The following is a 144179-nucleotide window of genomic DNA, read 5'->3' as shown; positions in this document are numbered from 1 at the left end:
CCCAATCGCCCCACCAACATCCACGCGGCCATAGGCGGCCAGACGCCAGCGGAACACCTCGAAAACCCCGAGGGGATGTACTCTACGCAAGCATCCTTCCCTTCTCTTTTTTCTCTCTCCCAAAAGCGACAGAGGTGATCCGATGCAGGGCCACAGGCCACGTGTGAACACCGCCGGACAGGCATTGCCCGGCACGCTCCCCCTCGGCCCCTCGCCACACAAACCGCTGCTCGGCATCTCGGACAACAAACGTCCCAAACAACCTCCGCTCCTCGCCTCCTCCCGCTCTGTGTCCCGTCGACCACATCCTCTCCCCTCACAACAGTCCAAGCTGATCACGCACTCCCAATCGCCCCACCAACATCCACGCGACCATAGGCGGCCAGACGCCAGCGGAACACCTCAAAAACCCCGAGGGGATGTACTCTACGCAGAAAAACCCGAGGGGATGTACTCTACGCAAGCATCCCTCCCTTCTCTTTTTTCTCTCTCCCAAAAGCGACAGAGGCGATCCGATGCAGGGCCACGTGCGAACACCGCCGGAACAGGCACTGCCCGGCACGCTCTCCCTCGGCCCCTCGCCACACAAACCGCTGCTCGGCATCTCGGACAACAAACGTGCCAAACAACCTCCGCTCCTCGCCTCCTCCCGCTCTGTATCCCCCACCGCAAGCGGACACCCAAATCGACACTCACCGCAAACCCGTCGAGGGAAAAAAGGGAACCCGACGCAAGACCCGCGAGGCAGGCAGGCGCAGGACGGCCACACCAAGTCAGGATAGGAAACAGCGCTTGAGCCGCGGCAATCAGCGCAGAGCCCAGGGGCCCAGGCGCGGGAAAAGAGGCCGAGCAAAGTTGCTGGGCCTGATTTATACTCAAAGGAACTCCCCTTTCCCTAGGCGAGCCCTCCCTATTGGCTGTTGGCGAGGAGGGCGGCTCAAAGGGGATGACGCGCTACGAGCTCTGCTCACCCGTCGTGTGGGACTAGGGCGCTGTCCCGCCCATGCTCCCCTGCGTGTCGCGCGGCAGCGGCAAAAAACTTGTGGGGCAGCGTCAGCCAACGGACGTGCGCAGCACTACCAAGGTAGTGCATGCCACGACCGTTGGCCGACAGCAGCAGCCAACGGGTTAATATTCATGAGGTCAGTCTCGATTTGCAACCCATTGGGAATCGCAAGAATCACAGGGATGGTGGCCTGCTGGGGCCAGCAGACCGCCATGTCTGTGATTGATTTTCAGTAAAGCTATTTTTTTTAATGCAGCACCTTTTCCTTAAAGGAAAACTGGATGCATCTCATAAAGAAATATGCAAATTTTTGTTCTCCATTTTTTAAGAGTAGGTAGTGGTCCTCCTAGACCACTGCTTGCTGTTAAAACATTTTTTTACAAACATTTACAAAGAGGAAGGGGTCTTCCAATTTGCAAAGGGGTTACCACCTACTTGAAGTAGGCGTTAAAATGCAAATGTTTTACGACCACCTTTCAGTCGCAAAATAATTACACTCACCACTGCAATACGGTGTTTGGAAGATACGCCCTAAGCATGACCCTTCCTGATACCGAATCGTGAATTGGGCCTTTGTACATATGAAAATGCCTTTATACGTTTGCAAACATCGCGATTCTGCAAATCCGGCTATTCGCTAACAAAAAAAAGAGTTGTACATCTGGCAGTGGGGGGTAGGGGGGGTCTTTTCACAACAGCAGTGATGACCTGTCGTTCATTCTTCTTTCAGGACACCAGTGACTTTTTCTAGGTAACTCACCACTGCTGATCTCTCTTGAAAGTGCCTTTGAGATTCTTGTTGAATCTGTGACCATCAAAAATGGGTAATATACCTTGCCCACTGATAAAAGGTAATGTGATCATCGGAAAGTGTGATCTGCATGCTGACAGTAGTGGATCGCAAAATTCTTCTAATTTGCTTTTGCGTAAATAAGCAAAATTATGTGAAATTAAGCAAAATGCAAATCTGCAATTTGGTGCTACATTTTAGCAAAAAATGCATCCTTGCGTAAAATTTTGACACAAAGGCGCGCCACTGACAACAGTTACTCACGTTCAGTTGTTCGCTGGCATTCGTGGTAAATTATTAAAGCAAATTGCATGCTCTTGGTACAGCTGTACCATGAATGGAGTGTAATTACACAAAGTGGCACAATGGTGTAATTTTGGGCGTTTTACATAACAAATGAAACATGAAATTCCAGAAATTATGTGAATTATGTCGGCAGTGAGAGCGCTAGAAAACATTGTGCGTAATGAAAACATGATCAGTGAAATAATTGGCAAAGGTGTGCTCACTAGTAAAAACTGAAAATGTGCTCACTGCAAAATACTAATTATGAGCTTGAAGGATAGGAACACTCACTAGAAACACTCACTAGAAACACTCACTAGAAACAGCACTAGTGTAGTTGAAAAAAAACTGGCAATCTGAGCTCTGAAGGTGTTCCACTGAGGACGAGACTAGATCAGCCAGGCCACCACCTCACAATATTTTTCCTAACTTTTTGGGGAAAATAAACCACACATTTTCTTTAAAAAATTCATTTGCAAATTACCACATTTTCAACACTATTGATGGCCAACTATGGGCCAGATGCACATTGCTTTGTGTTTGTGATTAGCTAATAGCAAATTTTGGCAATTTGCTGTTAGGTAATCACAAACAGAGATGTACAAATGTGTGGTTCACACATTTAGCGATTCCCAGTGGGTTGCAAATTGACCTATCTTATTAATGAGGTAGGTCTCGGTTAACAACCCATTGGGAAAAATCACAGGGAAAACCACAGGGATGGTGGCCTGCTGGGGACAGCAGACCACCATGTCTGTGATTGTTTTTAAATAAAGCATTTTTTTAAATGCAGCTTGTTTTCCTTAAAGGAGAACCGGATGCGTTTTTCAAAAATAATAACGAAACGTTTTTTTTCATTGTTTTAGAGTAGGCAGTAGTCCATTGCTCTTAAAAGTTGTTTTTTACAAACATTGACAAAGGGGAAGAGATCCCCATCCCGTTTGGGAATGGGTTACCACCTACTTGAAGTAAGCGAAAAAATGTTTTGCAACTGCTTTTAAATCACACAACATTCACACATACCACTGCGAGTTGCTATTAAGAAGTTATGCCCTTAAGACGCCCCTTCCTAATATTAAATCACTGGCCCATTTTGAGATTCTGTAATAGGCTAATGAATCGCGAAATAGGGTTTGTACATAGAAAAATGCTAATTTCTTCCGCAAACGGGCCAATTCTGCAAATCGCAATTTGCAGTTCATACCCCTCAGTGCCCTTAAGTACTTATGAAAGAGCAGTGAGGAGTATCCAGTGCACTGTAGTGCATTGCATAACCCTCTCAGCCCTTACAATAGTATAAAGGGACCCCTCGGAGCACGTACATAAGTATGTAAGGGCACCAAGGGGTATCCACTCCAATGCATAAGTATGTAAGGTAACTTAGGGGTATGCAGTACACTACGGTGAAGTGCAGGGCACGGAGGGGTACACAGGGCACTACGGTGCACTGCATAACCCTCGCTGCTCTTACATAAGTATGTAAGGGCCCCAAGGGGTATCCACTCCAGTGCAGACCCCTTGGTGCCCTTACATGCTTACATTAGAACACTGAGGAGTATGTGCCCTGCAGTAATACTTAAACAGGGGTGGAAGAGTGTGCAGTTCCTCTGTGTTTAAAAATCACTGCAGATTAAAGTTTAACCAGCAGTAGTTTTTAAACACAGAGGGAATGCTCCCTCTTCCAGTCCTGTTTAAGTACCAGTACAGTGCTGATTTAATCCCGTTGGAGGAACAACGGAATTGATTTGTATTTCCGTTTTACATGAGTAACCAGGAATTACTAAATTACTCCAATTCCTCCGGCGGAATAAAAAAGTCCGCCCATTCCTAGTTTCACGTGGCGTAAACCACACCCTTTCCATGGCTGCTCTGACAAGGGATTTAGGATAGCCTTCTTCAAACAACTTCTTGCATAAAATATTTGCATTTTCAAAATAATCCTCTTTACCGTACAATTTCTCCTGATACAGAAAAACGGTATGCGACGTTTACGACGCAACCATTACAACGCCGTTCCGTTACGACGCGGTCATAACAACGAAAGTTGTTACAACGAATTGCGCTGGGGGCGCTCAAGGATAGTAAATCGTTTAATTTACTATCCCAACACCTTCCCTACTATCCACGGGGACTGGTGTTGGAATAGTAAATTATTTTTTTTTAATTTGCTCCCCCCCCAACGCAAGTCGTTGTAACGACTTGCGTTGTTACAACCGCGTTGTAATGGAACGCGTTGTAAAAGTGTGCGTCGTAATGACGTACATCCCATAAAAACTAGCACTATGGACGATTTTACTTAAGTGACTAACAACTTGAAAAATGCAGCAAGGTGTTCAGGTCTGCGGGTTTTGTGTACAAATTAAAACATATCCTGCCTTTACCGACTACAACTTTCACATCTCAAAAATGAATTATATCCTTATCCTGTGTGATGGTAAACTTAAGGGGCCTCATTTATGAGGCTGTGTGTCCCTTTTACGCCGCTGGTGCGTCACTTTTTGTGACACACCAGTGGCATAAAAAATGCACCTTGTTGCACCATATTTACAAAGTGACGCATCTAGGCAGATGCGTCACTTTGTAAACCCCTGAGCCACATTATACCTGCGCCAGGTATAATGTATGCAAGGGAGGCGTTTTGACGCAAGAAAGGGTCATGGAAGTGATGCAGTGAAATCTATAAGATTTCACTGCGCCACTTCTAGGACACAAATGCGTCAATTTCTTACGCCTGCCTCACAGCAGGCGTAAGACTGACGCAGGCCCTTTCACATGGGGCTTACCCCATGTGAAAGGACACATTGCTGGAGTTGCGTCACTTTTGTGACACACTCCAGCAATGCATCACTTTTGCGTCATACAGATACGTCCTTGCGCCATGATGCGTCATATTGTAAATATGACGCATCATTGGGGTCGCAAGGAGGGCGCAGTGAAAAGTGACGCATCGCTGTTTTCAAGCAACGATGCGTCACGTTTCATAAATGAGGCCCAAGGTCTTCAACATGATACAATGCACAATATGGATTTGTATAGCGCTTGGCTACATCTGGAGAGGGGTCTCGCCGCTAGGGGCTTTAAGGTGCACTAAAAGGTTGAATCATAACCAATGCAGGGTGCCTAATTAACAAACAAGTAGGTCTTCAGAAGCTTGCGGATTATTTAGCGATTGATGGGAATTGGCTTAATGGCCCTTGCCACACCATAAAGACATCGTCTATATATCTATACCACTTTGCAAATGGGTGGAGTTAGTCATCTGGTTTTGATTTGGACCCTTTCCCATGAACCTAGGACACACAACACTGCCAGACCCCCTAAGTTTTGGAGCTAGAAAAGAACTGGTTTCCACTTGGTAAATCATTCTGAAAGGAGCATTTGATGATAAATAGCCCCATTTGACACCACAGGGAAGTATTCGCCGAGTTCTCATCTGTTCTTTATAATACTACTAAACTTTTTTGATCACATATTGTATGGTAGGTTTTTGTTTCATAGAGAGAATTTAAAGACTAATGTTCTGAGGACTCACTTAAGAGCGTAACAGTGGTAAGGATGACGTTTCAGGCTTTCATTGGTTCCGGGACATCGCTAGATACGCAGTCACTGACAGGAACATATGGGGTGTATTATCAAGCAGCAGTGATAATATCGCTGGTCGCTCTTAGCGTGAAATTTTATAACCCCGGCTTTCACTGGAAATTATCGCCATGTTAGCGATGTATCAACAACGCATAGCGCAATGGCGATAAATATTCCAGTGATAGAGGTGTTTTCCTTGGAACATCGCTGGTTTTCCAGCAATGTTCCATGGAAAACGGCGATATCCTTGATGATAGGGCCTGTTTTCTTAGCCACACAATCCACACCCATGTTAGGTATGCCTTAGTCAGGAATTTAACAGACATTAAATTACTGAGTTAAGGCATACTTAGCGCGATTTAAAATATCGCTACCCCTCGCTGAAAATATCGCGAAGCTGCCTTCGCGATATTTTCCCTGGTTGGTTTCACAGCCGCGCCTACTTTGCATCTTATTACCGATACGAAGTTAGGCGTGCTGGAAACAGGTGCTAAGTCAGCAAAACACGCGCTAGTGTGTCCTTGTTGATTAAGTGATAAAGTTAAATCTCCGCTTTACGCCCAAAAACGGACGCTAAAGTATACGTTTTTTGCCAGCCCTTGATAATATGCCCCATATGTGTGCCTGAGCTAGTGGGGCATTTGCTCGACCGGATAAAAAATTATATTTCCCCCGTTCACATCTTCCAGAGGTGGGAATATCAAATATCGTAGGGCATGTATGACAGAGTTGTTAGGGGCAAGAGCGGAGGCCGTTTCGTATGGTTTTCTAAAGATGTAATAAAAAATGATGGGCATTACTAATCCCTTTTAATGGTCATGGTTTTTGATGTTGAATGCACAGTGGTGTGTCATACAGGTCCACACAAAGGGATAAGAGATATTAGGATCTTTCCATGAGATATCGGGTGAGTACTGGTGTCATTTTTAGGTGGCATGCTTCTCTATGTCGGCTTTACTGGCATCTTTCTTTTAGCCACTAACACAAGCCAAGACAGTCTTCTTCGCCAAGCGCAAAAACAATTCTGCTAATGTTGATAATTTGTTTGATGGTATATTTTAGATTTTTAGTATAAAGTCACTTGTCTTCCTGTTGGCCCTGAAGAGACTAAGAAAGTTGAATAGGCCGAAACTTGTCGACCTGTTTTGTACATTGGAGGAGTAACTTCAAGATTAACTTTGATATTACTTTCAGCAAGGAGGTCTGAATTATTTGAATGGACTGTTTCTTAGGTTGGGCCTTACCCTTGCTACCTTAGCATGGATTATGGACTTAAAATATATTGTCTATACCATCAGTTTGATGTAAAATTGTTGGTTGGATAGACAAGAAATGATAAAAAAAAAGAAAAAAATATATATCCAATAAGACGTTGTACTTATGATTTTGGATGTGATGATGTGCATTTATGTATATTATTTAAGTGTTTAAGCTAAGATGAGGTGCGTTTTGATTCTTTAGCTGTCTAAATAAATTCATAGTCACACAAACAAATTTGTTTGGTCTTGTTTTAAAATAATTATTTTTGATTCATCCTTCGGCCTCCTATTCATAGCCACAGGGACGTAACAGGCTCCCAACCACCTGAACCAGCACCCAGATGGCGCAAGCCCCTGACCTCCAATTGGTGTCCCTCAGGTCCTGGACCCTTGGTGTTTATATATTAATTTTTTTTATTTTGCAGAGTTTTATATAGCGCTGGCTAGACCCGAAGGTATCAGAGCGCTTTACATGAGGATCAGCGAGTTACAGGTTACATGATAACATAGCCTAGTATAGAAATAGGAGAAAAACATGACATTACATAATAATATGAGTTATTAGCGCGTACACACGTTTTAAGGGGAGTGAAAGGTAGAGGGGGAATTGTAAACAGGAAGAAGGAATGCAGGTGGAAGACACAACGGGGAGACGAGAGAAACAGGGTCCGATGTCTGGCTAGGTAGGTGACCGCTGAAGGGTGAACCAGAGCCAAACTCCTCTATAGCTGCATAGGACAGCTCCATTGGGCATCGGCCAAAGTTGCTCGGGCACCACGGTAGATACAGACAGTTATGGATCCGCCCAGGGGGCATCGGCAAAGTTCCATTGAGAGCACCGGTCACGGAGTTACTGGGAAGCGCTGTCCGCCCCATCCTCCAGCTCGCCCCCAGGTTTATCTGACATGGTTTTTGCAGTGGGAGGCTGGTAAGGCAGCACTGGGTAGATGCCAGTTTTAGAGAGAGTCTGTGTTATAGATAGGGCTGGTTTTAAAGATATTGCGCACCCTCTATTACAAGCAGCATACAGCAGATGAGTTAGATTGTTATGGCAACCTGGAGGAACAGCAGAGCCCTGACAGAATCCATCAAGGAAAACAACCAGAAATGAGTAGGTCTAAATTGGCCAAGAGCTCAGATCAAACCATCTCGTACATGGTTGCCATTTTAGGGTCAGGCTGGGCCCTGTGAGGCTTCGGTACATCAACAACACCCACTTCAGACCAGAATAGTTGATGGACTCCTTGGTAGGGAGAATAGTGTCCTAAGAGCATAGAGGGGCAGCTGCTGTTCATGTAAGCCCCTTTTAGGTGAACAATTTAAATTCTTATTCGGATCCGTACGTCATTTTCAGGTCAGGCAAGCCGAAATAAACGGAGCAGCCACATGAAAGTTCTGAAAGAAGACAACACAGCCCTGCAACAAACCTCTGTGAATGGTAAGTAGGTGGGCCACAGAGCTCTCTGGGGGGCCTCGTGTAATGAGCGCTTCACTTTCTGCTCTGTCACCACAACCACCATTGCCGACATTGCATGCGACCGGCCGCCATTTCGGGAAGCGACGATTTGTTGGTACTGGCCTGAGAAAGCCTCCATCGATGCTCGGCCTGCCTCGGCCCCGGTAAAGTCTCCACAGGCCCTTTAAACATATTTGTGCGCCCTCCCGGCTTCAGCTCCACATCGGTCTCCCGCAGTTTTTGTGCTCTTTGTAACCCCAAACGGGCCTGCTGGAGACAAAACCTTGTCACTTGCCCAGACTACCAGGGCAAAGTTTTGTCAGCTCGACCCTTTGCGCTACAGCATTGACAGCTTAAGGAGAATGCCTTTGAGAAGCACCAGCACAACCGTTCGCAACGACATGATCTTTGAGCTACAGTGACTCCCGTCCACTATGCCTGCCTCCCCCACCATGAACGGCACACGTTGCGCTGGACTGAGAAGGTAACTTTCAGCTTACTAACCTAGTATCTGTATCCTATCCACACTCCATCGCCATCAGCCTGAACTTGTGACTTTCGCCCGGTCTCGCACAACCAGACAGCCGCAAGAGGCACATTGGGCTTTTTGGCACTATCTTCACTTAAATGTTTAAAATTGCATTTTTGGGCATTTTGGTCTTGTTTTATTTATTAAACTCCACTCTGTTTTTCTAATTAGGTGTAGGATCCTCTTGTGTGGTGTTTTCACTCTGACTAGTTGTAGTGCCGCATAAATACTTTGGGCCTCATTTATGAGGCCGTGCGTCACTTTTACGCAGCCGGTGCGCCACTTTTTGTGACGCACCAGCAGCATAAACAATGTGCCTTGTTGCACCATATTTACAAAGTGACGCATCTAGGTAGATGCGTCACTTTGTAAACCCCTGCGCCACATTATACCTGCGCCAGGTATAATGTATGCAGGGGGGCGTTCTGATGCAAGAAAGGGTCATAGAAGTGACACAGTGAAATCTATAAGATTTCACTGCGCCAATTCTAGGACGCAAATGCGTCAATTTCTTACGCCTGCCTCACATTAGGCGTAAGACTGGCGCAGGCCCTTTCACATGAGGCTTGCCCCATGTGAAAGGATACATTGCTGGAGTTGCGTCACTTTTGTGACACACTCCAGCAATACGTCACTTTTGCGCCATACAGATACGTCAAATACTGACGTATCTGTAAATCCTTGCGCAATGATGCGTCATACTGTAAATATGACGCATCATTGGTGTCGCAGGAAGGGCGCAATGAAAAGTGACGCATCGCTGTTTTCACGCACCGATGCGTCACTTTTCATAAATGAGGCCCTCTATACATAAGCTAAGCCTGACTGCTCTGTGCCAAGCTACCAGAGGGCTGTACACAGGTTCATTTGGGGTTTGCTTGTTGTGGCTGCTGCTTGAGTAGGGTTTTACCTCCCCTTAACCAGTAACCCAATTTCTTACACAGTGTTTATAAATGTGTATTTCTAGTGCCATAAACTTCAATGAGCTGTTATTTTAAACAGGCCAGTAGCAGTTACTATTTCTGTTTAATGTGGGAGTCAATTGAACATATCAGATCATCATTTGTGACTGAAGAACTATGGTTATGGTTTAGGTTCAACCACAGCTTCAATATAAAATAATTACAGAATTAGAATTATAGCTCCACTGGTTCCTGAATTGAGGTGGCCCACTTCAGCCAAGGACCCCTCAGGTCTCGGTTAAAGCTGAAAATGCTCTGTGTCCCTCTGAAATTGGCAGGAAGGGGTACTCGCATAATTGGGGTGGGGTAGAACTGAACAGAATATATGCCTGGCATTGAGCCCAGAAATTACTACCGAGATGCATAAGTGCCAGGTTCACCCTACTTTTGGTGGCGCGCCGCTAAGTTCAAATGAGCAGCTCTAAGAGGGGGTGAGGATGCTGAGCAAGCCCCAGGGTGTCCTTACACAGTAAAAATAAAGCATGGTGGTCCATGGAAAGGAACCTGGGATGAAAGAACGCTCCCTAACTTAAGACCAGAGGTGGAGGGACCGTCCGCAGGGGCAGCGGCGGTCCCTCCGTGCAAATTAGGATGTGACCGCCACCCTAGCGGTCAAATCCTGTATTTTTAACATTGCGGCGGGTGCTGCTTCAAGCAGCACCCGCCGCAATGTTAAAAATGCATGTATTGCATTTACAGGCACAAAGCGGCAGGCACCGCGCGGTGCCTGCCGCTTTGTCATGTAAAAGCAGGGGGGTACCATAGGTACCCCCCATGTGCACCCCCCACCCCCTGACACCCTGGGGGCCCGCAACGGTCCCCAAAACTGAAAAGACCACATGCTTTTCCACGGCGGAAAAGCCGCCATGGAAAAGCATGTTTACGCATGCATCCTAATATGGCTGGCGGTGTCTGATAGACACCTCCACCATATTAGAGCTTTTCCGGCACAGGACCGCGGCGGAATAGCTGCGGACGGGCTTCTCGACCCCCCCTGCCATCCTAATCTGGCAGGGGTCTTGTGAATCACCGCAGCGGTGAATCCGCATCCTCTGGGCCGGCGGTGGCTTCCGCCGGCCCGGAGGATGCGGATTCACCGCAATCATAATCGGGCCCTTATTTAGTTATTTTGTGTAGCACCAACTAGGATAGAGTCTATAGCTTCATATATAAACAATGTGCTAATCCAATTTTGTTTTTATTGGTGCCTTGAAGAGACTTACTGACTGTCTGGAGATTACATACAATAAACTAGTTAATACCCCAATTGGAAAGGTGAAAAGAACATATGAGTTTTTTTACTGATGTAAATCACATATTACTATCCACAAGGAGACACCCTTATAAATTAATCAAAATTACCGTTTAAAAAGGGGGGGTGGGTGAGTTAAAGTTTCCAGTACAGGGACAGATGGAATATGTTCACAAAAACAGATTTAAAATGTTGACCATAGCAGATGTGAATTCCTCCCCTGTGTCTTGTAAAAGGAAGTTCCGATTTCACCATGTTTATCTGAAGCCCTCTCTTTATAGCATACATGGCAAAAAACCTGATTCAAGTGGGAGGCCCTTGGTTTTATAAGCTAAAAATTGATATATGTAGCTGTCTCCTGCCTGAAATGTCCTTTGCTTTAATGCAGGGGTCTCCAACCTTTTCTGTAATAAGAGCTACTTAAGTCCTATAAAAAACATCCCGAGCTACTAATATTATTGGTATGGCAACAGTGACCACATCAGAAAAAATACATCAGTTGCCACTCCATGGAAGACTGTCAGCAGTGATCAGCTCAGTGCAACAGGCAGGCTTGCCAGCACGTCGTTTATGCATACCAAGCATAGCCGCAAAGCCCCTGCCACCAAAGTAAAATTTGACATGAGTAGTAAGTCTCCTCATTGCAGCATTTCACGCTAATATATGTTCCAAATAGATTTTCAACCATTTTCTCAAAACTTAAGCTTATGAGTTCTAAAAATACATACATTTTAATTTCAAACACACATTTTTCAATTTTGGTATACATGTACGAATTCAACCAAGGAAAATCTACTATATTAGTAGGCTGGGTTGCACACAGGAGAGCTACTCACAGGTAGTTGGAGAGCTACTATTAGCTCATGAGCTACATACTGGAGAAGACTGCTTTAATGTATTGCAACGGAGAAAATGTAGCCCCCCAATTCTTTTTCGAAATCTCCCTGTTAATACAGTTTTAAAATGTTGGCATGTAGTGGTGGTGGGGTCCTTGGTGAGGGAGAGTATGAGCTCGGTGTCGTCGGCGTAGGATACAATGCTTTAGTCCATGCTGTCTGACGATGGCGGCGAGTGGGGCCGATGGCAACGTCCCGGTGCTCATGACGAGCTCAGCTCTTCATGAGCCACAGTGCTCGTGTGCACGGCCACACCTGTTTCCTTAGAACGCTCAGCACAGAAGGGGAATTATCGCCACGTGTGAGCGGTCTAACGGCCATGACGAGCTCAGCTCGTCATGAGCACACGAGCACCATGGCTCATGACGAGCTGAGCTCGTCATCAGCATGGGAGGGGTTAACGCATTGTGAGTAAGGTAGCAGATTTCAAATATTATTCTTTTCCTTACAGGCAGCCAATGTAAGGATCTCAAACAGGTGTGGAGGTAGCACCAGAAGAAAGATTGTAAATGAGGCGGGCTACTAGGTTTTGAAAAATTTGTGGTTTGGATAGTAATGTCTCATTGGCAGAGGCTAGTAATGTGTTGCCATAATCTAATCTTCTGATAATTAGTGCCTGAACCAAGGTTTTCCTACCCGAAAGAGGCAGGAAAGGAAGAGTTTGCCTCAACAGGCATATCATATCGAAACAGGTGCTGAAAGTAAACATAACTTGTTCTTTTCATAGCTAGAGTTTGGTCTAATTGGACTCTGAGGTTTGTAACCACCTATTTGGGTATTGGAGCGCTGTCTACTTCTGAAGGCCACCAATCGGAGGACCAGAGCTGCTATGCGTTACGGAACTACATTATCTTGTTTTTTCTGCATTCAGCTGTAGGCAGTTGCTGATCATCCAGGCTGCAATTGCTTTCGTCCCTGTTGAGAAATGTTCTTTTACTTTAACCAGGTCCTTGTCAAAGGAGATGACGGTTGACTGACAAAATATCAACCTTCAAAATATCCTCATACCAAAATATCGTGACCAAAATATCGACGTCATCCTATACATTTAATGGGAAGTACAAAAATAAATATAATTGTATTAAATATCATTTATTACATATATAAATTAAAATAATAAATAGTAACATTAATTTAAAAAAAACTAAATAATAATATATATTTTAACAAATATAAAAATACACTTTCTTTAAAAAACGATTATTAAACTCATTGAGCCCGATTCACAGAATGAACTTAAGACTCAATCCTAAACTTACTACTTTTTTGTTATTCACAGAATGCACTTACTACTTTTGGCATTCACAGAATGAACTTAAAACTTTTGGTATTCACAGAAGCTAGGATTTTGTCTTAAGTTTGTCTTAAGACAAACTTAAGACAGACTTAAGACAAAATCCTAACTTCTGTGAATACCAAAAGTAGTACGTGCATTCTGTGAATGCCAAAAGTAGTAAGTGCATTCTGTGAATACCAAAATATTAGTAAGTTTAGGATTGAGTGTTAAGTTTATTCTGTGAATCGGGCCCATTATTTTTATTTATATTATATTTATTTATATTATATTTATCCCACAACGAAGCGGTCCTTCTGAAACCAGCTGACCCATGGGGAAGTGGTGTGATGCCAGCAGACCACACTGGTAATTTCAATGTACAATGTCTGCTTCCTTAAACATGCACTCTCAGTGCCAGGCAGAGTAAATGCTCAAATCCATTTATTATACATAGCACGTTTCAGCTGCACCTCAGCCTTGATCACTTGTATACCACCACCTATCCAAATCCCTTATGACTCTGTTTTGTGAGACAAAGGTAGGGCTACCGATAACACAAGTAACAAGTGACCATGGAGTATGCAACAAGTCAAACAAAAGCGAACATTTAGTAGACAATATAGTATTGTCCACACAGAGCGAAGTTCACAAAATCAGAATTGCAAAATTTCAATAATCAGTGAGCATGTGTGCCCTGAATGAGACATGTGGGTAAACATTTTTCACAACGGCTGTGTTACAACACATGTAATTACCTCGCATTTTTTACTCCGCAAAATCTTTTATAACGCAGGACTTTACTCCGCAAACCATTACAATGCATTCCCCATAGCAACTCCCCAGTGGAGTTAGAATAGGAAATTGCGTTGTAATTGACAATGCGTTGTAATGTATTGCGTTGTAAAGCCCGGTGAGTGAAAAATACATAGTAATGGCATGCGTTGTAAATGCTTGCGGGGTAAAGTGTCATATTCAGACATGTGCTCAGCAACTATACAGACAGGTAGAGGTGTGAGATTATGTTGCAGGGCTCTCGCTAATGCCAGAGTCAGCCTGTACGTCAAGGGTGTGTGCTAACCTAACAGTTGTTGAGATGCCAGTAAAATACTGGAACATACCAAAAGAAAAGCTCCCAAGGAATGTGAGTGAGAGGACTTACAATGATGGCATAGTGCCAGATCGTTCCGCTCCACCAATTGGGTGCAAGTGCTAAAAGGCGGTCATGTGAGGACATGAAAGAGAAGACAAATGTATGATGCTAGTTGCTCTATTCATTCTCTTACAATGTCATTGGTAATGGTAACCTCACTTGCGAACAGGCAAGCCCGTCTCAGTGGTCATGATGTACAGTATAAATAAGTGCCATCATTTGATCATCACAGTAGCAAAACAAAGCCAAAATCTGTGAAGAAAACTTCTTATCGGTGAAGGTAAAGTCCCAGAAGTGCATTCAAAGAAAAGGGTAAGGAACCCATGTCGCTGAGCTTGGATGGGGGTCCAACCCTTTGTTTCCTACTGCAAAATAAGGCACAAACTGGAGGCAAGTCCTTTTCATACCAAGCACCAGTCATTTGGAACAGACTCCCTCTCGCCTTAAGACAACTCTGTTTTCAGATTAGCCCACTGCCGTTACCTCTGCTGCATCTCCCGAGCGCTGGGATACCCTTCAGAGGGTGATTCAAGCGCTATATAAGACTGTAAACTAAACTAAACAAACTAAAATAGAAAACACAAAAAAACATGAGTGAGTAGTGTGAATAACCAATAAGATATAAAGCATAATATAAAACCATTAAAAACACACTGTTGCATGTGTCAAACATGATCTAGTTAGGCGTACCTAGACTGAAATCATCATGGGATAGAGGAGAGAGACAGGAAAGAAAGGAAGGGAGGATACTCGGGTGCTCCCACCAGCAGAACCTCAATTCCTCCTCCTGCCCGGAGACTGCATGAGACTATTCTTCTCGGAAATGGATCCCTAATTCTTCATCCTGATTTAAACCCTTGGGGTTCTTAGTCTGAAAGTCAATGATATATCTGGAATCCTTCTTTCTCACTTTGAGAACCCTGTTACCACCTCTGGTGTTATTGACAATTTGTTTAATGGCGAAGTAGAACAAAGAAGAAGTGTCTGAGAAATGTTTGGCTTGAAAATGGCGTGCAACCGGGTAGTGAGGGTCTTTCTTGGTAACAGCTCTCATGAGTTCCAATATCCTTTTCTTGGCCATCAGGATGTTACTCCATATATACTACAGTTTGCAGAGACATTCAATGATGTACATCACGAGTATCGTACTCCAAATGAGAAACTGAGTGATGCGTTTGACCGATTTCTCCACTGCAAATTCCTTTTGCGTGGAGCTATTCCTGCGGGCTTTACAGTGGCTGCACATGAAAAAGCCTTGTCAATTGTGTTCCTTACTGTTGGGCTGTGTAGTTATGCCACTATGGACCAACATGTCTTTTATGTTACACTACATAGTGGAGTAAGCTACTGCACCAACAAACCTTTGATAAAACAACTTTACCTTTACATGCTAAAAAAAAACATATAACCAATTCACAAAATTGAACTTGAAAAATATCAGGCAATGAGAGAGGTGATGATTTTGGGGCACCCCTAACCTAGGGGGAGGTCAAGCAGATGCCTTGAACATAAAGAACATATCATGCTGAACGATTTGGTGGTGGTCCCATCCTCCCAGGACCACCCCAAGCAAAGCTAAGAGCAAAAATACATTGCCAACCAAATGCCCAGCAAAGTATTATGGGGCATTATGGGCAGAGATTCTAGAGTGTAGTGAATATTATAGTATTAGCTCTCAGATGAGCCATAAAGCCTGCCCCTTGAGGAATGTCTTGATATTGGATACTATAATATTCACTGCACTCTTGATTATCGTCCCATGGTGTTTTGCAGGGCCTTTGGTTGGGATTGTATTTTTGCCCATAACTGTGCTTTGGGTGGTCCTAGGAGGATGGGACCACCACCGAATCCTTTCAGCATGATGTGCTCTTTGTGTTTAAGACATCTGCTTTGTTCTCTCCCTAGGTTAGGAAGGACCCCAAAATCATCACCTCTCTCACTGCTTGCTATTTTTTTATTTTCGCTTTTGTTAGATGACTACATGCATTTTTGGATATATTGATAGAGTTACTTGTATCATCAAGGGTATGTGAGGTTTTTGTTTTATTAATTGGGGTGGGATGGGAGCTCATGGAGTGTTTGATCAATTCCGCTGAATTCTGTGTATGCCCATCCTTAATCACTAGTTAGTATGCCCCACCTCTTAACCAGAATCCTTTTGATTTCACTAGAATTCCCATTGTACATCATAATGATTTTGGTATTTTCCTCACTCTCCTTAATTTTAGTGTCCTCTGTGTCAAAGAGGATCTTATTCCTGTTGATACTGTTGGCTCTGTAAAAGGCCCTGTTCAATACCCACTGTGGGTATCCTCTTTCCCTGAATCTATCCAATATGGTGGTTTGTTCAAGGCAATAAGCATCTTCAATGTTGCAGTTGGGTGTTCCTTGTAGTAATTCCCCAAAGGAAATGCTTCATTTGAGAGTCTCAGGGTGACCACTAAGAGCATGCAACATGCTATATCAATATAAACATACAAGTATCATTTTTTTAACATTTGCTATTGCCCGCGGTTTCCTTCCTAAAAAGTCTGGTATATGTGGTGTCTTGTCTTATTTCTATTCTCACATCTAAGTACTCTACTGTGGTTTTTCTCATGGTGCTAGTGTGATGAAGGTTGTGGTCATTGGAGTTCAATTTCTCAATGAACATTGTGACATCAAATTCAGTGCCCTTCCAAATGATGAACAGGTCGTCGATATATGTGAGCCAAAGCACAAACTGCTCAAACTTCGGGAAGGTCCTGGGGTTATTAAATATTTCCTCCTCCCTGAGTCCTAGAAGGAAATTTGCAAAACTGGAAACGAAGCACGAACCCATTGCAGTATTGAGGGATTGTTGGTATAGCATACCATTGAATAGAAAAATTTATTTTTTCAAGCAAAATGTTATCATCTCCAAGATCATGTTGGTATGGTCCCTGAATCTGAAGCTGTCGAGGCGGTCACATTGTAATAAGGGCAGCAGGACTGCCGACTCCTTGTTGGGTGGTCCTGCTTCTGTTACTGTGCTGGCTGGACGAGAGTCCGACCGGCATCCTAATGATGACCTAAATCTTTAAAAAACAACCCATTCTAATTAAACTTAAAAAGGGAACAACATAAAATCCTTACAATTTAGTAAAAATATTGTACACATTAAAAACATTGATTATAAATAAAATTTTAAACAAAAAACAATATAAATTATAAAAATATAAAACATATTATCAAATATACATTTAACACATATACTCTTCCCACTAGAATGTATACAAAACAATGTAAACTATTACAGTAAATATATTTAAAAACATCCTATTCTCACTCCACACAACGCGAATATAATAAAACTGGGAAAAATGTTCAAATCTCCCTCCAGTAAATTAAACAGTAGTGAAAGGGATGGATTGTGGATAGTTAATATTTACAATTACAACTTCAGCCAGTACAACAGTGGGGAAACTGTTGGATTGAAGAGGGGTAAAATTTACTAATCCCACTCCAATCCATAAAACAGTATGGAAAATGTTGGATAGCGGAGGGGTGAAATTTTCTGTTCCCACTCCAGTCAGTACAACAGTAGGGAAAGTATTGGATTGTGAAGGGGTAAAATGTACTATTCCCACTCTAGTCAGTACAACAGTAGGGAAAGTGTTGGATTGCGGAGGGGTAAAATTTACTATTCATACTGCAGTCAGTACAACAGTAAGGAAAGTGTTGGATTGCGGAGGGGTAACATTTACTATTGCCTCTTCAGTAGTACAACAGTAGGGAAAGTATTGGCTAGAGGAGGGGTAGAATGTTCTACTCCCACTCCAGTCAGTACCACATTAGGGAAAGTATTGGCTAGAGGAGGGGTAAAATGCACTAGTACCACTCCAGTTAGTTCAACAGTAGGGAAAGTGTTGGATAGCGGAAGGGTAAAATTTACTATTCCCACTCCAGTAAGTACAACAGTAGGAAGAGTGTTGGATTGCGGAGGGGTAAAATGCACTATTCCCACTCCAATAAGTGCAACAGAGAAAAAGTGCTGGATTGCGCAGGGGTAAAATGGATTATTCCCACTGCAGTCAGTATAACAGTAGGGAGAGTGTTTGATTGCGGAGGGGTACAATTTACTATTCCCACTCCAGTCTTCAACATTAAAAACAAACTAAATATCTTGAACACAATAAAATGATTTAAAAAACAAAGTAAATAAAGAAAAATATAAATATGTTGAAAAGAAATAGAAATATATTTAATAATAAAAATACAAAAATAAAAACATATTGCAATGTTAAATACATATCACAAATATTATAAATAAAATACAAACATAATTTTTATACAAATAAATATTTTTATTTAGAAATTATTCAATAAAAAAATTAATTTATTACATAAATGTAATGTAGTTACTTCCCAAGCTATAACCCCACAAAATTCACAACTTGCAACTAAAACGTAACCTTAAAAAGCAAATTATGTACACTATTAATATAAATGTTTATTAACAAAATAATTATCATTAATTAAATAAAATATTAATTATTGATTATAATTAATTTACTTCCCACAATATACCCACAAAACAACAAACAACCCACTCATAAAATGCAACAGGAAATTATTTACACAATTAACATAATTAATTTTTAATTTTTTTTATTAATATTAATTTAAAAAATAAATATTTATTACTTTAAATGTATTTACGTTCCAACTCATACCCCACAAAACCAACAACCCACATCTAAAATCTTAAATTTAATTGCACATTTAACATACTAATTATCAATGAAACAAATATTATTAATTAAAAAATAAGGGCCTTATTACGATGTCGGTGGGATGCAGTGGCGGAATGGAACCGCCCGAACTTAGGTCGGCGGTTCCGCCCAAAGAATTTGGATGCAACTGGCCTATAGACGGAAAAGGCCTGCAGCACAAGGTACAATTGTAAAATGAATGTCTTTAAACATCCCTGCACTGTGTAGCAGGCATCATTTGGTGAACATGCCTAGGCCCCCCTTCCCTGGTTGAGTGTCGAACCATGGCACTCAAAACCAATCACAACGCTGCATTGCAGCATCGCAATTGGTCAAGGGAGTCTGGGTGCTTAGCAATCACAACGGTGTATTTCAGCGTTGTGATTGTCAGTAGGGCCTGCTTCCTGTTCCTCAATGTGCACGGGGAGTGCAGGAGCAGGGACGCAGGATTCAGCCGGCAGCAAGGTAAGTCCATTTTTTAAATATTTGCACCATGCGCACCCCCCTCGGGACTCCCTCCCTGCATGAACCCCCCCGCACTCACCTCACCACCCTTGAGCAATTCCAGCCGCCACTGGTGAGAGCCCCCTGGAAAAGCCACTGCCGAGGAGCTGCATTACCCCAGCCACAAGGAGCACTGTGCATGGGATGTGCTGCCAAACTATGCATGGCAGAGAAAGCTGAGAAAACTCCACACAATGTGCTAAAACGTGAAAGCATCAAATCACCAATTACCATGCAGATTGTAAATGTACCAACTCTACACAGTCTGAGATTGGCTGCCATGTATGCATTCACTGCACAAAGACACCACAGAAACACCTTAACAGTGACCAACAATTTCAATGACCTGGTCATGTGACTGTGTCCATGTGCAGGTATACAGAGCATGTACCTGTACCCACTCTAAAATACCATGCATTAGGATCGGGGTATTGCTCCGGAGTCCTGATTGGACATCACTACTTATATCAGCAAAGAAGTTTTAAGTCATGGGGCCAGGGCCCCCGCTTTTCAGGGGGTGCCCTTATAGAACCAGCTCTGTTCTGAAGAGTCTGGCCCTGATGGCATTGAGTGATTCTCAAACAAATTATTTTAAATATCACTTTCCTTTGCTTTATTTTCATTGTGGGTGATATGAGTGTCGATTACATTTTGCAGAGAAACGTTGTGTTTATGTTTTATGGAACAAATTAGGACCTCACATATGAGAAATTGGAGGGTGTCACAGAGATAATTTGCAGTAATATTGGTGAACTGCTGCTGTATTGAAATATTAAAAACACACATCACCATCCATGAATATTAGATGCAAACACTTTTAGAATTTCAACAAATGATCAGTGCACTGTCAGTGACTTGGCCAAAGAGGGCGTGAAAGTGCTGAAACTGTAATGGTGGGGAGTTTGTTTTAGTTACCTTAGAGCACGAGATATAGTTACTTGAAATAACTCTTACTATAAATTTCTTTGGTTTTGAATGTGTGAATGCAGAACCTAACTATAATGTCCCAGTAACCTTTGATTATTTCCGTGAATATTACCCCTCCTCTATCCAACACTTTCCCTACTGTTGCACTCACTGGAGTTGGAATAGTATTTTTAAACCCTCCTCTTTCCAACACTTTCCCTACTATTGCACTAACTGGAGTGGGAATAGTATTTTTACCCTCCCACTATCCAACACTTTCCCTACTGGTGCACTCACTGGATTTGGAATAGTAATTTTTACCCCTCCGCTATCCAACACTTTCCCTACTGTTGCACTCACTTGAGTGGGAATATTATTTTTACCCTCCCGCTATCCAACTCTTTCCCTACTGTTGCACTCACTGGATTTGGAATAGTAATTTTTACCTCTCTGCTATCCAACACTTTCCCTATTGTTGCACTCAAGGGAGTGGGAATAGTATTTTTACCCTCCCGCTATCCATCACTTTCCCTACTGTTGCACTCACTGGAGTTGGAATAGTAATTTTTCCCCCTCCGCTATCCAACACTTTCCCTATTGCTGCGCTCACTGGAGTGGGAATAGTATTTTTATCCCTCCTCTATCTAACACAATTCCCTATTGTTGCACTCACTGGAGTTGGAATAGTAAATTTAATTACTCCGCTATTCAACACTTACCCTACTGTTGCACTCACTGGAGTGGGAATTGTTAAATTGACTCCTTTTAATGTTTTTTAATAGTTTAATGTGTTAATTTTTACAGATTTTTTAAATATTTTAAATCATCGATATACATTTCTATTTTATATATAATTTCAAACTTTTAACATAAATTAAAAATAATAGTTTATTTAATTTTTAAAGTAAATATATATGTATAAATAATTATGTTTGTGTGTATATATTTTTTATTAAGTTTATTTTTTATATTTTATTAAATCATATATTACATTTATTGTATTTTGCTAAAATTGTAATATATTTAATAAATATTATTTTATTTTATATTTATGTAAAAGTCGATATTTTATACATCTATATTTTTTACATCGATCTTTTTCCGTCAATATTTTTGTACTTACCTGCTTAAGTATAGGAGTCGATATTTTTCTTCTCTATATTTTTTACTGGATATATTTTTTTACATCGATATCTATTACATCGATGTTTTGTCAGTGAATCCCTGACAATCAAGGATAGGTTCAGACATCTTGACAGTGAGTAGAATAGCTCACTCCAGGATTTCTTGATTCCACATATAGCCAGACGTCTTCATAAGGCAGGAGGGATCCTGGCAGCCCATTGGCTAGGGACGGAATTCTCTCCTCATGATCTTTCTGAGCATAAAAATGGAACCCTGGCCCTCTAAACCTTAGATTACATCCAGAGTGGAGGAAGAACTGAAAAAGGACTGCCATGCTGACCGCTGGGGCTGGCAGGAGAGGCTCCATCAACCACTGGACTGCACCTGCTGCTCCTCAGGGAGTGAAGAGAGGACAGTACCTGTGATGCAGGCTCTTGAAAAAGTTGCTCCACGGCCCCAGACCAATAAGGTGAACTCCAAGGGTCAGTTATCTGACCCTCTGTTACAGTACCAGGGCTATAGAAGCTGAAGTAGCCTGTACTGGCTAGTCAGTAGCCAACCACAAGGAATTGCTACTGACTGCCGACTTGCAACCACAGAAGACCTCCCCTCATGAATCAAAAGTTGCCTCTGTGTCTGCTGGACCAGGGAGTGTCACCATAGTGTGGATTTGCCACCAAAGATGGACACTCGCCCTCACCAGGGGAAACTGCTGGACCCCCTGTGACGAGAGATCAGCTGCCCAGACGCTGCTGGACTGCTACTAGCCCAAAGGGGACTCCAAATGTCCCCAATGCCTTTGGCCAAAGTCACTCAACCCTACCCATGGACCGAGGAATAACGGCAAGGAGACCCCCGTCACCTGCACATCATCCAGAGCATCTTTCAACATACTAAGCATCCTGTATAATCAGCATCAGCACCACTCCATTGAAATCTATGGCAGTTTTGATTTAATGTGTGGAACTGGACTTGGGACTGCTTTTGGTGACCAGGTAACTGTCCAAATATTCCTTAATGGCTCCCTGACTTTCTCTCTGTCAGAATTGGCTGCCCAGTCCCAATCAGAATTCCTTTGTGTTGTGTAGCTTCCTTATTCGGTTATTTGGTGCTTCTAAATACTTCACACTAGTTATTTTGTTTAAGCCCAGGTGATCGAAGTCACAACTGCCCAGCACCAAGCAAGTGGTTTAACAAGCAATCCTGACTCACCCCAAAGAGGTATTGCGACTGTATTACACGGTGAGAACGCACAACCACACCGTATAATACACCACAATCCTAATACTATTGCTGGTCAATGTTGTGTTGTGGGTATTGTGATCATGTAGGGAAGAGCCAGGTCTTGGCTAGTCTTATGAAGCTGAGACGATTGCCGGAGTATCTTGTTTTGGAGAGGGTAAAGGATTCCATGGTTTATCTACTTGCACAGGGAAAGGTGTTCCAACCATGTGTTTTTTCATGTATGCCAGGATTTTTAAACAGGGTGCCAGTACTCAGCATAAGTCCCTTTGTTGTGTGTATTTTGTGATTCTTTTCTTCCTGATGAGTGGTAGTCCCTTACCATATTTTGCACTTTGGTGACACAAAACAGCTTGAAGGAGATTCTTCTGACAACTGGTAACCAGTGAGGGCAGGAGAGATATGGGTTTGTGGTTTTACATGCAGTACTTATCTGGCAGCAGAGTTCTAAATTCTCAGTAATCCACTTATGGTTGATAAAGGTGAGCAGTGACGTAGACCATTAGCGTAATCTGGTTGTGATAGGACAAGAGAAATTGTTGCTAGGACCTTGTAGGGGAATGCCAGGAACAGGGGTGTGGAGTAGTGTGGCTCACTGGTTAGAGGCGGCAGGCCCGAGAGCAGAAGTCGGCCCGGGACCAGGGTTCAATTCCCGACGCGGCAGGGTCGTGGACCTTGGTCAGCGGACTCGATAATTCTCGCTTTGGTGCTTACTCTAATCAGGGGTTCCACTCGGCAACTCTGGGCATTAGCTTGCCTAATCTCCACAACAGCCCCACCAAATCCGGGGAGGCCTGGCTCCACCTTGGGGACTCCCAGCAAGGGACCATTCCACAGGGAAAGCCAGGACGGGTTCCCCAGAGTTATACAGTGCCAGGAGACCTATGGACGGGTAGCAGCGCGCTTTACAAGCTCAAAAACATTTACATTTACAACAGGAAGATGCGTCTTGGCATTTTCATGTTAATAAAGCTTGATCATTTTGGCATTCAAGGACAACTTGGAGTTCATGATATCTTGCCTCTTTGAATATTTTAATGGTGGTTCTAGATCATCAGACCAGATGCAGAGAGAGTTGTACATTTTCCATTTGCCACAGGTGAGTATTTCCGTTTTGGGGGCTTGCATTTTGAGGTGGCTCCTTGTCATATACTGGTCAACGGCTCAGAGACAAATCAAGTTTTTGGAGTTTCCAATGTCTGTGGGGCTTTCCAATGTAAGTGGTATCTACGTGGCATCTTCATTGTTATAATAGGTGAAATGAAAATATTGCTCAGTTCTGGCAAAGGATTTAACGTAGATGTTGAAAAGAGGGGTGAGATGAGAGAACAGTGTGATACCGGAGACAAACAAAAAGTAGAGAAACCATTTTGATATGACGTCGGGCACTCAAGGTAGAGGTACATTCTTATTTTCCATACAGGGACATTCTCACCTCATCAAGAGGTGTTTCATATTCAGTAGGGCAGGTGCACAGTGACATGGGAAGATCTTGAAAGGTAAATGAGACATTCAAGATAAACAACAAAAAATGTAAGAAAAGTTTACTTCTGAGTTGAGTTAACGTTTAAACTAACATTAGAACACTAGTTTTCAAGATCACAGTAATTCAAATGTATTTATTTAAACTTAGGTAGTTAGTTAGAGTTTTGCAGACAGGGTACTCCATCACAAATGTGAGGCAGAAGCTGTCCTCCAATCTGATGATCTGCTCTCCATGGCATCGCAGGACAATCCGTTTTCTGTTGATATAGCCTACTTGGGGGCATATTAACAAGGAACAGGGAAAATTAACGCTAAGGGCGCTTAGCGTTATTTTTTTTAACGCCCGCTATCGCTGGATAATATCGCCTGGTTATCGCGTTATTAACAACGCTAACCGGCTAGGCGATAAAAATTCCAGCGATAGCGGCATTTCAGGAGGTTATCGCTGGTAATGCAGAGATAAAACTACAAGCATAGGGATATCCTTGTTGATAGTCCATGGTGGATTTAGCCATGTAATCCACCTCCCATTGGATTACATGACTAAGTCTGAAAATTAGCAGACGTAAAAAAGCAGTGTTAGCTTTGCTTTTTTTGTCTCTACCAGGGTTAGCGTGAAGCTTGATAATAGGAGAAATGTCACTTAGTGACATTTCTACTATTATTTTGCTCTGGAATGCCTACTTTGCATCTCATTAGAGATGCAAAGGGAAACGTAGTGAAAAAGGGAGCTAAACATGCGATTTTGCATGTTAGAACCTGTTGTTGATAGGGCGATAATTTTATCTCCGCTTCTTTGGCTTTTAAAGCCAAAATAGCGGAGATAAAGCCCTTGTTAATATGCCCCTCTGCTCGTTTGATGACAAGCTACCTCCAACGTAGTCAAGCCATCACACTTCCCACTGTCTTTAGAGTCGTTGATCTGAAGGTTTCTTTCTGTCTCTGTCACTGCCAGGAAAAGCCTGGCAGTGAGAGAAAGCAAAAACAAAATAAAGATCCAAAAACCTGGGAGAAACGTCCTGGTTGCAGGGGTCATTGGCTTTTTTATTTTTCAATTACAAACTCCCACATTTGGAGTTTGGTTTCCAAAAATAAAAAAATGCTAAAAGTGTGGTGGACAGCCATCAAAACCAACACCAAACTTGTAATACCTTGAAAGGAGGCAGCTTTGCTTCCTTCCAGCGTAGAGAGATGACCTCTGACTGAGGATGGCAGGGTTACATCCACTGCCACGTGTCCCCCAGGATGTAAACCAGGCCCTTTGTCACTTCTCAATTCAAAAGTATTCACTTTCAGACCTATTGTTTTTAATGTTTTCATGGACATGTTAAGGTTTTTCTCACTATTCCATTCAAGTTGTTTTTATCTAAAAAAAATATTTTTTACATACTTGCAATTCGAGGCACGGGGAGAGTACTTGAGGGGTATATTACCAACAACTAGCGATAATTTTTGTCTCTAACTTGTTTAGAGACAAAAATTATCGCCGCAAATCGGCGATTTTTATCGCAGATAAACCTTGCTATTAGCAAGGTTTATCGCAAATGCGATAAAAAACGGCCGCAATGCATGAATATCGCTGAAAAGTCAGCGATATTCATGCATTATCGAGCAAATGCTCTTAGCCATGTTATCCACCTCCCATTGGATAACATGGCTAAGAACTGCTCAGGGCAGGTGTTAGCTTTTGGAGATATTCGCGCTTAGCGCGAATATCTCCAAAAGTTGGTAATAGGAGATAGCGATGTTAGCGACTGTTTCCAGTCGCTAACATCTTGGCACGCCCACTTTGCATGTCATTAGTGATAAATATCACTGACATGCAAAGTGGGGCCCATGATGGTCGCTATCTCCTATTAGCTGTCGCTAACTGGTGTTAGCGACAGCTTGGTAATAGGGAGATAATTTTATCTCCGCTTTCTTGGCTTTTAAAGCCAAAAAAGCAGAGATAAAACCCCTTGATAATATACCCCTGGGTGCCTAAAAATCAATCGATTTTTTTTGTTAGGCGCAGAAGCAGGTGCTAGTTGAGAAGTTTCCAAGGCTGGCAGTTGAGTAGGGGTGTGCAAAATGTGAAACATTTCGTGAAATTACGGCAAAAGTCAGAGAAATGAATTATGCCTATGTACGCGAAAAGTGAATCCGTCTTTTTGCTCTATATTTGAGTGCAAATACTATGCTGGAGTCAATTGAAATTTCGGCCAAGCCAAGAATTGAGCTCGCCTCTCATACATTGTTGCTATGAGGATACATTATTATGCTGCAGTTCTCCTCGCTGGGCACTAGGGGGCAGGGCTTCCTCACATGTTCCTTTGTGGTGTTGGCTGGTTAGTAATACATCATTTTATGGGGATTTGAAATGCATTGCATGCATTTATTTTATTGAGCACGTGGAGCCAAAATACGGCATAGGGATTACATTACGCACATAGCTGTCAGCAGGCCCATGTTTTAATATCAGGATTGGGGCGGGAATTTTTAGCACTCAAGGCAAAGTAGAAGTTTACGAGTTGGAGGGCTCCGAGTCCCCATTTAAGTGCTTCCCGCTAAGTCGTTTTTCAACACGCTGGGCAGATTTGCCAGCCCCTTGCGCCATTTTTGCGCCGCAGTTGCATCACTTTTTGTGACGCAGCAGCAGCGTAAAAATGCGGCTCATTTACATCGTGAAGCATCTTGGGAGATCCGCCATGTTGTAAAGCCCTGCGTCACATTATACCTACGGCAGGTATAATTTATGCAGGGTGGGCGTGCCAACGTAAAAAAGCCCCATAGAAGTGACGCAGTGAAATCTATAAGATTTCACTGCGCCACTTCTAGGACGCCACTGCGTCAAATTCTTACGCCTGCTTGAAGCAAGTGTACACAGTGACGCAGTACAATGAGGATAAGCATCCCCCTGCATTGCTGGAGTTGTGTCGTGCTTGCAACACGACTCCAGCAATGCGTGACTTTTGCGTCAACAGATGTGTCAGGATTTCTGATGCATCTGTCAATCCTTGCGCCATGATGCACCGTATTGTAAATACGGCGCATCCATAGTGGTGCAAGGGTTTCTCACAGTGGCGCAGGGAAAGTGACACATCTTCACAGACGCATCCCTTTCTTGTAAATCTGCCCGCTGTGCCTAGCCTACTAGCCAGCCACGTTGTCCGTCGAAATACCCCTCCGCCCCTCAGCTGGCCACAACACTCTCAGCTGCACAGGCTGCGGCTGCTACTAGCTGCCCTTGTGGAAAGCCTATTCACAAGCTCCATTTTGCAGTACATAAAGGGGTCGATTTTGATCCTGGAAAAAAACATCTGTACGATTCGTATCCGGAGCCCTCTCTGTACGAATCGTAAACATGCCTTATGACCCGGCGAGTACAATCCGGACCGGGGTATGAGGACGCGATTCGTACGGTCCACGTCAGGTAAGGGCGATTCGTATGGAAAAGCACACAATCACATACACACCGTACACACCGTGCGTACACCCCATGATCGCAGGGGTACGGTGCGTACCCCTGCGATCATGGGGTGTACGCACCGTACCCCGCGATTGCAGGGTGTACGCACCGTACACCCAGCGTACATGGGGTACGGTCCGTACACCCCATGATCGCAGGGTACGGTGCGTACACCCCATGATCGCAGGGGTACGCACCGTATACACCCCATGATCGCAGGGGTACGCACCGTACCCCTGCAATCTTGGGGTTACGCACCGTACCCTGGGGGGGCCGTTCCGTTCCATACTCTGCTTCTCCAGATGTTTTTGGCTCCCGTAGAAAAAGCGTCGTAGGGTGCGAACCCGACACAAATCGTACTTGCTGGGTCGGAAAAACCAGCCGCGAACAGTACGGATGTCGTGTACAGCAGGTTCCGAGGGAGATTTGTACGGGGATTTGATTTGTACGGTCCAGCTCCTGGTATGAATCGTACTTCGTCGTACGTACGGGGGACGTTGCAGGGTACGATTCGTATGATGAAAACGTTCCGTACGGCTATTCGGAGCGGTTTTTCCCGAATCGGAATCAACCCCAAGGTAATACTACAGTAATATGACGCACATACTACAAACTAATATCCATAAACCTACAGGCGTAGAGCCCCCACCCCCCGGCCATTTTTTTCGTGCAGAGGTCTGCACCAGAGTGGTGGAGATGTCAGCATAGGTAGGTATATGCTTCTGTAGTACATGTGGAAGGGAGAAGTGCGAGGGTCATAAAACCAAGAAATACTGCCTCTTAAATTGGCAATGGGTAGGGACATTTAAGAAGAGGCTTAGAGAAGGACGGGGTAAAACAAGCACACCCCCGGAACCAGGCTTCTAAAGGTACCACTCTCGCCAGCATGTATGGAAGCACGTGCCCCTTCACTGGCTCTACAACACTCTCCGCATAAAGAAAGAGAAGCAGGGAAATATTTCAACATCAATCTATCTATCTATCTATCTATCTATCTATCTATCTATCTATCTATCTATCTAGATTTACATGTATACATATAGATAGATAAACAGATACATAAATTGACAGTTTAGATGTTGAAATGTTAGATAGATAGATAGATAGATAGATAGATAGATAGATAGATAGATAGATAGATAGATAGATAGATAGATAGATAGATAGACGTATGTTTATTTTGTAAAAAATATAATCACTACATAATTACTTTATTATTTTAAAAGTTAATTAAGCATAAATTATTCAAATGAACTAAATACAATTTTTAACAGAATGTTCTGCATGTTAAAAATAGAAACGTTAGTCAGTGTGGATATTTGGATCATTGTCTAAAAAATATTATATATATTTATATATTGCATTAATATATTTAAATTGAATATGTATGCACATTCAATTTAACTAGGCCATTTGCTATACCATTTCATTGTATTAGTTCATTGTTAAAAATAAATATTTAAAATTAATTTACATGTAAATGATATACTAATTTGTACGGTTCATGTTTTTTTATAACGAATAATACAATTGAATAATTTTCCACTTTTTTCCCATAGGGGGACGTTTACCACTGTAGCGGAGTTCTCCCCCTACATCAGCTAAGTTAATAGTAGTAACTTTACACATGTAAGTCCTGTGGTAGGTGAATCCACCCCCAATCTGAAGGCTTGGAGTTATGTAAGTTTACACCTCAGTATAAGTCTACACTTGGAAATGGTTAACAGCAAAATAGACTTACGCCAAAGTATAGTAGTAAATGTGCACAAATATATATGTATAGATTTACCTTTGTAAATAGGCCCTCACGTGGCCATCCTGCCAACAGTAGAATCATATAGTGACCCCTATGAATGAGACTCCATGCCTTGGGCCATACCGTGCCAGCCTGAACAGAGGGCACGCAGTTATTAACACCTTGCGTGCTCATGACGAGCTCTCATGACGAGCCCAGCTCGTCATGAGGCACAGTGGCGCTGTGCTCGTGAAGAGCTGAGCTCGTCATGACCGCCACGGCGCTCCCACGCGGGGATAATTCCCCTGCTGTGCTGAGCGTTCTAAAGAAACGGGCGTGGTCATGACGAGTTCAGCTTGTCATAAGCACACTGCCACCATGCAGCGTGACGAGCTGAGCTCGGCACGAGCACCGCGGCGCCGCGCGCGGCCCCCCTTCCTTCGGCACCGCGGGGGAATTAGCCCTGCAGTGAAGGAGTTAAGAGGGGCTCCAATGCAGAGAAAGAATGCTGATCTCTTCACCCAGTGACAATCACCAGCACAAGGCATTCCTGAAAGTACCTTTAATTGATAACGTCTCCTTGGGTTTTCGGACCTACTGTGACATCATTCACCTATTGAGGCGCATAACACAGCCCCAAAATAAAAATATGACTACATTGACAGCTTCAGCTGGCTTTTTGCCAAGAAGTACCGTGGACTCCTGGGTATGCTTTTCCTGTCATAGTATGAGTCCACACATCCCATCTCAGAGCTGTGGTAAAGCCGCCTTGACTGGCAGGTGTCACACACGACATGGGCCTAACTCTAGCTGAACGCTATCCTTGTCTCTCCCTTACTCTCCACATTATCTAACATTATTTAACCAGATATCATGTATTGGATAGTTCGTGGACTTAGCTGGGGTTTTGCAGGTCTGACGTTACTGTAATATATTCTATGTAATACAACCTGTGGTGCATGTGCATTATGTAAAATTGTTAAATTACTAAACACAAAAATAAATGGCCACATCTGAGAGCAGTGCACCACTCTATATTTTACTCTCTCATTATATCCTCTACATCCACTCTCTGACTCATCCCAAACCTCATCCTACTACTATGATCTCAAAAATAACTCTTTCTAGACTCTTCCTTCTTGCATCACCCCAAACCTCATTTGCCAGTCAGATCTCCCAGACAACCCTTTCTGAATTCTTCAGTCATGTATCTCTCCTTAGACTCATCCGATACCTCATTTATTACTCTGATCTTCCAAATCCACTTCTACAGACTCTTCCTTCAACCATCTCTCTTTTACTCATCCCAAACATCCTCCTACTGCTATGACACCCAAATAAACTTGTTCTAGACCCTTCCCTTTGCTATCCCTCCATTATCCTTTTCAATCCAACTAAAAGACTCATATCTCCACTGCTTTAATTAATTTCATATTTCCCTATACTAATTCACCACTAATCCTTTTTGGGATGCTATTTGGTGAAAAGCACTTGAACACCTTGTCAGGGGTAGTAAGTGCTATATCATTAAATACAAGTACCATTAGAATTCCAAAGGAACTTGGAAGTAGGTGTGGTGACAGGGGGGAGACGGATCCTATGAGCCCTTGTTTCCATGTGTGAAACTCTCATCCAGTCTTGGCATTTGAGCAACGCTAACAGCTCTTTGCATCCTGGGGCTTGTAGTTCAGTGATGGTCTTTGCATGGCTCAGCCTGCAGCAACCTTCTGTAGGCTGAAAAAAGACAGGACGTGTGAAAGTGTCACACATGACATGGCCCCCTTGACAGTAGTGTGAAGGGGAAATGCCACTATAGGTTGTATCGACAACAGATGATTCAATTATGTGAACCTCAACACTGCAAAGGTGAAAGAAACTGGAGCAGCCCAAGATATCTATGTTTAGGGCATTTAACGGTTGCATGACCGGACAATGCAGGGAAATACTTTGCATTCCTTTAGAACTCATTTTTTACCCTGCATTTGTTTAAAGCGCATATGCTTGAACAATGCATGCCGTTAATATGCATTTTTTTGATATATGAAAACAAGGAATTTGCGGAGGGACACCCCTCCCACCCCCCAAATTACCTTAAATGTGTTGTAAAGGCATGCTTTGTAAAGCCATATATATAGTACAAATATGTGTGGCAAAAAATGTGTGGTAAAGGCACAATGTGGTAAATTCCTTGCTGTAAAGTCTGTTTCCCCATTTACCTGTGGTGTAGGGTGTCTGAGGAATAGAAAATGGCCCTCACGCTCAGATCCTAATGGCCCGATTCACAGAATGAATTTAAGACTCAATCCTAAACTTACTACTATTTTGGTATTCACAGAATGCACTTACTACTTTTGGTATTCATAGAAGTTAGGATTTTGTCTTAAGTCTGTCTTAAGTCTGTCTTAAATTTGTCTTAAGACAAACTTAAGGCAAAATCCTAACTTCTGTGAATACCAAAAGTAGTAGGTTCATTCTGTGAATGCCAAAAGTAGTAATTGCATTCTGTGAATACCAAAATAGTAGTAAGTTTAGGATTGAGTCATAAGTTCATTCTGTGAATCGGGCCCAGGATGTTCTTGTACCCTGGGCCCTGAGTCCCTGCTGCCCAGTAAGTTTATACTTCTACCTGATCAGAACAATATCAGCAGAATGTCTTGAGCCGAATTCAAGTATTTTTCTTTTTACAAATCCTATTAAGGATCATTTTCAATCTGGTTCCATAGACGTAAACAAACACAGCAGCTTCCATAAAGCTCAGATTGAGGGTAGAATTCTTTGCAACCACCCTTGGTTTATGATCAAGCGCAAAGGTGTGTGGGTGGCACTAGGCAGCCTGTGCTGGGGAATAGAGCAACAATGTAAAATATTAGTAGATTTGGCGCAGTCTGGCCCTCTTCCTCTGCGCTACTTTGGTTGCAGCTCAGCATTGTGCAACTTTTAAGTAACTGTTTCCTTATTCCTCCTGGTTGCAGAGGTTGCAAGTAGCCCACTAGACCATAACTGGGTAAGAGCAGTTCTGATAGAGAGACACAGAGACTGCCCTCCTCAAGGACATACTAGAGTGTAGGGGCTCTGACCAGTTTTTTGATGCACTCTTCACTATCTGCATATTTAGGGAAACTTGTAAAGCCAGGGGGAAAAAATAAGGCTCTCATTTCCTAGGGTTAACACATAGGTGAATTACCAACCAAGTTGGGGATCCTGTCATGGTGATTTTTAAGGTCACTTGCTCCCTGAATTCAGTCTTTTTAAGTACTCCCAAAGTTTGAAGATATTGTAATAAAATAATCAGTAGTTTGGAAGAACTTTTTTTGGGCCCAGGGGCAGTAGGTAAGTAGTGGGCAGGATCTGTGCAGGAGACTATCACTATCCAGGTATCAGGACCCACAATTCCTATTGTATAAGAGAGTATTTATTTTGTACACTTTACTCTCCAAAGGCATCAATATAAAGCAGTGCAGGCTTAGTCCAGGGGGTAGTAAAATGATTGGGCCTCAAATATGCTACAATACATTTATCACCCTGAGGACCACCAGAGGATTCAGCTGCCACCCTTGACTTGCCTCTTGTAACTCCTGGCACTACTTTTGGGACCCTTACCTCACAGGTGTCAAAATCCCTGTCAGGAATACTGGGGCGACTCACCCTTATGGGCATTGGGGCTCCCTCCCTTTGCTTGCTGCTCATTTTTGATTGACTTATAGTCTGTGGGCCCGATTCACAGAATAAACTTAAGACAAAATCCTAAACTTACTACCATTTTGGTATTCACAGACGGCACTTACTCATTTTGGTATTCACAGAAGGCACTTACTCATCTCGGTATTCACAGAAGTTAGGAGTCCTAACTTTAGGACTCCTAAATGCCTTCTGTGAATACCGAGAGTCTAAAAGTTAGGATTTTTCTCAGTTTAGGAGTAGTAAAGTTAGGAGTCAATAATGAGGGGGGGAGCAGTTGAGAGCTGTGAGTTGTTTGATTCAATCTTCTATGGGGGTCGAGAGGTTGTGAGGGGTGATCAAAAAGGAATTCAGTTTTGAGGGTGCTGAGCATAAGGTGGTTGCAGGTCAGACACTGTTGGGTTTTCAACAGAGTGCAATTGAGCATTGATCCTTCAGGTGAGGATATTTTCAGATACAGTTGTGTATCATCAGCATACATGTGGTTAAGGGTGGCCGAAGTTGGCGGAGTACCACTACGCGCAATTTTGTGGAGTTCAACAAAAACTCAGTGAATCTCTGCTCCGTAATTCCGTTCTGTCTCACCCCAATTAATAAAACAGAAACCACACATACCTTTGGTAAAACAACACGTAACTCTATCTTTACATGCTATAATGCATATAGTCATCTCACAAAAATGAAAATATAGCAAGCAGTGGGAGAGGTGATGATTTTGGGGTCCTTTCTAACCTAGGGAGAGAACCAAGCAGATGCCTTGAACACAAAGAGCACATCATGCTAAATGATTCGGTGGTGGTCCCTTCCTCCTAGGACCACCTCAAGCACAGTTATGGGCAAAAATACAATCCCAACCAAAGGCCGTACAAAGCATTAGGGGACAAGATTCTAGAGTGCAGTGAAATGTAGGCACTGTGAAACAAAAGGCAACACTCGCCATATGTGACACCAATGGAAAAGGTGGTGCTATCATATAATATGTAACTATTGGCACGGGGAACTCATTGAAAACTGCTGGTGCTGACATACTAAAGAATATTTGGCATGGCAATGACAATGACACTTTATTTGTGTGGTTAATAAAAACCAATACTAAAAAGGAGCGATCAATATAAAAGGAATAATTGAAATTGAATAAAATATTAATGTATATAGACAGACGGCTAGATCCTAAAACCACCATTTGGTGTTTTTTTTCCTAAAATGCAGTAACTATCGATCCTTTGGCTGCACCGGACAAGTTTTTAGAGGGAACTGGACTGCATTAGGCCTTACTCCAGATGAATTCCATGCTGTGCCATAGTTGACCTGTCCATTAAGGCTTGTCGGGCATGATAGATGAACTTGGCAAAATTAGCCATGTGCTTTACCGTGTCCAGCAAATATAGCTGAAGGACTGCCTCCTTTGCCGTCTGTGTGCCCAGTTGGAGGAGAATGGGCCTTAGATGGATTCGGCGGATTGAAAACATGGCGGGACAGCGTAGTAAGATGTGAGCCAGTGTTTCATGCTTATAATGGCAGAGGCGACACTCCATAATCGCTGGTCTTACTTTCACTGAAGGATACAGGTGTTTTAAAGGAAGCACTTGCAGTCTAGCTGCAAGAATCCTTTGTAAGGCTTGCCTCCCCACCGGCTGTGTGAGGTGAGGTTTGTGGCCATATGATATGTAAAGGGAACTTTGGGTTTCATGGAAGCCTCTAGCTGTCAAAGCTTCAATATCCAATTTTCGAGAGCATGATCTTACTTGCTTTTTTATTGAAGTTTTAATAGTTGTGTACTTTATAATGCTTAATATTGTATATGTACTTTTATGGTTTGAGTCAAAACCGAAATAAAGTCCCTATTGAATTGAATAGTTGTGTACTTAATTGTGTTGGGGTCCCAGTTCTCTGTAGCTAGGTTCAAGAGGTCTTTGGCTGAGGCAAGACCGGTGACCACGGGTTGCCCGGGTTTTTAAATATTTTGTTGATAACAAACTTCATTGAGTTCTCTGGGGCCACAGTGGTTAAGTAAAAGTATTTTGGCAGACTTGCCAGTTCTTCCAAAGATTTTCGGTTAAGATTAAGGACCATATGTATCAAGGTACCAATTAACGATTCTGTAATAGCGATTTTTAAGAAATCGCTATTTCCGAATCGCTAATTGGTATGTATCAAGAAAATCGCAATTTTTTAGCGATTTCTTGATATTCCTTAATTGCGAATTTGCAAATTACGAATTGACAATTAAGGAATACTTCCCCATTCATTTCTATGGGCCAGGAGGCCCATAGGAAGGAATGGGAATTTATTCTCAATTTGCGATTCGCAATTTGCTAATCGCAAATTGAGAATAATTTCAAGGGTGCAGGGGTTTCCAAAGGACACCCTGTTGCACCCCTGAAATAAGCATGGGTGCACATGTGGTGCACATACATGCCCAAAGGGCATGTATGTCCGTCACATGGCACGTTGAAAAATGCAAAAATTGATATTTTTCAAGATATTCGCAAAGTACCAACAACTTGAAGTTGGTGGTAATTTGCGATTCCTTAGGGACAATTGGCAATTTTTTTTATCTTCATACATTGCATTTAAGGAATCGCAAAATTTGCAATTGCAAAATAAGGAATTGCAAATTTTGCGATTCCTTATTTTGCACCAGATTTTCATTCATACATCCCATTCTGTGAATTTCGGCCTTTGCGAATGCGAATTTGTATGATACATATGGCCCTAAATTCCAAACGAATTAGAGTGTTCCTTGTGCACGACGGAAGACAGAATTGCTTTTTGTAGGCTGCACAGTTGATCTTTTCAAGGTCTTGCGCCAATTTGCCTGGAAACGCCTGTATCGCGTAGTAAAGGGAAGGTAGCAATTTTGCCCTCAGGATTCGTTGGATAGCCATGCTCGTTGGACTTTCCAAGGTGGCGTTAAGTTTACAGATGGCGTAAGTAGCCATTTTGCCTTTCTACTGGAGCTTATGTCAATGGGCCTGTGACCGACCTGTTTCACTGAGCCATACTCCAAGATAATTGTACGATTGTGTGCTGGACAATGACAATGGTCCCAGACTCCATTTCATTAACTTATTTTTTCGGATGTCGGCCCAAGATCACTATCTTAGATTTCGTTGGGTTTGCAACCAGCTTGTTTTTGACATTATACTCTGCTAGTGCTGTTAGGTCTTTTTGAAGGCCAACTTTAGTGTGGTCTAAGAGGACCAGGTCGTCTGCATACTGTATCAACGGGATTCTGGTTCCCCCAATCCTGGGAGTCGCCAGAGTTGCTCTGTGCAGTGCGTTACCCAGATCTGCTGTGTACAAATTAAAGAGCAGGGGGCAAGAACACAGCCCTGCTTTAAACCGTGATCTGTTCGGATTTTTTCTGTGGCAGTTTCGCACAAGAGTTTGACTCTTACCCAAGTTTGCTTATACAGCGATCTAATTTGGCATGGGGGCACCCGTGGTGAAATGCTGCAGCTGTCACATTGGAGGTAATTCTTGGCATGAGAGAGGATAAATGGGCATATGTGAGGTAAACAACAACAGCCAAGACAAAAGGCTGGCCCTGCCATGCTAGAAGTCCTTTTTGACATTAGGGTCCCCGTTGTTAAATGAGCGGCTCTAATGGCATAATTCTGTCCCTTGCATTTTGTGTGAATTTGTGGGCTAAGCCACCCATGGCATACGGAGGCACCTATGACAAAATGTTGGCTCTGGAACAAAGTAAATTGATACTTGTATAGCGCACTACTCACCCGCAAGGGTCTCAAGGCGCTTGTACGAATACCGCTGTGGAACCAATCCTGGCTTTCCCTGTGCGGTGTCCACTCCTGGGCACCCCCAAGGTGGAGCCCAGGCATCCTTAGCGTTGTGGGGGCCATTGTGGAGATTAAGCAATCTATTGCCCAGAGTTGCAGAGTGGGACTCCATGATTGGAATAGGCACTGAGGAGAGAATTATCAGGTCCGTGGAATTTTTAAGCCCATGACCCGCCGAGGCGGGGAATTGAACCCTGGTCCCAGGCTAGACCTCTGCATCAGGGTCTGCCGCTCTAACCATTGAGCCACACTTCTCCACTCAGGAGGTAATTTTTGGCTTATGGGGGCACCAATAGCACATTTTGACAACTCCTGAGGGGAATCAGGTATCACTGGCTTGGCACACCACCATGATTTGATTTGATTTGCATTTTTATAAAGCATGAATAAATACCCTGAGAACAATCAGACCACATTAGCATTTAGTGAAAAGCTGAGTTTTTAGTAGCTTACAAAAGCTCAGGAGCAAAAAATGCTGTGAGATGACACCATCAGATTCATGGCTGTACATGTACTCGACCTGAGAGTCCTGTCAGGGACAAATCTACTACGTTTTTCTCTTTAAAAAGCAAGGCATAGCCCTGAAGAGTTTTATATATGATGCAGAAATCTTTCAACAGATTCCTCTGGTGTACAGGAAGCCAATGCAAACTCGCCAAGGCCTGGGAGGCCGACTCAAATCTCAGAATTTCAGCAGTAGCCTGGCTGCTGAGTTCTGAAGAATCTGGAGTTTCAAGAAAACAACAAAAGAGTGACTGAAAAATTCCTAGGGAATAGAACAGCACAGGGAAAACCCTAATTGTTTAAAAACCCATGCACTCACCAACCTAGTTGGTGACATGCTTCGTCATTGGATTCCCATCAGAGACGCCGAGTGCCTCCCTGGTGTGCTACGATGCCTGAATTACAGCGGAGCATGTTTTTTGTGAAGGGATGTGAGTGTAGTGGGTAGTGAAAGTTTTAAAATGTGGCTGGTTTTATCTGGAATCTGGAGTTTCTTCAGTGGGTCTTTAGGTAAAATAATATGGCCCAGAACAACCGTTTTCAGCAAGTGAGCTGGAAGAAACTGTGCTATTTTCCTGATCATGCAAAGCATGAAGTAAAAACAACCTTACTGACCTGAACTTTATAGGCGAGCTTATCGTCTAATAGGATTCGCAGATTTTTCACCTTTTTCATCGGTGCCGGAACTTAAGTGAACCCAATTCTTCCAGCCACCAAAAGGGATTCAAAAAGGAGGTATTACTCCCAAACAGGATAACTTCGGTTTTTGAGGAGTTTAGCTTAGACAATTACCATCCTTCCATGTGCCTACCTCCTTCATTCAGTTGTGAAACAATTCCCTTGGGATTGGACCTTTCCTCGAGAGGGAGACAACAATTTGCGTGTTGTCCGCGTATGACACAAGCGACAGTCCAAAGGATTTCACAAGGGCAGCCAATGGTGTTACACAGATGTTTAAGAGCGTTGGACTTGCCAATGAGCCCTGGAGGGACCCAGCATGGCAGACAAAAAGATCTAAGTGTAAGGTCGCCTAGGGAAGCCGTCTGAACTCTATCACTCAGAAAGGGTCTGAAACGTGTCAGAGCCGTACCATCAATACCCAGGTCTTCGTACCGGTCAATCAGAAGCTCATGATTGATCGTATCGAAGGCCGCAGACAGATCAAGTAAAATGAGGGCAGCATTGCCCCCACCATCAACAGTGGCTCTAATCATCTCCGTGGCTGCAATAAGAGCTGATTGCGTAGAGGGCCCCTTACGAAACACGTATTAAGAATAATCCAGCTGGTGGTTATTGTCCAGAAAAGCTGATAGTTGATAGTTCCTCTTTCTCTATCAGTTTTGCTGAAAAAGGCAGCCTAGATATAGGTCTATAACTGTTTGGATCTAAGGTTTCCATGCTAGGTTTCTGAAGTAAAGGCAGAATAGCTGCCAATTTCCAAACCTTGAAATGACTTGAGGGCATATTAACAAGGGCCAGCGATAATTATCGCTGGTGTGGTATATAAATAAATAATACCGGATCTAGGTTTGACTGGACATAGCAATAACAGATAGCTCAATAAATAAGAGTCAAAATTCGAGGTAGTAGGAGTTTGCAGGTTTAATACAGCATAAAGGACAGGAACAGGACAACCTGCACGGGAACAGGATGGCAGCGCTGCCGGGGGCAGGATCAAGGAAAAGGATAACTTTTAATAACAATGCACAAGCATATATACTAAAATAGTTGCATTACAATACATATGATAGGCGGAGCAGTGGGTGTGGTCAATAGCAGTCGCGAAAGATAAGGGTGAAAGTGGGTGTAACAGGAGGCGTATACATGGACATGTGATGTAAACGTAACAGAATATGTCATAAATGGGGCGGAAACATGGAGGGGGCTACCTAAGGAGCCGGGACCTCTAACCTAAATGGTGCGCGCAAACTGACAATGACGTGTTACTAGGAGAAGCTGGGGGCTATGAACTCTGTGCTAGGAGTAGAGACTGAAGTCTGGAGAGTCAGGGCGACATGTACCTAAACAATATCTAGTATCTGATGTTTAGAGGACATGTTGATATAAACTAAGAGTCAGGAGGGGAGAGGCTAACAGACTCTAAGACTGGAGCATGCATTATTCTACATGTAGTGCGTAATGAAGAATATTAAATGACCATTAAATGCAGTATTTCTCCTACATGGAGACGTAAAGGCTAGACAATGACGGAAACTATTGATGCGATTCAGTAGCTTAGGAATGCAGAGAAGGAGGGCTGGACTGATAACTAGAATCATAACATACTTTTGGCAGACTCGTAGGCAGAGCCAGGCTGAGCCGGGCACTGCGAGGCAGGAAGTAAGTGAAGGGTCGAGGATACAGGTGGGGGCTGTATCGCTCCTCAGCGAGGGTTCAGGAGACAGGAGCTGAATCTGGTGTCCGGGCCCTTTTGAGGCCTAGAAACGGGGACTTTTCAATGAAATAACGTGCACACTGAGAAACGTGGCAACGTAACTTTACATAGGCCTGATATTCATAGTATTCACGAGAACTGGAAACTGACATACTAGAGATGGACACAACTGTAATTGCGTCTTTAATCGATCATGGGGAAATACATATGCATATTAATCATGCACACATAACATAGGATGGGGAACACGTAGGGACACAGAACATGGTAAAATTTACTTTTCCACATTCCCTCCTTGTCACTACGTTTCCATCAGGAAACATCAATATTCATGATACCATCTATCATTTCATACAGTATCATTTGCTCGTCTCGAATTTTCTTGGAACGGGATTTAGAACGGGACTTGGGACTAGGAATACAAGAGGTAGCACAAATGCCACAAATCGCAGGGCCACATTGTAAACAGAGGCAGCAACTGAATATGATCGCTACTGCAATACCTAGAAAGGACAATACTTTCCATCCCCAGGCGGAAATTATATTCCAGAACCAACCGGACCATGTCCAGGTGCCTGGATCTTGGTGTAACATATGGGCAATTTTATGGAGTCTGGTTATAGCTGAATAAACAGACGGCGCGTTATTAGGAATGAAAATGCAGCAACTAGATCCAATGACTCTACATGCCCCGCCCCTATCGGCCAGTATGACGTCAAAGACGAGACGATTCTGGAGCACGACAATTCTCATAAAGGATTGCTCTTCGGTTAAGTTACCTAGAGCAGAAGTAGTCTCAATCACTACTGCTTCAAGGGTTCTCGTTAATCTACGTATCAGTTTACTATTCACAACAGTACCTAAATAGGGAAAGACACCTTTATTGATATCTATGTATTGTTCTAGGGCAGTTTCAGTATAATCAACAATCGGGAGGTCTCTCTTGTGTCTAGTATGTACTAGGTGGGAATTCCTATGGTAGTCGGGTGGGGCTAGGAAAACTGGTGGCAGTAGGAAGGCAATGTAACAGGTTCCCTCCCAATCGAGGGGCAGACGAACATATGCGGTCTGACCACAAACAAAATAAGAATGGCGTGAAGCTTTGAAAATAGATTTCCCACTGTCACTATACTTGACAATAGTAGTACAATCACTATGTCCTACAGGTACGGAACCATTCTTTCGGACACATAATTCACCTTTGACTGGTAATACTGACATAGCAGGTAAGTCTGGAGTAGTATCAGACTGAACATTCAGGACCATGAAATTCGAAGAATAATTACCTAAATTATAAACTTCATTTTCTAGATCTAACCCTGTTCTGTGGGGAAGACCTTGCTTGTCTGGAAAACATGTACTGTTAAGAAAAGACATATCTGTTAAGGATGACGTTAACGTGGACCATGCTCCACACGAACCGTTATGTGAAAACGGATAAGGAAAGAGTGGCAGAACTCCCTTCGGTGTCTGGAAAGGGGGGAGTCGACCACACACCCAACAATTTGTGGCATTGCTGGTCTGGTGTGAATAATGTAACATGCGGATAAAGGAATTATTACGCATAGCAAGACGATATGAGAGTTCATGAGGAGGTAGATCACTAAACGTGTGCTCTACTGTAGCAATAGAAGACTTATTTACATGAGAAACTGAAAAACACAAATAAAATGCATAACTTGTGCAGGTAAACATAAGGCTGAAAAACAATATGAAACTTAGAAAAACGATACATCGGATTGAGTTTTGACTAACTCTCTCACTATGGGGGTCTATTTTATACATGTCAGAAACCGGTCTAACCGTTTCACCTAGGGGAGGACTTAGACAATCAAACTGGCTGACTTATTTTACTAGACCTTAATTTCTTCTTATACTCCTGTTGCGGAGTTTTCTCTAACAGGGAGGGTTTAGTATCATTGTCTTTTGCGGGACAGTCCTTGAGAATAGTACTTTGGCAATCCTTAAAATCCTCGGAAATGTTCTTGGAAACAGTCTTTAGTCCGTAAAATCTTTTCACATGAGACAGGTGGACCCAGCCCTTCTTGCCTTCCAGCTTGACGGCAGTACGGGTGGCCAGGAGGACCTGCTTGGGCTCCTTCCAGCGGGGCTCCAGCGGACTTGAACGATCAAAATTCCGGACAAGAACCATGCATCCGGGAACGATTTCATGCGGTGCCACCTCGGTATTGTCTGGAAATGCGGCGGCAACCTGTGAACGACAAGAGTGTAGGGCAGACATCAAGGAAGCTAGGTAATCTGTCAGCATATTACTTGAAACATCGGTAATACTTCGAGGTCTAGGTGTACCCCACATGTTAGGGGGGCGGCCGAATACGACCTCATACGGGGACAGACCTGATCTGGAATGTGCGACCATGCGCATATAAAACAAAGCGACTGGCAGAGCTACTAGCCAGTCCACACCTTTCTCTTTACATATTTTAGCAATGCGGATTTTCAGGGTCTGGTTATGTCTCTCTACGAGACCGGCTGCTTCAGGATGGCGTACACAATGGAACTTCCACTGGTACCCTAACAAAAGGGAAACATGTTTCATGAGTTCAGATGAGAATGGCTGGCCGTTATCAGAATATACGACTCTAGGGAGTCCGTAGCGGGGGAAGAACTCACGAACCAACTGCTTGGCAGTGGTCGCGGCTGTGTAATCTGGGACTGGATATGCTTCTGTCCACCTGGACAAAGCGCATACAACTACAAGGACATACTTGAAACCTCGACATCGCTCCATCTGAATATAATCCATCTGGAGGACTTCAAAAGGGTGGTCAGGGGGCTGGAATCCACCTTGTTCCACCGGGACACTTTTACCTGGATTAAACTGGCAACATATCATACAGGTACGGACTTTCTGCTTGGCTGCAGCTCGTAAATGCTTGTTGAACCAAATGTTCTGGATACTGTCTAACATAGCTTTTTCTCCTAAATGTGCTGGACTATGTGTGGTATTGATAATGACTTGAACCATAGAGTCGGGGAGGAACCATGTGACTTTTCTTTTCGTTACCCATCCCTGATCTGTCTGGACCCCTCCTTGTTCGGACCATTTCTTGATTTCATCGGGAGTAGCATGTAACTGGATATCTATGACATCTTGAGTGGGGTCCTTAACTGTCATACAAGTAGTCGGAGCTGGAGTATGTGTCTGTGTCGGATTAACTGAAATGTCTGGAGTCTGTGCTGTAAGCTTGGCTGTGCGATCTGCTAGATCATTACCTTGAGAAATAATGTCAGTAACTTTCGTATGTGCTTTGCATTTCATGATAGCAATAGATGTCGGTAAATGTATGGCATCTAACAGAGCTTGAATAAGGAGACCATGCTGAATCTTGGTCCCATGAGAAGTCATGAAACCTCTCTCCTGCCAGAGCACTCCAAAGTCGTGTACAACTCCGAATGCGTAACGTGAATCTGTGTAAACATTGACTTTCAGGTTCTTGGCGTGTATGCAGGCTTGTGTCAGAGCAACTAGCTCTGCTGCTTGAGCAGACAGGGTGTCAATACGGTGTGTTTCTATAACTTCAGTGTCAGTAGTCACTGCATACGCGGCTACTAGTTCTCCTGTACTTGTTCTCATACATGAACCATCCACATAAAGTGTCAGGTCGGGATCTGGTAATGGAATATCTGTCAGATCTTGTCTTGGCTTTGTCATAGTGTTAACTACTTCCACACAGTCGTGTGTGGCAGGATTTGAAATAACTGACGGTAACAGTGTAGCAGGATTTAGAACGTTGCAGCGTCTGATTTCTATGTGTGGCTGGAACAGTGTCAGTTCATAACCTGTTAAACGTGCAATTGTCAAGTGTTGAGTCTGTGTACGGTTTAAAAGAACTTCCACAGAGTGTGGAACTTGTACTGTCAAGGAATGTCCTAATACTATGGAATCACTTTGTCTGATAGCTAGAGCTGTGGCTGCAACTGACTTGAGGCACGCAGGCAGAGCCTGGGCTACAGGATCTAGTGTGCTCGAAAAATAAGCACAGGGCTTGTATTGTCCTGCTTGATCTTGTGTGAGAACAGATAATGCTGTACCTTCGCGTTCTGTGACGAAAAGTGTAAAAGGCTTACTGTAGTTCGGTGTAGCTAGAACTGGAGCTTGGCATAAAGCTTTCTTTAACTCATTGAAACTAAGTGTATGTTCAGATGTCCAAGGGAGGACAGTCGATAGGGCTGCCTCCTGTGTCGTTAACTGTATCAGTGGCTTAGCTAGAAATGCATACTGAGGAATCCATTGTCTGCAATAAGAAGTAAGGCCGATAAAAGCACGTACCTCCTTCTGGGTCTTGGGCTGAGGAAGACTCGCTATTAACTGGATACGGTCTGGTGTCAACTGCCTACCCCACTTGGACAGTAAGTGGCCTAAGTAGATCACTTGCTGGACACAGAATTGAAGCTTCGAAGGGGACACCTTGTGCCCCATCTCGGCAAGGAAATACAAGACTGTAAGGGATGCTCGCTCACAAGCACGTTCAGAACGGGCTGTGATCAGTAGATCATCGACATACTGGAGCAGGGCAGTGTCAGCTGGCATGTGAATATTGTCTAGTTGTCTTTTAAGTGCTTGACTGTAAATACTAGGACTTTCTGTGAAACCTTGAGGAGCTCGTGTGAACATATAGCTCCTTCCATTTAAACAAAATCCGAAAAGAAACTGACTGTCTGGATGAATGGGGACACTGAAAAACGCGTTCTTGAGGTCTATGACTGTAAAAAATGAGGCTTCGGAATCAATGGCTGTCAATAGGGAAGAGATATCTGGGACAACTGGATACTGGGGAATAATACATTTATTAAGTTCTCGTAGGTCAATCACTAATCGATATACTGGGGGTGCATTTGGATCAGTACGTTTCATGACTGGAATGATCGGAGAATTACATACATTGGAGTCAGTTTCTACAACTACTCCTTGAGCCATGAGCTCGTCAATAATTTTGGATAAGGCTGCTACAGCCTCAGGTGGCAATCTGTACTGTCTGATTCGTGGTAACACTACACCTGGCTTGAGAGTCACACGATGGGGTGTGATTTGCATATAACCTACATCAGTTGGACCTTGCGCCCATAGATGCTGCGGAACATTAGACAATCTCGGATCAAAATCTCGTAATACATAGTGACCCTTGAAGTCACGTAGAAACAGGCGTATTCCCTCTGGGGAGCAGCAAATAACTGCACCTAATTCTTTCAGTGTTTTAATACCTAACAGATTTTCTGGACATGACTTCGTAAGTAACAGATCAGTAGTTCGGGACAATGGACCTACTTCTAGAGTAACTGGCTTAGATATCTCGTTTACAATAGGCTTTCCTGAAAATCCAAGGGAAACATTTCTAGAGCCTGAGAGCGGAGCCCCTGGAACATCGGCGTGACTGATGGTGGTCCTACTTGCCCCTGTATCAATCAGAAACTTTCTGTCTTTCCCTAGTACTTGACTATGAACATAGGGACCTTCTTGATCTACAGGAATCTCGATGAGAGGCAAGCCTACCTCCCTCTCTAGGCTGTTTCATGAATATGGCTGATACTCTGGATACTCAGACTGTGCATACTGGTACATCTGCTGTGTAACATGCTGTGTTGCAGCAATAGGCTGCGGTGCTGGAACTGTCTGTTGTGCATTCTGTGGCTGAGAAGTCTGTGAAACTTGTTCTTGTCTAGGCGGACGTGGTCTTTCTTTAGTTTTACCAGTAGCTATATTGTGTTTCAGAACTGCACACTCGTTTATGAAATGACCTGGCTGTTTACAATAATTGCAGGTCCCTTTAACGGGAACTGTAGGATGACTGGCTTGATTCGTACCCCTCTTCTGACTGTCTTGAGGAACAGATTGTGCAACTAGTACTTTCATTTTCGTGTCTTTCATACGTTTTCTTTCGTGTTCTTGCTCTTCTCTGATTCTATTCTGGTGGTACTGAAGCATCTGTAACATCTGGGACGGGGTACTAGCTTGCCATGTACTTTCGACTTTCAAAACTCGATTCTTAACTTGTGGACTTGAATTCTCGACTAATTTAGTAACAAAAAGATGAGGGTACGACTCGCTACTTGTCTTGAGGCCACTGTTTATAATAAAGCATTTTTCAAATCTAGAATAAAAATCACTAGTGTCTTCGTCTTGTTTCTGTTTACAGGCTGAGATTGCATCCCAGTCTTCCTTTTTAGTTGCTAATAATCTGGGCAAAACTTGTATTAACAGTTCTGGTAATTCTTTACATTTCTCTCCAAGACCGGTACCTGGTACTCGTATCTTATCTTCAGCTTCTAGAACTGCCCAATCGATCTTTTTCTCTCCCACCTCCCATTCTTTTTCCTTGAGTTTTTCATATATGCCTGCGGGCAACAGGACTTTTAACATTTTAATTATATCTGGATACGTGTATTCTCCCATACGGAGCATGTCTTTTAATTCTCGGTGGAACCCTGCTGGATCTTTGTCATGACAGGGAATTAATTTCTTCATTTCTAGGAGTTCCATCTTTGTAATCGGAGTGTAAACAAATACTCTTTGCATTTCACCATCCGCTGTCCTAACTGGGTGTACTTCTCGTAGCGGGTTCTGTCTATCTATGTAAAACGGTTTATTTTCTGGAGGTGAGACATGAACAAAATGCGGGTTCAGGAACGTTCTATATTTGTGGCGCTGTTCTAGAATGACACTAATTAAATCGGTACCTAAACCTTTCCATCTATACTGGAGTAACTCGTTCAGGACATCGTGTAACGGACCTGGATCAGAATGTTGACCCTCATACAATGTGATGAGGTGCTGGATCATATACATACCCACCAGTCGTTGCTCGGCTGGGGGCAGTTTCAGAAACATTTGTGCCACTATTTCGTCTGGAAAAGTGGTAGAATCAGTAATCCATCGGACTGCTGATCGGGCTAGTTCTTGTTCATGCATAGTACTCAACTTACTATAACCGATTCGTGATTTCAGAATTTGATCGGTAGCTTGAAATACTTGTTCTAGAGAACCTTGTTCTGGTGCTGGGTGATGAAAAACTGACTTGTGTTCTAGGCGTAAATGGCGGTCTGGAAATCTAGATTTTCCTACATACGCTATTCTGGCGGGATTCTCGTCCTCTACCTCTTCAGTAGAAGAGTCATTCTCTTTCTCGCTTACTTGTGCTGCTTTACGTTGTTCATGTAACTTTATTATTTCTTTACGAATTCTCTTGTACATACTCTCTATACTACTGATGGTTCTGTGCTTACCCTCGGCTATATTATCACTCCACCTTGTCAGGATTCTCATTTCGGCCGGATCTTTGGTCGGATAATCTTGTTCCCTTATTAAACAATTAATCAGAAACTTTAATAACATGAGCTGGATCTCAGCTTTCCTTTGAGACATGGCTTCACCAATACTTTCTGGATCATCCCCTGTACGGATGAAACGATATATTCTGTCTAGATCTTCTTTCATATTCGGTAGGGTGTCCAAATACCCGGTCACCCGTCTTACACGGATGGAATATATAACTGTACTATCATCACCTGCAACTGGATCATAGCGGCATTCAGTAAGAGCTCGTCGGATATCTGCAACGGACTTATATTTGGGCGTACGCTGTAACGCACGTTCATGTAATTCGACTAACGTTACACGTTGGTGTGGTGGCGGGGTACCAGGAGGACCTCCTCCTGCGGCCCCTAAACTAGAATCGTCGACTGATACTCTTTGTGCTGGCAGAGTGGGAAATTGTAATGTAGGCTGGACCGGGGGTACAGTGGCAGGTACTCCGGTGTCTGGAGGAGCAGGAATTGCATGATTTACAGGGACTGACGGAACAGGATTTGCATATTCTGGGACTGTGTCGTCCAAGTAGGACGAGATAAAAATATCAGCTGCGGTCGGTTTGTGACGTAGCTTGGTCGGAACTAATGGTGGCGGAAAATTACTGGATGCCTCCTGGGTTGCTTTTGGCAAGCCCTCGGCAAGAAGAGGATACATACCCTTAATGAGGGCATGCCTCTGTCTGTCGGACTGTTCGGTTTTAACTCGTTCACCTATCTCGATTAGTTCCCTTTCTTGGGCTCGTTCTAAGGATTCTCTACTTAATTCTGACTTTCTGATTTCCTTTTCGGTTCTTTTATGAGATTCTTTGCGCCATAACTCGATGGCATCTTTCTGTGACTGTCTGGCTTTCTTTTTCCATAATGCTTCTTCTACTCGCATGATGCACTCGGCATCCCATGTACCCGATACGGGCCATCTATACTTTTCTTCTAACTGTTTGGTATACTCTACCAATAAATCTAGATATAATATGGCACTTATGCCATGCTTCTGATACATAAAGTGATCTGGACTGTCCCTAGGCGGGACAGGAACTGCTGCTTCTAACAGACCTTTTCTAGTTCTTAACTGACGTAGTCTGGAAAATAACGGCATGACTGAACTGTAATCTAGACACAATACAATACACAATGAACACGATAATTACACCACTCTCATACCACGACATTAAAATACATGAAGAACATTTAAAATAACAGTTCGAACAGAATACCACCTGGAATACTGAAAACAGAATACATGAATTTCCTCGAGAACAGGACTGACTGGAACAGAAACTAGATGCACTGCTAAAACAGTACGAAACTTACCGGTCTCATAAAGAGACACGTCAGGACCCGCATCCACCGAAGTGGGCACTTCGTTTTGGGATCTGTGTACCACCAAACCCCACGGACCAGAGACAATTAGATTGACCCTGTCTAGATACTACCCCAGCAACGGTACTCACCGGGCAGCAAGAACGGAAGGCCTCGGACTGGACGGGACTGCTTCGACGCCGGACGGACGAACTTCGGACTTCAGTTACGGGTGGGCCTCCGGATACCTCGGACCTTGGACTCTCGGCTTGGGCTCTGGTCGGGACTCGCCGCGTTCCTCCACCGCCTCGTCTGGATGCTGGACCGCCACCTCCGTCTCCTCCGTGGGCCTGAGGGATACTTGAAGCAGAAATATCTGCACGTGCACGGTATGGTTCCGTCACGGCTGCAGAGGGTCAGGGGGCCGGCGTGGCTTCACCAGCGCGTGGGGAAAGGGCAAGTCCCTGTTCGGGCGCCATTATGTGGTATATAAATAAATAATACCGGATCTAGGTTTGACTGGACATAGCAATAACAGATAGCTCAATAAATAAGAGTCAAAATTCGAGGTAGTAGGAGTTTGCAGGTTTAATACAGCATAAAGGACAGGAACAGGACAACCTGCACGGGAACAGGATGGCAGCGCTGCCGGGGGCAGGATCAAGGAAAAGGATAACTTTTAATAACAATGCACAAGCATATATACTAAAATAGTTGCATTACAATACATATGATAGGCGGAGCAGTGGGTGTGGTCAATAGCAGTCGCGAAAGATAAGGGTGAAAGTGGGTGTAACAGGAGGCGTATACATGGACATGTGATGTAAACGTAACAGAATATGTCATAAATGGGGCGGAAACATGGAGGGGGCTACCTAAGGAGCCGGGACCTCTAACCTAAATGGTGCGCGCAAACTGACAATGACGTGTTACTAGGAGAAGCTGGGGGCTATGAACTCTGTGCTAGGAGTAGAGACTGAAGTCTGGAGAGTCAGGGCGACATGTACCTAAACAATATCTAGTATCTGATGTTTAGAGGACATGTTGATATAAACTAAGAGTCAGGAGGGGAGAGGCTAACAGACTCTAAGACTGGAGCATGCATTATTCTACATGTAGTGCGTAATGAAGAATATTAAATGACCATTAAATGCAGTATTTCTCCTACATGGAGACGTAAAGGCTAGACAATGACGGAAACTATTGATGCGATTCAGTAGCTTAGGAATGCAGAGAAGGAGGGCTGGACTGATAACTAGAATCATAACATACTTTTGGCAGACTCGTAGGCAGAGCCAGGCTGAGCCGGGCACTGCGAGGCAGGAAGTATGTGAAGGGTCGAGGATACAGGTGGGGGCTGTATCGCTCCTCAGCGAGGGTTCAGGAGACAGGAGCTGAATCTGGTGTCCGGGCCCTTTTGAGGCCTAGAAACGGGGACTTTTCAATGAAATAACGTGCACACTGAGAAACGTGGCAACGTAACTTTACATAGGCCTGATATTCATAGTATTCACGAGAACTGGAAACTGACATACTAGAGATGGACACAACTGTAATTGCGTCTTTAATCGATCATGGGGAAATACATATGCATATTAATCATGCACACATAACATAGGATGGGGAACACGTAGGGACACAGAACATGGTAAAATTTACTTTTCCACACTGGACCCACATAACGGTAGGAATATTATGGCCGGCTATCGCTGAAAATTATCGCCATGATAATGCTATATTAACAATATATAGCGCTATGGTGATAATATTTTTATTTTTTTTATTTTTTTTGGTGTAAGAAGTTTATTGCACATTTCTTAATACTTATAAACATGTTATCGCCTACATCCTCATCAGGCCGGCCATGTAGTTGTATCACTAGCAAAGTAATTGTCCATGTACACAGCCCATCAGCCGACATCCAGGGGCTCGGCGGCGTTACATTAAATGTTGATTCAGTACTTAGAGTAGTGCATAAGCATACAGTTATTGCGCTGGTCATCTTACTCTGCTCCCTTTTCGTTGTTATCCGCTCTGTAAACAGTCAAACCAAACACTTAAACTTTTTTTAAAGATAACCTATTCCCCTGTGTCACAGCATCCTTCCCCCACTTTCGATACGGTATGTCTACATTTAATTTCGCTGATCTTGTTTTATACCATGCTATCAGTCATCAACAGTTTCTACTGACTCATGTTCTAATAAATAGGTACGCAAGTACATCCAAAAATCTCTTGGACGTGATCTGACTGGCAACTCTTCCTCATAAGTGACTGGCATATCTCGACAATATGTTAAATCTTCTAGCCAGTGTTTAGTTTTCGGTCCCAGTTTGCTATTCCAATGCATCGATACCCTGCGCCTGGCCATCAACAGTGCTATCACGCAGAATTTACGCCTTTGTGCTCTCAGCTGTGGAGTAATACCTAACAAGCACATCTTGGGCTCGCATTGCAGTGACGTCCCAAGCATTTCACCAAGGGCCTGCATCACTTCCCCCCAGAAGCCTGCTACACGGCTGCAACTCCACGCCAGATGTATGAAGTCAGCATTTTCCTGTCCGCACCTTACACATCGTGAGTCATCCCGTAATCCATACCTGACTAGCCTCAGTGGGGTATAGTACATTTGGTGCAGATACTTGTAGTGAATGATTCTCAGATTCCCATTGGGTGTCAGCATACCCGTGAGTAGACATGCCGTCAACCATTCATCGTCTGTTAGTTGTGCGTCTAGTGCAGCATTCCATTTATCCCTCGCTTTCTCTGTGGTTCCTCCCACTTCCCGCTGTAAGCTAGTGTACAATTTCGATACCATGTGAGAGGCCGAGGGAGTGGTGAGTATTAACTGCAGAGTCCCTGGCTCATTTGGATAGTTCGGAAAATGTTCTTTCATCGCCCTCTGCACCCTGTAGTAGGTGAAACTAAACAAGAGTGTCGGGTTAGTGACATATTCCAGTTTATCTAGCGTCTGAAATACCCCATCTTTGTATAAGTCGCCTAATTTATCTATCCCAGTGCATCTTAGTAGATTCATGCCAACTTTCTCCTGTGTGACCGAAAGTGCCGGATGGTGTGCTAGTGGAAGCGCAGGTGCATAAAGTGGCAAGCAGTTTGCAGCTTTTCCCATCAGTCTCCACGCTTCTGTGGTGGTGTTAACCGGGTTAATATCATGATCATGTAGTCTAGGCCTTTTGTGTGTTAATATGCTTCTTAGTGGAATCGGGTCTGCATCGCCCGCTTCCACCGCTACATGCGTCAGGAATGGTATTTCGTGGTACCAGTAATGCGCGAATTGCGCTTGAGCGCACAGGTAATAAAGATAAAAATCTGGGACCTTGAAACCTCCCTGAGCAAACGGTAGTGTCATAGTGTGTAATTCAAGCCTGGCCTGTTTACCCGCCCAGAGTAGATTAAGCACCAATTTCGTAATGTTGCGGAAGACCTCTGCAGATGGTTTTATTGGGATATTATTAAATAAATATAGGAACTTGGGTAGTAGGACCATTTTGACTATCGCTACTCTATCCGCCAGAGATAGCGGCAGTTTATTCCATCTGGCGACTTTTTCTTCTAAGGACATGATAGTTTTACCATAATTAGTGCGTATTACCAGTTCCGGGTCTCTATGGAACCATATCCCTAGATACTTGGTCGGTTCGTCGGACCACTCCAGAGGGTAGTCCAGTGTCGTGGGATGCGTGCTGTCCGTCAGTGCTAGTACTAGGGATTTAGACCAATTTATTTGCAATCCCGAGTGCTGCCCAAATTTGATATATTCTCTTAACAAGGGATTGAGGTGTTGTTCCGGATTTTTAATGTACAGCACCATATCATCCGCATATAACGAGATGTGTATGGGCCGTGTCGGTAGTTGTATTGCCGAGTAGTGATGGTGCTGACGTATTTTGCATGCCAGTGGTTCCAGTATCAAAGCAAATAATAATGGTGAAAGGGGGCATCCCTGTCTGGTTCCTCTACGGATCTTAATGGGTTCCGTGACATATTTGTTAATTCTTATTCGCGCTGTGAGGTTCGTGTATAACATTGTAATCCATCCCAGAAAAATGCCTGGGAAACCCATGCGTGTCAGAACCGCATGTAGAAACGGCCAGTCTATGGTGTCGAACGCTTTGGCTGCGTCCAATAGCACCGCCACAGCCTTGATTTCTGGCGCCAAATAATGGGCCAGCGCGAACAGCGTTCGTGTGTTGTGCATGGTGGATCTATCCGGTATGAACCCAGACTGGTCCGGCCTTATTAACATGGGCATCAGTGGCTTAAGTCTATCTGCCAATAAGCTTGCTATTATTTTCGTGTCAACATTGATGAGTGAGAGAGGGCGATAGGAATCACACTTATCCTCCTCTTTCCCAGGCTTCAACAATGCAATAAGCATTGCCTCCCGCATTGATGCTGGTAGTGTCTGTGCCTTGTGTGCTGCTCCGTATAATCTCACTAAATGTGGGGCTAGCAAGTCCGCAAATTGTTTATAAAACTCCGCCACGAACCCATCTGGCCCCGGTGCCTTGCCATTCGGCAGTCTTTTAATAGCATCCGTGACGTCTTCAATCGTGACAGGGCGAGCTAGGTACTCTCGGTGCCCATCTGCCAGCCATGCAATTTCTACATCTTCCATATACTCCAATAATTCCTCTTGTGGTAGCGCGGGGCGTGCTGCATACAGTGCACTATATGTGTCCATAAATTCCTTCTTTATTCCCGTAATGTCCCTGGTGACAGTTCCCTCCCGGGTTCGTATCGCTGTGATATTTTGGGGTGCGCGACCTGTGCAGATCTTATCCGCTAGTGCTTTACCTGGTCTGCCTCCCTCCCCATACACTCTAGCATTTTTACGTTTGGATACGTATTTAAGCTCGTCTGTTGCAAACTGGCGGTGTTCTACTAGTAGTGTTTGTATATCTCCCAACAATTTAGTATATCCCGTTTGTGCGTATTTCTGTTCTAATTTTTGCATCTCGGCCTCACGTGTTTGCAGTTGTCGCCGAATGTCTCTCAATATGCCTGTGGTGGTGCTTATGCTTACCCCGCGTATCGTGGCTTTAAACGCCTCCCACAATAGACAAGGATCATCCATCGTGGGGCCATTCAGTTCAAAATATTCTACCACTGCTGTGTGTAGAGTGTCTACATATAGGGTGTCCTGCAACGCCGTAGCATTGAACCTCCAAGTGAAAGGTGGCGGCTCATAGTGTGGGATATTCATCTCAACCAGCACCGGGCTATGATCCGACAATGTTCTAGGCAGGTGCTTTATTGCAGCGGCCCATGTTGTCACCCAGCCAGTAGTCCAGTCTGGACCAGCTGTTGTGCACAGCATTTATATGTGTCGCCACTTTCGTCTCCGGATGCTGAACCCTCCACACATCTGCCATGTTTAGGTCATCTATGGCATCCTGTATCATCGCTCTGGCTTTTACATGTGGTTCTAGTTTGCCTGGGGTCCTATCAAGTTCGTCTCGTAGTGCTACATTAAAATCTCCCCCCCACAGCACGTGTTCTACCTGAAGGCCTGTAATGGTGTCCCACACTTTTCTAAAAAAACCCGGATCATCAATATTTGGGCCATATGTGTTAACTAGCGCCATCCGTCGTTGCCGCACGGTACCCATCACCACAACGCATCTTCCTTCCTGATCAGTGTGTGTGTAATCTATCTTGAAGTGTGTCCCTTTGCGAACTAAGATGCTAACCCCTCTGGAGTAGGACGAGTAATTCGAGTTGGTAACTGATTCTGCCCATCTGGCACCCAGAGTAGAAGCAGTGGTGGGTGCTATGTGCGTTTCTTGCAGAAAGGCTACATCAATATGGAATCTGTCGAAGTACGCGAACATTTGTCGGATTTTTTGGGGTTTACCTAGGCCCCATACATTCCACGTGATGAATCTTAAATCATGTGATCTATTCATGTTGGTGTTACCTGTTGTCTCCCTGATATGCCGGTGACCACCCTTATGTGCCAAGTGTCAGTATTTTGTCTCATCTCTCGATGCAAAAGGTTGAGGTTGAAATGTAGTATAGTAGTAACAACATTTTGTTTCAGAAATATGGAGGTCGCCATGCCTCTCAGACACAGAGGTTTGATTCTAACAACTCCCCGTCCCCCCATCCACCCCCCTCCCACTTCAGCCCCCACACTGTGCCAAAGCCTTCCTTTCATAACATACAGAACAATTATAGAACTGTTATTGGGGCGCACCCTCTCGGGGGTGGCACCAGGTACACACATCTCCATCCACATAGTGGATGTGGACAGGAGGTAGCGGTCTGGTTATTACATCATATATGTGTTCTTTTTCCCCATCTTATCCATCTTACAAATGACCTTTTTCTTATAATTCAGCATCCCCCTTTTTATTATTGCGATTGTCGTGCTGTAGTAGTCCAAGTCACTTATTGACATGTGATCCATGCTGTCTTTATCAATGCAATCAGTGGGATCTTGCAGCATTTGTTAACTGTTCATCCCTGCACGTTAGACCTGAGCCCATGTAGTACGTACTCCACTAAGTGCAGAATACCTTACCTAGGTTGGTGTCACTCAGTACCTTGCACTCAGGATCCATCCTCCCCTCACCCAGACGTCCCATGCATGTTTAGTGTACTCACTGCGGGTGATAGCAGCTCTAGCTCAGATAACGGGCTCGGTCTTGAGTGTACTGCAAGGGGGTTCCCCCTTTCTTTTGGCATCCGGATACAAGTACTGTCCATTGACCCTTATGCCCGCAATGTCGGTCCGCACATGCGCCTATCTGCAGCGTCCCATTGTAAAGTTATACTTCATCTTGTTGCATATATTAGTTCTTAGTTCGTACTCTTGCAGTTTCACTCGACATCGCTAGTCTGCTCATCTCGTTCTTGCGATTTCCTCCGTTTCCCTAGCTTCTTGATGTATTCCTGTGCCACCTGTACCGTTGGGAGCACAACTGGTTTACCCGCATTCGTGATTTTGAGCTTCGCCGGATATAGCATTGCGTACTCCAATCCCAGTTCTCGCAATTTTTTCTTAACCGGGCGAATTCTTTGCCCGCCATCTGTACTGCCATAGTGTGGTCTGGGTAAAATTCCAGTGTGTTCCCGTGATGCGTTATTTTGCCCATTTCTCTGGCCAATCTGAGAACCGTGTCTCGGTCCCTGTAATTTAGTATTCGGGCTATAATCATGCGCGGGGCCCTCCCTGGCTTAGGTGTCGGCGCCAAGGAACGGTGAGCCCTTTCGACTAGGAATACACTTGACAGTTTTTCGACACCAAAGATCTCTTTCAGTAATGACTCGACGTAGGTCTCCATCTTGCCTGTGTTGGTGGATTCCGGCAGGCCAGAAATTCGTACATTGTTGCGCCTAGATCTCGCTTCTTGGTCCTCCACCTTGGCTCGAAGGGTCTCCAACGTTTTATCGAATCCGTCGCATTTTTTCAGTGCGTTTCTGGAGTCGTCTTCCACTGTAGAGATTCTCTGCTCCGCTTTCGCTAATCGTCCGTCATGTTTTTCTATTTTGGCCGCCATACTATCTACACGTTGCACCACATTATCAAGTTTGCCATTCATCTCTTGGAGACTTTGTTGGATAGCTCTCAAGACTGCCTCCATGCCTGTATTGTCCGTCGCGCCCTGTTCGTCTTCTAGATCCGTGGTAGTCGTATTGTTCTTGGCCTGCTTCTTGGCTTCGAACTGTAACTTGGTCTGCTGTTTATCCGGCTTACCCATATCCCCTGAGCAAACTGGAGGACTATGTCTCAACGGGCTTACCGCTGTCTGGGCGCTCGTAGTGAGTTGGTTCCCGCGGGCTGGTGGCCGTGATCCCGTTTGTGCAGCCGATCTACTCATCAGATGGATACTCGGTTCGCGTGTTCCTTCTTGCTGTTATCCCCGTCAAAGAAAAAAGGTAGCTCCTGGTCTAGCAATGATTACCGGCGCTTCAGCAGAGTAGTAGCGCCTGTTGGCAGACGCGCAATCAGCGTAGTTCTGTGTCGTCTTAATAGCGCCTTATTTATCAGGGTGCCGTAATGGCCTCTTAGTATCAGGGACTTCTGAGCTTGGGAAATGCTGTTGGCACGTTGTGTAGCATGGTTCGTATCGTGAATCAGCTGCCTCCCAGCGCCGTCAACGCGCTTCTTAGTGTAGTGGGTTTGCAGTGGAGGTTTCACCGCTGCCGTTGTTCAGAGCCACAACTCGCTCCCTCCAGTTCGTCTCCGGTCAAACTTCTGTCTTGCATTGCTACTCGTATTTAGTGTCAAGCCATATGCGTTATGCATCTCCCGCAAGTGGCGGCGCCTCTTTCTCCCCTGCCCTCCGATCCTCCGGCGAGTGAGGAGTAAGGAGTGAGGAGTAAGCGGCGCATTTAGGCCTCCACCACTCGCTATGCCCGCTGTGCGTTCCAGCGCCTCCGCCATTTTGGGTCCGCTGGAACGCAAGTTTATTTTCAGCGTTCTCCCTGGTTCCCCGCGTTCTCATGTAGCGCGCTTACTTGTATGTCCGGAGGGTGTCTCGGCAGATCGTACATCAGGGCAGGGTGTTGCAGGGGAAGGCTGTTAGTCACCAGAGTCCGAGGCAGTTCCAATCGTCAGGCGCGGCCATTTTGCGATTCCGCTCGCCTTCTCCTCAATTTTCACCGATATCTGCCTACAGCGCCAGAAATTCGCCCCTCCAGCACGCAGTTATCTTGCGGGATGCATTCCGACGTTCATTTTGGTCATTTTCCCTGAGCTCACGTTGTCCGATGGGGGTCAAAGGCCGCTTTTTTCCTCCCGTCCGGCGGAGCTGACTCTCTCAGCCAGCCATTCCACAGTGCGCCCTCTAGCGCCCCCCCCCCCCCTATGGTGATAATATTTCAGCGATAGCGGTGTTTACCATGGAACATCCCTGGTTTTCCAGCGATGTTCCATGGAAAACAGCGATAACATTGCTGATACGATCCTGTGGTTGTATCAGCATAATCCACCTACCATTATTAGTATGCCTTAGTCTGGAATTTATCAGACGTTAAATTCCAGCGTTAAGGCCGAGGTAACGCGATTTTTTTTATCACTGCAACTCCTTTTTAATATTGCGAAGCTGCCTTCACGATATTTTCATGTGTTGTTTTCACAACCACGGCTTCTTTGCATTTCATTAGCAATGCGAGGCGAGGCTGTGAAAAAACGGGTTCTACATCAAGGAAACACGCTCTAGCGTGTCCTTGATGATATTGCGATATATTTATCGCCGCTTATCGCCCGAAATCGGACGCTAAAGCGACGAAAATTATATTGCCAGCCCTTGCTAATATGCCCCTTGAATGTTTAATGAGTGACCTTTCAGAGCCTCTGGCTTTTTGGTAAATTTAAGTGAAATTTTGCTTCAAGATGTGCTATTTTACTCAATATTTATCAACATATTCTCCCGTAACACCCCGTAGAAAGGCCCGGCTCACTCCCTTTGCTCACTGGCTGCAGTTCAGGGCCAGTAGTATGACCCACCTCTTTTAGAGATCACCAGCTGCCGCTACAAGAATTGAATCTATCTAATCAGGGTCTTGATAAGCAATGTTTACTTTCTGTGGCTTCCGCTACCACCCATACATACACTGTGCTTTAGGTTTATTAAGGTCAATAAATTCAGCTATGTAATGTGCACTCTTATGATTAAGTAAACACATGAACTAAACGACAAACACATTTTTAGACAACTTGTTACCATATTTCATTATTATGAACACATGAAAAATAATGTGTTTGAATAAATCCTTCAACGTTGTGCTTTGCACGAGTGATACTGCATTGCGAATGAGCATAAATAAAAATGTACTACCAACAAGGAATAGTTTAACCCAATAACATAGTTCATATTCAGTTTATGGACTATGTTAATTAATACATGATGTGAAACTACTGCTTTCTTTAAATCCTTTTCCCCCCTCTCCCTACGATTAATCAATACAATTCTTGTTGTCATATACACTAACCCCCAGATTCATGAAAGTCATGTTTTGCGAGTCCTTAATAGCGAATTTTAAGGATTCGCTATTTAAGACTCGCAAAACGGGATGCATGTAGAAATCGCAATATTTTTTGCGATTTCTACTGCTTCCTTATTTGCTTTCTGATTCATTCCTATGGGCCTAAAGGCCCATAGCAATGAATGGGGAGTTAATCCTTATTTGCGATTCGCAATTAGCGAATCGCAAATAAGGAAGCAATTTCAAGGGTGCCAGGGTGTCCAAAGGACACCCTGTTGCACCCCTGAAATAATAATGTACACTGGTGTTGCGCACACACATGTCCCAAGGTCATGTGTGTGTGTAACATACAACTTAGAAAAATGCACTAAAGTGCATTTTTCTAAGTCTTTGCTATTTATCACATAGTTAGACTTTGCGGTAAATAGCGGCCCCAGATTGCGAATTCGCAATTTTGAAATAGTTCATGCATTGCATTTAAGGAATCTCAAATTGAGATTCCTTAAATGCAAATAATCGCAATGTAGTGATTTCTAAAATTGCGATTTTTGCATTTGGGATGATGCATCCCAAATGCAAAAATAGCGCTCGCAAAGGGTCAGATTCTCAGAATCTGGCCCTTTGCGAGCGGATTTTGGTTTGATGAATCTGGCCCTAAGAGGACTATTATATCGCAAAATGTTGTGGTGTATATATAATGTACGTTCTCAGTGCTGTTCCGTGTTTTGTGGCAGTGCATATTCTTCAGATAAGACAATAATTGTTATGCAATACAAAAAGAAACTGGTTATGTTGTCTTGGCCTATCATATCAGCACATTAATAAAGGTGCGATCTAAAATATTCAGGCCCCATGAGCTTACCTTTTCAAGTAGTGTATGTATTGCTCTCAAGTGTTAAAAATCTTTACTTTGATTTACTAGCAAAAAAACGCTCGTTTCTCGTAATGCCTGCACTTCAGGATGTGTGAGTCACCAACAATACCGCAATACCGCATAGTGTGAGAACTCATGTATGTGTGCATGTGATCGATGTGGTTATTTTGTTTTGTTTGTCTATTCCAAGGAACCACCACGTAGTCACCTAAAAATGGGTAGCACTTTCGCAAGCAATGATAGGGTAACAGTACTTTGCCCCAAGATGGAAAAATATATCACATGATTTCTACTAAACAAATGTGAATCCACGGTATGGTGATGTGTTGTTATAAAAACAATCAGATAGATTGTTTATTTTGTGTTTCTTATCTTTTCAGATACCAAATTGTTTATTTTTACTACCAGGGGCCATTCTACCCCCTATATTCAGACTAGCCTATTTTTGCTGTCTGATTTTTGGAAGATTGGCATATTACATATAAGAAATATTGTTTTTGAGTGCAGTAGGGATCATATTAGGTCCTGATGAGTAAAGCAGTGGGGACTGCTTACAAAACATGTTGACCCAGTAGGGCATAATACAACCCCTACTAAATCCCCTTCTTAATGTTTCCAGCTAGGGAAGTGAATAAAATATGTTTTTCCACTAGCCAGGGAATTTATAAAGCCCCAATTATTTGTATTATCTTTCAAATACCCACACCACACATAGCCTATTTTCATAAAACCAAGTGCTCCCGCGTATCTGTAGGAAGAAGTACACCCGCCCCGTAGAGGGATGGGAAGACAACTATGATGAAGCATGACACTATGGGATTCATAGTGTGTGAGGGGTATTTTAAAAACACCTAGGGCCATAGGTAGGTAAATATGAAATACCGATTCCTAAATACCGAATTTTACCGATTCGGTATTTAGGAATCGGTATTTCATATGTAGCTAAAAATTTGGTAAAAAATACCAAATCGCTAATATTCGTAATTACCGAATCGGTAATACCGATTCCGTAATAAGGAATCACCTTCCCATTCATTCCTATGAATGGGAAGCCATTCACTATTACCGATTTGGTAAATACCGAATCGGTAATAGGAGGAGCATATTCAAGGGTGGCAGGGTGTCACATTGCACCCTGTTGCACCCCTGAATCGTGCATGTGTGCACATGTGGCGCACATACATGCACTAAGGGCATATATGTCTGCCACATGGCACTGAGTAAAAAGCAAAAACATTTTTTATGTAAGGTATTTGGTATTTACCACCAACCTGTAGTTGGTGGTAAATAACAAATCCTTAAAGCTAACATGCACTCACTTGAGTGCCTCCTACATAACTTTTAAGGATTCGGTAATTTGCTGATTTCTTAAAATAAGGATTCGCTATTTTACCGATTCCTTAAAATAAGGAATCGGTAAATTACCGAATCCTTAAAACCTGCCTCCTACATCAGAAAAGGCTAAATACCGGTTGGTAACGGGATAATTACCGATTTTCAGCTGTTACCGACCGGTATTTAGCTACCTACATATGGCCCCTAGTGCTTTTCCCTTGGCCTTTCAAGGATCAGCAACACTCACTTGTCTCTGAATCACGAAAAATATAAAACATAAAAACAAATTACTTTATAGAATCATTTTGTTTATGAATGCTTGTACAGGAGGTAGATTCTATCTTAAAACCTCTTCACTCCCTCCTTTTTGTTATTTTTTATGCAATTGGGGTACAGCCGTGTGCTGGGGGAGCAACGTTGGTCAGCGAGCAAGCCTCCGAAGAAGATGGATCCCTGTGCCCTAGAGCTAACGGGGGATGGACAAGTGGGGCAGTGGGTTTTAAAGAGCGACTGCAGGACAGAACATATGAAAAATTTGTGTCACTGGTTGAGGCATTGGCAAAGACCTTGTGCAGGCCTGGTGGCACAACAAGGGGAGGCACAGCGGCCTGAGGGTGCAAAATTCCACAATGTGTAGGGAAGTAAACACAATAGTTAAGCGTTCCTCAAAGTGTGGTGGCCTGCCTGAGCTGGTGCCCTGACAATAAGAAGGGTGGTGGGCTACATTCCCAGAAGATCCCCAGTGGGATGTGATACCCCACAATAATGTACATGGGTCAGATTAAGAACTTGATTGGACATACTGATTAGATCACACAAATCCCGCAAACACAGAAATAGATGCACCTAGCCCTGCTACCCAAGCAATACAACACAAAGTCCTAAGACAAGTGCTGGGGGAGGTGGTCAGACCACAAGAGTGCTGCAGAGGGCCTACTGCCAGGGGCAAAGATAGTACACTAAAGCACTTTGAGAGCAACAAAATTGTACAATATAGGGCAACATGTGCAGTAAAGGGAGTGATACCGTCCCAGAAATACCAAAGGAACTCTGACACACAAGGAAGGGCCATCTCCAAAAGATATAATGGCAGTGATTCAGACCTCTCAATCAGCACTTGAAAGCAAAACAGATGCAATCATCATTGAGGTCAACCTCCTCTGCATTACATGAGGTAAACCATGGGGGGAGTCACTGAAGCTAAGAAGCAGGTTGCTACAATCCTAAAAGGAGGAAAAACATTGAAAGATTAACAGCTCAAGCGCTTGAGAAAGAGTTGAAGATGCTGGGAACTGATCTCGGTGAAACAATTTGTGGTCCTTTGTCTTCCCAGAAAGAGTGGAAGGATGGTCAGTAGAACTCTTCCTGGCTGGCTGAGTAACCAACATCTTGAAATCCAAAACATTCTCCACATTCTTCACCACACAAGGGGCCCACCAGTCGCTCGTGGTACCCCCATCCAAGAGGCAGCGCTGAGGGCAATACTTGCATGACTCTTTAACCGCTGTGATTGAGATGTTATCTTGCAGCAAATGCACAAATATGAAGCCCCAATTACGAGAACCAGCTCATACAGATCTTTCCTTATTATACTAATAAGGTTCAAGAAGAATGCACATCCTTCATGTTAGTGATATAGAATCTGAATGACATACACTTGCACTATTGGCTGATACACCCAGGAATACTACGAGTCCTACGAAGGAAAGGCATCGAGGAAGGATGGGAATGACTGGCAGTTGGCAATGGCCAGGACCCTGAAAGAGAGTATGAGAGACCCAACAGAGCACAGGAAGACATTCGCAGACTGGCACCAAACTAAGGAGTACCTCACTTTGAGAGGCAACAACCTACATCAAAGCAACAGCGGAATAATAGTGCAAGAGGTTGGAATGCTAATGGAAGAATCAGAACCAATTGCAGAGGGTCCGGAAAGTGAAGCTCACCAAACAAGACCCCAACAAAGATCTAGGTGATTTACATTTACATTTACCTCTGCAAACTAAACATGGCAGTGAAAATGTGGGATTCTAAAGTGGAAGACTTTAGAAGCATGTGTATGACAGCAGAGTGGTAACTATGTAAGGCACCAAAGACTAAAACTTGAAGCCGTAAGGTAGGTCACAAGTATACTAACTATGGTTAGATGGCTGTAAAGAGATAAGCTAGTTATTAAAGGACTAAATTATATCAAAATCATAATGAAACGTTACAATCGCCTAAACAGAAATCAAGTTGTGTAAGATGAACATTACACCATCATGGTTGGACTGTTTAAGATTAAAACTAAGGAATACATTAAAGTATGACTACCTACAACACAAAGTCTAGGGAGTAGGGAATGAGACAAGGATCAAAGAAATGTTATTGCAGTAAGGCTGAGCATTCTATTTCAAATACACGAAAGAATAAAAAAGGTAGTATCGAGGCAGGCAAGGGAAGGGAAGAGGGATGTAGCAGCAAAGAAGGAAGAGGCAAGGTGAGGCAGCTGAGAAACCTGCTGTGTTCAGGCTCCGACTGCAGACTTAAGAATGGTTCTTCGCCCCAAAGTTAAACACAGCTACAGGCTCATACTTGACTTGACTTTATTGAGAGCTAAGTGTTCACAGTTATGGGATTTATGGGGGCAGATTGATGCTGCCCTAAGGTTGCTGCCTGTGGTGGGTGGGGATCAGAGGAAATGGTCAATAATTCACGAAACGTTTGTGCAAGTGGACAAATTCTGGACTCTTTACACTGTAATTGTTTCACCTCATATGAATGTGTGCAGATGGGAGACTGTGGGTGGAGGCGATGAACTGTGAGGGGAGGAGGAAACCCTACTGCTGCAGAAAACCTCATGGAGCTGTGAAGGGAGGGAGAAGCTGATGACCTGGAATTTAAGAGCGTCTAACAATCACACAAACATGTACAGAATCCTCTCCTACTTAAAGAGGTGGGACATGGGAATAGCAATGCTGTAAGAAAATGCATTTACCCTAAGAGGAGATAAAAGAAAGCTGAGGAAACTGAGTTCTTCTTCAATTGCAGCAGAGGGTACTTACCTGGGTGTTGGAGGGGGTCCTGTTTCAGACAAAAGACCTCCAAACCGACCCTGAAGGCAGATTCCCCCTGGTATGTGGTGCACTAGACAGTCAATATACTAACCTGATAAACCTCTATGCCTCTAATGCTGATGGTAAAGACAGAGGGGCAGATTTACAAGCCCCTTGGGCCACTTTTGCGTCACTTTTCCATCACTTTTCCAATGTTAAAAGTGACGCAAAAGTGGCACAAGGGGCTTGTAAATCTGCCCCAGAGTACTTTAAGTACTTTTAGGGGCATATTATCAAGGACGGACAATACATTATCGCCGCTTTTATCGGCAGTTTCCTGCCGATAAGGAGGCGATAATGGCCTTGATAATATGCTCTATGAATTCCAATCGAACCCCATGTTAGATGTGAACACATCTAACATGGGCTTCGATTGGAATTCATAGAGCATATTATCAAGGCCATTATCGCCGCCTTATCGGCAGGAAACTGCCGATAAAAGCGGCGATAATGTATCGCCTGTCCTTGATAATATGCCCCTTAGAGTCCAGGGATGATGATCTCTTGCACAGAGACTGGTGTAATATTCCGAGGGGACCTCAATTGTGTGTTGATGGACACCTGGACAGAAGACCCCCCCGCTCTATATCCCCATGGACACTATGAACCCTGCTGCACTGAACTCACCGACACAAAAGATGCAATGATATGGGCTGATAGACATGTGCAACTTTCAGAGGACAAAGTCTACTCATACCACGCTCCTCCAATGGCACCCAAATATAAATTTAAATCCGTATTTGTGAAGCGCAAACTACTCACCCTTACGGGTCTCAAGGCGCTGGGGGCCATCGTGGAAATTTAGGGGCATATTATCAAGGGGGTTTATCTCCGCTTTTTTGGCTTTAAAAGCCAAGAAAGCGGAGATAAAATTATCTCCCTATTACCAAGCCCTCACTAACACCAGTTAGCGACAGCTAATAGGAGATAGCGACCATCTTGGGCCCCGCTTTGCATGTCAGTGATATTTATCACTAATGACATGCAAAGTGGGCGTGCCAAGATGTTAGCGACTGGAAACAGTCGCTAACATCGCTATCTCCTATTACCAACTTTTGGAGATATTCGCGCTAAGCGCGAATATCTCCAAAAGCTAACACCTGCCCAGGAGCAGTTCTTAGCCATGTTATCCAATGGGAGGTGGATAACATGGCTAAGAGCATTTGCTCGATAATGCATGAATATCGCTGACTTTTCAGCGATATTCATGCATTGCGGCCGTTTTTTATCGCATTTGCGATAAACCTTGCTAATAGCAAGGTTTATCTGCGATAAAAATCACCGATTTGCGGCGATAATTTTTGTCTCTAAACAAGTTAGAGACAAAAATTATCGCTAGTTGTTGGTAATATGCCCCTTAGTGAGCTATTGCCCAGAGTCACATGGTGCTAAGCTCAGCTGCCGCCGGGGATAGAGCCGTGAACACTGTGCTCCGAAGTCAGCTGCCCTGGCCGCTGCACCACACATCTCCACCACAGTAGGTTAGGTAATAATCTAATCTGGAAAGAAAGCACTATAATATAATATGGTGGCATACGTGGCTGAGTTCCTATCAGAGCTTCCCCCTTGGTGGTCATGTGTTGTAGAGTTGGGAGAAGAACTAGATTCTCCATCATAGACTTTATGGGTGGCTCCGCGCGGTAAACGCGAGTTCCCTGAAAGACACCTGGGGTGGTGCTAATAGGAAAGCAGTGTATTGGGAACCACTCAAGGTAGTGCTTCCAAGGAATGCATGACCAAAATATATGGAACAAAACCGCAGTTAGGAAGGACACACAAAGATCAAGAAAGGGGCACAACAGCACTAGATAAGGAATTACCATCTTGGCCTGTTCAAGTGTCTGACTTGGTACATCTGAAATGACATATGGCAGATCCGTGGAAGGAGCCTGACATTTTAATTTTGACCACATATAGAGAAAGGTACCACAGGGAGGGTGACAAACAGATAAACTATGAGCCTGGCTCCTGAAAAGAGAAACCCATCAACCTCCATACCCCATGTAATATACAGAGAGTGAAATAATATCATAAGGCAGGAATGCATCAATGCAGATGGCAGCCTCACTTAGTGATGCTCTGTGATCTGCCATGCATAGTAGATGATATGCAAGTATGAGTGTACTGAAAGGACCATCCCCTGAAACATATCACCAAGGAACATGGAGATATGCTAGAAGCACCAATCACGAGAAAGGAGCTACTTGCTGACATGCAAATATGAGGGTGGCTAAGCTGCAGGAAGTGATGGATTCTCCACTGAATTGCACCAAATGTGTGGGACAAAGGTAAAGTTAGAACTGCAGTCTCATTCTACCTTTATGAATTGGACCCTTAGACTTAAGGTCTACGGGCCCGATTCACAGAATGAACTTGAGACTCAATCCTAAACTTACTACTATTTTGGTATTCACAGAATGCACTTACTACTTTTGGCATTCACATAATGAACTTACTACTTTTGGTATTCACAGAAGTTAGGATGTTGTCTTAAGTTTGTCTTAAGACAAACTTAAGACAGACTTAAGACAAACTTAAGACAGACTTAAGACAAAATCCTAACTTCTGTGAATACCAAAAGTAGTAAGTTCATTCTGTGAATGCCAAAAGTAGTAAGTGCATACTGTGAATACCAAAACAGTACTAAGTTTAGGATTGAGTCTTAAGTTCATTCTGTGAACCGGGCCCTATGTTAGCCTTTTTGAATTAATTGGGCCCTTAGACTTCAGGTCTCAACTTAGACTTCAGGTCTGAATTTACCTTTACAAAATGGGCCCTTAGACTTCAGAGCTAAATTTACCTTTATGAATTGGACCCTTAGACTTAAGGTCTAACTTTACCTTTACAAATTGGACCCTTAGACTTAAGGTCTAAGTTTACCTTTAGAAATTGGGCCCTTAGACTTCAGTTCTAAGTTTACCTTTATGAATTGGGCCCTTAGACTTTAGGTTTAAACTTAGACTTCAGGTCTGAGTTTATCTTTACGAAATGGGCCCTCAGACTTCAGGTCTAAATTTACCTTTACGAAATGGGCCCTTAGACTTCAGCGCTAAGTTTACCTTTGTGAATTGGGCCCTTTCACTTCAGGTCTAAGTTAGCCTTTATGAATTAATTGGGTCCTTAGACGTCAGGTCTAAACCTAGACTTCAGGTCTTAATTTACCTTTACGAAATGGGACCTTAGACTTCAGGTCTAAGTTTACCTTTATGAATTGGACCCTTAGACTTCAGGTCTAAACTTAGACTTCAGGTCTGAGTTTACCTTTACGAAATGGGCCCTTAGACTTCAGGTCTTAATTTACCTTTACGAAATGGGACCTTAGACTTCAGGTCTAAGTTTACCTTTATGAATTGGACCCTTAGACTTCAGGTCTAAACTTAGACTTCAGGTCTGAGTTTACCTTTACGAAATGGGCCCTTAGACTTCAGCGCTAAGTTTACCTTTGTGAATTGGGCCCTTTCACTTCAGGTCTAAGTTAGCCTTTATGAATTAATTGGGTCCTTAGACGTCAGGTCTAAACCTAGACTTCAGGTCTTAATTTACCTTTTCGAAATGGGACCTTAGACTTCAGGTCTAAGTTTACCTTTATGAATTGGGCCCTTAGACTTCAGGTCTAAACTTAGACTTCAGGTCTGAGTTTACCTTTACGAAATGGGCCCTTAGACTTCAGGTCTATGTTTACCTTTATGAATTGGGCCCTTTGACTTTAGATCTATGTTTACCTTTACGAAATGGGCCCTTAGACTTCAGGTCTAAGTTAGTCTTTGTGATTTGGGCCCTTAGGGCCCGATTCACAGAATGAACTTAAGACTCAATCCTAAACTTACTACTATTTTGGTATTCACAGAATGCACTTACTACTTTTGGCATTCACGGAATGAACTTACTACTTTTGGTATTCACAGAAGTTAGGATTTTGTCTTAAGTTTGTCTTAAGACAAACTTAAGACAGACTTAAGACAGACTTAAGACAAAATCCCAACTTCTGTGAATACCAAAAGTAGTAAGTGCATTCTGTGAATACCAAAATAGTAGTAAGTTTAGGATAGAGTCTTAAGTTCATTCTGTGAATAGGGCCCAATGACTTCGGTCTAAACTTAGACTTCAGGTCTGAGTTTACCTTTACGAAATGGGCCCTTAGACTTCAGCGCTAAGTTTACCTTTGTGAATTGGGCCCTTTCACTTCAAGTCTAAGTTAGCCTTTATGAATTAATTGGGTCCTTAGACGTCAGGTCTAAGCCTAGACTTCAGGTCTTAATTTACCTTTACGAAATGGGACCTTAGACTTCAGGTCTAAGTTTACCTTTATGAATTGGGCCCTTAGACTTCAGGTCTAAACTTAGACTTCAGGTCTGAGTTTACCTTTACGAAATGGGCCCTTAGACTTCAGGTCTATGTTTACCTTTATGAATTGGGCCCTTTGAATTTAGATCTATATTTACCTTTACGAAATGGACCCTTAGACTTCAGGTCTAAGTTAGTCTTTGTGATTTGGGCCCTTAGGGCCCGATTCACAGAATGAACTTAAGACTCAATCCTAAACTTACTACTATTTTGGTATTCACAGAATGCACTTACTACTTTTGGCATTCACAGAATGAATTTACTACTTTTGGTATTCACAGAAGTTAGGATTTTGTCTTAAGTTTGTCTTAAGACAAACTTAAGACAGACTTAAGACAGACTTAAGACAAAATCCCAACTTCTGTGAATACCAAAAGTAGTAAGTGCATTCTGTGAATACCAAAATAGTAGTAAGTTTAGGATAGAGTCTTAAGTTCATTCTGTGAATCGGGCCCAATGACTTCAGGTTTAAATTTAGACTGCAGGTCTGAATTTACCTTTACGAAATGGGCCCTTAGACTTCAGGTTTAAGTTAGCTTTTGTGAATCGTGCCCTGACAGTCTAGTGGAGTTTTCTGTGTTTAACGAGATCTGAAAGGCCTTTCACGCTGCCACTCACATCGGAGTCCTCATGGGTGTGCCCGGGTGGACCACGCCTGTTCCGGACCAGTTAGCTGTCAAAACCTGTAATCGCTGATAAAGGGAACTACACACGTTTCCCTAAATGCTTTTTAAAAGACTGGGTGAGTGAGTGTAAGGTGTACTGACCCACCCTTACACCTCACAAACTTACCAGCTCTCAGATAAGAGCCCATTCATAAAAAAGTAAAGAGAGGCCGGGTCAACAAGGCTGTGTTTGCTCTGCTGGGGCCGGCATTGCTTTTGAAGGCCTCCCCTGGTGGACCTCACCTGGCCAGGCCTCCCAGGTAGAGTTTCTTGCACACTCTGACAGGCTCCTCTCTGCCCTGTGCCCAGCTTACTTACCCTCCAGGATTTCTTACTATAATCCTGTGGGAACCCTGTGCTCCCCCAATAGCTATCTGGCCATGATTCCAAGGGTTTGTTTTGCTGAAGCTGGTGGTCGTTCCGTTTCCTTTTTGGGGCCAGAAGGCTGGAACAATCTTCGTTTGGAACTGTGCCACATTGGAGAAAAAGGACTTTTTAGGAAGATGCTCAAGACATGGGGGCATATTAGCAAGAACCTCGTTAAAATTATCGCAGTTTTAGCTGCAGGAAACTGCCGCTAAAACGGCGACAATGGTCTTGCTAATATGCGTTATAGAATTCCAATAGAAGCCCAGGTTAGATGTCCTGCACATCTAACCTGGGCTTCTATTGGAATTCTATATCGCAGGAAACTGCCGCTAAAACGGCAATAATTTTAACGAGATTCTTGCTAATATGCCCCATGTTTTTTGTTCTGTTGCTCCTTCCGTTCTCTCGTATGTGATGCTTCATCGCAAAGCGCCTGGACACTCTGTTGAGTACGGTGCGCTCAATGAATCCCCATGCATAAACAGACTCTCAGAGGGGGCAGCACTGTAGAGTAACTGAGTGAGCTATCAGCCTGCCAGCCATGGACGAGGGTGACCATCAGCTAGTTTGGGGTCTTCAGCCTGCAGCCTCAGCATGACTAAACTTCTAGTTTCACTTCTTCCCAGTAGGATTGGGCCTACAAGTCCCAGCATGCTCAGTGCTTGTAGTTGAAAAAGCAGTACTGGCTGAAAGTCATCCTCATGACATGGGTTGAGGTGACAGCTGTTGGAATGGGACAGATTCAATCACATGTGAGGCTCAGTGACAGGGTGTGCTCCTGGACAGCTAGGGCTGGAATGAACCAGTCACATGCAGAGCAGACGCACTGCAGCTAGGTGGCACCATGTCCAGTTCCAGCTGCTTCCGCCAACAACTCATGGCATTCTGCGGCTTGTAGTTTCACTTATTTCTTTCTTGAGTAGGTGCCTCCAGGTCCCAGCATGCCAAACCCCCATGTATATTGGATCTAGGTGTCGTTAAGCTCAATAAGGTGGGTAACCCAATATACCCTAGCGGGCTCGGGCAAAATATGTGACGTAGAAAGTACCAGCAAGGAGATTTATTTTGAAGAAAATTTTTTAGAAATCAGATTGTATTTAATACAAAAGCATTAATCTGATTGAACCCTATTTGGGGCTGTGTATAATTGAAAAAAACTAAATGTAAACAATTCAAATGTAATGAAAATAGCAACACGGGAAATCTTTATGAAAGATAATTATTTATATAAAAATCAATAAGAAGCAATTCATAGGGTACAAATTTTATCGTGAATTAAAATCAGAACATTTCAAATGTTTAAAGGAATAGATCAAACAACCTCTCAATCATCTGAACATAAGTCCAATCAAGATGGATAACAAATGATTCCTATTCTATTAATAGTGAAAATCAAAAGCGTCTTTGATCAACAACGTAGAAAGGACTTTGACAGTCGAAGTTTCGGTCTTATGTTGATAAATCGCAAGACCTTCTTCAGGACAACATGTATTTTGTGGCGGTGACCCCTTGCTCAAACGAGCTAAGTTCTCTAATCAAATGTTCTGAATTGTAATCAGTTGTTTAATTTATATATCAGTTTGTGCAATCTGAATATTTCTTATTTATTTAAATTCAAATTCAAATGCTCAGCAATCTTTGATTATTCGCTTCTAGAGATGCCGTGGCACAGGGAATTCATATAATTCAAATCTCGAGTAAAGTGTTCCTCAACAAACGGGGATTCAGTCACGTCTGGTAGGCAAACGTTTTCCCTCAATCCGCAAGCTTCCCTCAGGTGCACGGAACAAGAGCTGTACTGGGGAGCAGCAGCGCAAGCTTCCCTCAGGGGCATGTAACAAGTGCTGTACTGGGGAGGAGCAGCGCAAGCTTCCCTCAGGTGCATAGAACAAGTGCTGTACTGGGGAGCAGCAGTGCAAGCTTCCCTCAGGTGCATAGAACAAGTGCTGTACTGAGGAGCAGCAGTGCAAGCTTCCCTCAGGTGCATGGAACAAGTGCTGTACTGGGGAGCAGCAGTGCAAGCTTCCCTCAGGTGCATGGAACAAGTGCTGTACTGGGGAGCAGCAGCGCAAGCTTCCCTCAGGTGCATGAAACAAGTGCTGTACTGGGGAGCAGCAGTGCAAGCTTCCCTCAGGTGCATGGAACAAGTGCTGTACTGGGGAGCAGCAGCGCAAGCATCCCTCAGGTGCATGAAACAAGAGCTGTACTGGGGAGCAGCAGCGCAAGCTTCCCTCAGGTGCATGGAACAAGTGCTGTACTGGGGAGCAGCAGTGCAAGCTTTCCTCAGGTGCATGGAACAAGTGCTGTACTGGGGAGCAGCAGTGCAAGCTTCCCTCAGGTGCATGGAACAAGTGCTGTACTGGGGAGCAGCAGTGCAAGCTTCCCTCAGGTGCATGGAACAAGTGCTTTACTGGGGAGCAGCAGTGCAAGCTTGCCTCAAGGGCGAGATGGGGGCACCACTATGCCGCACCAGCACAAGCTTCCCTCAAGTGCATGAAACAAGTGCAGTACTGGGGAGGAGCTGTGCAAGCTTCCCTCAGGTGCATGGAACAAGTGCTGTACTGGGGACCAACAGGTCGGCCCTGCCTCAAAGGCGAGACAGGTGCATCACTAGGCCACCCCAGCGCAAGCTTCCCTCAGGTGCATGGAACAACTGCTGTACTGGGGAGCAACAGTGCAAGCTTCCTTCAGGTGCATGGAACAAGAGCTGTACTGGGGAGCAGCACTGCGGCTTGCCTCAAGGGCGAGACAGGTGCATCACTAGGCCGCCCCAGGGCAAGCTTTCCTCAAGTGCATGAAACTAGCGCTGTACTGGGGACAAGCATCGCAAGCTTCCCTCAGGTGCATGGAGCAAATGCTGTACTAGGAACCAGCAGTGCAGGACTGCCTTGAGGGTGAGAAAGCTGCATTACTAGGCTGCAAAAGCGCAAGCTTCACTCAGGTGCATGAAACAAATGCTGTATTGGGGAGGAGCAGCGCAAGCTTCCCTCAGGTGCATGGAACAAGTGCTGTACTGGGGAGCAGCAGTGCAAGCTTCCCTCAGATGCATGGAACAAGTTCTGTACTGGGGACCAGCAGTGCAAGCTTCCCTCAGGTGCATGGAACATGTACTGTGGAGCAGCAGTGCAAGCTTGCCTCAGGTGCATGGAACAAGTGCTGTACTGGGGAGCAGCAGTGCAAGCTTGCCTCAGGTGCATGGAACAAGGGCTGTACTGGGGAGCAGAAGTGCAAGCTTCCCTCAGGTGCATTGAACAAGGGCTGTACTGGGGAGGTACAGCGCAAGCTTCCCTCAGGTGCATGGAACAAGTGCTGTACTCGGGACGAGTAGCACAAGCTGCCCTCAGGTGCATGAAAAAAGAGCTGTACTGGGGAGGTACAGCGCAAGCTTCCCTCAGGTGCATGTAACAAGTGCTGTACTCGGGACGAGCAGCGCAAGCTTCCCTCAGGTGCATGAAACAAGAGCTGTACTGGGGAGGTACAGCGCAAGCTTCCCTCAGGTGCATGTAACAAGTGCTGTACTCGGGACGAGCAGCGCTAGCTTCCCTCAGGTGCATGGTACAAGTGCTGTACGGGGAGGAACTGCGCAAGCATCCCTCAGGTGCATGGAACAACTGCTGTACTGGGGAGCAGCAGCTCAAGCTTCCCTCAGGTGCATGGAACAAGTGCTGTACTGGGGAGCAGCAGCGCAAGCTTCCCTCAAGTGCATAAAACAAGCGCTGTACTGGGGAGCAACAGTGCAAGCTTCCCCAAGTGCATGGAACAAGCACTGTACTGCGGAGGTACAGCGCAAGCTTCCCTCAGGTGCATGAAACAAGCGCTGTCCTGGGGACCAGCAGTGCAAGCTTCCCTCAGGTGCATGGAACAAGCACTGTACTGGGAAGCAGCAGTGCAAGCTTCCCTCAGGTGCATGAAACAAGCGCTGTACTGGGGAGCAGCAGCGCAAGCTTCCCCCAGGTGCATGGAACAAGTGCTGTACTGGGGAGGAGCAGTGCAAGCTTCCCTCAGGTGCATGGAACAAGCGCTGTACTGGGGAGCAGCAGCGCAAGCTTCCCTCAGGTGCATGGAACAAGTGTTGTACTGGGGAGCAGCAGCGCAAGCTTCCCTCAAGTGCATAAAACAAGCACTGTACTGGGGGGAGCAGTGCAAGCTTCCCTCAAGTGCATGAAACAAGAGCTGTACTGCGGAGCAGCAGTGCAAGCTTCCCTCAGGTGCATGAAACAAGTGCTGTACTGGGGAGCAGCAGTGCAAGCATCCCTCTGGTTCATGGAACAAGTGCTCTACTGGGGAGCAGCAGTGCAAGCTTCCCTCAAGTGCTTAAAATAAGAGCTGTACTGGGGAGGAGCAGCGCAAGCATCCCTCAGGTGCATGGAACAAGTGCTGTACTGGGGAGGAGCAGCACAAGCTTCCCTCAGGTGCATAGAACAAGTGCTGTACTGGGGAGCAGCAGTGCAAGCTTCCCTCAGGTGCATAGAACAAGTGCTGTACTTGGGAGCAACAGCGCAAGCTTGCCTCAGGTGCATGGAACAAGTGCTGTACTAGGGAGCAGCAGTGCAAGCATCCCTCTGGTTCATGGAACAAGTGCTGTACTGGGGAGCAGCAGTGCAAGCATCCCTCTGGTTCATGGAACAAGTGCTGTACTGGGGAGCAGCAGTGCAAGCATCCCTCTGGTTCATGGAACAAGTGCTGTACTGGGGAGCAGCAGCGCAAGCTTCCCTCATGCTTAAAATAAGAGCTGTACTGGGGAGGAGCAGCGCAAGCATCCCTCAGGTGCATGGAACAAGTGCTGTACTGGGGAGGAGCAGCACAAGCTTCCCTCAGGTGCATAGAACAAGTGCTGTACTGGGGAGCAGCAGTGCAAGCTTCCCTCAGGTGCATAGAACAAGTGCTGTACTGGGGAGCAACAGCGCAAGCTTGCCTCAGGTGCATGGAACAAGTGCTGTACTAGGGAGCAGCAGTGCAAGCTTCCCTCAGGTGCATGGAACAAGTGCTGTACTGGGGAGCAGCAGTGCAAGCTTCCCTCAGGTGCATGGAACAAGACCAAGTGCTGTACTGGGGAGGAGCTGCGCAAGCTTCCCTCAGGTGCATTGAACAAGTGCTGTACTGGGGAGCAGCAGTGCAAGCTTCCCTCAGGTGCATGGAACACGTGCTGTACTGGGGAGCAGCAGTGCAAGCTTCCCTCAGGTGCATGGAACAAGTGCTGTACTGGGGAGCAGCAGTGCAAGCTTCCCTCAAGTGCATGAAACAAGAGCTGTACTGGGGAGGAGCAGTGCAAGCTTCCCTCAAGGGCGAAATGGGGGCACCACTATGCCGCACCAGCACAAGCTTCCCTCAAGTGCATGAAATTAGTGCAGTACTGGGGAGGAGCTGAGCAAGCTTCCCTCAGGTGCATGAAATAAGTGCTGTACTGGGGACGAACAGGTCGGACCTGCCTCAATGGCGAGACAGGTGCATCACTAGGCCGCCCCAGTGCAAGCTTCCCTCAGGGGCATGGAACAAGAGCTGTACTGAGGAGCAGCACTGCGGCTTGCCTCAAGGGCGACACAGGTGCAGCACTAGGCCGCCCTAGCGCAAGCTTCCCTCAGGTGCATGGAACAAGCACTGTACTGGGGAGCAGCAGCGCAAGCTTCCCTCAGGTGCTGAGAGCAAGCGCTGTACTGGGGAGGAGCATCGCAAGCATCCCTTAGGTGCATGGAACAAGCACTGTACTGGGGAGCAGCAGCGCAAGCTTCCCTCAGGTGCATGGAGCAAATGCTGTACTAGGAACCAGCAGTGCAGGACTGCCTTGAGGGTGAGACAGCTGCATTACTAGGCCGCAAAAGCGCAAGCCTCCCTCAGGTGCATGGAACAAGCGCTGTACTGGGGAGGAGCAGCTCAAGCTTCCCTTAGGTGCATGGAACAAGTGCTGTACTGGGGAGCAACAGTGCAAGCTTCCCTCAGGTGCATAAAACAAGCGCTGTACGGGGGAGAAGCAGTGCAAGCTTCCCTCAGGTGCTTGGAACAAGTGCTGTACTGGGGAGCAACAGTGCAAGATTCCCTCAGGTGCATGGAACATGTACTGGGGAGCAGCAGTGCAAGCTTGCCTCAGGTGCATGGAACAAGTGCTGTACTGGGGAGCAGCAGTGCAAGCTTTCCTCAGGTGCATGGAACAAGTGCTGTACTGGGGAGCAGCAGCGCAAGCTTCCCTCAGGTGCATGGATCAAGAACAAGTGCTGTACTGGGGAGGAGCTACGCAAGCATCCCTCAGGTGCATGGAACAAGTGCTGTACTGGGGAGCAGCAGCGCAAACTTCCCTCAGGTGCATGGAACAAGAACAAGTGCTGTACTGGGGAGCAGCAGCGCAAACTTCCCTCAGGTGCATGGAACAAGAACAAGTGCTGTACTGGGGAGGAGCAGCGCAAGCTTGCCTCAGGAGCATGGAACAAGTGCTGTACTGGGGAGCAGCAGTGCAAGCTTTCCTCAGGTGCATGGAACAAGTGCTGTACTGGGGAGCAGCAGCGCAAGCTTCCCTCAGGTGCATGGATCAAGAACAAGTGCTGTACTGGGGAGGAGCTACGCAAGCATCCCTCAGGTGCATGGAACAAGTGCTGTACTGGGGAGCAGCAGCGCAAACTTCCCTCAGGTGCATGGAACAAGAACAAGTGCTGTACTGGGGAGGAGCTGCGCAAGCATCCCTCAGGTGCAAGGAACAAGTGCTGTACTGGGGACCAGCAGCGCAAACTTCCCTCAGGTGCATGGAACAAGAACAAGTGCTGTACTGGGGAGCAGCAGCGCAAGCTTCCCTCAGGTGCATGGATCAAGAACAAGTGCTGTACTGGGGAGGAGCTGCGCAAGCATGCCTCAGGTGCATGGAACAAGTGCTGTACTTGGGAGCAGCAGCGCAAACTTCCCTCAGGTGCATGGAACAAGAAAAGGTGATGTACTGGGGAGGAGCTGCGCAAGCATCCCTCAGGTGCATGGAACAAGTGCTGTACTGGGGAGCAGCAGCGCAAGCTTCCCTCAGGTGCATGGATCAAGAACAAGTGCTGCACTGGGGAGGAGCTACGCAAGCATCCCTCAGGTGCATGGAACAAGTGCTGTACTGGGGAGCAGCAGCGCAAACTTCCCTCAGGTGCATGGAACAAGAACAAGTGCTGTACTGGGGAGGAGCTGCGCAAGCATCCCTCAGGTGCATGGAACAAGTGCTGTACTGGGGACCAGCAGTGTGGCTTCCTTCAAGGGCGAGACAGGTGCATCACTAGGCTGCACCAGCGCAAGCTTCCCTCAGGTGCATGGAACAAGCACTGTACTGGGGAGCAGCAGCGCAAGCTTCCCTCAGGTGCATGGAACAAGCGCTGTACGGGGGAGCAGCAACACAAGCTTCCCTCAGGTGCATGGAACAAGCACTGTACTGGGGAGCAGCAGCGCAAGCTTCCCTCAGGTGCATGGAACAAGCACTGTACTGGGGAGCAGCAGCGCAAGCTTCCCTCAGGTGCATGGAACAAGCGCTGTACTGGGGAGCAGCAGCGCAAGCTTCCCTCAGGTGCATGGAACAAGCGCTGTACTGGGGAGCAGCAGCGCAAGCTTCCCTCAGGTGCATGGAACAAGCGCTGTACGGGGAGCAGCAGCGCAAGCTTCCCTCAGGTGCATGGAACAAGCGCTGTACTGGGGAGCAGCAGTGCAAGCTTCCCTCAGGTGCACGGAGCAAGCGCTGTACTGGGGAGGAGCATCGCAAGCATCCCTCAGGTGCATGGAACAAGTGCTGTACTGGGGAGCAGCAGCGCAAGCTTCCCTCGGGTGCATGAAACAAGTGCTGTACTGGGGAGAAGCAGCACAAGCTTCCCTCAGGTGCATGGAACAAGCGCTGTACTGGGGAGCAGCAGCGCAAGCTTCCCTCGGGTGCATGAAACAAGTGCTGTACTGGGGAGCAGCAGTGCAAGCTTCCCTCAGGTGCTGAGAGCAAGCGCTGTACTGGGGAGGAGCATCGCAAGCATCCCTTAGGTGCATGGAACAAGCGCTGTACTGGGGAGGAGCAGCGCAAGCTTCCCTCAGGTGCATGGAACAAGCGCTGTACTGGGGAGGAGCAGCGCAAGCTTCCCTCAGGTGCATGGAACAAGCGCTGTACTGGGGAGCAGCAGTGCTAGCTTCCCCAGGTGCATGGAGCAAGCACTGTACTGTGGAGCAGCAGCGCAAGCTTCCCTCAGGAGCATGGAACAAGCGCTGTACTGGGGAGGAGCAGTGCAAGCTTTCCTAGGTGCATGGTGCAAGCGCTGTACTGGGGAACAGCAGTGCAAGCTTCCCCAGGTGCATGGAACAAGCGCTGTACTGGGGAGGAGCAGTGCAAGCTTCCCTCAGGTGCATGGAACAAGCACTGTACTGGGGAGCAGCAGCGCAATCTTCCCCAGGTGCATGGAACAAGCACAGTACTGGGTAGCAGCAGCGCAAGCTTCCCTCAGGAGCATGGAACAAGCGCTGTACTGGGGAGCAGCAGTGCAAGCTTCCCCAGGTGCATGGAACAAGCACTGTACTGGGGAGCAGCAGCGCAAGCTTCCCCAGGTGCATGAAACAAGCGCTGTACTGGGGAGCAGCAGCGCAAGCTTCCCCCAGGTGCATGGAACAAGCACTGTACTGGGGAGCAGCAGCGCAAGCTTCCCCAGGTGCATGAAACAAGTGCTGTACTGTGGAGCAGCAGCGCAAGCTTCCCTCAGGTGCATGAAACAAGAGCTGTACTGGGGAGCAGCAGCACAAGCTTCCCTCAGGTGCATGAAACAAGAGCTGTACTGGGGAGCAGCAGCGCAAGCTTCCCCAGGTGCATGAAACAAGTGCTGTACTGGGGAGCAGCAGCGCAAGCTTCCCTCAGGTGAATGGAACAAGCACTGTACTGGGGAGGAGCAGCGCAAGCTTCTCTCAGGTGCATGAAACAAGAGCTGTACTGGGGAGCAGCAGCGCAAGCTTCCCCCAGGTGCATGGAACAAGCACTGTACTGGGGAGCAGCAGTGCAAGCTTTCCTCAGGTGCATGAAACAAGAGCTGTACTGGGGAAGAGCAGTGCAAGCTTCCCTCAGGTGCATGAAACAAGATCTGTACTGGGGAGCAGCAGCGCAAGCTTCCCTCAGGTGCATGGAACATACGCTGTACTGGGGAGGAGCAGTGCAAGCTTCCCCAGGTGCATGGAACAAGCACTGTACTGGGGAGCAGCAGCGCAAGCTTCCCTCAGGTGCATAAAACAAGTGCTGTACCAGGGAGGTACAGCACAAGCTTCCCTCAGGTGCATGGAACAAGCACTGTACTGGGGAGGTACAGCGCAAGCTTCCCTCAGGTGCATGAAACAACTGCTGTACTGGGGAGGTACAGCGCAAGCTTCCCTCAGGTGCATGGAACAAGCACTGTACTGGGGAGGTACAGCGCAAGCTTCCCTCAGGTGCATGAAACAACTGCTGTACTGGGGAGGTACAGCGCAAGCTTCCCTCAGGTGCATGGAACAAGTGCTGTACTGGGGAGCAGCAGCGCAAGCTTCCCTCAGGTGCATGAAACAAGTGCTGTACTGGGGAGCAGCAGCACAAGCTTCCCTCAGGTGCATGTAACAAGTGCTGTACTGGGGAGCAGCAGCGCAAGCTTCCCTCAGGTGCATGAAACAAGTGCTGTACTGGGAGCAGCAGTGCTAGCTTCCCCAGGTGCATGGAACAAGTGCTGTACTGGGGAGCAGCAGCGCAAGCTTCCCTCAGGTGCATGAAACAAGTGCTGTACTGGGGAGCAGCAGCGCAAGCTTCCCTCAGGTGCATGAAACAAGTGCTGTACTGGGGAGCAGCAGCGCAAGCTTCCCTCAGGTGCATGGAACAAGCGCTGTACTGGGAAGCAGCAGCGCAAGCTTCCATCAGGGTCATGGAACAAGTGCTGTACTGGGAGCAGCAGTGCAAGCTTCCCTCACGAGCATGGAACATGTACTGGGTCGCAGCAGCGCAAGCTTCCCAGGTGCATGGAACATCTCTGCCGCAAGGATGGTTCACCTCATAGATTAGGGTAATGAGGATTGTTTGGCAATCAGAGGGTAAAGGAGATTGATAAATAAATTGGGGTGATTTGATTACCACACTTATTAACTTTGAGGAGTGTCGGTAGGCACGTGGCTTTACATAGTCATATTAAGAACTCCCGAGGTTCCCATTACAGTGCGCACATAACCTATCCCATCCAGATGTTTTTTAATTTGCATTATGGTAACCGTGGCAATGACTTTTTTATGGGATACATAGTTCTAAAAGAATCAGATTGCAAAGAAAAATATGAAATGAATAAACTACTCGGGAATGGAATTGAGAAACATGAATACTCAGGATTCTGTTGCAAATTGACTACAGTTCGTCAGTCTTAAATCCCACCCTGAAAGGGGACAAGCCTTTAAAAGGACTGTGCAGAGGTTGACTAAGCCCTATAATTAACCAACGCTTTCCTCACCAAATTGTTTCTAAAGCAAGGGCGCTCTTTACCTCTCTCCTTCCATTATGTGCAGTGCCTAATTTGCAAACAAATAAGTAGTTGAAGTACACTTTTCTTGCAGTCACATACGTTTTGAAATTGTACAGGTACTAACTAGATTTAGTTGCACAATAACTTAGATTAACATTCAGTACAAGTGCACATTTACAGTTACACATTTCCTGTTACCAGACAGCATAATTGCAAATGTGTTAAGTTTACCTGTGTTGGGGCATATCATCAAGACGATTATCGCCGCTTATCGTTTTCGGCGATAAACCTAATGTGGTATTAGCAAGGGCACGCTAAACGGCTTTAGCGTGTATTACCTTGTGGCATCGCACATTTCACTAATGCCTTGCATCTCATCGCTAATGAGATGCAAGGTAGGCGTTCCTGACATTAACTACATGTAAGATAACAAAGAAAATTTCCCTCGTGGCCTAAATTCCTTTAACAATATCATATAGTACCTCTACTTTCAAAAAAGGTCCTTCAAAACATGGCAAAGACAATTGTTTATTTCATTTTTATGCTTTTTTATTATTTATTCTTCTTTTTCTTCTTTAACAAAATTACTTATCGTACTTTTTTATATAAATTCATTATATTCTCATCTCATTAAAATCTGAATCAACACATATATATTATTAGCAATGCATATGTGAACAATAAAAAAATACACAAAATGCCATACAGAGAACACACCTAATCAATCCCACAAATTACTCATACACACACTATCATTCACCCGACATGCACTCTTTATTCTGTGTCTAAGGAGTCACAGGTCTTTATGTGTACTGTCACGCTAGGTCGACGCGTTTCGGTGGGCTCGAACCAACTTCCTCAGGACCTTTGACAGAACAAAGCTCGTCTCATTAGTTTGTGGGCTCTGTATGGATATCCTAACGAAAATGCAGGGAGATGGTCTGTATGCAGACTTTCATAGATCAATTGATTTAGCGGTCCGTCCTATTAAAAATTCAGCCTCTTGTATCCTATAACTCTAATTTGGTTTCTCCTTCGTTAGGTAAGCACCATTTCACGTGAAATTCTCTCATATTAGAATGTTGCTCCAATGTCGCTATTCTGTTCACAAATGATACTTTTTCAGTTTTACGTAGTTTTCTTGATTTTGGATTTTTTTACACGCTTTATGGGCTTCTCCTCGAAGCAGAGTTTCCGTCTCGTATCCTCAAGTTGCCATCATCTCCCGATATTCCGTAAAAACTACATGTAAGAACATCGATAACTCGGCTTCGTGCTATCAACAAGGATGCCCCATTCCCGCGTTGGGACCATTAAAGTCGCGCAAAGAGCCGATTAACGCTGGTGCCTTATGCCAGGTTAATTGCTGACTTACCCATATTGACCAATGGGGGGGTGGATTATCATGCTGAATCCCCCATGGCATATCAGCAAGGACTACCCTATCGCTGACATGTTATCACTGGATTACCAGCAATGTTGCAGCATTTTGCCTCTATCGCTGGATATTTTATCGCTTTGAAGATCACCGTTGTTGATAACGCCCTATCTCAGCGATAATATCCAGCGATAGCCGGCGATAACTTCAATCGCGCTAAGCGCGATTAGCGATATTTATTGCGGGGCCTTGTAAATATGCCCCTAAGATTTTGTAGTATAGTGAGGTTAATTAAACAGTATATTTAGTCCATGCAGAGACAATCACATTGTTTGATTTAGTCCAGTTACACAGTAAACATGTTTACTATTTAGTACTACAGTTACACATTTACACACTAACAGGCACATGCATCAATATTGCTTTTTGCGATTCCTTAATTGCGAAAAATAAGGAATCGCAATTAAGGAATTGCAAAATGCAATGCATCAAGAAATCGCTAAATAAATTGCGATTTCTTAATGTTCCTTAATTGCGACTCGCAAATTGCGAGTCGCAATTAAGGAATACCTCCCCATTCATTCCTATGGGCCTAGAGGCCAGTAGGATTGAATGGGGAGACATTCTCAATTTGCTAATAGCAATTAGCAAATCGCAAATTGAGAATGCGATTTTAAGGGTGCAGGGGTGTCCAAAGGACACCCTGTTGCACCCCTGAAATCAATCTGTGCACATATGTTGTGCACACACATGCCCTAAGGGCATGTGTGTGCACCACATGAATCTTTGAAAAATGCACAAAAGTGAATTTTTCAAAGTTTTCGCAAATTACCATGAAGTTCAACCTCATGGTAATTTGCTCCCCCTAATTGCAAAATCGCAATTTTTTTAAGTTTCATGCATTGCATTTAAGGAATCGCAAAATGTGATTCCTTAAATGCAATCGCAATTTGAGAATTTGCAAATATTTGCGAATTCTCAAATTGCGAGGGCCTTCACCCTCATGCATTCCAAAAGCAGATTTTGCGATCGCAAACGGACGATTTTTGCGATTTGCACCGTTTGCGATTGCAAAATGCTTTGATGCATGTGCCTGTAAGGGCCTGATTTTGATATTAGCAGATCGAGTCCCATCACTTCTTTTTCAGCGGTCTACCTACCGGTTGCTTTTTTGGTCCGCCCGCCCGATTTAGATGTTTGCGGGTTGTTGTAGAGTAGACTGCGGCAGTCCAGCAGCCTCTGCCAATACTTCTTCTCTCGCGTTGACGGCTGCAGAGCTAGAAGTGGTTGTTGGAGAACCGTCAAGATTCACACCGTCCAGATTACTATGTGCCTTTCTATCAAGGCAACTGTGGCGGGTAACCACCAAGCTGAAACTAGGGGAACTGAAGAAGAAGAGGTGAAAGCTCACCTTTTTTGGGGATCCCACTTCCGATTCTGTCTTGAATGCCATTATCCAAGTCCTTCCTGTGCTGCTGGTCCCCGACCATGGCACTCAGCAAACCCGTTGTCACCGGAATCGGATTACTGGTGTTAACTGACAAGTATGAGGGGCATATTATCATGGGCCATATCGCCGCTTTAGCTGGACTTGTTCCCTCTAAAGCGGCGATATTTTTATCGCCCTATTAGCAAGCTGTCGGTAACAGCAGTTAGCAACAGCTTTTAGGTGATAGCTACAGGTTTGGGGCCCATTTTGCATGTCAGCGATATTTATCGCTAATGACATGCAAAGTGGGCGTACCCAAACTGTTAGCGACTAAAAACAGTCGCTAACACAGCTATCGCCTGTTAGCAAGGCAGGCGAAGCGATAAAAAAAATCGCGCTAAGCGTGATTATTGCCAAAACCTAACGCCTGCTCAGACCACTTCTTAACCTGCTTATCCAATGGGCGGTGGATATTCAGGTTAAGTCCCCATTTGCGATGATGCCTGAATATTGCTGGATTCCCAGCGATATTCACGCATTTTGCCGCTATCGCCGGATATTTTAACGCTTTAGAGAAAAACGTTGCTAATAGCACGTTATCTCTGCGATGATATCCGGCGATAAAAAAAATGCGCTAAGCACATTTAGCAATAATTATCGCTATTTTTTGCTAATATGCCTCTACGTTATTAAGCATTAAGTAACAAATATACTCACTGCATAAGAACGAATAACAAAATATTACACGTATGCAGTAAAGATAATTATGGACATACGTTGAAGAAAACACCTTTCAAAATATAGTAAAAAACATTTTGGAGGCCAAAATGAAAAAACAGCTGAAAACAATACTAAACCTAACTGTAAGTCTTAGAACTAATCTTCCCCCACCATATCCGAAACTATAATCTTTAAAAGAGTCCTAACACTAAACCCAAGCCCTAACCTTGAACATAACTCTAAGCACAGCAATAACCTTGGGCCCGATTCACAGAATGAACTTAAGACTCAATCCTAAACTTACTACTATTTTGGTATTCACAGAATGCACTTACTACTTTTGGCATTCATAGAATGAACTTACTACTTTTGGTATTCACAGAAGTTAGGATTTTGTCTTAAGACAGACTTAAGACAGACTTAAGACAGACTTAAGACAAAATCCTAACTTCTGTGAATGTCAAAAGTAGTAAGTGCATTCTGTGAATACCAAAATAGTAGTAAGTTTAGGATTGAGCCTTAAGTTCATTCTGTGAATCGGGCCCCTTGACCTTAAATAAGACACTGAGACATGTAGCAGTAGATATGTCGGAAACATTGCCCTCTGACCTTTTGCTGACGAACAGTCACCCAGGCCACAAAGTAAGGTTTTACTTGCTTCCTTCCTTGCACATTCAGGGGCTTATTTATGAGAGCCCTGTGTCACTTTTGCACCACGTAAGGTGGTACATGCCTGGGGCAGGGCTCTCACAAGGGTTTATGAGGTCATGCAAAGCCCCCCTGTGTGGCTCTGAGTGGCCTCATGAATCATGATTTTTCCACGCAACACCCATGGAATTTGACACTGGCCCAGATTCACAAAGTGACCTAAACCTGGTGAAATGCCAAATCCATGTGCCTCCCAAAGTGAAGCGTAACAAGAGAATATGTTAATTTCTCCTCGTTGTTTTCTCTTTCCATGTGTGCTGCATTCTGAAGCACACATAGAAAGAGGAAAATGCCTCGTAGGATTGTTTTAGTGCAGAAAGGTGCCCCTTCCTGCACAAAAACAATCCTGCCTGCAACGGGGGTTGTGCTTAAGTTGGCGCTAGGCTGCCAAAATGGCACCAGGGCAGGCAGAAAAGACAGGAACGCACCATAATGCCTAAATGCAGAGCATTCCTGCCCTTTCACTTTGGCATAGAGCAGCGCAACTACGCCAAAATGCCTTAAATGAGGCCTTCAAACTTCAGACCAGCTCTGTAGACTTCATCTCTGTCTAGATGTTAGCCCTAAAGAACAGGTCAGGATTTCCTGTGCATGTATTGTACCTGAATATGACACTTTACAATGCACGTGTTACAACGCGTGTCATTACAAAGCATTTTTTACATATCAAAATCCATTCCAATGCATGTCGTTACAACGCATAATCCATTCCAATGCAATTACTATTCTAACTCTGCTGGGGCGTTATTTTGGGAAATGCCTTGTAATGTATTGTGCGATGTAATGACATGCGTTGTAATGGATTTTTCAATGTAAAAAATGCATTGTAATGACACGCGTTGTAATGCGTGTGTTGTAAATGATGTTTCCCATTGTATTTACCAGGACAAATCGAGCCCGGAGGGTAGCCGCTAGTGTTCTGTTCTGGTCCCTCAGACACTGGCCAGTTTAGCTCTTCAAGGAAACAAGAATCTATGAGTGGTGGAGCAGGGACCAAACATTGTCTCCAAAAATCTAACTAATCTTGGGGGCTGTTGGCCATCTTTTCATACACCTCTGATGGCCCTGTTTGTTAATGGGTACAATGTGCTTCTCCATACTCTCCCACGTATCCAGAGGCAGGGGGCCCCAGCTGTGATAGCAGTGCTCTGCCATTGCTGATGTTGAGTTTCTATTACTGATTTAGAGGCCACTGGCCCAGAAGAATCTTCCCTCTTCTTTCTCCTCTTAGATGGTCCGCAATCCTTCAAGCCGACTGAAGACTTCATTCGTTTGCCTGGAGATCTGCAGCTTTTCCTTGAGAGTTGAAAGGGCGAGATTTTGATCGATACCTTATATCTATTGATCCAAACCTCGATCTGGTCGACTGAACCTTTATTGCCTGTCTTGGAAGGAAACAGTACACCTATCTGCAAATTAGTTCACCCAAGAAAGGACTCTACTCTCAAAGATCACGGACAACTTCTAGGTTTCAAAAGTTTATTGTAAAGATATAATGAGCTGCAAATACAAGCATCTCAGAATGAGATTCACGAGATACACAGGTCCAATTACATACATGTGCTCTCGAAAAGCCCTCAGACGAGCAACAGAAATCACTAACACAAGTTCTAAAAATAGCAAAGCTATCAGCATAGACGCATATCTCTCCTTCATTTAGGTTGGAGGAAAACAAACACAGGTTAGGCGTCCCTACCCTGTTCTAGATGGTATCCCTACTTAACCAAATCCCAACCTAACAAAGGTGTCAGCAATGAATGACCCCCAAGGGAAGTCACCCACTCTAAGTCTCTTGGTGAAAACCTAAAGTTCTCCAGTCATGACCCCTCACTGCCTACCCATCCGCTCTCTAAAGGGTCCTCAGGTCTCTGCTCTAACTCCACCCAGGGGTGCTGTCCCTAATACAAAACAGTCAACAACATTTGAGACGCCCCTTGCGAAACGCCTCTCACGTGGTGCAACTTCAGGCTTTTTCCATGATGCTTTGTATTGGGCCTCAGACGTTAGAGTTGACCTTGCTTCTCAATCTCTTCTCCGGCCCGCTGATACCCCTTAAACATTCCAGAACCCTCCTCCATGTCTGGGCCGTCTACTGAACAGACCTCTATTCATTCACTTATAATTGGATCCCCCCTTTCCTGTTGCAGACAGATATCTGCCGCCAAGAACCCAACTCTCATAGACTTCTAAAAGGCTTGCAACATTTCTCAGCCCAGACATGTACGTGTAAATCACTGCTAAAACATTTCAGGCCTACAATATTTCACATTATGATTATAGCATTCAATTTCTTCATTTAATTAAAGCATGTTAAAACTCTTATTCTATTATTTAGAAAACATTACTCTATATCATGGCCCATTAATGCAATGACCAAAAACGTTAAACAATCTGTGTCGTGAAAAGAAACACCTTCCCTTTTAGCTCCAGCTCTGGCCCTGAGGCCTACCACGTTCTGCGTTTTACCACAGACCATCTTATATGTTAACAGCTACACGACATAGATTCAAAATAATCACGTCTAATAAAATCATATAATGTCACACATTTCTGTATTCGTTCCATTTCTACTTAAATCTCTATATTAGCTATATATTTAGAATATAATTTCAGATACTATTAGCACTCATGGCATTTCTCATCATGACTTGTGCTTACTATAGGTAAGTGTGATGTACTCATACATTTATATCAGTTTGCGCTCTCTCAGTTCCCCCCTTTGATGACCTCTCGGGGTCATCACTAACATTTAAACTGCAGTTATTGCTGGCATTCTCTGCGCTTCCAGAGCTCTCAGGCTCCTGTACTGATTATCTTGTATGGCAGCCAATCTCTGCAACTGTTCTCTTTGGGCCCTTTCTAACCTTCTTGCTCTGTACCATTTGAATACCCTCACCAATCCCCACAATATTATCCCACAGATCAATATTATGATGATAGGCTTTAGGATATACCAAATAAAGCTTTTGCCTAAGGTGGAAAACCACCCTCCAACTGCACTCATTCCGTGGCCCACCTTTTCCCAGACATTTTCTCTACTCAAGTCTTCGATCTCTTTGTGTATATTAGTTATGTTCTTAATAACTTTCTCAAGGGGTTTTGAAAGGTCTGGTATGTAAGTGCAACATTCCTGAACCTTCAAAGCCTTACAGACTCCGCCCTCTTTTGCTAATAAGACATCTAATGCAAGCCGATTTTGAAGAACCATAGCCCTTATCGATTGCATCTCTCCTTCTACCAGCATTAAGGACTGAGCAGTGCTGGCAGACAACCTGTCGACAACTGTTGCCAGTCGTCTAATTTTAACATCATTAAGGATTATTCCCAAAAGAGGGAACATAGCTCCAAAGACATCTCCAACCATTTCTGCATCGCCTAAATCTCTCCTTCCCCTCGATGATGTCTGGCCCTCAATGATCAATAAGTCTTGTGCATGATATATTTTGGGGAAGACAATTGCCAAGTAACATGATCCATACCAGTTGTCAGGTAGTCTCACGTAAGCATTTCTTCCACATACAAAATACACATTTGGAATCACTTGCATTCCCTTCAGGAAATCCTTAGTGTAGTACTCTAAATTAAAAGCATGTTCACAGTCAACTTCACCCACGTATACATTTTCATAATACGTTTTGGCTCGGTGAAGACATAACTTTCCTTTCTGCGCTTTATCTAAAGCTATTGGACCACTACTACCCTTTCTCTTGTGTGACTTCTCTTCCTCGGTCCAATCTAATTTCCCTTGTCCTGATTTTTTCAAAATCTTTTGTCTCCTGTAACGATCATCCACCTGCCCTATGAACTTTTTCTCGACTTCTGACACCTTGCATGTCAGATTATTTCTACGGGCATGTGAAGTATCTAAGGTAATCCAAGGAATGAAGAACTTGGCCAATCTGTCTTCACTCTTCCAGTAATCCCATTTATTCATCTGCTTATAATTCGGGACTTCTGGCAACACAGAATCATAATTGGAGAAATAGTATTCAAAACTATCTCTCTCATAAAATATACTAAGCAATAAGCTACATGTAATGCCATATGTCAGAGGGAGGTGATGATATCGAATTCCCTCATCTACAGACGCAGGCAACTGCATGCAGACGTAGCAATCCTTAACCTCCATGGCATCCACGTATTCATACAAAAGTTTAGCATAAGCATTTGACCTAAAGTCTCCTTGGGACTCGTCTATATGTAACCTGCGGGCTTCTGCAGCCAATAACGCTTTCTCTTGAGTGTTTTCCCTTTTCTCACCTGCAACAGTGGGTGTAAGTGTTACTACAGAATTCGCATCAGTTACCTTTACCTCTTCCTCATGTCCCTTTACATAAGAAATTGTTACCACTAAAGCTATTAATATTATCACTCCTACTATTAGTGTACCTATTATACATTTAGCTCTGCGGTTCGGGGTGCCGGCCTCCATTTCGTCAGACAATCTAGCTTTTCCCTTTCTCTTTGCAAAAAGTTCTTTTCCTCTCGTTCCTTTACAGTCTCTTTCAATCCTTTTTTTGTCTTTAGAATCCACACAGCTGGAGGCTGACAGCCTTTTTCGCAAAAAGTCCTTTCACAGTTCAAAAAGACAACCCTAGCCCTTCTCCATCCACTCAAGGGGTTCCCTATAATTCTCTGCTTCCTGGGCGCTAGGTAATCTTCTTTTCTTCTGCTTGCTTTATTTACAAAGTCCTTTAACAATCGACTATTAGATTTGTGGTTGCAGCTTCAATAGCATAGTTCAATATTTCCATGCGAAGAGTATGCTCTTCATGTGCTGTTATCGTGGTACCAAAGTCGGGGAATTTCAATTCTGTAAGAAACATGTGTTTTAACTTGCTGAGGCGGGGAGGTCTGGGGAGCACGAATGTTAGTGACCCTTCTTGTTCGACACCGGGTACCAACAGTTGTATTTCCACGGTGATAATGGGCTCAGAACTGGACACCACCACCGCTCGGATCCTCCCTGTCTCCGGTTTCACAGACATTTGTCGCCAGATATGTCCACTCAGGTGTGGAGTATCTTCTGTTAGGCACACGCACTCTTCTTGACCTTCTTCGGTCGGGTGCTTCAGCGCCCTGAGCACCTTCTTCTGGGTCTGAGTCTTCTGATATCGGAGGAAGGGTTGCTTCTGGAGTTGACCTCAGGCTAGAACTTCTTCTTTGCGGCCAATTTGCTTCTCCACGTGCCCTTCTACTCCTTCTCCTTCTGGTCTGTTCTCGCTCTCTTTCAGACCTGTCAGGGTCAGACTCGTACTCCCAGCTGTCTTCTCCTTCTGTAGCGTCTTCTGTTTCGCTGTTGTACTGACCGTCCTCAGCTTGGTCAGACTCGTTCCCTGCTTCCACTGGCACCTCTACAGCTTGGCTAGCCCCCTCTATGGCTTCTTGGTCCTCAGCTGGACGTCCATCCGAGAGAGGAGCTGTTTCCAGAGGTGCTGGAACCCTTTTCGTATGCGACGCGTGTATCCAGTTGGACAGGCCTCCCACCTTTACAGCTGTACTTGTGATCAGGATGACCTGGTAGGGCCCACGCCAACGAATATCCAAGCAGCTTCTTCTCACATGTTTCTTCACCAGGACCCAGTCCCCAGGATACAGGTCATGGCAAGGACCCTGGCACGCTGGAACCTCTGCAGCCTGCACCTGAAGGGACACAGAACGCATGGCGTCAGACAGCCCCTTACAATAGTCCAGGATCATATCATCTGTGATATTTAACAGTGCAGTAGCTGGAATAGATGGCAGTCTCATTGCTCTCCCCATTAACACCTCATGTGGTGACAACCCTGTTCTTCTGTCTGGGGTACTACGAAGGCTCATGAGTACCAATGGCAGGGCATCAGGCCAACTCAGGGTCGTTGAGGAGCAAACTTTCGCTATTCTGGACTTGATCGTTCCATTGATCTGTTCCACAATTCCTGAGGCTTCTGGTCGGTAACTGCAATGGAGTTTTTGGTCTATATTCAGTGCAACACAAATCATCTTCACAAGCTCGCTGTTAAAATGTGTTCCCCTATCTGATTCCAAAAAGGCCGGCACCCCGAACCGAGGGATAAGTTCTCTAAGCAGTAACTTAGCCACTGTGAGGGTGTCGCACCTACGTGTAGGGTATGCCTCAACCCATCTGGAGAACACACAAACAACCACCAGGACATAGCGGAGGCGGTTGCATCTTGGCATTTCAATGAAATCTATCTGCATTCTGTTGAATGGACCTCCAGACCTTCCTATGTGACTTAGTGCAACTGGTGTTCTTTTCCCTACGTTCAGCTGCTGGCAGGTCACACAACGCTGGCACACTGCTTCTGCTGCTATTCTAAACTTAGGATTGTACCAAGTCTGTCTAAACACTCTCAGCATAGCATCTCTCCCTAAGTGTACGGGACCATGTATGAGTCTAGCCATTGGACTCACCATCTCATTGGGCAACACTGCTCTGCCGTCTGCTGAGACCCAAAAATGAGTCTCACCCATTACACATCCTGCCTTTACCCATGTTTCCTTTTCTGAATCAGGAGCATTTTCTTGCATGGTTGACAGTTCATCCCAAGTATCAACAGTTTCCAGTATCATGGCTAATTCAGTTCTTACATTTATTCCACCCACATCCACCTCTGTGAAAGAGTAACCTTGTTCTGCGCAATACCGCGCAACTTCATCAGCATATCTATTGCCTTTCGAAACAAAGTCCTCATTTTTGGTATGTGCGATGCACTTTACAACTGCGATACTTGCTGGACATTGCAATGCTTCTAACAACAAGCGCACAAACTCTCCATTGCGAATGGGAGAGCCTGAAGAAGTCATGAACCCTCTTTGAGACCATAACTGCCCGTAATCATGAACTACCCCAAACCCGTATTGGCTGTCGGTGTAGATGGTGACTCGAATTTGATTACCTGCTAAGCAAGCACGTGTTAGGGCAATAATCTCGGCTACCTGAGCGGAGTGTACTCCTTCCAGGCACCCTGCTTCCACAACTCCTTCAATTGTACAAACAGCATAAGCTGCTCTCAACTGCCCAACTTCGTCTCTTACACATGAGCCATCGACAAAGAAAACTTCGTCTGGGTCGGTCAGTGGCTCATCTACGATGTCGGGTCTGGGTTTGGTGCATAGTTCAGTCACATCGAGACAGTCATGGTCTGTATATTCATCATCATCATCAATATCATTTGGAAGTGGCATTAAGGTAGCAGGGTTCAAAACAGAGCATCTCTTGAGGGTCACGTTCTCTGCAGCAAGAATAACTTGCTCATAGCGCGTGAGCCTGCTATTGGTCAGATGCTGTGTTTTGGTCCTGGTCATCAACAGTTCAACAGAATGTGGCACGCACACCTCTAACGGGTGCCCCATAACAATATTTTCACATCTCTCAATGCTGACACCCGTTGCAGCAACGGATTTGAGACATCCGGGCAACGCTGCGGCTACTGGGTCTAAAGTAGCTGAGAAATAAGCAACTGGTCTACGGGCATTCCCATGGATTTGGACCAACACAGACAACGCACAACCTTCTCTCTCACAACAGTAAAGAAAGAATTGTTTATTGTAATCAGGCATTCCCAATGCCGGAGCACGACACAGGTCTTCTCTCAGCTGTAAGAATGCCATCAAACAGTCTTTGTCCCATGGTACCGGATCACTCACCTCTTTGTGCGTCAGTTTTTGCAAGGGCTTTGCTTTCAGTGAAAAGTTCACGATCCACTGTCGGCAATAACCCACCATCCCTAGGAACATCCTGACCTCTCTCTGTGTCTGAGGCGCGTTCATTTTCATGATCGCCTCTATCCTATCTGGTGACACTTTTCGTTTGCCTTTCTCAATTCTGTGTCCCAAGTACTGTACTTCTGTCAGGCAGTACTGCAATTTTCCCGGGGACACCTTGTGCCCATTGGCAGCTAGGTGATTTAACAAAGCAATGGAGTCTTCCCTGCAAGCTTCTTCTGTGTCTGACGCCACAAGGAGGTCGTCTATGTACTGGACCAGAACTGACTTCTGGGGCAGCACTAGACTTTCAAGATTTTTCTTCAGAAGCTGGTTAAAGATCGATGGACTCTCTGTATACCCCTGAGGGATACGACACCATGTTAGGACGCGATTTTCCAGCTTAAATGCGAAAAGAAAATGGCTATCTTCGTCCAAAGGGATCGAAAAGAAAGCCTGACAAAGATCGATCACAGTGAACCACTCAGCTTGGAATGGAATCTGAAACAGTATCACTGATGGATTCGGTACCACTGGACAACATGAAACGACTATGTTATTAATCTTTCGAAGGTCCTGCACTATCCGGAATTTCCCATTTGGTTTCTGCAGACCCATAATCGGGGAGTTACATGGACTACCCACGATTTCTTTCAGTATTCCCTGTTTAATCATGGACTCGATCACGGGTTTTATGCCTGCAATCGTTTCTGGAGTCAATTTATATTGGGGTGTTCTTGGGAACTCAGCATGCGGTTTCACTACAATTTTCACTGGGTCCACCCCTTTGACCAATCCAATCTCTTCCCCAGTGAAATCCCATACCTCTGATGCCACTGTCTCTCTCAAATCCCAGGGAAGCTCGTCTACTGTCAAAGTAGGGTACAGCTCCACACATATTCTTGAGTTTGCAACTTTGAAATCTGCATCATCATCATTAGTCAATACCTCCACTCCCTGGGGTGTACAGTATATAGTACAATTCAATTTGCACAACAGGTCTCTTCCTAGCAGACACACAGGGCTTGAATCGCAAACCACAAATTGGTGCTCATCGCTGTACTTCCCTATTTTCACCTGTACCGGTTCTGTCAATTGGCTGGTTATTCTCCTGTTTGCGACCCCTACCACCTGTATGGTCTCTCCAGACATGGGCAGGTCTGGAACTGCAGCTGATCTGATCGTGGATCTAGTGGCTCCTGTGTCCACCAGAAATGTCGTAGGGCACCCTGCTACTTCTGCTTCCACATAGGGTCCCCTCTGATCTACCTCTAAGGCTGCCCCGAGGGTGCAGTCTTCTCTTTCCACTCTCTGTCCGGTTAATGGGTCCACATAATAGCACTCTTCACCTTCTACAAACAGGGGCATTTGTCTATAGGTCTTACCCATACTCCCTACTCGAGGAGGTTGCGGGAACTGGGCTCGGGGAGGAGCCCCCCCCCCTTTGAGCACCTTTCCTTGGTATGGCGTCGCCCCTCTCATAGGTGCGCTCTGAACCTCTTCCTCCTCTATCTCTTGCTCTCCGATCTCTACATTGTAAGGGCACTCGCGTTTCCAATGCCCCAACTCGTTGCACTGGTGGCACCTAGTCGTTTTCTTCAAGGTAGCTATGTCTACTCTGGGTCTAAAGGTAGTACTCTCCTCATTACCCTTGTTCTGACTGTACTGCTTCTTACCTCCTGTACCTGTCCCTTGCTGCTGTTGTTGCGGTCCCCCCTTTCCTGCTGCCTGCAATTGTACCACCATCAGCTTCTCTTTTAGTTTCTTAGCCTTGGAGTCTACCTCATCACAGCAGTACCTGGCATATCTCAGTATTTCATCTAGGGGTCTACTTTGCCAACAAATCGAGTGTTGCTGAATCATTAAACTAATATCCGGTCTCAGTCCCAGGACGAACTTGGACACGAATTGCCCTATGTCCTTTGGATCCATTACATCCAAGCCGCTATACTGTTTAAACGCCTTCAGCAATCTCTCGTAATATTCATGGACTGTCTCTTTGGGTTCCTGTCTCGTTCTGTCTATTCTGACCCAATCTATGTCTTGCATCGGCACTTTTTCTTTCAGCCAAGTCATCACTCTCTCGAATTTTGCCATCACGATCTCGGACGGCCCATTAGTCCTAGCATCTCTCTCTGGCTCCGTTGTGGGCCACTCAGCGCTAACCTTGCATGCTGTCCACAGATCTCCTGGTACTACAATGTCAAACAGCGTGTTCAGATCTATCCATAAGACTTTTGAGATCTTTACAAACCTCTCGACTTGCTTGTACCACTCCACGGGGCTCTCTCGTAACTTGGGGAAAGATGTGGTAAAAGCAGCTAAATCTCCCCTACTCCAAGGGACATGTACATAGCTCCCATTGGCAACTTCACGCAAAGGGTAAGCTTCTATTCCCTGCTGTCCTGGTGTTATACCAATCATGCTTCTTCTGCCGGTCCCTTTCTTGGACCACCTCTCTTCCCACTTATCTAGTGCCCTCCATGTCCTTATTCCAGTAATCAGTTCCCTTATGTGTGTTTTCAGCCCAATCGTTCTCCTCTCATCTAGATCTCGATCTGAGTAATGTAGCCTGTGGTTACCCTGTAATGCTTTGGTTCTTGACAAGTCCACCATATATTTGCCTGCTAGTTCGACTAACTTCTCATGGACTGCTCTCGCCTTTCGTGTGATGTCCTTTGCCATATACAGTATTTCATCCTGTTCATACATTTCCATTCTTTCTAAAGGCAGGGTACCATCTACCATGTCATCCAGATCTGACCTTAAGCTGGAGACATCAAGTCTCTTGGCTTTTATCTCAGCTCGCAATATGTCTTTCGAAGGGGGCTCACTGGTCTCCCTACCATCCCAACTTCGAGCTCTGCGTTTGGGCTCAGGAGAATTAATGGGTGGCCTCCCTTGCTCCCATCTCTCCAGGTCCCATGCTCGGCCATCCAATCTTGGAAGGTGATGGAACACGGGCCTTTTATCCCTACTCTCTCTCTGCCCACTCTCGTCTTCTTCTCTCCTCTCACCGCACATCTCTCTGTTATTTTCCCTCTGGTCGCTACACTCCCTTTGCCTCGTATCGCTCAGTATCCGATACGATCCTTCCTGGTTCCCCATATTCCCTGGGCTGCGCTCATTTCTGTTATCACAGGGACTATGGTGCGACCTCTCACAACTCCCATTCTGTTCTCTGGTGCCAGGCACACAGTGTGGACACTTAAAGCTGTTCCTGTACTCTTGCGCTCTCCTCTCCCCTTCACTGAGTATTGGGCACGCCACCCCTCCACTCCCTGGGCCCCCGTTTTCCAGGTCTGTTCTACCTCCATTCCGGGCCCAATGGGTGACTCCCCTACTCCCTCTACAGTCCCACTCCGGGCTACTCTCCCCAGCCCCGCAGTGAGTCCGTGCTCTGCTGTCCTGACTTTCCCTTTCTGCTTCTGCAGCATTGATGCACTTTTGAGCCTTCACTGCCTCATCCCACTGCTTCATGTACTCATTTAGCTCTTGAAAGGATTTTCGTCCAGATCCCCTCAGATCCATTGGCCATCTGGGGCCCCCAGGATCTTCTCCTGGGTCCCCTGCTGTGTGCATCGGGGTGCTCCACTCTCTGGGTATCGGCATCTGACTTGGGGAATTAGTGGTATCGTTCCTCCTTGCCTGCTCTGCTCTTTCTCTGTCTTTCCGTTTCCGTTCTTCCCCTTTTGCTCTCTCTTGGTCATATATCGATATTATAGGACCTATGGTAACAGGTACCTGTAGTGCATCTGGTAATGGGTAGGATGTGGCGCTTTCCGTTTCCGGCGCTCTTTGTACCACAAACCTACCGACTACCTGTTGCACCTGACTAGGCTGGAGCAACTCTTTCTTTGGCTCAGGATCCCACTCTGAACTGGGAAGCGGTCTATGCTCTCCTGCATTGCCCCCCTTTTCTCCTTCAGTATTCTCGACCTCTCCCCCTGCTCTATTATACGGGGGTGGCCTGTCTGTCAGTAATCTGTTTATCAGGCTGTCCTCTGTTTCGCTCTCGTCATCTTCTTCTATGGGGCTTTTATTTACTGGCGCCTCTAACACTGGGTACAGTTTATTTATTTCCAAATTATGCACTCTCCATCTTTTAGCATCCGCATCCCACCTGGCATCCTGTACTGCCCTTACCGAGCGTTTCACCCTTTCTTGTCGTCTGTTCATATTCCTTTCATGCGCTGCCCTAAGCCATGCTTCAAGAGCTTCAAACTGGGTTGGTCTAGGCAAGGGTCTCTTTGAGGTCATGACTGATTTCAATCGATGTAACACCTCTAATCTGAACGTCCCGTACTTCGGGAACGTCAGTTCCTCATTTCCTTCAGTAATCTTACTCCACTCTGATATCCAAAGGATCGTATGCAACCCAACATTTACTGCCATATAACGAGCTGGCGTACCCTCCGGCGGGGCTTCTTCCCCTTCATACGATCCTCTCCTCTCTTTCTTAAACAGCGCTTTCAACCATTTAAAACACTTCATAATTATGCGCACAAAATCCAGCCTCGCTACTCTGTTTACTTCCTGATGACAATCCACCAATCCTGTCGCGGCTTTGCTAGCTTGGCCTATCACAGCGCGGTTTTTCTCCTGTCGGCCAATCACGTCGCGACCCTGTATGACGTGTTCGCTAGCTGGCCTATCACAGCGCGGTCTTTCTCCGGTCAGCCAATCACTGCGCGACACCACCTGACGTCTCTTTTCTCCGCTTCGCAGCAGCACCCCTCCTTTCTCAACTCGTCTCCCGGTTATGCATGCGTCCCATTCATACACTGAAAAATGACTACTTCCGACCAAGCGGTCACTTCTCTCGACTGTACGTCCACAGTCTATCTGTAATTGTCAACACAACTGACGAGATGTCTATCGTCTCTCTGATAGGTTACTTACACACACAGTAACTTCCGACCAGCGTCCGTTACTCACGCACTCACTCTTACGTTCCCCCTATCTCGGTCTCTCGGGTGATCAATGGTACCTCATGACCCCCTTCACACTAGTTGACAATTACTCTGGGTGTCCGATACACCCGAACCACTTAAGCTCTCCTTGAACTTAAGATTTCCACCGGTTGCGCGCGCTCACAACCTGTTCCACAGTCACTCTACAGACATTCAACTCCGCCAAACATTACAACATAGATACAATACAAAAACACCGCAATCTAACACGCATAACCCTTTATACTCACTCTCTCTGATACTGCTGCTTTTTCTGTCTCACGTCATCCGGATCTTCATCTGCGGGCTGTTCTTCCGATCATCGATTTCTAGGGGCCTTGGGGTAAGCTAACCTGGCCTAGGTCACCGTCCTCAAGAAGGCAACCATCCTCTGCTACCAACTGAAAGGGCGAGATTTTGATCGATACCTTATATCTATTGATCCAAACCTCGATCTGGTCGACTGAACCTTTATTGCCTGTCTTGGAAGGAAACAGTACACCTATCTGCAAATTAGTTCACCCAAGAAAGGACTCTACTCTCAAAGATCACGGACAACTTCTAGGTTTCAAAAGTTTATTGTAAAGATATAATGAGCTGCAAATACAAGCATCTCAGAATGAGATTCACGAGATACACAGGTCCAATTACATACATGTGCTCTCGAAAAGCCCTCAGACGAGCAACAGAAATCACTAACACAAGTTCTAAAAATAGCAAAGCTATCAGCATAGACGCATATCTCTCCTTCATTTAGGTTGGAGGAAAACAAACACAGGTTAGGCGTCCCTACCCTGTTCTAGATGGTATCCCTACTTAACCAAATCCCAACCTAACAAAGGTGTCAGCAATGAATGACCCCCAAGGGAAGTCACCCACTCTAAGTCTCTTGGTGAAAACCTAAAGTTCTCCAGTCATGACCCCTCACTGCCTACCCATCCGCTCTCTAAAGGGTCCTCAGGTCTCTGCTCTAACTCCACCCAGGGGTGCTGTCCCTAATACAAAACAGTCAACAACATTTGAGACGCCCCTTGCGAAACGCCTCTCACGTGGTGCAACTTCAGGCTTTTTCCATGATGCTTTGTATTGGGCCTCAGACGTTAGAGTTGACCTTGCTTCTCAATCTCTTCTCCGGCCCGCTGATACCCCTTAAACATTCCAGAACCCTCCTCCATGTCTGGGCCGTCTACTGAACAGACCTCTATTCATTCACTTATAATTGGATCCCCCCTTTCCTGTTGCAGACAGATATCTGCCGCCAAGAACCCAACTCTCATAGACTTCTAAAAGGCTTGCAACATTTCTCAGCCCAGACATGTACGTGTAAATCACTGCTAAAACATTTCAGGCCTACAATATTTCACATTATGATTATAGCATTCAATTTCTTCATTTAATTAAAGCATGTTAAAACTCTTATTCTATTATTTAGAAAACATTACTCTATATCATGGCCCATTAATGCAATGACCAAAAACGTTAAACAATCTGTGTCGTGAAAAGAAACACCTTCCCTTTTAGCTCCAGCTCTGGCCCTGAGGCCTACCACGTTCTGCGTTTTACCACAGACCATCTTATATGTTAACAGCTACACGACATAGATTCAAAATAATCACGTCTAATAAAATCATATAATGTCACACATTTCTGTATTCGTTCCATTTCTACTTAAATCTCTATATTAGCTATATATTTAGAATATAATTTCAGATACTATTAGCACTCATGGCATTTCTCATCATGACTTGTGCTTACTATAGGTAAGTGTGATGTACTCATACATTTATATCAGTTTGCGCTCTCTCAGAGTCTTGTGTTTTCCCACAGGTAAAAACAGGGGGCCCGATTCACAGAATGAACTTAAGACTCAATCCTAAACTTACTACTATTTTGGCATTCACAGAAGTTAGGATTTTGTCTTAAGTTTGTCTTAATATAAACTTAAGACAGACTTAAGACAAAATCCTAACTTCTGTGAATACCAAAAGTAGTAAGTTCATTCTGTGAATGCCAAAAGTAGTAAGTGCATTCTGTGAATACCAAAATAGTAGTAAGTTTAGGATTGAGTCTTAAATTCATTCTGTGAATCGGGCCCAGGCAGTCTAAGTCTACCAATCAGCTTCTCTCTAGGTATCTTACCAGGCTTGTGTTCTATTGTCTCTTCAGTTGGAGGTAGACTTGAGTATGACAGCCTTCAACTCCAAAGGCATTGGGGCTCAGATTACATAATGGGATTTTTGGCCTGGTCAGTGACGCGATGCGCCTTGAACTATGTTCACCGTGCATAGTGCACTGTGCACAGACCAAACCAGTGCGCCCTATCACAATGAATGTGCTGTCCCCAGCTCAGCCATAAACTTACTCCTGACCTGGGTTCAGTGCACTGTTTGAAGTTGTTGGACAGTCTTTCACTGATAAGGCTGAACCCCATGTACCTTTAAAAGGGAGACGGATCCCCCTGCAGGCGGGTCCAGTGCATGACTGCACTCGCGTGCATGGGTGTGCCTAAGGGCCCGTGGGACCATCTTTCTCCCTCTTAAGGATCACCTTTGAAAGGCATCCTGACTGTGTGACACATCTTTGTGGCATCTCCAGATGGTCTCTTTGCCCCTGTGCCTGCACTGTATTATAGACACGGCGTAGAGGCAAAGTTGGTCCTCATTTCCATGGGGCCACGCCCCCAACGAAATGAAGGCATAAGCCCTTGAGATAACCACGCCCCCAGCTAAATGAAGGAATAAACCCTTGAGTTAGCCAGGCCCCCAGCTAAATGAAGGAATAAGCCCTTGAGTTAACCACGCCCCCAGCTAAATGAAGGAATAAACCCTTGAGTTAGCCAGGCCCCCAGCTAAATGAAGGAATAAGCTCTTGAGTTAACCATGCCCCCAGCTAAATGAAGGAATAAGCCTTTGAGATAACCATGCCCCCAGCTAAATGAAGGAATAAGCCCTTGAGTTAACCACGCCCCCAGCTAAATGAAGGAATAAGCTCTTGAGATAACCACGCCCCCAGCTAAATGAAGGAATAAACCCTTGAGTTAGCCAGGCCCCCAGCTAAATGAAGGAATAAGCCTTTGAGATAACCATGCCCCCAGCTAAATGAAGGAATAAGCCCTTGAGATAACCACGCCCCCAGCTAAATGAAGGAATAAGCCCTTGAGATAACCACGCCCCCAGCTAAATGAAGGAATAAACCCTTGAGTTAGCCAGGCCCCCAGCTAAATGAAGGAATAATCCCTTGAGTTAACCATTCCCCCAGCTAAAGGAAGGAATAAGCCCTTGAGATAACCATGCCCCCAGCTAAATGAAGGAATAAACCCTTGAGTTAACCATGCCCCCAGCTAAATGAAGGAATAAGCCCTTGAGATAACCATGCCCCCAGCTAAATGAAGGAATAAACCCTTGAGTTAACCATGCCCCCAGCTAAATGAAGGAATAAGCCCTTGAGATAACCATGCCCCCAGCTAAATGAAGGAATAAACCCTTGAGTTAACCATGCCCCCAGCTAAATGAAGGAATAAGCCTTTGAGATAACCATGCCCCCAGCTAAATGAAGGAATACGCCCTTGGGTTAACCATGCCCCCAGCTAAATGAAGGAATAAACCCTTGAGTTAGCCAGGCCCCCAGCTAAATGAAGGAATAAGCCCTTGAGATAACCATGCCCCCAGCTAAATGAAGGAATAAACCCTTGAGTTAACCATGCCCCCAGCTAAATGAAGGAATAAGCCTTTGAGATAACCACGCCCCCAGCTAAATGAAGGAATAAGCCTTTGAGATAACCACGCCCCCAGCTAAATGAAGGAATAAGCCCTTGAGATAACCACGCCCCCAGCTAAATGAAGGAATAAGCCCTTGAGATAACCACGCCCCCAGCTAAATGAAGGAATAAGCCTTTGTGATAACCACGCCCCCAGCTAAACGAAGGAATAAGCCCTTGAGTTAACCATGCCCCCAGCTAAATGAAGGAATAAGCCTTTGAGATAACCATGCCCCCAGCTAAATGAAGGAATACGCCCTTGAGTTAACCATGCCCCCAGCTAAATGAAGGAATAAACCCTTGAGTTAGCCAGGCCCCCAGCTAAATGAAGGAATAAGCCCTTGCGATAACCATGCCCCCAGCTAAATGAAGGAATAAGACATTGAGATAACCACGCCCCCAGCTAAATGAAGGAATAAGCCTTTGAGATAACCATGCCCCCAGCTAAATGAAGGAATAAGCCCTTGAGATAACCACACCCCCAGCTAAATGAAGGAATAAGCCCTTGAGATAACCACACCCCCAGCTAAATAAAGGAATAAGCCTTTGAGATAACCACGCCCCCAGCTAAATGAAGGAATAAGCCCTTGAGTTAACCATGCCCCCAGCTAAATGAAGGAATAAGCCCTTGAGATAACCACGCCCCCAGCTAAATGAAGGAATAAGCCTTTGAGATAACCACGCCCCCAGCTAAATGAAGGAATAAGCCCTTGAGTTAACCATGCCCCCAGCTAAATGAAGGAATAAGCCTTTGAGATAACCACGCCCCCAGCTAAACGAAGGAATAAGCCTTTGAGATAACCATGCCCCCAGCTAAACGAAGGAATAAGCCTTTGAGATAACCATGCCCCCAGCTAAATGAAGGAATAAGCCCTTGAGTTAACCATGCCCCCAGCTAAATGAAGGAATAAGCCCTTGAGATAACCATGCCCCCAGCTAAATGAAGGAATAAGCCCTTGAGTTAACCATGCCCCCAGCTAAATCAAGGAATGAGCCTTTGGGATAACCATGCCCCCAGCTAAATGAAGGAATAAGCCTTTGAGATAACCATGCCCCCAGCTAAATGAAGGAATAAGCCCTTGAGATAACCATGCCCTCAGCTAAATGAAGGAATAAGCCTTTGAGATAACCACGCCCCCAGCTAAATGAAGGAATAAGCCTTTGAGATAACCACGCCCCCAGCTAAATGAAGGAATAAGCCTTTGAGATAACCATGCCCCCAGCTAAATGAAGGAATAAGCCCTTGAGTTAACCATGCCCCCAGCTAAATGAAAGAATAAGCCTTTGAGATAACCATGCCCCCAGCTAAATGAAGGAATAAGCCTTTGAGATAACCATGCCCCCAGCTAAATGAAGTAATAAGCCCTTGAGATAACCATGCCCCCAGCTAAATGAAGGAATAAGCCTTTGAGATAACCACGCCCCCAGCTAAATGAAGGAATAAGCCCTTGAGATAACTATGCCCCCAGCTAAATGAAGAAATAAGCCTTTGAGATAACCATGCCCCCAGCTAAATGAAGGAATAAGCCTTTGAGATAACCATGCCCCCAGCTAAATGAAAGAATAAGCCTTTGAGATAACCATGCCCCCAGCTAAATGAAGGAATAAACCCTTGAGTTAACAATGCCCCCAGCTAAATGAAGGAATAAGCCTTTGAGATAACCATGCCCCCAGCTAAATGAAGGAATAAACCCTTGAGTTAACAATGCCCCCAGCTAAATGAAGGAATACGCCCTTGAGTTAACCATGCCCCCAGCTAAATGAAGGAATAAGCCTTTGAGATAACCACGCCCCCAGCTAAATGAAGGAATATGCCCTTGAGTTAACCATGCCCCCAGCTAAATGAAGGAATAAGCCTTTGAGATAACCACGCCCCCAGCTAAACGAAGGAATAAGCCTTTGAGATAACCATGCCCCCAGCTAAACGAAGGAATAAGCCTTTGAGATAACCACGCCCCCAGCTAAATGAAGGAATATGCCCTTGAGATAACGCACATGTACCACTGATGTGACCTGTATTTTAGAAGGGGCTGTGCATGCAGCCTTATTCACAGGTCATCGTGCTTCGTTCATGTTTCCTTGGCTTGAGCGCATGACTTGGGACTGCCCGTCACTCCATGTTGGCTTATGTCTGCCAAAGGCTCTGACTTTCGTAGTCAAGACATGAAGCATCAGGAGAGGGGTGAGCATTCATGGTCCTCGTCTTAAGTAGACCTGGGTGATATTATAAGAGTAATCAGAGTCATTTTGGAAATTTTCTGTTACTCTTTTGAAAATACCAAAAATTACGTGATTATGCAGGTTTGTGTATTTATGAGTATTTTTCACAAAAATCCTACCACAGGAGCAGAGAAACAATTAATTTAGCCTGTGTGAGTGGTTGCCGCTGTTCATGTTTTTTAACATTTAGTGCTGTTTTATTAGTGCTATATGTATCCTCGGGTCCATTTTGGACACAAGGGTGTATTTTGCTATAAGAAAATCCTGCTAAAGGCTGTGTCATGATCCTCGCATAATTCCATGTAATCTTGCATAATTTTTAGGTAATTTCACGCAATTACGCTACAGCAAATTCACTCACTTAGTATGTTCCACTTAGGGCAACATAAGAAAGTATACAAAAGTGATGTATGGAATGCTTGAATTAATGGTGAATATGCCCAGAGGTGAATCTTGTGCACACTGTGTCGCTGGGACCAAGCTATACCGGGCGGATGAGCCCTTAGCTAGGGTGAAAATGGTCCTTGGTTGCTTGTGTTCTGGCGGTCCAAGGAAGATCTTGGCAGATTGGGCTGGACTTTTCCATTGGAGCAAGGTCATCGCTGTTTTGAATATAGCTGGGTCCAAACTGATGTGGCATAGTGTGCAAACTAATGAGGGACTGGGATGCGGCCTGAGTAGTTAATAGTGACTGAGATTAATTCAAGAATTCCATCCATCACCTTTTATATACATTTTAGGTCGATATTTGAGTATGGACTTGAAGTGCCCGCCCACTCTCTACCCATATTTGTCACTGGCTTGTGTCATTGTCCTTCCTAAATGCTGGCTTATCATTTGTTAATAGGCTTGTTAGTCCCTCCTCAGTATGGCCTTGTCTTCATTTGTAACCTCCGATGAGGACTGGCCCTTTTACTTCATTTGGTAGGTCTAATTTAGTCTGTAAGCACTATTTTCAGGAATTTCACCTACTGTAGGGGTAACGTGCTTTCCAGCAACATTCAACACGCCATGCGTGCTTTCACTTTCCAAGCAGCCCGGAACAATGGCCGTATCTTTGAAATGCAATAGGGTCTCGCATGTACAAGAGTTTGAGCTACTAGCATTGTAAATGACAATGCCTTTAATGTATGTGTTAATTATCAAAACAGATAAAGAGAGAATTATTACATTGCAAATGCTTATTTGTGTTGCTTTCAGACACCATCCCAGTGCAAAACATGTTATGTGCTGGATAGTAAATACCCCACAAAATATTGCATGCAGGTTTGAGTCACAAAAGTGACTCAAACCCAGCTTAAAATGTTTGTTTATCTGGGCCCAAGTCCATTATTGATTTTCCCGACTATTCTGCATCGTTCTATTACTGAGATCCTAAGGTTGAAGATCTCGTGTACTCCCCCACACCAAATTTTTACGCCAATTACTTGCAGACTGTGCCAAACTAGGGGGCATATTAGCAAGGGCAATATCGCCATTTTAGCGGGTCTTTTTCCCTATTAGAAAGCTGTCACTAACAGCAGTTAGCGATAGCTACAGGTTTGGGGCCCGCTTTGCATGTCAGCGATATTTATCGCTAATGACATGCAAAGTGGGCGTACCCAAACTGTTAGTGACTGAAAACAGTCGCTAACACAGCTATCGCCTATTAGCAAGGCAGGCGAAGCGATAAAAAAAATCACGAAGTGCGCGATTATCGCTATAAGCTAACGCCTGCTAAAAAGTTGATTTACCTGTATAGTCAATGGGTGCTGGATTATCAGATTAAGCCCCCATTGGCGTTAATGCGAGAATATCGCTGGATTTCCAGCGATATTCTCGCATTTGCCCGTCTTCGCTGGAGAATTTTAGCACAATGGAGAAAAACGTTCCTAATAGCATGTTTTCTCCGCTAAAATATCCAGTGATAGGCAGCGATAAAAAAAAGTCGCTAAGCTCATTTAGCGATAAATATCGCTATTTCTTGCTAATAGGCCCCTAGATTTTAGGGATTCTGCCTTGGCTAACTTATATTGAAAGAACGTTTTCAGTACTGGGTGTTCCTAATTTATGTAGCTCCCCAAATGAAATCGATAACAACTCAAGGGCTTTGGTAAAAACTATGGGCCATATTATCAAGAGAGGGCGATACATTATCACCGCTTTTATCAGCAGGAAACTGCCGCTAAAGCGGCAATAATGGGCTTGATAATAGGCCCTTGTGAATTCCCATAGAAGCCCAGGTTCTGGTGTTAACCTGGGCTTCTATGGGAATTCACAAGGGCATATTACCAAGCCCATTATCGCCGCCTTAGAGGCAGTTTCCTGCCGATAAAAGCGGCGATAATGTATCGCCCTTTCTTGATAATATGGCCCTATTTTTTATAAGCACAGAACATACATTAGCACCATCAAGATTCCGGCGATGGATACAGTTAGCCGTCATCCAGATAGCATGACTACTGAAGGGACAGAATCTGACCTATTATTGATCCCTAACCCTGAACATAGATTTTATTTAACTCGTTTTAGATTCTGCACAGTTCATTTCCTGCCAGCTTTCTCTGAGCAGGACACCGTGGGGCATATTACCAAGGGCCATTATCGACGCTTTAGCGGAACTTTTTCCCGCTAATGCGGCGATCATTTTATCGCCCTATTACCAAGCTGTCGCTAACACCAGTTAGCGACAGCTTGTAGGCGATAGCGGGCATTTAGGGGCCCACTTTGCATGTCAGCGATAATTATCGCTAATGACATGCAAAGTGGGCATGCCAAAATGTCAGCGACTGAAAACAGTCGCTGCAATCGCTATCGCCTATGATCAACACAGGCGTAGTTTTGGAAATATTCACGCTAAGCGCGAATATCTCCAAAAGCTAACACCTGCCCTGACCAGTTCTTAGCCATGTTATCCAATGAGAGGTGGATAACATGGCTAAGAGCATTGTCACGGTAATGCCTGAATTATCGCTGTATTGACAGCGATATTCTCGCATTTCGCCTGTTTTTTATCGCTCCTGAGATAAACCTTGCTAATAGCAAGGTATCTCAGCGATAAAAACAGGTGAAGGGCGGCGATATAAATATTCCCGCTAAGCCAATTTAGCGATAATTATCGCTAGTTGTTGGTAATATGCCCCTGGTTATCTACCTTGCTTAACTGCCCTTGTGACAACACCACTCAGCAATCCCTTAATCATTTTTCGTTTTTCTGCGGTTCTACATTATGGTCAAAGTGCATTTTTTACATCCTTTATTGCGTGCGAACAATCTCCGATCTCCCATGTTAAGTCTCCATTTCTTACAGTGACTGGACGTACAGTGTACACGTCACGCAGTTATTAGTTATGTCCGGAAAGCTCTAAGGATCAGCAAAGATATGCATTTTAAGCTCTTTTCTGTACTATGCTTTTAACTAAGTTGTTAAGCAGAGTGCCTATTTGATCCTGTGATGTTATGCATGATCAGTTCTGTATAAAAACTTTAATCTCATGCCTAGAACTTACTATATTGTTTTATATATGAATCACTCTTTTAGGATACTAGGGCTGGTCCCTCAAACATTTTATTTATACCTTTTGAATCTGTATTTTTAAATATGTGTTTTTTATTGGTGTTCATCTTTTTATGGCTATTTAGCCACATAAAAGTACTTTACACAGCGCCTTTGACAGACCATTAGTACCCCCAGCCCCGCAGCGCCTTGAGACCCTAACGGGTGAGTAGTTGTGCTTTGAGCCACCTGGTTAATTGATTAACTTTGACTGCCTGAGATCAATGTAATATTCAAATGATTACTCACTCGGAACCAAGCTCTAAAAAAATAAACTATCATCTTTACCATCCAGGGCAACAAACAAGAATATAATATCTCAAACACACAAAAGAGAAATTATATTTAAAAAGCATATATTCACTCTTAAATGATAAGAGGAGTGACAGACATGCATACTTAAACTATCTTCTATCCTTAATTTATTTTAGTAGAACATGCATTTCCTTTTGCATAAACATGCACTTGAAAAAACTCGAGGAAATAAAATAGGCAGCACAGTCCGAAATTATGTGTACATGCCGTGTGACCTATACTGAGAGGCCAATAGGGCTGGGGTGGGCTCAGTCTTGAGTTAGGTCAACTTCTGCTCAGTTCTTCCATCCTTTAAAAAGATACCCACATGTCTGGGAATTTTCCAGTTTTCCCCTGGGCGAGGCTTCTTCTGGCCTTCCAGTCCAAGGAAGAGAAGAAAGGTCAGGCTGGAACCTGGACAGTTGGCAGTGAGGCCTTCATTTAAAAGGCTGAGAAATGAGTCCCCGCGACCGTGAGAGTGGCCAAAAGCCTGGATACTTCCCATCACTGGGGGATACACAGCCAGACAGCCCAATGCTCTTTTTGAGTCTGTACTTCAAATCCCGCATGAAAACACTTAGCGCGTCTGCTCGCGCCAGTCGCTGCTGGGAAGTGGGTCTTCTTGGAGCCGCGAACCCTCCCAAATGTGTTTCACAGACCCTGCAGAGCTCAATTTCAGCCTTTTCAAGCATTCCTGAGTCTGGTTGCATGAGGATACGTAAAGGGTTCCTCCGCGTGTTGGCATTAGTACACTCTGCTCACCCACTCAACCGTGAGCTGCGAATTCACGCGGGACCTGTGCTCTTTGCAGACAGGTCACGATACTCCTTACACCAAGCCTGAAATCTTGGTGCTGATATCTGCTTCATTTACAACCATAATTTTACGAGACAAACAATTAGCGGGGAAAAGAGCACTTTTTGCTGCCTGCCTGATTTAAAGATGGCGTCACTTGCTACCAGGATGCTCCGTACAAGGCTCCAGAGAGCTGCTGCTCGGATTTATGTTTGTATGTCTGTAAATCCATCTGTATAGCCATCATTATGCTGCTCCCCTTTCGGGTTTGATGAACTGGTTCAGGGTACGGGTTGCTTCTGCACATCATGTGGTTTCAGGGTTACTATCCTTTTTCCCTCTTCCACAATGCCCTTGAATTCCCATAGCAATCCTGAGTGTGGCCATTTAAAGAAGGCCTTCGCCCCCATGGAAGAAATATATAACAGGTTCCTGATTAATGCTAGATCGTTAATTAAAAGCAAAATAGAGTTCACAAAATTCACTGTGGCACATGACTGGGTGTTAATCAATGAATATATATAACTCACTGCACGAGAAGGACTTCTAGTTGGGGTAAAGGAAAGATAAGATTAGTCACCTACTTAAAGATGGGCCAGTTGGTCCCACATAGGTTAGGGGAAAAGAAAAGAGAGCAAAAGAAAGCCCAAGTGGAAGTTTATCACTGAAACCTGGGCAACTGACTCATCCGACCTGGTGGATGCCTTACCCCCCCCCCCCCGGGTGTACGATCCTTCGGCAGGACAGGATAGGCAGATCACGGGAGGTCTTGCAATAAGATAAAGTATCAGTGCCTCATGGAGCCTCTTCAGAACTCAAGGGCATATTAGCAAGAAATAGTGATATTTTTTTTATCGCTGCCTATCACTGGATATGTTAGCGGAGAAAACCTGCTATTAGCAACGTTTTTCTGAATTGTGCTGAAATATCCAGCAATAGTGGCGAAATGCGTTATTATCGCTGGAAATCCAGCGATATTCACGCATTAACGCCAATGGGGACTTAACCTGAAGATCCACCTCCCATTGGATAAACAGGTAAGTCGTGTTTTTAGCAGGCGTTAGATTATAGTGATAATCGCGCCCAGTGTTATTTTTTTTTATCGCTATGCCTGCCTTGCTAATAGGTGATAGCTGTGTTAGAGACTGCTTTCAGTCGCTAGCAGTTTGGGTACTCCCACTTTGCATGTCATTAGCGATAAATATCGTGCTGACATGCAAAGTGGGCCCCAAACCGGTCGCTATCGCCTAAAAGCTGTCGCTAACTGCTGTTAGCGACAGCTTGCTAATAGGGCGATAAAAATATTGCCGCTTTAGCAGCAAAAAGTGTCACTAAAACAGCGATGTGGCCCTTGCTAATATGCCCCACAATCCCTTGGGAGGCCCTGCATTTTTCTGTAAAAATACTCCCAACCAAATACTTTGCTGGTATTCTAGTGTACAGACCTCTAGGACCTAGGTCTGTCTTTACATCAGAACGTGCCAATATAATTGAACCTCATCTAGGAACAGACAATTTCACCATCTTCTGAGATTTCAACTTCCATCTAGAGGATGATGCATGCAAAGACTCGAGGACCCTCATGTGGTGGTCTCTCGCAATTGGGAAATGCCCCCACACATAGTGCAGGGCACACACTGGACGGAATATTCTCTAACGACGCACAAGTACAGTTGAACGAGATATTACCACTGATCGGGTCAGACCATTATGCAGTAGGTGTCTCAATCAGGTATCCGACCATACAGGAGGACCCAAACCGCATGCATGAATAATAGAGTGTGCAAAAGGCATTGGAATGGATTAACTGGAGTAACCTTCTCTAATGCCACAGGACTGAACATGAGGATGTGGAGCTGGCCATAGTGGAGTTCTCATTCTGGATCAGCTCGGCGGTGGACATGGTTGCCCCCTTAAGGAGATTGAGAAACACAGGAAGCGGCCATCAGCTCCATGGTTCATCGAGCGGCTCAGACAACAAGAGCGCACCTGGCGCAAAAACTATGAGACTCAAGAAAGAGCCGCATATAAAGTCCTTGGGCCTCATTTATGAGGCCTTGCGTCAGTTCTGCGCTTCGGATGCGTCACTTTTTGTGACACATCGGCGTCGTGAAATATGCCTCCTGTTGCGCACAATTTACAAAGTGACACATCTAAGCAGATGTGTCACTTTGTACACCCCTGCGCTACATTATAAATGCGTCAGGTATAATGTATGCAGGGGGGGGGGGGGCGTTCCCCCGCAAAAAGCCTTGTAGAAGTGACGCAGTGAGATCTATGAGATTTCACTGCGTCACTCCTAGGACGCCGTTGCGTCAAAACCTTGCACCTGCCTCACAGCAGGCATAAGACTGATGCAGGCCCTTTCACATGGGGCTTGCCCCATGTGAAAGGACGCATTTCTGGAGTTGCGTCACTTTTGTGACACACTCCAGCAATGCGTCACTTTTGCGCTTACAGATATGTCAGAAATACTGATGTATCTGTAACTCCTTGCGACATGATGCGTCATACATTAAATATGACGTATCAGGGATGTCGCAAGGAGTGTGCACCGAGAAGTGACGCATCCCTGCTTTTGCGAAGCGATGCACCATTTCTCATAAATGAGGCCCCTTGTCAGGAACTATAAGATGGCAATTCCAACAAAATTAACTCTACCAACTCCACGAGAGAACTATTTAATGTGGAAAAAACAGCAATGGACCGCACACCTCTAGCCCCTCCTCCGGGTCGCCCCTAAGCACTCTGGTATGTGTAGTGCCTGAAGTTCGAAGAAGTACTGAAAGTTCGTAAGTGGTTCACCTCTGTAGGTGCAAGTAGATACTTGTTGTTACCCCGATATCTAGACCCGGGACATGGCCCGGGTTTCGGGATATCTTCCCTCATCAGTAGAGAAAGTCAATAGGGGTGGAAAAGAAGGCCGCCTCGTAACCGTCATGGGCCTCGTTGCCCAGCACGCAGGTGCGTCGTCCAGAAGCTCATCAGCTTAGGACGCTCAAGGGAGACCTTATGTAGAAAAAACAGCAATGGAACGCACACCGCTAGCCCCTCCTCTGGGTCGCCCCTAAGCACTCTGGTATGTGTAGTGCCTGAAGTTCCAAGAATTACTGAAAGTTCGTAAGTGGTTCACCTATGTAGGTGCAAGTAGATACTTGTTGTTACCCCGATCTCTAGACCCGGGACATGGCCCGGGTTTCGGGATATCTTCCCTCATCAGTAGAGAAAGTCAATAGGGGTGGAAAAGAAGGCCGCCTTGTAACCCTCACGGGCCTCGTTGCCCAGCAGGCAGGTGTGTCGTCCAGAAGCTCGTCAGCTTAGGCGGTTCAAGGGAGCCCTTATGTAGAAAAAACAGCAACGGACCGCACACCGCTAGCCCCTCCTCCGGGTCGCCCCTAAGCACTCTGGTATGTGTAGTGCCTGAAGTTCGAAGAATTACTGAAAGTTCGTAAGTGGTTCACCTATGTAGGTGCAAGTAGATACTTGTTGTTACCCCGATCTCTAGACCCGGGACATGGCCCGGGTTTCGGGATATCTTCCCTCATCAGTAGAGAAAGTCAATAGGGGTGGAAAAGAAGGCCGCCTCGTAACCGTCACGGGACTCGTTGCCCAGCACGCAGGTGCGTCGTCCAGAAGCTCGTCAGCTTAGGAGGCTCAAGGGAGCCCTTATGTAGAAAAAACAGCAATGGACCGCACACCACTAGCCCCTCCTCCGGGTCACCCCTAAGCACTCTGGTATGTGTAGTGCCTGAAGTTCCAAGAATTACTGAAAGTTCGTAAGTGCTTCACCTATGTAGGTGCAAGTAGATACTTGTTGTTACCCCGATCTCTAGACCCGGGACATGGCCCGGGTTTCGGGATATCTTCCCTCATCAGTAGAGAAAGTCAATAGGGGTGGAAAAGAAGGCCGCCTCGTAAACGTCACGGGCCTCGTTGCCCAGCACGCAGGTGCGTCGTCCAGAAGCTTGTCAGCTTAGGAGGCTCAAGGGAGCCCTTATGTAGAAAAAACAGCAAGGGACCGCACACCGCTAGCCCCTCCTCCGGGTCGCCCCTAAGCACTCTGGTATGTGTAGTGCCTGAAGTTCGAAGAATTACTGAAAGTTCGTAAGTGGTTCACCTATGTAGGTGCAAGTAGATACTTGTTGTTACCCCGATCTCTAGACCCGGGACATGGCCCGGGTTTCGGGATACGCTGAAGGGACGAGCAGTGTGCGACCTCATTTGGAAATACTAATTATACAGGCTCCCTTGAGCCGGTAAAGGTGACGACCTTGAGATTCCAAACCTGCGCGCCATAAGAGGTATCTGGACCTAGGAATACTTTCAGCAGCCCATGCAGCAACCCCGTGCACACGCCTAATCCCTGCTGACGAGCGTTAATAAACGCAAAACACATGTTCAGGGATGGCAAGCACATCAGTGAATACCCTCAAGATTCAAGACTCGGGTAAAAGCGCACCCGCTGATACCTACTACATCGACCATCATGCTCCGGGGTCACACGCTGAATGGACGAGCAGTGTGCGACCTCATTTGAAAAAACTATTTAATGTGGTTAATCGCAATATGTTCCAATAGATGCCATCAACATAGAGGGCTATGAAGCTTTCTGCAACAAATTGGCAGACTGTTTTCAAAAATAGATTCTTATCATCTATAGGGAATTCAATTCTCCTAATACTGAGTCTGAGGTTCCGTGAATTCTGACCCTGGGTCGTAATGGTCGTGGTTCTGTTTCGATTTTGGTAACAGCGAACCGTAAACAGTGAGCTCAGCAAGCATGAGTGTTTCCGTCACGTTACATTGATGGATTCACTGTGTATTTGACGATTTCGTTCTGAAACCCTTGGGTTCCATTTTGTGCATGGCAGCCATTGTGTGGTTGCCCTCACATAGGCCTATGACTGTGGCTGAGCAAGTCTCTGGGACACATACACCTTAGCTTGAGTTTTTACTGACTCCTGTTTGACCTGAAGTGAACTGACCCTGCTGCCTGAAGCTGACCTTGCCAAACCAGTTCCTGCCCTTTAGCTGGTCAAGATAGAGATCAAAGAGCAGGACATTGCTGAGTTTATGGTACATGCACACACCCTTCTATCTTGCTTCTCATCTGTTTCTGTTCCTTCTTTTATGGCCTATTTATGATTTGGGTTGAGGTATTTTATTATGGGTTCTTGTCCGGCTTGTTAGAAAGAAGAATGTTTATTATGATTAATTTTGGGCTGGACAAACTGAAAAATGGGCTTGTCATCATGCTCCTGCTTTTGTCGTGGAAACATGTGAGTGGTCAAACTGTAAATAAGGAATGTCTGCCTGAAGCACACTTTTTTGTATAAAAAGGGATGGCTTGCTTTGTAAAGTTGAGCAGTCTCCTGAGAACATACACCGTGTTGTACTTCTAGGATCTCTGTTACTGGCTGCAGCTAATAAATTTTATCTTTGACGTCGCCAAGAAGTACCCCGTGTCTCTGTATTCTAAGAGAGGTGGACCCGGAGACTTTGGACGTTTCCCCTGGCTCCGCTGGGTTCTAAAACCCGGTTCTTCAATTGGCGCCCAGCGCGGGGCGACTTCAGCGGTACCGGTCCAAGCCTGAAGATCGTGAGGAGCTTCGTGTGAAAATTCTGGAGGAAGGCCTGCCACTTCATCGACCCCTGTATGTGGTCGTGGTCCGAAAGTCTTTGCTGCAAGGTTCCCCGCTTTCCGACGGCTACGAAGGACTGCTGCCCTGACTGTCGCCCTGTCTTGGAGCCCTTAGACGATTTGTAAAGCGAGACGATAGACGGGTCTTCTGGTGGCGTGATCGATACCTCAGTTAAGTATGAGTGGAGCGTCTCCCAGTCCTTAGTTTTTGGGTAACCCTTGGGATCTTTGATTTGGGACTTGCAAGCTCCAAAGCCGAGGGACTCGTGTATTCACAAGACTATCGTATTCGATATTCCCTTGAAGTTTGAAGCTAGACTAGTGAGCGAAGATGCCTGGTCTTAGCAGACTTGGAAAGTTATTTTGTTGTGGTTGTAATAGGGATTCCCGATTGGAGGATTCGTGTCCGGTTCCTCCGATTGGAACTCCAACCTATGAGCTCTATTTGAAACATGGCGTGGGCCCCATCACGTATAATGAAGTGTGGATTCGCTACACTAGAAAGGACGGTGTCCTAAAGTGGCCGAAATATGGTAGTTATGACACGGAGATTTTAGATAATTTAGAAGTTAAACTCTTCAAAAAGAAAGCCCGGCCGGCGATGTTTGACTCTTTCCGCCTCTGCCGAAAGGAAGCCAAACAGAAAGAAATTAAATTAGCGAAGAGAAATAAAAGAGAGAAGGGTATTTCGATAATGCAAGCTGCTATACAGTTTAAAGATAATGAAGAAGAACAAGCGAGTGAGCAGTTGCACAGGCAACGTAAAATGGCGATTGATAGGTGTTATCCAGCTTTGCCACCTCATCAGCAAGAGGCGACAAAGGAACTTGAGAAGGATCCTTTGATGTCCCATTTGTTGAGGTCGCCACCCCCTTATGTGCAAAGTGCTACAGCACCTCCGCAACCTTTAGTTGCGCAACCTCCGGTTGCTTTGCCTCCGGTTATTGCACAGCCGCCAGCACCTCTTCAGTTGGCTCCTATTCCTCTGGCGCAGCCTTCTCAAGGGCCGCCGACTTTGCTACCTGCTCCGTCTCCATTTCTTACGACTTTGTCTCCTGTTATTGCTACTTCTTCTGCTACTGCTCCTATATTGGTTTCCTCTCAGTCTGCCTTGTCTCCTGTCCTTCTGTCAACTTCTCCTTCTGTTCGACAGAGGATGACTGATACCGTTACTGGTCTCCTTTCCCCTCTCTTTGGGTCACTAGGTATGACCCCTGTTTCGGAGCGTAAACAATTTACGTAGCCAATTCCCTGGTCCCGACGAGCGGACAGTACTGGATCATTTGGCACGTAAATGGGTTACTAATACTTTGAGATATGATTTAGAATCTGTTATGGATGTCTTCCGTCAATGGGAAGCACCGAAGCAGAGGTATGTTTTTGATGAAATGTGTACTTTCCTTCGTGAAGAAGGGGAAGATGGTGAATTGGGACAGACTCCGCCTGAGTTGTTCCGTGTACAGTCCGAGTTTGCGAAGGGAACTATAGTGGGTCTCGATGTTGAGAGAGCAGTTGCGACATTGTTGTCATTTAGGAGTAAGTCTCCTTCTCAGCCGTAGTTTGAGCCTGATCCTTCTGTTAGGAGGAAAGTGCGACAATATCCAATGAGGGAGGTTCCTCCAGTGTGGAAAGAGGCCGTTCAGGCCGATGTTAATGCTGGTATTGTAGCTGCACCAGCCCATTTTCAACGTGTTTGGGTACATGTTCCGTGGAAGCGAGCTGAAGTTTTGGCTCTTAAGCAGACTTTGCCTGACCCCCGTAAAAATCCTGCAGGGTATTATAAGGAATTATCACAGACTGCAGACTCATGTATTATGAATCTAGCTGGTATAGACATGTTGTTTGGAAATGTGGTTCCACAGCCTTTATGGGGATTGATTTGTCACACGGATCATGCGCAAGAGTTAGGTGATACCTGGGTTAATATTGGTGCTGCGGATGGTCGACAAGTTGGTGGTGCTAAACCTGAGCCTCTAGTTGCAGAACTTCCAGGTAGGATCGTTACTTATATGAAGACTTTAATGCTGCGATGCGAGTAAACTGGGACAAATTGTCTGCGTGTAAGCAGAAGAAAGATGAAAGTGTGTCTGATTTCTTCACTAGGTTTGAAGAAACGTTTATTGACCATAGTGGTCAAGACATGAGTACGGAAGGTGGTCAACGGTTGTTTGTTGATAAGTTTGTGCATAACTTACTTCGCGAGTTGGGTACTAAATTGAAGGATTCAGAGAGTTCTTGGGCTGTTTCCTCATCAGCACAGATATTGGCTACTGCACAGTACTACGAAAATAGGGATAAGGATGAGAAGGATAGAGCAGACAAGAAGACTAAAGAGTTTAAAACAAAGGTTCTTTTGCAGCAAGCGTATCCGCCTCGTAGTAGCCAACGTGATTATTAGCAGCCTCAGCAGTTTTAGAGAAACTCGCAAAGGTTTGAGCCTCCTCAACCGTGTTTTCCTGTAGGCCCTAATCAGTGTGCATATTGTAAAGAAGAGGGCCATTTTAAAAATAGTTGCCCGGTTCTGTTACAGCGCGCGAATGGTGTTTCTGGTGTGAGAGGTCGAGGTGTTCAGCAAGCTTCTAGAGGTAGGGGACGTGGTGTGTTCCCCCAGAATGCGCGTTCCTTTCCTCCACAAAATTCAATGAATTGTTTTGATCAGCAAAATGGTGCGTCTGGTAGGACGACTCAGTACTATGCTGACGACTACTATGTCGAAGGTGAAAATATGGACGGTAATGATTGCTAGGACAGCCAAGAGAGGGAGTTGTTTCAGTTCCAGTAGATCAGAGTGGACCTTATGTTGAAGTGATTACATCAGGTGTGTCAGAGCTTTTTCTGTTGGATACTGGTGCTGCGAAGAGTTCTATTATGCACTCTAAACTCCCTGGCGCACCTTTGTCTAGCTTGACGAATGTTTCAGTAGGATTTTCTGGCGCCCCAGTTAGAAACACGATTTCTAGTCCTTTGTCTCTTTCTGCTGGACCTTGTGAATTCGAAGCACCCCTTATTTTGACAACAGGTTGTGGTGAGAATTTGTTGGGATTGGATCTATTGAAAAGATTGTATGCGACACTACAATGTTCTCCTTCGGGAGTACAACTTACATTAGGTAAGAGAGTGATCTCTCCGATGTATTTGTCGAAAGACCGACTCCCGGCCGAATTGTCTTCTCTTCCTGATATTCTTTGGGCTACTGGTCCTAATGATGTGGGTCTTTTGGAGATACCGCCATATGTTGTGACGCTGAAAGCAAATGTTCGAATGCCACGTATTCCTCAATATAGGATCTCTAGTGATGGTGAAAGAGCGTTGCTAGCGATCATTCATGACCTGATTGAGAAAGATGTGATTGAAGAAACGAGAGGTAATGTGTGCAATAGTCCGGTTTTGCCTGTTCTGAAACGTACTGGTTCTTCACAACCGCCTGTATATAGGTTTGTGATCGATCTTCGCGAGGTGAAAAAGATTGTAGTTCCGCAATTTTCAGTTGTTCCAGATATTACTGCCTTACTGACCATGATTCCAGCTTCAGCCACTTGGTTTTCGGTGATTGATTTGAAGAATGCTTTCTTCAGCATCCCGATTGCCGAGGAGAGTAGAGATATTTTCGGCTTCTCTTTAGGAGGTCGAAGCTTCCGGTTCAAGCGCGCTCCTCAAGGCTATTGTGAGAGTCCATCAATCTATAGTCAGGCTTTGAAAACACAGCTTGATACGATTGTCTTACCTGATGGTGCTGCTCTTGTTCAGTATGTCGACGATTTATTAGTTGCTGCTGACAATGAAGAGATTTGTAAAGAAGCTACTTTGTTGTTGTTGCGTCATTTGTCTGACTTCCATCATAAGGTGTCTCTTTCAAAGCTGCAGTATTGTCGACAAGAAGTGACCTACTTAGGTCACCTCTTATCGAAGCAGGGAAGAAGATTGACCCCAGAACGAATCCAAGCGATTGCGAAAATGAGTGTGCCAACTACTCAGAGAGAAGTGCGTGCTTTCCTGGGTATTACGTCGTATTGTAGACAGTGGATTCCAAATTTTTCGCTTCTTGCAAAACCTTTGATAGCTCTTACTGTTAAGGATACTCCGAATCCTATTCCTTGGACTGACGAATGCCAGAAGAGTTTTTCAGAATTGCGTGATGCGTTGTGTTCGGCTCGTGTGTTGGGTACTCCCGACTACAGTAAGCCTTTCACACTCTATGTCCACGAGAGAGAGGGATGTGCTTTGTCAGTTTTGACACAGCAGTTCGACGATAAGCAACGTCCATGTGCGTATTTCTGGTCGACTTTGGATCCGGTAGCTATAGCGTTGCCGAGTTGTCTGAGAGCCGCAGCGGCTGTCTCTATTCGACAGTCTGCTGGCTTGGTGATGGATAATACGTTGATTGTAATGGTTCCACATGCAGTGGATACATTGTTGAACAGGACAAAGACACAGCACTTAACTAGTGCTCGATTGTCAGGTTATGAGTTGACACTCTTAGCGAGTCATGTGCATATAAAGAGATGCAACACGTTGAATCCAGCTACGTTGTTGCCGATTTCAGTGAAGACAGATGTTTCTGAACAGCATGATTGTTTTCTTAGGACAGATGAGGAAACGAAAGGAAGAATAGACCTTAGGGACACTCCTCTTTCAAAACGTGATGGTACCTTATGGGTAGATGGTTCGTGCTTCAAGCTTCCGAATGTTGATACGACTGCGGCATATGCTGTTACGACTTTGCACACGATTGTTGAAGCTACACGTATCCCATATAACTCAGCTCAAGCAGCAGAGTTGATTGCATCGACAAGAGCGTATGTGTTGTCAAAAGGGAAACGAGTGACTGTGTACACTGATAGCCAGTATGGGTTTGGTGTGGCTCATAGTTTTGGACGATTGTGGAAAGAGCGTGGGTTTCTGACTTCGCATGGAGCTAAAATTCAGCATGGTCAGTTGGTAAATGAGCTTCTTGAGTCACTTACTTTGCCGTTGCAAGTTGCGATCGTGAAATGCAGTGCACATAAGAAGGTTACCGATGACGTTGGTCGTGGTAATGCGTTTGCAGATGAAGTTGCGAAAGAAACGGCAAGGGATGTGATGAGTCGAATGTATGTTGCGGGTCCGGCGAGATGGGTTCCGGATAGAGGAATGTGTGAAGATACGATAGAAAGTGTGAAGTCAATTCAAGCTGAAGCTACAGAGAAAGAGTTGAGCGTATGGAGAGAGAGTACGGGTAAATTGGATTCGAATGGTTGTTGGGTTGAGTTGTCAGAGCATCAGCGATGGTTGTTACCCAATGCGTATGTGCTTGCAGTGGTTACAATGGCGCATGGAATGGCTCATATCAGTACGAAAGGGATTTGTAAGTTGTTGGCTCCAGTATGGCAAAATGCTGGAATTCCTAAGTGTGCAGAGAATGTGGTCAAGAATTGTATGGTTTGTCTGATGTACAATCCTGGCAAGGGAACTCCAACTCCAGCTGGTCATTTTGCGCCTCCAACGTATCCGTACGAGGTTTTGCAGCTAGATTTCATCCACATGGAGAGGTGCAACAATTTGAAGTATGTGCTCGTGGTTGTTTGTGCCTTTTCAAGATGGGTAGAAGCATATCCCCTGAAAGATAATACTGCCTTGTCCACAGCTAAAGCCCTTGTTACGGAGTTTTTCCCTAGGTACGGTTTACCGAGAATGGTCTGGAGTGACAATGGGAGTGAATTTGTGGGTCAAATGATGAAGAGAGTATGTGATGGTTTAGGAATTCGTCAGAAATTCCATGCTGCAAATCACCCCCAATCAGCTGGTCTAGTGGAGTGCTATAATGGCACCCTTAAGTTGAAATTGGCCAAGATACAGGCGAGCTCTGGTCTTCAATGGCCTGATGCTTTGCCATTAGCACTTTTGTCAACTAGGATGACTGTACATTCTCGAGTGGTCCGTATGAGATAGTTTTTGGTCGCCCGGCAAACATATGGGGAGTGCCGAGGCCAACAAAATTCAGCGAGATCGAACATCCTGTACTGCTTGATTACCTGTACGAATTGACGGCTAAATTGCGTGTCTTACACCAACAGGTTCATGATACATTGCCTCAGGCTTCTGAAGATTCAGCACATGCCATCGATCCTGGCTCCTGGGTCCTAGTGAAGAACTTTCAGCGGACAAAGAACGATCAGCCCCGCTGGACCGGTCCCTACTTGGTGCTATTGTCTATGCGATCTGCAGTACGAGTGCAAGGGAAGAAAAACTGAATCCATGGCGTACATTGTAAGAGGGTTCCTTTGCCTCTGTCGTACGACCGGTGGGTCCAGGAGGGCATTCCTGATTCAGAAACTGACACCGTGCCTCGTTTTCTGCCTTTTAGCGATGCACGTTTAATTGGGACGAGTTCTGAGCGTGAAAGTGACGATCTTCTGCAAGAAGCCGTGCCACCGTCAGTTCGACTGGACACTACCAAGCATGAACTCTTGTTCCGTGATCAGACATTGCCTGGTAAAGACCGTTATAATTTGCGACCAAGAGTTGTGGGACTAATAAAGTGAAAATCCTTTTTGCTATTTCTGAAAGTTCGGCTCTCCCATCTGAGAAACTGTTTTGACTGATTTTTGTTTTGCGAACCGCCATCCGGGTTCTGCTGTAGGGTCGCGGTGTAAAGACTTGGGAGTGCAAGCCGAAGACATAAGGTCGACGGTTCTGGTTGGTCCTAGGACATTCCCTGGACTGACAGACGCATTCCTTAGCACGGAACACCCAACCGCCGCGAGCAGCACGGTTAGAGGATGGAGTTTTTCGAGATGGAGAGACCTGTTGAAGAAATGAGTTTTAAGAGCAAAATGTGCCGAATTATGAGTAGAAAGTGTTTTTTGATATTATGTCTTTTTATGTTACTTAGCTTGATGATGTTCTTGATGGGATATATTATATTCTCTTTTCAAGTGACGTTTGCACCCACTACACAACCCATACCTTCTTCTACTGTTTCTTCACATTCTTTTCATCCTCTGCCTGAACATGAGTCCATTAGGAGATTGGAATTCGTTAATAACTCCTTTGTTCAGCTTCTGCACCAACACCAGCTAGTAGTGAACACGACAAATTGTTGGGTGTGTGGCCTTATGCCCCATACTACCGATAAAGGTATTACTTACCTGGTCCTGCCATTCAGCTATAAAGGTTCCGTGTGGGCATACAGAACGATGTTCATCTATGCTCGTGAAGTCTACCCCCTACGTTCTGTGAAAGACAATCCAAAGAATAGTGCTCTAGTTAAGGGAATAGTCGATATGATTGAAGGAGCTAGTTCCTACGAGACTATCCCGAGAGATGAGACACTAGCGTATATTGGATGGAACGTGACCGGATATGGAGCTAGCCTGAATAAGAACCAGCAAGCGAAAAGATCCTCTCCGATTTGGATTGTACCCCATCAGGGTCATTTTTGTCTGCAAGGTAATGGCAAGAATCCGAGAGCTCAGTTAGGGAAGAGTATCTGCACTGAGACGTACGTTTTTGCGTCCCAGACTTCCCCATCGTTCCTAGCAGCTAAGGGTACCTATTTCGTCTGTTACGATAGAGCAAACACATGGTTGCCCCCTGGTTTCTCGGGCACATGTTTTGTCTCATTCCTGTTGCCTCCTATGTATACAGCTGCGGCAGATTACCACAAGACGAGAGTTGTTAGAGGTGTCTTCAGTAAGGAAGATACTGCAGAACAAGAATTGGGAGATTTTCTGAAGGGTTTTCTGCCGTTTTGGGGACCTATGGTTAACAGCAGGAACATACAGCAATTGACGAGAGTGGTTGAGGCCACCATAGTTGAAACTGCCGGTGCCCTTAGCAACTTGACTGCCGAGCTCCAGTCGGATCGCCTTATGACTCTTCAGAACAGGGTTGCGTAAGATGTCATACTTGCAGATAGAGGAGGGGTATGTAAATTGATTCAATCGAGCTGCTGCGTTTTTATTCCAGACAATGCTCCGACAGTGTACCAAGCCATTTCCAAGCTACATAAGAATCTCCGAGTCTGTGCATGTGGACGAAGGAGATTGGTCGTTGATGGGATGGTTTTGGGGATTGTTATCCACTTGGGGATGGAAGATTCTGATGGTCAGTGGGGTGGTATTAGCTATCCTTTTCCAGTTCTGTCTTTGTTTACAGTGTGCTCCTGCTATATGTAGCCTTGGTGCTACCTCGTGTGCAAGAAGACCTGTATCAAAAGACGTGCTAAGTAATAGGATGATGCTACAGCAACATCTTGATGATCTGATGAGTATAGACCTGGATTCAGTTTGACGTGAGTTTAGGTCATTGCCTATGTAAGGGCAAAAGGAGGGTCTGAGGTTCCGTGAATTCTGACCCTGGGTCGTAATGGTCGTGGTTCTGTTTCGATTTTGGTAACAGCGAACCGTAAACAGTGAGCTCAGCAAGCATGAGTGCTTCCGTCACGTTACATTGATGGATTCACTGTGTATTTGACGATTTCGTTCTGAAACCCTTGGGTTCTATTTTGTGCATGGCAGCCATTTTGTGGTTGCCCTCACATAGGCCTATGACTGTGGCTGAACAAGTCTCTGGGACACGTACACCTTAGCTTGAGTTTTTACTGACTCCTGTTTGACCTGAAGTGAACTGACCCTGCTGCCTGAAACTGACCTTGCCAAACCAGTTCCTGCCCTTTAGCTGGTCAAGATAGAGATCAAAGAGCAGGACATTGCTGAGTTTATGATACATGCACACACCCTTCTATCTTGCTTCTCATCTGTTTCTGTTCCTTCTTTTATGGCCTATTTATGATTTGGGTTGAGGTCTTTTATTATGGGTTCTTGTCCGGCTTGTTAGAAAGAAGAATGTTTATTATGATTAATTTTGGGCTGGACAAACTGAAAAATGGGCTTGTCATCATGCCCCTGCTTTTGTCGTGGAAACATGTGAGTGGTCAAACTGTAAATAAGGAATGTCTGCCTGAAGCACCATTTTTTGTATAAAAAGGGATGGCTTGCTTTGTAAAGTTGAGCAGTCTCCTGAGAACATACACCGTGTTGTACTTCTAGGATCTCTGTTACTGGCTGCAGCTAATAAATTTGATCTTTGACGTCACCAAGAAGTACCCCGTGTCTCTGTATTCTAAGACAGGTGGACCCGGAGACTTTGGGCCTTTCCCCTGGCGCAGCTGGGTTCTAAAACCCGGTTCTTCAAGTCTCTAAATCTCACAGCAGTGTAGTGTAGTTCCTATCATCCCAATAGGCTCTGCGCATTGGAATAATATCTTCAATAGTATAGACATAGGACAGAGGTTAACTAGGTCTTCTACTGTCGATATTAGACTTAAAGTTTAGTGTTTGCCAGCTAGCTCAGAGTTCACTAGAAACTTTCTCGAATAGACAAGGAGGAGTTTAACTTCCTTGGATAGACAAGAAGGGATTTAGTTTCTGACAACCATAGAACATGACAACTTTGCTCTCCCCTAATCAAGAGTGTATCTCTAGAGCCGTGTGAAAACAAAAGACAACTTATTTTACTCAGTCAGTTCAGTGCATTCTTAGTTTCACCAGATTGTAGAGAAAAGGAAGAGACGGGCGTGTTCAATAAAAAGATGTTATTTATTGATCAGTCTCTTTTCTCATACAAGAGAAATGAATCGCTATTATTGCAATACTTAGAGTTAAGTAAAGTGCATACAGTAATAACAGAATTATAAAATAATACTGTAAAAGCATTGATATGGTTTCTTAGCCATATGATACTTAAAATGGATAAAATAGATACATACATATATACATTGACTAATCGTACTCAACTGGTGCTTCTAACTACGCCTACCCCAATGTACCAATACGTGGCGGGAGTAGATAAGTAGCAGTTTAAGTTAAGTTTGTTTTGCCAAGGGTCTGCTTCAAGAATTCTCTACAAAGGATGATTCAGTTCAGTACCTGGGAGTTTAGAAGGCTGGAGGGCTGGTATCTCTATCTCAGGTCTTGATATTCCAGCTGCCTGCGAGGGCTGCTTGGAAGCGCCGGAGCTGGATTTCTCGGCAGGAGAAAAGGCAGCGTCTCTCTCTCTCAGCGCGTCAGAAAGGAGGGGCAGCGTCTGTGGGCTTTGCTGTCAGCTGGGCTCCGCGGCAAGTCTCGCTGCTCCAATCTTGTCACCACCTCGTGTGTTTGCTTAAGGCAATGTCGGTATTATTTATACCTGAAAGGTGCCGGGATTGACGTAAGGATGGACATAAATACGTCAATAAGGATGTCATACAAACTTGATCGTTCGCACATTCTTTACTGAAGTTCTCGGCTAAATCAAAACAATGGCTGTGGGGATTTCCCAGATCGTGGTAGGTTTGATTTGTTTTGAGAACACCGTATGCCTATTAGGGGGCTGGAGGAATAGTGCTTGCCTAATGAGATGGCATGCGCTATGACCTAATCAGATAACGGGCTTCTGTGCCGTTGTGTGGCTAATCAGATAACGTGTTGAATGGCTGCTAGTTAATTATTAACCAGACAAGGGTCAGAAACAGGGGGATCGATACAGTACCCATAATAAATACACCACACCCACTCCACGTAGTCTATGTCCATATTTACAAGTCTAGGCATAGTAAACATACTAGTAGTGCATGTGTTTACCGAACCACCCCAAAATACAATCATTTGCATAATGAAATTTGGAAATGCGAAATACACGAAAAGATGAGTATAATTACTATATGCACTTTAAGCAGTATAATAAATGCTAAATCTAAATGCATATTTTGAAATAAGCATGAATGATATGCGGAAATTACACATGAAATGGCTCTTAATACAGAAGAAAAAGTCGAGACCATCTCATCACAAATTCATAATACTCGTGAACATGCTAGAGGGTAGCTAATGTGTCTTTAGTAGCTAAATATAGAAATTTTGTTCTCTAAGAATAGTCTTACTTTAAGCAGAAGATAAGTGTCCCAAAAAGAATTCGTAAATATTTTTGAATGGAAGGGGAAAAATGTCTCGCTCTCTGTAAAAACTGGTGAGAAAATTTCTTTTGCTGTTTTTTCAAGGTTGAAGGCCAAATACAGGGTGTATGGAACGCCGTGTGCTAGTTTGTTCAAATTCTTTCTGCTCTGGTGAAAACATCATATTGTTGAGACTTTCGAAAAAACTGTCAACTGCTTCTTGTGAAAGTTCCACTAACTCGGGTAAATTCTGTAACATGCATTCATGAGCATGATTGCCTTCATTGATGTTTCGATCAGCATAGCTGACAGAAGGTTGTACCTGATCGATGCTGCTTTCATCTTGTACTTCACAACTCTTCAATCGTAGTGGTGAAGTCTCCACGAATGCCGTCATCAGGATTGGTAGCCGCTGGGGACAGCACAATGCATGAGCCGTTACCGGACCCAACAAAGTCTCTGCGTCCATTGGCACATCCGATTGTAGTGTCAGACAGGTGTCCAACACGCATTCTTCGCCGCATAGCAAGCACCTTAATACAGGCATAACACAACTTTGCCACATCGGTCTGAATGAAAGAAACCAAGTCATGTTCAAATCTCGTAGCCGTGCTAGTCCAAGGACTTTAGTTATGCGGTCCCGGTAGCCAATAGCTCGGATTGTTTCTTCCATTATCGCTGGTGTCTTGTCTGTGACGTGGTTTGCCATAGCGAAGTAACAGGATCAAAAATAGGATGCCTGCCACTAGTCCCAAAATGAGAGGAAGTCCGCCAAAGATGGAATGGACAAATTCAGGAAAAATACCCAGGATGGCTTTGAATGGGGTTAAAGCTCCTGAAAACACTGTCTAAAATACACTCGCGATTCCGCTTGTATCAGAAATATTTAAGATTTCACTCAGTATTTCTGCGAAATGTATGGGGGAATTGGTTGATAACAGTGAATGAATCTCAGCCGTTGTCCTTGCAACTTGGAGATCATATGTTTCTTTTGATGATGATAACATGGTTGGCGTCTGTAGGAGCACTGTCTTCATTCTGCTTAAAGTATCAATTCGAATAGAAGAAATTTTCAAACTGGGCCACAACCTTGCCTCCCTGTCTCGGGCATCGTTCGGGTACAATACTCGTTCACAGCACATGACCTTCCTAGTCACGGTTATGAGATAAGGTTTTCCGGGCAGCAGACTGCAACATCTGCGATCTACAATTAGAATGTAACTCCCATTTGAGAGTCTCTTAAAGAATGGTTCTATTTGTGTTGCAGGTGTGCCTAGCTGGTGACATGAAAGGTTATTTGAGTTCCCTTCACATGCTCCATGTAAACTAATACCCTGACACAAAAGTGTACCGCTTAGTGACCTTTCACAATTATTGCCACACGTTGTCCTTTATTACTAACACATGCGTGTGTATAGGGCAAGTTCCATGTTGACTTAATGTATCCTTTACCCAACCTTTCATACTGGCCTGCCTGTATATATTTGGCAGTATTGAAACTGGAAAGTTGTTATCGGAATATTTATTATCCCATGTATTATCCATTCAATGACAGGTCGTTCTGACATTGTCAATGGTAATCTCTCAAGTTTTTCAATGCTCAGAATTGTATAGTTAGCACCCTTCTGTGCCAAACTGATTTGTTTATCAGTAAGGTTAAAGATATTAAATAGTGACGTTGTGTTGATTAAACGCCAAGGCACATAGCCTGAACGCAGATTTTGTAACGTCCAGCCAAGCTGTACAATAGAACGCAATTGGGACTGACCGTGTTGTAACATCAGTAAGTCTTGCGATATTATATCGATTGCTGAAGATACAATACTGTCCAGTGAATATATTCTGGAGGACAGAGTCATTAACCCATTGTCCACAACAGAAAGTGATTTTTCCAAATTAATACGGTCAATTTCCCGTATTTTTTCTGCTGTCTCAATTTGAGTTACTTTCCAAACTTCATTGTAAGTTGCATATATAGAGGCCGCTATGAAACGTTTTTAACGCTGTTTGCGTGGTCCCATAATGAAATCACGCAAGTCAGCACCTTCTTGAAGTAAAGTTAGGTGTTGCTTAATTTCTGCCAGTGTGGATGTTTGTAGCCATTGAAGGCAGAGCTTGCCCACACTGTAAGTAGTTACTATCCCTGGATGTTGTCTTTGGGAATATCTAGGGTCTGGCCTTGTCAATTTGAACCCCTGTATTTTGTTCAGGAATCTGTCTTGACAGTTATTTGTGTCTGTGGGCCAGATCAACCATTGTTTCCAATCAGGATGTGTTCTGTTTTGGTTTAAAATATGGTTCACGTCTATCTCAGCATCTACAGAGCTATTACTGTTCGTTGTTGGCTTTGGAATAGACGGTTTGTTTAAGTCTTTGATTTTGGCTAAGCCAAGACAGGTAGTTTGTTGAATAGTGTCATTCAAAAATATAATTTGTTCTGGGATCATGCAGGCTCTGAACAATGATTCCATACCTTGTACTTGCCAATCTTTTGTACCCCAAACAGTTTTTGTTTCAATGTTACTGTTCCAGAAATCAAAACCAAATGTATTCATTTGCTCAAAAAATGAATCTGAATATATCAATTTTGTGTTGGTAAGCATGGTCTTTATACCTGTCTTATTTGACAATTTGAAATAAAATGTTTCTGCATTACTTGTGTTAAACCCTGAAAAGTATGAATATTTATCATAAAATGTTTTGGAACTACCCTTTGGTGGAGTAGCACAATGTTCCCATTGGTTATAATTTAAAACATTTCTAGGTTGTGCAGATTTATGGAGATAATGGTTACCATAGTGGTTATAGCAGAACATTTGATCATAATTAGATGAACCCTGCAAATAATCATGTTCTGTAAATTTAGCAGACATTACTAGGTCAGACATCATATCATTAATACTTTCAAAGTCCCAATCATCAGCAAATGTGCTTGGTTTTACAAAGTCACTTAACGAGATCTTAAATTGGTGTGGATACTTCAGGATTTCAACCGGGCCATAGATTTCATAATCAGTATTGTCCCATGCTACACCGCCTGGTATAGGGTTGGCTGTGAAGTTCACTGAAGAAAGTTCTCTTTTCTTGACTTGTGAAGTTGTGTGTGGTTTAAGGACCAAGTTGATTTTCTGGCTTGCTGTGTCCATTTTAGCATATTTTCCCTCAATGAAATGTCCCAAGCATAGTACCATGATGAGCCAAAGTATGAGGATAAATGCACCTAATGTCACCCAAATTTCAATCCATGGAGAAGTCAGATAGGTTCTCTTTAGTTGATTAAAAAGTTCCTTTGCTTTGTCTTTAAAAGTTTTTGTTGATGGCTGTACTTCTGGTTCGCTTTGTTCTTCTGAAAAATCATCGAAGTTGATGAAGTAGCCGGATGCTGTTCTGTCAATTGTTCCAATTGCTTCTGGATTACTTTTTGCTTTTGGCTTTTGCTTTATTTCATTAGAAAACTCTGTAGTTACATCATCATAGGTAGTTGTTTCTTGATGAAAAGCTTTGATTTGGGTTTTAAGAGGTTCAAGTTCCATTGCTTTGTTGCATAGTCCTTGTTGTTTCACTGTAGATTTTCCAAATGTGATCAATCTTTCAGTTTGAACCTCTGTGGATATAGCAAACTTTGGTGTTCTGCTACTTCTTGGGAGTCCACTTGGCCTACTATTTGTTATCGGCCACATGATTGTGGTTTAACCAGGTCGATGGATATGACTCGGTTCTCCTTTCTACCAGCAAGGGGCGGTAGTACCACTGATCTTGTCCCGTTGATAGACAAGACAGGAACTGCTTTTCTGTAAGAAGGCCCAAATTCCTTCTTTACCGCGATCTTTTCTCTGACCAGATCCCCGACTTTTGGAATCCAGACAGGCCTTGCTGGGACAGGTGGTTTTTCTTCAGTGGTTGCTGGCTGCTGTTTCAACTTTATGTTGCTCAGGTCTTTTCTTGTTTCATTTAAGTCCTGTAAAATAGCCAAGCGATCTTTGATATCAAAGCATTTTTCTTTAACCACTGAAGTCTGACTATCTAAGTCCTGGATTAACATTCTAGTCCCAAACAATAGTTCGTACGGACTGAGTCCTTTCAGAGAATTTCTTGGCAGGTTATTTAGACTACGTTGGACACTTATTAAATGTTTGACCCACCCAGCTCCCGAACCTAATACCTTTGCTGTTATAGATTGCTTTATGCCTTGGTTTTTTCTTTACACCATCCCGTTTCCCTCAGGAAGGAAGTGAGAAGAGTCCCGCAATGCAATGTTCATTCTGGCCAGGCACCCCCCATAAGCTGTTTTTAGAGCTAGAGTGAAGATTTTGGTCAGAACGTAACATGCTTCTTGCGTATCTGCCATTATAGACTCGCAAATCTTTTATAACAGTTCTGGCGTCAGCCGAAAGTTGGGGTCTACATTATAAGTGAAAAATAGTCTCTTCATGTTAATACGACGCATTTTCATACTGGGTTCTGTTTTTTTGTTGATATGATACCTTCTGGAGTGAAACGCCAGGGTAGTAAACCGTTTCTCTCGCCACTGCGATCCCTGTTGCAGTCTGGGCAGTTTTTTACAAAAATGTGATGATGCAGGCTCATGCCTGGCCACCAGTACACTGATTGTAATTCTTCCAGAGAATCTTTTAGCTTAAGGTGTCTGAGACCCTCACCCATATGTGCGTCTGCTATTAACAAGCCTCTCCTGTCCATGTTTGGAATTACTCTATCCCCCACTCCAGGGATTCGAGCAAAAGGAACGGAGTTTGCATCGATTATGTATGTATAATTGAGTGGATAATTGATCGGTAGTGCAGAGCAGTCGCCTTTTGATGACGTTTTTACTGCCAGCACAGTTTCACTGTCAATGTATTTTACTGCACGCTTTTTGTAGCTACGGAAGCCGATTTAGTTGCTACCGCTGTGGCTGTCTCAGCCAATGAATTCCCTGCAACGTGAACGCCATCACGCTGATGACTCAGTGAGTGTATCACGTGAGTTTTTGGTAGTTCTTTCTGTAAAAGAACTACTTGTTCCCAAAGCACTTTTTGCTTTATTGTTGCACCTGTGTCATCTTTGTAACCGTTTTGAATCCATTTCTGTAAATCGTTATTGTATGTTTTGACGCAGAAATACGAATCGCACACTATAAGTGTCGGGAATTCGCGATCGGCATTATCGAGCGCCATTTTTAACGCTATTATTTCAGTTTGTTGTTCTGAATTATTTTCCACTGAGTGTGTTTTTGCAAGTAGAGGTCTTAATTTACCTCCGCGCCACACTTCTTTTACAATTTTGCATGTGGCGTTGTAAGCCAGCTCTCCCCAAACTGAGGGTTGAGCATGACCGTCTGTATATATTACACAGGCGTACTGTCGTAAAGGCAGAATGTCGATTGGCAGAGGGTATTCTCTCTCATATTTTAGATATTTTAATTCTTTCATTTCCGGGTCAAAATAGTATTTTATTTTGTGTGTAGCAACAGAATTTACCCATTGTATCCATTCTGGATTCAGTGCCGTTGTCGGTAAATTACATGGTGTTGTTAATGCCTCAAAAGCTGATTCTGCTGTTCTGACTGTAACCTGTCTACCGTCGGCTTGGTATTTCTCTTTTGCTACAGCTGTTTGAACCGCATGAACAATGTTTTCCTTATTGCTGAACCTTTTTTCAGCTTCTGTGTACAAATGTGATCTGTATGCTATTGGTACCTTCTCTCCCTCATTAGAGGTCAGGTATGTGAATCCGCATCTTCCTGGGATGACTCGAATCACAAGGTTGCGTGTGTTGTCACGTGTTTGTAATTTTGTTTTAACTAACATATCTGTTTGTAAAGATCTCAAAGTTTCTGTGTGTTTTTGAGTCCAATTGATTCTTTTAAAATCTGGTTTTATAAGGTCATAGAGAGGTTTAACTCTCTCTGCATAATTTATAATGTAAGTTCTTCCGAAATTTAGGAAACCTAGAATTGATTGTAAGTTTTTTAGTGTTCTAGGTGCTTGGATTACAGCACATTTCTCTAGGAAATTGTCAGCCAGGCTTTTGCCTTCACTTGATAGTTCATATCCTAAAAACAGGACAGTTAGATGGGCAATTCTTGACTTTTTAAAGTTGAATTTGTAACCCTCTGCTGCGAACCCAAGTATTATGGTGTTCACTCTCTTCAAGTGAGTATCTAAGTCATCATCTGTTAGATAGATGTCATCGACATAAGATAATGCCTCATCATCATATATTTGTAGTAACTCTGTTACTCTTGCTGAGAATAATCCTGGGCTATTCTTAAACCCCTGGGGCAAACGACAGAAATTTTTTTGCGCGCCATTTATTGAGAACGCGGTCAAATATCTGCTCTCTGGTGCTATATTTTGACAGAAGAATCCATTAGAGATGTCTAATGTTGTTTTGTATTTTTTGCGCACTATGTTATTCATTAGTGCAGCACTATGCGAGTTTTGTACTGCAAAGGTTTTGCAACATAAGTTAAGGTGTCTGTAGTCCAAAACAAGACGATATGAATTGTCTGGTTTGGAGACAGGAAACAAAGGATTATTCATTTGTGAGGTGCAAGTTTCAATCACCCCCTGGTATTCAAGTTGATCTAGGATCTCTTTTACCCGTTTTCTAGCTTCTTGCTTAATTGGGTACTGCCTCTGTGCAGTAGGTTGTGATTTTAACTGGATTTTGTGAGGAGGAGAGTCCTCATCCCATCCCACATGGTTTTTATATAATGCAGGAGCTTGGGCTACTGCCCACTTTCTTGCAAGTGTATATTTTTTATGAATTGGAATATGATTTGAGAAGGCAGGCATAATTATTTCTTCGCCATGAGGGCACTCCCTGACAAACTCTGGTGGCCAGTCTCTTTCAGCTAGAAGGATGTCATAGCCCTTGGAGAGATTATCCCAAAAGAGACCCCTTATTTTCCTAGTCTTATCCCCCTCTATGCGCAATGTTATTTCATATATTTTATGAGGTTTGCTAACTCTGGTATCTGCAGTTTCCACCTGAATGTATTCATTCGTGTCCACTGTCTCCAGATGATTTATAAGGATCTTGCGAGCTATGCTCACTTCTGCTGCGCTGTCTAGCATTGTCTGAGCCCATTCTCCGTTTTTCAGCTGTGTCCTCAGTATTCTCGGCATGGTTGATTACTTTAATACTGGCTACCTTCTTTTTTGGAAACTGTAATTTTTTATTTTGATGAGCAGGTTCCTTGTCTTTGGACTTGACGTGCTCTTCCCTGTGTTCTGATCGTCCTCTCCTTTCCGATTTCTGCGAGGAAGTCTGAAAAGATTGAGAGGGACGTGTATCAATATCTTGATATCTATCAGGTTTCTTCAGATTATCCCTATTTCTAAGGTTGTATTTTTTCTCAGAGGGCTCCCTTTGGGGAGACTTGTGTCCTTGGTCCGGAGATCTTTCTCTCCCCCGAGGAGACCTTCCTCTGGACTGGAATCTTTTTTCTTTAGGAGTGGATTGTTTATTTCCATCCCAGCTCTTTTTTGAAGTGTTTAGATTATTTTTAATAAATATTTTTTCAGGTTTTTCAATAAGTTGGGGTTTCACCGGTTTTCCACCCAAACTATCTCTTCCTAGTTCTTCATAGGATTTTTCTATGATTCTGGCAATTTCAAATGGTTGGTCTGCTATATCTGTCTCTTTCAACCTCTGGCGGATCGCCACATTTGCTGCTTCTCCCTTTATATTGGCTAGTAATATTGCCGAGACCTGCTTGAAGTCTTTTAGTAATTTCATACCAAGAGTTAAAGCAGGTTCTGGACCGTATTCATCTTGAATTTGTTTTAGCACATCTGGTATTACTGACATGGATGGAACACCATGTGTTTTTGTGTAAATGGAAGCAAAGACTGTACCCCAAGTGTCACAGTCCTCCACATGTGGTGCGATTCCCATTGGAAGACAGATAGTCAGAATCCGGTGTTTCTCAACCGGGGTGGTATCTGGAAATACCGCCTCTATTTGAGTGATTTTTTGTGCTAACCAGAATGGAATTTGTTCCCGTTTTGTGGGTACTTTACCTAGACAGGACTGTATGTTCTGTGGTGTAATTTTATTTGTGTTCCCTTGGTGAGGGATCAGCTGTGGAATTTTAATAGCTGGTAGGACTGTTGAAGTCCGCATTACATATTGGACTAATTGTCTGTGTATTTTAATTAGTTGTTTTAGCTGTGCTAAAAGATCTGGTGCAGACATTTCTTCAATGTCTGGATGTGGTGTGTATCCGGATAGGACCGGCCACGTTGCTCCTGGTCTACCTAGTGGACCGAGCCTGGTGATGTGATTATTATGTTTTAGGGCGCCATTAAACCAGAGCAGGTGCTCTTGGTATTTGAGTGGTATTTCCACCTCCTCGAAAGGAGTGTACTCATTTGGAGGTTCCTCTATTTTGTAATAGTGGAAGTCCTTTGTTACAGCGTTTGCTGCTGGAAAGTTTATCCATGAATAGAATACCTCTGTCTGCCGATATTCGTGTGCCTCGATTACGAATATGACTATACCACCTCTCGGTGTCAGCCCATTTTCTATTAGTTTTAAAGTTATAGATTTCCTTATGTTGACCGGGATGAGTATTGCCTCCGGGTCAGTTTGCAGCAGAGTATTGTCAGCTGCTATGAGTTCAGCTGCTATTCTAGCTGTCTCCCTTTCTTCTTCAGTTTCTGACATTCTACTGTCAAGAAGATTTTGTTTATTTGCAGATCAGGTTTCTATGGAAACAAAGATTAGATGCACAATATTTTGGAACAGTGTATCCTTCAACGTTGAATAAACCAAGAACCATACATAGGAGTCTCCTCCTACTAAGTTTGGCGGATTTAACCTTTCACCCACTCCAGACGTCTTTGGAGTATTATGGGGAAAAGGGGTCTGTGTGAAAAAGCACGACTGAGTTACTCTAATGTCTTACGTTAGATTTATCGCCCATCCAAACACGTTGGGCGCCATGTAGTGTAGTTCCTATCATCCCAATAGGCTCTGCGCATTGGAATAATATCTTCAATAGTATAGACGTAGGACAGAGGTTAACTAGGTCTTCTACTGTCGATATTAGACTTAAAGTTTAGTGTTTGCCAGCTAGCTCAGAGTTCACTAGAAACTTTCTCGAATAGACAAGGAGGAGTTTAACTTCCTTGGATAGACAAGAAGGGATTTAGTTTCTGACAATCATAGAACATGACAACTTTGCTCTCCCCTAATCAAGAGTGTATCTCTAGAGTCGTGTGAAAACAAAAGACAACTTATTTTACTCAGTCAGTTCAGTGCATTCTTAGTTTCACCAGATTGTAGAGAAAAGGAAGAGACGGGCGTGTTCAATAAAAAGATGTTATTTATTGATCAGTCTCTTTTCTCATACAAGAGAAATGAATCGCTATTATTGCAATACTTAGAGTTAAGTAAAGTGCATACAGTAATAACAGAATTATAAAATAATACTGTAAAAGCATTGATATGGTTTCTTAGCCATATGATACTTAAAATGGATAAAATAGATACATACATATATACATCCAACACAAGTTTTCAAAATTGATGGCACTCCACTCAGAGGTTGCTTTTTCAAATTATTTAATAACAACAATTGAGATCGCCTACGCGTTTCGAACTGAAGCGTTCTTGATCACGGCATAATTTTAGACAGTCAGTCCTTCTTTGCTTTCCCATTAAATACACATGTGAGGAGCTGTGCATTGTGGGCCTTGTAGTGCAGCTATTTTACATGTGTGAATTTGAACAATTTAATTCATTGGACAAATCGGTGCATTAGCAATTATTTGATTTAAATACACTTGTTTTCTTAAGAAATAGGTTCTTGGGCTTAGTGCCCTTTATATATTTTTCTATTTACAGGTGTATTGTGGCAGATAGACAGATCTGAATATTTCTCCCTTTGCCTATGTGGCCTTGCGGCGAAATGCTTCCCATGCGCTCATATCAGTAGTTAGTGCATTATTCTCTGATATGCCCTTGTATGTTTAATCAGGGGTTATATTCATTGTGAACAACTGTGTATATGTGTATATACTGATGTGATTGGGAGCATTGAAGATTCACGGGCTGAGTGCCCTTGTCACCGCAATTACTGGCCATAGGTCTATGGGAGTAGGCTGTAATGTGTTTGTCTTAGGGTGCAACAATTCGCAGTTTTAGCAAACAGTATTTATCAGCAGTTATATGTTGCAATAATGTCAATAATTACAGATGTACATGTAGTTCAGCGTCTCCATTCAGTCCATGTGGTTGCATCGTTTTAAATCTCATGATGAGTCTCGATTCGAGTCGTCTCAAGTCCAATTTTCTATCCCCGCCACGTTCGTTTAGGGGTGTCACCGCCAGGCCAGAGTATGTCATATACTGCCATGATTTTCCAGGGTGGGTGGCCATGTGCTTTGCCATGGCATACGAGAAGTCTTTATTTTGGATCGCACAAGTATGCTCCAGGATTCGCTTTTTCAATGGACACGTGGTACTCCCTATATATTCTTTCCCGCATTTGCATTGTAATATGTATACCACAAAGGATGTTTCACATGTTATCACATCTCTTACTTCAAAGTTTTTCCCGGATGGATCACAAATATTTTTAAGATTTTTGCCAATCTGACATGCTTTACATACTAAGCATCTTGTAAATCCTCTTTGTTTGATTTCCAACCAGGATGGTTTTTTGCGTGTTTCAAAATGGCTATGTACCAGATGATCCGATAAGTTTGGTGCTCTTTTGTAGCTCACTAGCGGATTATCTCCTATGTCTCTGCCAATGTCACCATCCTTTTTTAGGATATGCCAGTATTTGGTTAATATTCTCTGTATTTTGTGACTCTCCTTTGTGTACCTCATTATTAATCTTGGTTGATCTTCTGATGTTGTTTCTTCCGTACGGGATGGTTGTTCATCTGTATTTATTGTTTCCGGTTGATTTCTTTTCCTTTTCTTTGGTAATGACCTTTTCATCTTTTCGCCAGATATCAGCATCTCGTCTCTGTGCATTTCCCTTGCTGCGTTTTCTCCTCTGACAACGTCCTTCATTTTATACCCCCTCTGCATGAAGCGAGTCTTTGTCTCCTTAAACTTCTGTTCCATTTCATTTGCTTCGGAACAATTTCTTTTCATGCGGAGCAGCTCTCCATATGGTATACTCCTTTTTAGACTTTCGGGGTGGAAGCTCTGTCCGTGGAGAATACTATTGGTGGCAGTTTTCTTGCGATGTACAGTTGTCTCCAGTTTGTTATTCCTCACATATACTTTTGTGTCCAGGAACTCTATCTCACTGGAACTTAGGTTGAATGTGAATTTAAGGCCAACTTCGTTGTTATTCAAGGCCTCGAAGAACACAAGAAATTCCTGCTTAGTTCCCCTCCAAAGCAGAAACAGGTCGTCTATGAAGCGCAGCCACAACGCTACGTTGGCCATATGTTGGTCGTTTTCCTCTCCCCAAGCCACGCACCTCTCCCACCACCCCATCATGAGATTAGCGTAGCTTGGGGAGGAGGAAACTCCCATGGCCGTCCCGCAGCGCTGCATATACACCTTCTTGTTAAAGAGGAAGACGTTATTGTATAGGCACAGTCTTATCATTTCTAGTAGCATTTTTGAGTGCTCATATTGGCCAATTGGAAGTTGTTGAAAGAAATATTTGATTGCTTGGAGGCCAATTTCATGGTCAATTGAGGTGTATAACGAGATTACGTCAATCGTTATGAGTAGATAATTGGGTTGCCAGTCAGTATTGGAGATAATTCGGAGGAAATCCCCAGTGTCCTTTATGTATGACGTGAGTGTGGGGACAATCGGTGCTATGAAGTTGTCCACATAGTTTGAGATGTTTTCATACAGACTCCCACAACTCGATATTATTGGTCTCCCCGGTGGTTTGTTGAGTGTCTTATGCACTTTCGGGAGAAAGTATATAGTCGGTGTTCTGGGGTTATCCGTCATTAAGAATTTCCTCTCTTGTTCGGAGATCAGACCTTCGTTTTTCCATTTCTCCAGTTTGTTCCTTAAGTCCATTGTTAGCTCTTTTGTAGGATTTTTTGCAAGTTCAGTGTATTTGGTGGTGTCCTCCAGTTGTCTCATCGCCTCCCTCACATAGTCTTCTTTTTCTAGGATGACGATGTTGCCTCCTTTATCGGCGGGCTTTATTTCGATGGTTGTGTTTGCCTTCAATGTTTGTATCGCCAATCTTTCTTCTTTGCTAAGGTTTTCACGCTTATTATTGGTGACATTGGTCATTCTTTCTAGCTCTCCCAATACCAAGTCCTGAAAAACATCTATTTTGTTTCCTGGATATAGGGTTGGGCAAAATTTTGATTTGGCCTTGAACATTGTTTTGGGTCTTTTGTTGGTATCTATTCCCATTTCCGCCAATATTTGTGTATCACCAAGTTGTGTACTTGATGTGTCATTGGCTAAGTCATGAGCAACCCGCAATTGCGGTATTTCCACCATTTTGAATACAGTGTTACTTGTCTTATTAGATTTATTTTTTTCTTCTTGTTCTGATGGTGTTGGGTCTGATTTTGGATATTTTTTTAAATGTTTTTTCAGTTTTAATTTCCGTACATATTTGTACAACTCAATTTTCGTTTCTATCATGTCTTGGTGAATTTCTGGACAGAATGACAGTCCTTTATTCAAGAGATTCCTTTCGTTCTTTGTCAGAGTGTATCTGGATAGATTGATGACCAGATCTGGGGTCTTTCTCTGTTTTCTCGTTCCCTTCACTTCTTTGTTATCGTTCTGTTCCTTAGGTTGTATCCACCGCTTGTGTTTCCTGCTTCTCCTTGTTTTCCGGTTGGATTTTTTTATGCCTGGAATGATCCCCTGCCTCTTGCTCTGGTACGATTGTATCCCCCTCTTTGTGGTCTTCCTTTTGACGTTTGCTGCTCCTTGTGGAGTACCTGAAGTTCGTCTAAAAAACTCAGCTGTTGGCCACCAACTTGTCGTTGTTCCCCCTCGCTGGCTTCTGATTCTTCCTCGCTTGCTGATTTCTCTTCATTCCCAGCCGGGGTGCGCTTCCACTGTTTCTTGTAGGAGTCATATTTCTTTGCAAATGTCAGGATTGTTCCATAGAGGTAATCATCCTCGTCTCTCCTGAATTTTCTCTGTTTTCTATTCTGGATTTCTTCTTCATGTTTGTCCAGATTGGTTTCCATTTCCATTCTCATTTTCTTCACATTTTCAGGATTTTCATTTTGCTCAGAAATGATTTTTTCCATTTCACCAATTGCCACATGTAATTCGTCAACCTCAATACGGGCATGTTTTATTATTATCAGTAGCATGTTTCTGGAGCAGGCCATATTGTTCCTGCCCCACTCTTCCAGCATTGCAGGTGTAGTGTCGGGATGATTGGGTAGCACAAAGATCCTCAGCCCTCTCGGGACCATGTCGCATTCGACATATTTTTCCAAAGTAATGATTTCCCATGAGCGAGAAATTTCCTTGCGTTGTAATTTCTCTAATTTGGCAAACTGTTGCTTTATATTTGTAATGGTTGTCGATGTGTTTTTGTTACTTTCATCCCTCCTTTTCGTGCCAGGAGCTGTCTTTTTAAATATATCCTCTGCTTTTGAGGCCCGTTTAGCACTTCTTTCCTCCATTATTATTGCAAGATAAGCTGTAACTGTTTGTTATTTTGCTTTAACCTTCGACTTGCTTTTACAGTTCAGATGTTCAATTTCAGTTGTTTAACAAGCTGACTGTCTATTTTGAGGCACCAGTTAGCTGGTATTATCTAAATAACTGTGCCCGGAGTTTTTTCCTCCTAAGTCTCAATTGTTCATAAATCTCCGAGTGAGGTGTTGTCGTTTGTGGAATTATTATTCCAGACTTTTTGTTTCTTTCTTAGCCATATGATACTTAAAATGGATAAAATAGATACATACATATATACATTGACTAATCGTACTCAACTGGTGCTTCTAACTACGCCTACCCCAATGTACCTGACCTAAGCCTAATACGTGGCGGGAGTAGATAAGTAGCAGTTTAAGTTAAGTTTGTTTTGCCAAGGGTCTGCTTCAAGAATTCTCTACAAAGGATGATTCAGTTCAGTACCTGGGAGTTTAGAAGGCTGGAGGGCTGGTATCTCTATCTCAGGTCTTGATATTCCAGCTGCCTGCGAGGGCTGCTTGGAATCGCCGGAGCTGGATTTCTCGGCAGGAGAAAAGGCAGCGTCTCTCTCTCTCAGCGCGTCAGAAAGGAGGGGCAGCGTCTGTGGGCTTCGCTGTCAGCTGGGCTCCGTGGCAAGTCTCGCTGCTCCAATCTTGTCACCACCTCGTGTGTTTGCTTAAGGCAATGTCGGTATTATTTATACTTGAAAGGTGCCGGGATTGACGTAAGGATGGACATAAATACGTCAATAAGGATGTCATACGAACTTGATCGTTCGCACATTCTTTACTGAAGTTCTCGGCTAAATCAAAACAATGGCTGTGGGGATTTCCCAGATCGTGGTAGGTTTGATTTGTTTTGAGAACACCGTATGCCTATTAGGGGGCTGGAGGAATAGTGCTTGCCTAATGAGATGGCATGCGCTATGACCTAATCAGATAACGGGCTTCTGTGCCGTTGTGTGGCTAATCAGATAACGGGTTTCTGTGCAGTTGAATGGCTGCTAGTTAAATATTAACCAGACAAGGGTCAGAAACAGGGGGATCGATACAGTACCCATAATAAATACACCACAGCAGGACCTACAGTCCGAGGCTAGTGCTGCGGAGAGCAGAGAGGGAACAGAGTAGCACATATCTGAGCCATCATGCTTCACACACTTGACAGCACAACAATTAGGACCCTGCACCCTGAGTATAAAATCACGGCCTTCCTTTCAGATGTATTCCCCTAGTACATTTAGCAGTCAGTACCATTGCTCCGCCATTAACATCAATCATGAATAGAGTCATCAGTCTAGGATGCCTAATCATCGTTTGTGGAACAAGATGGTCAGGCCGTTATTGAAAAAGCCCACACTAGATCCTGAGGATCTACCTAACTATGGCCCCATCTCCTTGCTCCCAGTACCTGCTAAAATTCTGGAAAAACATGTTAATGCTCAGCTTATGTCCCATGTGGAGGAACAGGGACTGCTGGATGTTCCGCTGATTGGATTCAGTAGCAACCATGGTTCGGAAAACGCTCTGGTCTCTGTTGGGGGCAGTATTGTATCTTTGGTCGACGCAGGGCAGGCTGCGGCACTGATCCTATTGGATCTGTCCACAGCCTTTGGTACCATCTCTCTGACCCTTACAATAGATCAATTACAGGATATGGGGTAAAAGGCACAGCACTAATTAAAACTTCTCAAAACCTTCCTTATGGAGGGAACCCAAATGATGCCGTCAGTCAAATCAAGTTGGACTCTTCTGCCCTGCAATTTGGGGTCCCTCAGGGATCATCCTTGAGACCGACCTTATTAATCTAGATGTTTCTTCGCCGGCCAAATTGATGCGGACATTTGGGCTACAGGAACTTTCATATGCCGACGACACCCAAATAACTGTGTCCATCACCATTTTCCTTTCTTTCGTCTGAGCTAGCTAGTCTTTCAGTGCCTTGACGCCTTCGGGTATTTGTGCGCTCTCACAAATCTATTTAATCCAACTTCATTTCATTAAAGCATGAACCTTCCTAGAGCCTAACAAAGAACCTGACAGAGGGCCTAGCCCCTAAAATATTATTTAAAGTTGTTTACAGCAGCAAAGCTTTAGAAGTAGGTCCATTCTTATCATGTAAGGGGGTTGCGTTATCGGAAGACGTATGTCTTCAATATCTTTGGCACTTGCAGATGTAAGGGAGCACTGCTGATGGGGCAGTAATTCCAGATTGTGTATGTGTAGATGCAGAAAACGTGTCTCCTGTATTGTTTCCAGGCCGTCTGGAAACGTCTCATCACTCATCGGAGATGGTTATTATTATTTGGCCCAGGTAGATAGAGTACCATATCTCGTGGCTTTGTCCGAGATGCAGCTGGTCTTGAAAATGATGCAGCCTGCTGCCCAAGCTTGGCATATCCTGGTAATTAGAGGGCACCCCACATCTCTTGAGCATTCCAGAACATAGATCTTGACAATCTTCTCATATGGGTGGGGAGTGGGCGTTCCACGGTAGCCTGATAAAGAAGGTGCACACCAACAAACTTGTGAGTTTTTGTGTATTCACAGTCTTTTTATCGGCTCATTCCTCCCCATCCCTGGAAACAATCTGTAGTGTACCCTTGTCAATGGAATGAGTAAATCGGTTTTGTGGAAGGAAATTAGGAGGAAACATTTGCAAACTGGTTAAAGTTCAGGTGAAGCAGTGCTTAATTTGATTCAGCGGTTTGCGGTGCTCGGCACCGGAACTTAATTGTCAACACAAGCGCTTATGACTGTCTACCACATGATGGCACTGTTTGTCTATTATAGAGACGAGCACGAAAACAATTGATTATTAATTTAATGTCCCTTAAAATGGTTCTTTTCAGCCTTCCAAGCCATTTCTACAACTTTTGTGGCCTCAAATAGTCTGAATTGTCACACTTGTAGGGTTTCATGGTTAGTATTTGTGGTGGTTCTGTCATAGGCGGCGCTAACAATGGCAACATGCGGTGCAAGCTGCAGTGGCCTCCTGACCAGAGTCCCATCACTTATGGGTTTTTTTTCAAATTAACCACTGAGGCGAAGGGATCACTGTGCTGGGATAATAGTTCTCCAAGTACAAAATACTAATTGCCTTTTGCACGTGCTCAGCAATGTTTGGCCTCCCAAATATGCCAACGTATATTTGCCCATGCCACAATTTAATTTGCACCACAATTTCAGGAGTACATCTGAAAAAATAGTGACAGACACATCATAATAGAGGTATTCTTGGAAACCTTTGGGCGTTTCAGAACAGGCAGAAACGTTCTTCAATGCTGGAATGAAGATTGACAACTGTGTTTTTTTGTGAACCAGGCACTGTGGGTCCAGAGAGATGGCTCTGCTCCAAACATGATCGACTCCACTTTGTATAGAGTGTTTTTGGAAACTAAAGTCACATCCAGCAATGTATGAGTCATGGATATTTCATGAATGTGTCATACATCCTGGCCATACCACGCAAAGCTTTGCACCAATGCAAACAAGCATTGGCATAGCCAATAAGTCTAGATAGCTTATAAGTGAAAGTGTTTTTCGTTGGTTAATTTCTGTGTGAGAGGGTAGGTAGGTGAGGTTTAAGAATAAGTTCATGTTTGGATGGATGTGTGGGTGGATGGATGAATGAGTGAGTAATATTGAACAATGCTTACTGATTTCTTATGGGGATAAAAATCTCTCTTTTCACCCGGTGTGCCAAACATGAAGCAACAACCGGGCATTATGTCAGAGATTTTGCTATGAAAATAGCAGATGTTTAAAAACTAAGGGCCAGATGTAGGTAATCCAGATTTACCGATTCTAAAATACCGAATTTTACCAATTCGGTATTTTAGAATCGTAAATTGAATGTAGGTAATCATTCAGTATTTTTTACCTAATCGGTAAGATTCGGTAAATACCGAATCGGTATTTACCGATTCGGTATTTCCCACATTCATCCCTATGGGCCTCCAAGCCCATAGGAATGAATGGGAATTACCGAATCGATAAATACCAATTCGGTAAAAGGGGGAACACAGTCAAGGGTGGCAGGGTGTCACTTTGACACCCTGTTGCACACCTGAATAGTGCTTGTGTGCAGATGTGGCACACATACATGCCCTAAAAAGCATGTATATCCGCCACATGGCACAGTTGAAAATGCACTGATTTGCATTTTCAAAGGTATTCTTTATTTACTACCAACTTATAGTTGCTGGTAAATAAGGAATCCTAAAATGGGAAACACACTCATTTGAGTGCTCCCTACATTGCAAATTCGGTAATTTATCGATTCGGTATTTTAAGGAATCGGTAATTTACCGATTCCTTAAAATACAGAATTGGTAAATTACCGAATTTGCAGTTTAGGCCACCTACATCCCAAATGCCCAATAACGGCCGAAATTCGGTAATTTCGGCCGTTACCAACCGGTATTGGGCCACCTACATCTGGCCCTAAATGATGAAGAAAAATTGCACATTCTGATAGCTGAAAACTATGAGACGACAAATAAGGCTTCCAAATAGCCAGTAGCGTGACAATATAAGGTAACCTAAAGCCAAAAAAGGAAACGCAAGAAGGCCAGGTAGTGCCAAAGCTAACAAGCATTTGTAGTGCAATAGGACTTGCATTAGTGAAATGTAGAGCTATTGGTGTTGCAAATTAGAAGGTTTGTTAGAATTGTTTTCCTCGAAAAATATCCTAGCAGTATCATAACTAATAAAAAAAAAATCCATGAAGCAAGGAAAGGGTTCAGTATCTTCGCCTGTTACTAGGTGTCCCCGTACACCCCCTATTAGCCATATAAGGTACTGCACCCTGCAATAATGCAGAATACAACTCATCCCCGGGACCAGGTCCAGACCCACCGCAGGAGAGAAAGCAACAGGCCCCGGGGCGCATGAGGGTTAGCACATCTGAGATCAGAGTGGGACGGGAAGAATCACTCATGTGACAGTAGGATGGAGAGGGATAGATAAGCACACGAGGGCGACAGCTTAAAAAAAAGTTGGACACCACCATTTCCGCCTTGAGGGCCCGATTCACAGAACTAACTTAAGACAAAATCCTAAACTTACTACTTTTGATATTCACAGAAGTTAGGATTTTGTCTTAAGACAGACTTGACAGACTTAAGACAGACTTAAGACAAAATCCTAACTTAAGTCTGTCTTAAGTCTGTCTTAAGACAAACTTAAGACAAAATCCTAACTTCTGTGAATACCAAAAGTAGTAAGTTTAGGATTTTGTCTTAAGTTCGTTCTGTGAATCGGGCCCAGAGACTCTCGCGGGAGAGTAGCGCGCATTACAAACCCCTGATTGATTGATTGACCATTCAGATGTTGGGAAATCTGAAACAAAAGGAAAAAAACCAGCACCTGAAATATCGCACAGTGTATCCCCTGGAGAATGAACAATCAAAAGAAGAGGAAGGGAAGCCCACACATGCTAACGAACAAGCATGCCAATGAGTGTCAATGAAGCCGCCCAAGCAAAGGGCAGGACATAAGCTAACAATAAGCACTGCAACAAACAATGCAGGCGATGTCTAGTAGGCAGGAACTAAAACTGCAGCAAACACCCTCTGGGACTTTCTAGACTTAAGAATAAGCACTAAGGCGGAATCGTGTTTCCTTGGCATGAAAATGAACAACAATCCAAATTAGGAATTTCCAGGGTGCTCTCGGCTTCCTCCTTTGGTGGGGGAAAATCCCACATCGGCTAAAGATAACAAGCCCATGCAGGGCGGGATCAATGCACTACACCAGGAGTTGTTAGAAGAAATGACTATTATACAACATAAACGTTGAATGAGAAAAGCAAAAACCTTTGATCATCACTACTTTGCAGAGGTGTGACCACTATGTAGTAATAAACAGGTTCAATGGTTGCTATATTGCTATCACTGTAATGTATCCAAACACATTAACACATACAAATGTTTTGGTAGAAGATGGAAGGAAATGCACATGAGGTTTTGCATAGTCACACTACAAAACAAAACCGTAGTCACTGTGCAATGATATGTGAGTTTTAGAGGGGTATATTATCAAGAACGGGCGATAAAATTATCGCCGCTTTATCGGCAGGAAACTGCCGCTAAAGCGGCGATAATGGGCTTGATAATATGCCCTTGTGAATTCCCATAGAAGCCCAGGTTAACACCAGAACCTGGGCTGTATGGGAATTTACAAGGACATATTAACAAGCCCATTATCACCGCTTTAGCGGCAGTTTCCTGCCGATAAAGCGGCGATAATTTTATAAAAATAGGGAAAAAAGATCCATGTGTTCATCATTCAACTAGCAGTACGCCGGTATAATAATAACGTAGCTATCCAGAATTGAAAACATTAGCAATGCTTGCAAATCACAGGACATAGGGCACAAACGTAGAGATGGGCAGGGGACGTAACAGCGCCCATCTGTGTTAGTTTTACCTGCAATTGTAGGTACCGTGATATTTGCAATATCTCTTACACTTGACACGTGTAAGAATAACAGATTGCACCCACTGTAGGGCAACATCTGAACTTCGATTCGACCTACACAATGGTTTGAGAAATATTTGAAGGCGGTGTCTGTTATAGTTAACACAGTGGCCATAATGAAGAATACAACTCATCCCCGAAAGCAACAGGCCCCGGGGCGCATGAGGGTTAGCACATCTGAGATCAGAGTGGGACGGGAAGAATCACTCATGTGACAGTAGGGTGGAGAGGGATAGATAAGCACACGAGGGCGACAGCTTAAAAAAAAGTTGGACACCACCATTTCCGCCTTGAGGGCCCGATTCACAGAACTAACTTA

The sequence above is a fragment of the Lissotriton helveticus genome, chromosome 1_1, assembly GCF_964261635.1.
Source record: "Lissotriton helveticus chromosome 1_1, aLisHel1.1, whole genome shotgun sequence".
Classification (NCBI taxonomy): Eukaryota; Metazoa; Chordata; class Amphibia; order Caudata; family Salamandridae; genus Lissotriton; species Lissotriton helveticus.
The sequence above is the reverse complement of the archived record's forward strand: the minus strand, read 5'-3'. Positions refer to the sequence as shown.